The sequence below is a fragment of the Mercenaria mercenaria genome, chromosome 11, assembly GCF_021730395.1.
Source record: "Mercenaria mercenaria strain notata chromosome 11, MADL_Memer_1, whole genome shotgun sequence".
In the NCBI taxonomy this organism is placed as follows: Eukaryota; Metazoa; Mollusca; class Bivalvia; order Venerida; family Veneridae; genus Mercenaria; species Mercenaria mercenaria.
Window position 1 is genome coordinate 10,043,855 of NC_069371.1, and position 121,896 is coordinate 10,165,750.

A 121,896-nucleotide genomic window follows, 5' to 3' on the forward strand; every position below is an offset into this window, starting at 1 on the left:
TGTGTGTCCGTCAACATTTTCTAAAAAAATCTTCTTCTTGAAAACCACTGGGCAGAGTTACACCAAACTTCACAGGAATGATCCCCTTTCAAAATTGCTCAAAGAATTTAATTCCAATGCAGAACTCTGGTTGCCATGGCAACCGAAAGGAAAAACTAAAAAAATCTTCTTGTCCAAAACTGCAAGGCCTAGAGGCTTGATATTTGGCTTGTAACATCATCTTATGGTCCTCTACCAAGATTTTTCAAATTCTACTCCTGTGGTGAAAAGAGGTTCCGCCTCGGTGGTCACAAGATTTACATAGACTTATATAGTAAAAAACTTGAAAAATCTTCTTTTCTAAAACAACAAGACCGAGGCCTTTGATATTTGTATGTAGCATTGCCGTGTGGTCCTTCAAATTATGCCCCTGGGGTGAAAAGAGGCCCTGCCCTGGGGGGTCTAAGGTTTTACATAGACTTACATAGGAAAAAAAACTTTTAAAATCTTCTTGCCTGAAACTGCATAGACTAGGCTTTTGATATTAAATATGTTGCCTTTCCAAATGTTTCTCTGCAAAAATTGTTTAAATTATGTCCTTAGGGTGAAAAGAGGCCCTGTCCTCGGGGTACCAAGTTTAACATAGACTTATATAGGAAAAAAATAAAGATCTTGTCTGAAAGTTCAAGACCTAGGCCTTTGATATTTGGTATGTAGCATTGCCTGGTAGATCTCAAACAATTTTGTTCAAATTATGCCCTTGGTTGAAAAGAGGTCCCACCCTGGGGGTCACTTGTTATAGTTATGAGTTATATAGGAAAAAATACTTTAAAAATTATCAGATCGTATTTCCTAGACTGTTAAATTATAATTACCTGATGGTCCCAAGTGATTAGGGATCACTTGACTGTGACCTTGACCTACTGACCTACTTCCTTGTTTTTTAAGATACAGCCTTGAAATTTGGATGACATGTACGGCTTTGCACACCAATCTTAAAACTGACTTTCAGTGACATGACTGACCTGCTGACCTACATTCTTAATATTTTAGCATCAGTTTGCCATTTGAAACATGTGGCTCATATTACTTAGGTGAGCGATCCAGGGTCATCATGACCCTCTTGTTCTCAGAACAAATTGTGTGTCTCAATAAAATCTACAATAAGTACAATCACCTGCCAAGTTGGACTGGTGTCACCAGAGTTATGGCACTTGAATCATAAACATTGACAAGTGTTTGCTTGGTAACTAAAATCGTTTTTCTTTTTACAGAAAATGTATTACTATAAATTATAGGTCAAGCTTAATGATAAGCTAGTTTAGAAAATATTCTCAGGAGTTATGACCCTTGAAGAAGTTAAAATTGACATTGTCCATTTTATAAAACTAGAGTATTTATTCACAGAATCAAGCCAGACTTATACAAAATGTGTCTCTCTGTATAAAGTCTAAGTCGATTTTGAAAACCAGCACATTCGGTCCAGTATTACAAGTTATGGCCTTTCAATCAGTCAATAATGACAATTTCTGCTCGATAACAAAAGTAATTTTTCTTTGATTCAACCGTTCTTACAAAGATGTATTGCTATAAAACCTAGGTCAAGTGCTTTAAGTCAGTTTGTTCCTGAATCTTTACAGTAATGGCCCTTTAATTGGTCAAATTTGCCAAAATTGACTGACAAATAAGTTAAAATTACAAAAATAATTTATGTCTGCACAGTAACTATAGTTTACTTAACCAAACTTACACAGTGTATATCGCTATAAAATTTTGGTCAGGTTTGATAGGTAGGCAGATTGGATTACTGTTGTCAGAGTCTTCCCCCCATTGAGAAATACCCTATAAAGGTCCGTTCCCCTCCATCTGTCACACTTCATTTTCCGATCAATAACTGGAGAACCATTTGAGCTAGAACCTTCAGACTTCAATGGATGACAGGGCTTATCTAGTAGACAGCCCCAGTTGTTTTTGGAATCACTCCATCAAAGGTCACGGTCACAGGGGCCTGAACATGGAAAACCATTTCCGATCAATAATTTGAGAACTGTTTGACCTAGAACCTTCAAACTTCATAGGGTGATGGGACTTACAGAGTAGATGACTACTTTTGTTTTTGGGATCACTCTATCAGAGGTCAGGGTCACAGGTGGCTGAACATAGTAAACTGTTTCCAATCAATAAATTTAGAACCACTTGATCCAGAATGTTGAAACTTCATAGGATGATTGGTCATGAAGAGTAGATGACCCATATTGATCTTGGGGTCACTCTGTTAAAGGTCAATGTCACACGGGCCTGAACATGGAAAACCATTTCCGATCAATAACTTGAGAACCACTTGACCCAGAATGTTGAAACTTCATAGGATGATTGGTCATGCAGTGTAGATGACCCTTATTGTTTTTGGGGTCACTCTATTAACGGTCAAGGTCACATCGGACAGAACATGGAAATCCATTTCTGGTCAATAACTTTAGAACCATTTGACCTAGAACCTTCAAACTTCAACGGGTGATAGGACTTACAGTGTAGATGACCACTTTTGTTTTTAGGGTCACTCCATCAGAGGTCAAGGTCACAGGGGGGCTGAACATAGAAAACTCTTTCCAGTCAATAACTTGAGAACCATTTGACCCAGAAAGTTGAAATTTAAGAAGATGATTGGACATGCAGAGTAAATGACCCCTATTGATTTTAGGGTCACTCTGGTAAAGGTCAAGGTAACCAGGGCCTGAACATGGAAAAACTATTTCCAGTCAATAACTTGAGAACCATTTGACCTAGAACCTTCAAACTTCATCATAGGGTAATAGGACTCACAGAGTAGATGACCCCTATTGTTTTTGGGGTCACTCCATCAAAGGTCAAGGTCACAGGGGCTGAATATAGAATACTCTTTCCAAGCAATAACTCGAGTACCACTTGACCCAGAATGTTGAAACGTATAAGGATGATGGGACATGCAAAGTAGACAGTGCGGACTGATTTTGGGGTCACTTGATCAAAGTCAAGGTCACAGGGGCATTAACATGGAAAACTGTTTCCAATTCATAACTTGAGAACCACTAGGCCCAAAATCTTGAAACTTTGTGGGATGATTGGACATGCCAAGTAGATGATCCCTATTGCAGCCGACCGTCAGTGTCTCTTTGGCTTTCGCTTCTGTCCACTATTGACTTATTGCCTATATGCCTATGCAGTGGGGGAGACCTGTGCTTTTCTACAAAAAAATTTCTAGTTGTCCTTAAATTCACCAAAAATGAAAAATTGACTGTTTCATGAGCAGAGGTCAGATTGTGATGTAGACTTACATTAACTGACACTACAGTTCCTGTTCAGCTATATTGATGTTGTTTTTCTGAGACTAACTTCATTTATGTGTTTGCAGTTTACATTAAGCTTTACAACATTACAAGATTTAGTCTTTTTTTCCAGACGGACAGTCCATGTGTTTTGGAGGGTTAATCAGTACATCTAATACATGGAATGGAGCAGATACTGTTACCGTGGAAACTGATAGTCCTTTGTTATGGATGATGGATTTGAAAACTAAATCAGCATCTTAAATACAGTCATGTTTAACTGTAAACTTCAACAACAAATATTAGATTTTACTGTTTTATTTTAGATTTAATCAGGTTTTACAGTTTTCCTTGAAGATATAGTATGCACATCTTTCACTTAGATATGTTTTCATAAGAGAATAACATTAAATGTAGACACTCCTCATTAGATTTATTTGACTTGGCTAAAAAAGTAACTGCTTACATAGAACTGCTATTGAAACTAAACATCATTTGAGTCGCACCACGAGAAAACCAACATAGTGCGTTTGTGACCAGCATGGATGCAGACCAGCCTGCACATCCACACAGTCTGGTTAGGATCCATGCTGTTCGCTTTCAAAGTCTATTGCAATTAGAGAAACAGCGAACAGTATTTAGTAATAGTCAGTATCAATTTTGTGGTTTAAAATCCAGTTATACTGGTTGGGAACCATTTTCCGGACAGGACCAGTTTCCGGACACACGTAATATCCACTTTATTTCGTTGTTTTTCATGTAATTGTTTTATCTAGATCATTTAGATGTTTGTTCTTCATGTCTACAACAAACCACTATTTTATAAGACTGTATAATGTTTGGGTTTTTGATGATAACTCACCTGCGTTTACAAAACAATTTTCTGTCTTAACGGGACATGAAGATAGCTTTGCGCATGCGCAGAGCGCAGAAGTTCACACTTGCCGAGGTATCAAGTGGGGAAGAAATAATCAAACTACATAATGATTGTCTGCTGATAACATGTTCTACTTTTAATTTCACGCTAAAAGTTACGTAAGATGCAGCACTGTCGATTTTTGCACTAATTTTATTCTATATCTATTGGAATTATCAAGAATTCGTATAAGACGAAATTCAAGTTTTTTATAGTCAACCTCGGTTTGCTTTCGTAGCTGCTATTGAACATCGGGTTATGTTTCATGTGCAATTTTGAAGAGATGAATGATAAAGAAATGTGTAGAAATAGTATAATTAATTATTTACAACAAATTAACAACAAAACACCGTCAAAATATTTGTCTGGATACTGGTTTACCTGACAGGAAAAATAACTTATTTTAGTGACCCCATTTGAGGCCCCATGGAACCCATATTTTACGTCACAATGCGATGCTGATTACAACATCGGATGTGGAAAGAGCTGAAGTTTGTGCAGTGTGGGCTTCTTATATGTCAAATATTTTTTTAGGGAATAATGGAGGCGAAATATGACTATGTGTCCGGAAAATGGTTCCCAACCAGTACATTCATTTAATTGTGTAATTTAAAGGGAATTCCTATAGTTTTTAATGCGCATCTTTCTGCGCAGCCGACACTTTCTATGGAAAACTGAACTGAAGTCAACATTTGTTGAAACATGTTACAGACAATCTTAAATATGAGGAATCTTGAATGAAATAACATTTTTAATAAGTTATATCAGTAATCAAATGTTGATACTGGTTTATGTTGTATTGACAAGTATCATGCCTGACAGGTATCTTGCTATTTTTGTGGTTGTGTTTTCACATCGCATTTTAGTATAAAGACAGTGTTGTTCATATAATGTAAGATAATTGACTTAGTACTGATAAGACAATATCACCTTTCAGATTATTTAGTATGCAATTATAGAAAGAATTAAGAATTTTTAAAACTTTTTTTAAACTTTTAGCAGACATACATGTAATCAATTTGGGCAGGTTTGCGCCATTTCCGTCCGAACAGGTGTTTGTATTCTAGCGGTCTTAACATAAAATTTAGCCTGGTGACCCATACATTTTTAGCCATTTTTATGCTGACAATACAATTATCTATACACAAGAAAAAAAAGAAAAAATTCTATGAAAGAGTTTTTTCAAAATTTAAAAACATATTCTTCACTATGGGTATTTTTCATTGAAAAAAGTTCACAAAGTAAATATGAAACAATATTTTTTTTTCATTTGTACCCATCATTGTAAGGATAGAGTATTACAGATATGACTATGATATCAAGTAAGTATATGATAAAATCTGTAATAAAAAAAAAACCGTATTGTGCTGCCTGGATGTATATTTTGGTTGGTATTTATAAAAAAGCAGAAAATTATGAAAATGTTCAAAAATCGCTGGCAGTTTCAGCAACAGTGGGTGTGTTCAAAGCAATTTTTCACAAAAACAAGCCTGGTGACCTATTATTTTTATTTGTTCATTGTTTTCAGCACACATTTTCCTATTATATATATGAATTTAAAAGAATTCTGTGAAAGGAAAAAAATTATCGGAATTCTCTTTAAAAGCAGAATTTTTTGCGAGTGTTTAATTTTCGATATAGTCACGAAGTTCCTCACCTTGCAAACATTTATCCTCGCGTAAATATTAAGGATAAGTATAATGCAAATCAAACACATTTTGTCATTGCACAAACCTTCCCCAACATATTAAATGGAAACAGCCATATTTAGAAAAATTGTTAATTTTTAGCCTTCCATAATAATATAGGATAGTATAATTTTAAGACAAATAGAACAAACCACAACTGCTTAATTTACAATGACATGATAACTTTCTGTTTGCAGTGTGTTTTTATTAAATAAACATTGACATCTCATGTAAAGCAGGTTTGTTACAGGTATACAATCTTCAAGGTCTACAGGTAATTAAGAGGTGTTAAAACATCCATACAGTTCGTAGCAATCAAGATAAGATAAGATAAGTTTTATTTGAGTCGGCAAGACAAGTAACAATACAACATAAGCACTACAGGTGCTTTTGAACCAACTATCTTTATGGTAGACAGTCTAAAGGTAATGTGTAACTTTTATGTACACCTGACTAATTAAAAAGCTGAAACTTTTTAGCTCACCTGAGCAATGCTCAGGTGAGTTTTTCTGATCGCTCGATGTCCGGCGTCTGTCGTCTGTCTGTCGTCTGTCGTCTGTCTGTCGTCTGTCTGTCAACATTTAGCTTGTGTATGCGATAGAGGCTGTATTTTTCAACTGATTTTCATGAAACTTGGTCAGAATGATTACCTAAATGAAATCTAGGCCGAGTTCGAAAATGGGTCATCTCGGGTCAAAAACTAGGTCACTAGGTCAAATCAAAGAAAAACCTTGTGTATGCGATAGAGGCTGTATTTTTCAATTAATCTTCATGAATTTTGGTCAGAATGATTACCTTGATGAAATCTAGGCCGAGTTCGAAAATGGGTCATCTCGGGTCAAAAACTAGGACACTAGGTCAAATCAAAGAAAAACCTTGTGTATGCGATAGAGGCTGTATTTTTCAATTGATCTTCATGAACTTTGGTCAGAATGATTCCCTTAATGAAATCTAGGCCGAGTTCAAAAAGGGTCAGCTGGGGTCAAAAACTAGGTCACTAGGTCAAATCAAAGAAAAACCTTGTGTATGCGATAGAGGCTGTATTTTTCAATTATTCTTCATGAATTTTGGTCAGAATGATTACCTTGATGAAATCTAGGCTGAGTTCGAAAATGGGTCATCTCGGGTCAAAAACTAGGTCACTAGGTCAAATCAAAGAAAAACCTTGTGTATGCGATAGAGGCTGTATTTTTCAATTGATCTTCATGAATATTTTTCAGAATGATTCCCTTGATGAAATCTAGGCCGAGTTCAAAAAGGGGTCAGCTGGGGTCAAAAACTAGGTCACTAGGTCAAATCAAAGAAAAACATTGTGTATGCGATAGAGGCTGTATTTTTCAATTATTCTTCATGAATATTGGTCAGAATGATAACCTTGATGAAATCTAGGCCGAATTCAAAAATGGGTCATCTTGGGTCAAAAACTAGGTCACTAGGTCAAATCAAAGAAAAACCTTGTGTATGCGATAGAGGCGGTATTTTTCAATTGATCTTCATGAATTTTGGTCAGAATGATTACCTTGTTGAAATCTAGGCCGAGTTCGAAAATGGGTCATCTGGGTTCAAAAACTAGGTCACTAGGTCAAATCAAGGAAAAACCTTGTGTATGCGATAGAGGCTGTATTTTTCAATTGATCTTCATGAATTTTGGTCAGAATGATTACCTTGATGAAATTTAGACCAAAATTCGAAAATGGGTCATCTGGGGTCAAAAACTAGGTCACTAGGTCAAATCAAAGAAAAACCTTGTGTATGCAATAGAGGCTGTATTTTTCAACTGATCTTCATGGAATTTAGCCAGAATGATTACCTTGATAAAATCTAGGCCGAGTTCGAAAATGGGTCATCTGGGATCAAAAACTAGGTCACTAGGTCAAATTGAAGAAAAACATTGTGTATGCAATAGAGGATGTATTTTTCAATTGATCTTCATGAAATTTGGTCAGAGTGATTGCCTTGATGAAATCTAGGTCGAGTTTGAATATGGGTTATCTGAGGTCAAAAACTAGGTCACTAGGTCAAATTAAAGAAAAATCTTGTGTATGCGATAGAGACTGTTTTTTTCAATTGATTTTTATGAAATTTGGTCAGGATGATTGCCTTAATGAAATCTAGGTCGAATTTGAAGATGGGTCATCTGAGGTCAAAAACTAGGTCACTTGGTCAAATCTAAGAAAAAACTTGTGTATGTGATAGAGGCTGTATTTTTCAATTGATCTTCATGAATTTTGGTCAGAATGATTGCCTTGATAAAATCTAGGTCGAGTTTGAACATGGGTCATCTAGGGTCAAAAACTAGGTCATATCTAAGAAAATGCTTGTTTTATCGCAAGAGACCAATTTTTTGGTCCAATCTTAATGAAAATTGGTCAGAATATTTGTTTCCATGAAATCACTAGGTCAGACATGTTTTACACTGTTATGGTGTGTTTCTTAGGTGAGCGACCTAGGGCCATCTTGGCCCTCTTGTTTTAAAAGTTGTGAATATGAAAACCTCGCAAAACATACCGAATATTTCAAAGTCACAAAATTTTGACCCAGCAAAAATATCTGCATTTACAGTTCAATTTTTTACCAAGCAGAAATACTGTAATACAGTTTATACACAAAATTTTAAGTTTCTATATATACAGGGCAATTTCCATATATTCAGGGCAATAACTTTTCATTCTTCAGATATGAACTTAGACTTAGTATAACTTTATAGGCTCTTTCAGAAAACAGGCAGATTGCATGGCAGTCATTATTGAAAGGCAGCACACCTAAAATTGTTTGTCTTTCTTAAAAATGTCAATTACTTAAAGACTTACATTTATTATAGCAATGCTGTTTTGGCTAGTTACCAGTATTGGTATTGCTCTTTACAAGTAACTGATGAGTATAAAACTGAAATGGAGGATTAGATGTTTTATATATGTGTTGCTTTATTGATGCTATTGGTATCATGGTTTGAAATTTAAAGCCAGCCCAGCTGGCTCTTTACTTGTGACCATTCTTTTATGTGTTTGTATTTAAATCAGTGAAGTGCCATATGCAAATCATGTATACTGTAGCCGTCATTAGTAACTTAGTTACTGTACCACATACATTGTTATGTTTCTGCCTAGAGTGGGTGCTGTGTGGTTCACATATTCATTAAACATATTTTTTCATCAATTTATTTTTTTAATATTTTATTATTTGATAGAAATATTAATGTAATAATGCATCTTTCTTAAAAAAAACTCAAGGTGGTTGTAGGAACATTTTTAGTTTTTCATGTGTCACAGGCGTCTCAGTATGAAAAAGTTATTAGCAACAATCTTGAACGACAAGATGTCTGCTAGATTGTCTGTTCTAGTATATTTCTTGTCACTATTATTAACCTAGATCCAATAAGTACTTTTGGAAAAACGTGTGCATAATACAAAAAAAAAAAAAAGGTGAAATTGTACATACTGTCTATATGACATGAACAGGTAGGCAAAGACAAAAAGAAATTCATCAGATTATTGAGTATGCAGGTATAATTAAAATGAAACAAACATACACAGCAAAATTTTTATTTTGCCCGGAGATGTAATAAGTTTCTGGGTTTGTTTAGTCTTATCTAATAAGGTGCACGTATTCTGCAAGATTTAAGGAGAATGGTAAATACTCACAATGACATTGTGTTGTTTTTGTATAAAAATATTTTTTATTACTGTAAGTGTTAGTGAATTTAAGTTGTTGGAAGTTTATTTTATGTGCCTGTGTATATCATATCACTGTTGCTACAGTATTTTGCCTAAAATTTGAATTTTTGTCATGCAGTTTTTCCATATTATAAGGCGACCATCTAATTGGTTAGCTTAGTTATGCATGTGACTTAAAATGAAATAAATGTTGGCTGTATAAAAACAGCCTGTATCACAAGGTAACTATTTTATAATGAATATGATTTCCTGTTGTGCGATATATTTTTATTATGAGAAAAGGTGTGGTGTATAATGATTGTGAAAACACATGTGATATATGTTGAGCATGAGAACAGGGTGATATATGTCAAGTCTGAGAACGGTGATATAGGTAGAGTATGGGAACAGGGTGATATATGTTGAGTATGAGAACAGGGCGATATATGTAGAGTATGAGAACAGGATGATGTATGTTTATATGTTGAGTATGAGAACAGGGTGATATATGCCTAGTATGAGAACAGGGTGATATATGCCGAGTATGAGAACAGGGTGATATATGCCGAGCATGAGAACAGGGTGATAAAGCCGAGTATGAGATCAGGGTGATATATGCCGAGTATGAGAACAGGGTGATATATGCCTAGTATGAGAACAGGGTGAGATATATTATATGCCGAGTATGAGAACAGGGTGATATATGCTGAGCAGGGTGATATATGCCGAGTATGAGAACAGTGTGATATATGCCGAGTATGAAAACAGGGTGATATATGCCGAGTATGAAAACAGGGTGATATATGTTTAGTATGAGAACAGGATGATAAATATGTCGAGTATGAGAACAGGGTGATATATGTCAAGTATGAGAACAGGGTGATATATGTTGAGTATGAGTATAGGATGATACATGTTGATTATGAGAACAGGTATGATATATGTTGATTATAAGAGCATGTGCGATATATGTTGATTGTGATAATACATGTTCCATAATGTTGATTGTGAGAACATATGCATCATTTGTTGATTATGAGAAAAAGTGTGATATATACCAATTATAAGAACATGAGCAATTTATGTTGATTATGAGAAAACTTGTAATATATTATCATGTTGATTAAAAAAGCGCTTGTGATATTTGTTGATTCTTAGAACATAGTGATATATTTTGATTATGAGAAATTTGCAAGACATATTGCATTAAAAACCTGTGATTATTCATAAGAGATTGGTGTTATTCAATATAAGATTGAATCTATTTTGATTATTGGCTGATCCCTATTATTAGCTCACCTGAGCACAAATACTAAAGAGTGAGCTATTGTGGTCAGTGATTGTCCGTCATCACTCATTCTTCAACATTTTCCATTAAACAACATCCCTTCATAAACCACCAGGCCAGTTTTGATGGGGATGTTCCTTGGGTGATCTTTTCAGCTCACCTGAGCCAAAGACTCGTGGAGAACTTTTGTGACCGCTCAATGTCGGTCGTGTGTTGTGTGTCCGTCAACATTTTCTAAAAAAAATCTTCTTGAAAACCACTGGGCATGATCCTTGGGTGGCCCCCTTTCAAAATTTTTCAAAGAATTGAATTCCATGCAGAACTCTGGTTGCCATGGCAGCTGAAAGGAAAAACTTTAAAAATCTTCTCGTCCAAAACCATAGTAGCTAGGGCTTTGATTACTGGTGTGTAGCATCATCTCGTGGTCCTCTACCAAAGTTGTTCAAATTATCCCCCTAGGATCAAATATGGCCCCGCCCCGGGGGTCACATGGTTTATATAGACTTGTATAGGGAAAACTTTTAAAATCTTCTTGTACAAAACCACATGGCTAGGGCTTTGATAATTTGGTATGTAGCATCATCTAGTGGTCCTCTACCAAGATTGTTCAAATTATCCCCCTAGGTTCAAATATGGCCCCACCCCGGGGTTCCAAAGTTTTACATAGACTTGTATAGGAAAAGAAGTTTAAAAATCTTGTCTGAAACCACAATACTTATACCTTTGATATTTGGTTTGTAGCATTGTCTTATGGTCCTCAACCAAAATTGTTCAAATTGTAACACTGGGATGAAATGAGGCCCTGCCCTGGGGGTCCCAAGTTTTATATAGACTTACTTAGGAAAAACTTCAAAAATCTTCTTGTCTGAAATCATACGACCTAGGCTTTTGATATTTGTAATGATGCATTGTCTAGTAGTCCTGTACCAAAATTGTTCAGATTATGCCCCTTGGGTTAAAAGAGGCCCTGCCCTTGGGTCACTTAGTTTTTAGGTGAGTTATATAGGAAAAAATACTTAAAAAATCATTTGATCCTATTTCTAAGACTGTTCAAGTATTATTACCTGATGACCCCTAGTAATATGATGTCACTTGACTGTGACCTTGACCTACTGACCTACTTCCTTGTTTTTAGCTCACCTGAGCACGAAGTGCTCAAAGGTGAGCTTTAGTGATCACCCTGTGTCCGTCGTCGTCCGTCGTTAGTCGTCCGTCATCAACAATTTTACTGTTAACACTCTAGAGGTCACATTTTTGGCCCAGTCTTAATGAAACTTGGTCAGAATGTTACCCTCAATAAAATCTTGGACAAGTTCGATATTGGGTCATCTGGGGTCAAAAACTAGGTCACCAGGTCAAATCAAAGGAAAAGCTTGTTAACACTCTACAGGTCACATTTTTGGTCCAATCTTAATGAAACTTAGTCAGAATGTTACCCTTAATAAAATCTTGGACGAGTTTGTTATTGGGTCACCTGGGCAAAAACTAGGTCACCAGGTCAAATCAAAGGAAAAGTTTGTGAACACTGTAGAGGCCAAATTTATGACTATATCTTCATGAAACTTGGTCAGATTGTTAATATTCATGATCTTCAGGTCAAGTTCGAATCTGGGTCATGTAGTGTCAAAAACTAGGTCACGGGGTCAAATCAAAGGAAAAGCTAGTTTACACTGTAGAGGCCACATTTATGACCGTATCTTAATGAAACTTGGTCAGAATGTTAATCTTGAAGATCTTTAGGTCAGTTTCAATTCTGGATCAGCTGGGGTCAAAAACTAGGCCACTAGGTCAAATCAAAGGAAAAGCTTGTTAACACTTTTAGAGGCCACATTTATGACTGTATTTCATGAAACTTAGTCAGAATGTTAAACTTGATGATCTTTAGGTCAAGTTCGAATCTGGATTATGTTGGGTCAAAAACTAGGTCACGGGATCAAATCAAAGGAAAAGCTTGTTAACACTCTAGAGGCCACATTTATGACCATATCTTCATGAAACTTAGTCAGAATGTTAAACTTGATGATCTTTAGGTCAAGTTCGAATCTGCATCATGTTGGGTCAAAAACTAGGTCACAGGGTTAAATCAAAGGAACAGCATGTTAACACTGTAGAGGCCAAATTTATGACTATATCTTCATGAAACATGGTCAGAATGTTAATATTGATGATCTTAAGGTTAAGTTCGAATCTGGGTCATGTAGGATCAAAAACTAGGTCACCCGGTCAAATCAAAGGAAAAGCTAGTTTACACTGTAGAGGCCACATTTATGACCATATCTTAATGAAACTTGGTCAGAATGTTAATCTTGAAGATCTTTAGGTCAGTTTCAAATCTGGGTCAGCTGGGGTCAAAAACTAGGCCACTAGGTCAAATCAAAGGAAAAGCTTGTTAACACTCTTAAAGGCCACATTTATGACTGTATTTCCATGAAACTTATTAGAATGTTAAACTTGATGATCTTTAGGTCAAGTTCGAATCTGGGTTATGTTGGGTCAAAAACTTACTAGGTCACGGGGTCAAATCAAAGGAAAGGCTTGTTAACACTCTACAGGCCACATTTATGACCATATCTTCATGAAACTTAGTCAGAATGTTAAACTTGATGATCTTTAAGTCAAGTTCGAATCTGGGTCATGTTGGATCAAAAACTAGGTCACAGGGTGAAATCAAAGGAAAAGCTAGTTAATACTTTAGAGGCCACATTTATGATCATATCTTAATGAAACTTGGTCAGAATGTTAATCTTGATGATCTTTAGGTCAATAGGTCATGTGAGCGATACAGGGCCTTCATGGCCCTCTTGTTTAAGATAAGCCTTGAAATTTTGATGACATACACAGTTAAACACACCAGTTGTAAAACTGAATTTCATTGACCATGAATATGAACTACTGACTTTCTTAATATTTTATCATCAGTTTGACATTTGAAACATGTAGCTCATTTTACTCAGGTGAGCAATCCAGGGTCATCATGACCCTCTTGTTTAGCATACTTGAGCCAAAGGCTCATGGTAGGCTTTTGTGAATGCTCAATGTCCGTCGTCCATCCGTCAACATTCTAAAAAAATCTTCTTGAAAACCACCTGGCAAAATAACACCAAACTTCACAGGAATGATCCTTGGGTGGCCCCCTTTCGAAATTGATCAAAGAATTGAATTCCTTGCAGATCTCTGGTTGCCATGGCAACCTAATGGAAAAACTTTGAAAATCTTCTTGTCCAAAACAGCAATATTGATATTTTGCATGTGACATCATCTAATGGTCCTCTACCAAAATTATTCAAATTTTGTCCCTGGGGTGAAAAGAGGCCCCGCCCTGGGGGTCACAAGTTTTACATAGAGTTATATAGGAAAAAACTTTAAAAATCTTCTTGTCCAAAACTGCAAGGCATGGAGCCTCAATACTTAGCTTGTGACATCATTTAATGGTCCTCTATAAAGATTGTTCAAATTATGCCCATGAGATGAAAAGAGACCCCCGTCCTGGGGGTCACAAATTTTACATAGTCTTATATAGGAAAAAAATTTAAAAACCTTGTCTGAAACCAGAAAACCTAGGCTTTTGATATTTGGTATGTTGTATTGCCTAGTGGTTCTCTACCAAAATTGTTCAAATTATGGCCCTGGGCTGAAAAGAGGCCCTAGGGGTCCGAAGTTTTACATAGATTTTTATAGGAAAAAAAACTTTAAAAATCTTCTTGTCTGAAAGTTCAAGGCCTAGACTGTTTAATCATAATTACCTAATGACCCGAAGTGATTAGGGGTCAATTGACTGTGACATTGACCTACTGACCTACTTACTTGCTTTTTAAGATACAGTCTTAATATTTTGATGACATGTACAGTTTAGCACACCTGTCTTAAAACTGACTTTCATTGACCGTGAATGTGACCTACTGACCTACTTTCTAGTATTTTAGCATCAGTTTGCCATTTTAAACATGTGCCTCGTATTACTCAGGTGAGTGATTCAGGGTCATCAGGACCCTTTTGTTTAAATTGTTCAAAGAATTGAATTCCATTCAGAACCCTGGTTGTCATGGCAACCTAAAGGAAAAACTTCAAAAGTACTTTGGTCCAAAGCCACAGGTCCTAGGGCTTTGAAATCCATCATCTAGTGGTCTTCTACCGAGATTGTTTAAATTGTCCCCCTAGGGTTAATATGATCCTGACCTGGGGTCACATGGTTTACATAGACTTATAAAGGGAAAAACATTGAAAATCTTGTTGTCCAAACCCACAGGGTCTAGGGCTTTGATAATTGGTATGAAACATCATCTGTTGGTCCTCTACCAAGATGTTATAAATCATCCCCCTAGGTTCAAATATGGCCCCGTCCTGGGAATCACATGGTTTATACAGACTTATATAGGGAAAACTTTGAAAACCTTGAACAAAACCACATGGCCTAGGGCTTTGATATTTGATTATTAGCATCTTATATTCATCCTTTATCAAGATTGTTCAAATTATCCCCCTGGGGTTAAAAATGGCCATGCCCTGTGGGGCACATGGTATATAGTGGAAACGTTGAAAATCTCTGGTATGAAACTACTGGCACGTTTGTTTTTTAGCTCACCTGAGCAATGCTCAGGTGAGTTTTTCTGATCGCTCGATCCTTTATCAAGATTGTTCAAATTATCCCCCTGGGGTTAAAAATGGCCATGCCCTGTGGGGCACATGGTATATAGTGGAAACGTTGAAAATCTCTGGTATGAAACTACTGGCACGTTTGTTTTTTAGCTCACCTGAGCAATGCTCAGGTGATTTTTTCTGATCGCTCGATGTCCGGCGTCCGTCGTCCGTCGTCTGTCGTCTGTCAACATTTAGCTTGTGTATGCGATAGAGGCTGTATTTTTCAATTAATCTTCATGAATATTGGTCAGAATGATAACCTTGATGAAATCTAGGCCGAGTTCGAAAATGGGTCATCTCGGGTCAAAAACTAGGTCACTAGGTCAAATCAAAGAAAAACCTTGTGTATGCGATAGAGGCTGTATTTTTCATTTAATCTTCATGAATATTGGTCAGAATGATAACTTTGATGAAATCTAGGCCGAGTTCGAAAATGGGTCATCTCGGGTCAAAAACTAGGTCACAAGGTCAAATCAAAGAAAAACCTTGTGTATGCGATAGAGGCTGTATTTTTCAATTAATCTTCATGAATATTGGTCAGAATGATAACCTTGATGAAATCTAAGCCGAGTTCGAAAATGGGTCATCTCGGGTCAAAAACTAGGTCACTAGGTCAAATCAAAGAAAAACCTTGTGTATGCGATAGAGGCTGTATTTTTCAATTCTTCTTCATGAATATTGGTCAGAATGATAGCCTTGATGAAATCTAGGTCGAGTTCGAAAATGGGTCATCTCGGATCAAAAACTAGGCCACTAGGTCAAATCAAAGAAAAACCTTGTGTATGCAATAGAGGCTGTATTTTTCAATTGATCTTCATGAATTTTGGTCAGAATGATTGCCTTGATGAAATCTAGGCCGAGTTCGAAAATGGGTCATCTCGGGTCAAAAACTAGGTCACTAGGTCAAATCAAAGAAAAACCTTGTGTATGCGATAGAGGCTGTATTTTTCAATTGATCTTCATGAATTTTGGTCTGAATGATTACCTTAATGAAATCTAGGCCGAGTTCGAAAATGGGTCATCTGGGATCAAAAACTAGGTCACTAGGTCATATCACATAAAAACCTTGTGTATGCGATAGAGGCTGTATTTTTCAATTGATCTTCATGAATTTTGGTCAGAATGATTACCTTGATGAAATTTAGACCACGTTCGAAAATAGGTCATCTTGGGTCAAAAACTAGGTCACTAGGTCAAATCAAAGAAAAACCTTGTGTATGCAGTAGAGGCTGTATTTTTCAACTGATCTTCATGAAATTTAGCCAGATTGATAACCTCGATGAAATATAGGCCGTGTTCGAAAATGGGTCATCTCGGGTCAAAAACTAGGTCACTAGATCAAATCGAAGAAAAACATTGTGTATGCAATAGAGGATGTATTTTTCAATTGATCTGTATGAAATTTGGTCAGAATGATTGTCTTGATGAAATCTAGGTCGATTTTGAATATGGGTTATCTGAGGTCAAAAACTATGTCACTAGGTCAAATTAAAGAAAAATCTTGTGTATGCGATAGAGACTGTTTTTTTCAATTGATTTTTATGAAATTTGGTCAGGTTGATTGCCTTAATGAAATCTAGGTCGAATTTGAATATGGGTCATCTGAGGTCAAAAACTAGGTCACTTGGTCAAATCAAAGAAAAAACTTCTGTATGTGATAGAGGCTATATTTTTCAGTTGATCTTCATGAATTTTGGACATAATGCTTGCCTTGATAAAATCTAGGTCGAGTTTGAACATGGGTCATCTAGGGTCAAAAACTAGGTCATATCTAAGATAAAGCTTGTTTTATCGCAAGAGACCAATTTTTTGGTCCAATCTTAATGAAAATTGGTCAGAATATTTGTTTCCTTGAAATCACTAGGTCAAACATGTTTTACACTGTTATGGAGTGTTTCTTAGGTGAGCGACCTAGGGCCATCTTGGCCCTCTTGTTTTAAGATTTCTCACAAATGGTCCTTTTGTAATCCTCTGCCTTGATTGCTTAAATTATAAAGATTTGTAAAAAAAGCATGGCCACCAGGGGGCATGGTCATTTTCTCTATTTGTATAAAGTGGAAAGTTTAAAACTCTTGTATGAAACTGCTGGTCTGACTTTGCAATAAATTAACACAAATAGTGTTTGTGTGATCATCAACCAAGATTATTATATATAATAAAATTATTCTGATTCCTAAAAAAAAATGAGGGCCAGAGGGCGTGGTCACTTCCGAAAATATATGAATATAGTGGGAACTGTAAAATTACTCCTGTCAGGAACGGCAGGCCCAATTTTAGAATAATATTACACAAATGTTTCTTGGGAGACCTTATACGGAAATTGTAGAAATTATTTTCTTTGATCAAAAAGCAGTGCCATCTGAATGTGTGGTCACTTAACCCCTTATGTATGTAGTGGCAACTTTAAAAAATTTTCGTGTTTGATATTATCATATCATTTCCCCAATATCTTTCCCCGTCCCCCCCAAAAAACACACAAAAAACAACAAACAAACAAAAACAAAACTAGAAATACATTCTGCATGCCCACGGGCAGAATGTCCAACCTGCCAGCACTTATGACCTCTAAGTGTGACCTAGACCTTAAACCTGGTTCTAGCGCTTGACACTGCGTCTCATAACGGTAAACATTCATGCCAAGTTACATCAAAATCCCACTATGCATGAAGAAGAAATGCTCTGGACAAACTTCAGTTTCACCTTTGACCTCCAACTGTGCCCTTGACCTTTAGATAGGAACATGGGGTTTGCGCATGACACTCCTTCTCATTGAAGTGAAAACTCATGCCAAATATAAACAAGATTGGTCCATGCATGGCAAAGTTATGGTTCGGACAGACTTCACTTTGACCTTTGACCTCCAACTGTGACCTTGACTTTTGAGATAGGAACATGGGTTTGCATGTGACACTCTCGTTAAGGTAAACATTCATGCCAGATATAAACAAGATTGGTCCATGCATGTCAAAGTTATGGTCCAGACAAAATCGGACGGATGCACGCATGCAAGTACGCTCATACATACATCAACCTGCCAAAAGTGATGACTATATCGAGCTCACTGCAAGCAGGCTCGACAAAACACCACAAACATTACCTGCCTGTATTTATTAATCGCCCGCCACAAGTGGTGGGGGGGTTATAGGAATGGTCTCCGTCCATCTTTCCATCTTCGTACTTCTGTCCTGTCTTCCGTCCTTCCGTAACAATTTTTGTCTGCTCTGTATCTTCTAAACCCTTTGAAGGATTTTCATGAAACTTAAGTCAAATGATCACCTCATCAAGACGATGTGCAGAACCCATGAGTCAGCCATGGTGGTTCAAGGTCAAGGTCAAAACTTTGAGCCTTCCGTTTCATGTTCGCTCTGTAACTCCTAAACCTCATGAAGGATAATTATGAAACTTGGGTCAAATGATCACCTCATCTAGTTGATGTGCAGAACCCATGAGTCAGCCATGTCGACTTTAGGTCAATGCAAAGAGCTATAAAAATAAATAGATTGGCAACTTGAAAGGCATATAGAGCAAATCTCGCCAACCTCCCGTGACAAAAAAACGAGATCTCGTTTACCGGAAGTGGCGCTTTCTCCACGCGCCATTTTGTATGCGAAAGCAATTTTTTATCGGTAAAATAATTATCACCGTATGACCATGCTTCTTTCGATGGCCAAAAAAACGTGTACTTCGTGTCTTAAGACCATTTCACATTAAGCTAATTTTGTTTTAGAAGCTAATATGTATTTTAAATGTAGTTTTAAATTTACAAATTGTAACTCCATGCTCGCCAAAATTTGTTTTTAGTAAGATAACTCCGAATCACGCTCTGACATGAGCTCACGCGAGATTACAGCCAGTTGCCATTCTGTGTATTTTATACTTCTTTGGTTAATGTCACAACTCAAGGTCAAAGGTTTATGCCTTCCATTTCGTGTCCGCTCAGTATCTTGTAAACCCATTGAAAGATAATGATGAAACTTTGATCAAATGATCACCACATCAAGACGATGTGCAGAATCGATGAGTCAGCCATGTCGACTCAAGGTCAAGGTCACAAGTCAAGGTCAAAGGTTTGAGCCTTCCATTTCATGTCTGCTTTGTATCACCTAAACCCCTTGAAGGATAATCATGAAACTTGGATCAAATGATTACCTCATCAAGAAGATGTGCAGAACCCATGAGTCAGCCATGGTGGCTCAAGGTCAAGGTCACAACTCAAGGTCAAAACTTTGAGCCTTCCATTTCATGTTCCCTCTGTATCTCCTAAACCCTTTGAAGAATAATCATGAAACTTGTGTCAAATGATCATCTCATCAAGGCGATGTGCAGAATCGATGAGTCAGTCATATCAGCTCAAGGTCAAGATCACAACTCGAGGTCAAAGGTTTGAGCCTTCCATTTTGTGTCGCACTGTATCTCCAAAAATCCTTGAAGGATAATCATGAAACTTGGATCAAATGATCACCTTATCAAGACGATATGCAGAACCTATGAGTCAGCCATGTCGACTCAAGGTCAATGTCACAAGGTCAAAGGTTTGAGCCTTCCATTTCATGTCTGCATTGTATCTCCAAAACCCCTCGATGGATAATCATGAAACTTGGATCAAATGATAACCTCATCAAGACGATGTGCAGAACCCATGAGTCAGCCATGATGGCTTAAGGTCAAGGTCACAACTCAAGGTCAAATATTTGAGCCACTATCCTTAACAGCGGCGGGGGATATAGCTGTCTTTTAGACTGCCTTGTTGTATTTATTATTTTTATGCCCCCGAAGGGAGGCATATTAGTTTTCAACTGTCCTTCCGTTCGTTTGTTCGTCGCAACGTTAACTTTTTGCATGAAGGCACTTTACTCACGAACCACTGCACTGACCTAGGACCTTCAAACTTCACATGCTGATAGTACTTATTGAGTACACGACCCCTATTGACTTTGGGGTCACCATGTCAAAGGTCAAGGCACTGCGGGGGTGTGGGGGGGAGGGGGGTGGGCATTTGTCACTGTTAGTGACAGCTCTTGTTTAAGTAGAAACTTAAAACTGTTCAAGCAAGCAACTAAACTCGGGTGATATAGGGCCATGATTGCCCGCTTGTTAGTATCTTTCCACATGCGCGTTTTGGCCATGTTGTGAAAACCCACCATCTACAGGTATTTCAGTTTTTATTCTTACTCCCAGTATAATTATGAATTGATATGGGTATCTTTATGGCCCCCTTTAAAGAAGGTGAGGTATGTCGTTTTGCAGATGTCAGTCGGTCGGTCTGTCTGTCCGTAGAATCTGTTTCCGGATAATAACTCGAGAAGGCTTGGGCCTACGATCATGAAAGTTGATAGGGAGGTTGGAGCAGATGACCCCTATTAATTTTGTGGTCGGTAGTTCAAAGGTCAAGATCACAGTGACCTTGAACAGTGAAACCGTTTCTGGACAATAACTTGTGCATAAGGAACATGAAAGTTGATAGGGAGGTTGGTTATGACCAGCAGATGACCCCAATTGACTTTTAGGTTAATAGGTCAAAGGTCAAGGTCAAGTTACCCTGAACAATTAAACTGTTTCCGAACGAACCTTGAGAACACTTGGGCCTAGGATCACGAAACTTTATAGGGATGTTGATCATGACCAGCATTGATCTTGAGGTCAAAGGTCAAGGTAGCTGTGACCTGGAACATTTAAACCGTTTCTGGATGATAACTTGAAAACGATTGGGCCTAAGATCACATAACCTAATAGGTAGGTTGATCATGACCAGCAGATGATCCCTGTTGATTTTAAGGTCAGAAGGTCAAAAATCAAGGTCACATTAACCCAGAACAGTAGAACGTTTTTTGCCAAGTGACTAGAGAATGCGTTGGTCAAAGATCACATTTGATACGGAGTTTACGGATGACTGAGGTCAGTATATCAAACGTCAAGTGCACAATGACCAAATAATTTCTGTTCCTTGTGCAATTACAGAATGGATCAAGGGTGGGCGGGGGAGCACGAATACTCATTCAAACTGAGTAAGTACGGAGGTTTCATATAGATAGACAGTTCGGCAACAGTGGCTGATTTCCACGAAGATGGCCGAATTTAACACACAACGAAAATACTAGAATCTTGTGGAAGGGAAAACAAATTGTGGTTATGTAGTAGCCATCTGGATATAAAGTGCTTGGAGGCCAGATCGAATTTTTTTGTCAGTGTCATTTCCAATTTAGTAAATTTGGAAATCGAGTCTCACGTGTTTCGCACTATTTCTTCAGAATAAGTATGATTTTTGCAGGTGAAAAATAGACCAAACAAACGTGGTGAATTGCATAGAAAATGTATCTCAGTTTCCCGACAACGACAAAATTAATTACTAGTATCTAAATGCGGGAGAATGTGTATATGTATTTTTATGTAGGAGGACCACTTCTGGTATAAATCCAACAGGGTGGATCAATTCTAATTTCCTAAAACTCTCAACTGTGTTCACATGCAATATCCTATCACCCAGATGGTTCAAGTCCACATGTGATTTTACGAGGAGAGTTTTTAAACTGGTCTTGGTGAGCAAATGGTATTTTGTAAGCTCGAGTATTGTTGGCTACTCTTTTTTTACACAAAAAAGTGTATATTATTGTTTGAATACAGCCCTTAGTGCAGGAACAAGCTGTTTTAATTCTGGATATTTAGTCCTGGAAAATGTTTGTGTCAAAGGCACTGATACGGGTAGGTTTAAAGCATTCTGTATGACAGGCATGGATATTATATTAAACGAGCCTGATTCGATTTTGGACATAAAGGTTGTAGTGAACACATGTATTATACATGATGGAAGTGGTGAGTTTGTAAAAGGTATTTGCTAAAGCTTATATTTACTTGGCTGTTTCACAGTGCTGGAATGTTTGACCGCACAGAATAATTCAAGAGTCAGACGTAAATTTAATACACGTGTTGTGTTTTGTTTTCTAAGCTATTTTAACTACCACTAATCGGCCACTGCGGCCGGCTGGCCATTAGGTGGCAGGGGAGCGGTTTCGTAGTTTGGACCCGTCGATTTTCTCTATAAACAGGACAGGGTAGATATAAAGGCATATCTATCTTACTGGTTATTTATCATTATTAATTCTTTAATATATCTGGGGAATGAGGAACGGTTTATGATTCTACATGGCGGGTGTTTTAAAATTCCTAGCTCCGTACTTTCGGTTGAGGCTAAAACATAAACATCAGAACAAAAAGTCGGCCAGACGCTCGGCTGTCATCCATCCACTTTTTTTTCAAGTGAAAATTAGGGAAATAAAGTGGTGGTTGGGAGACACATTCCACACCACCTGGGTATGCATCTATGTTCGCACTATACATATATGCTACGAAATTGGATTTAAAAATATAAAATGGATGAATGGCAGAGTTCAAAGTGAGGCCCGGTTAGGCTAATTTTGGTCTATAAAATTTAGGTGATTTGGCCAAATTTCACTACATCTGGCATGGAAAGCGACAGGTGCATAGGACCGGAGAGTCGTCTTTATGTAGTCTATAGTATCTGCAATGGTCCATAGTAGTTTCAAAGAAAAATAAGCAAAAACGAGATTTCTATGGATATTTCAACACTGGTACCCACACGTCAATGTGGAATTCGCAAATATGCACTCCCCTGCCACCTTATATCTGGATTTATAGTTCAAACATCGTTTTTATCCAATGACAAGCGAGAGATTTTCAAAAAAGTAACCAACTTATTTTCATATTGTTTCATAACCGCAGAATCTGATCCACTTAATCATGAAGTAGTTCAAAATCAATGATTATTCATTGTTCCGCCTACTATGGATTTCCCACATTCTAGGAGGCGGAGCAATTACCAAAGCAGGAACTGCATACGAGAAATAATGTGTCTATGTAATAAACGGACCAAATAGATAAATGATCCGTGCCATGAGAAAACCAACATAGTGGGTTTGCGACCAGCATGGATCCAGGCCAGCCCAGCTGTGCATCCGCAGAGTCTGGTCAGGATCCATGCTGTTCGCTAACAGTTTCTCTAATTCCAATAGGCTTTGAAAGCGAACAACATGGATTCTGACCAGACGTCTGAGTTCATGCTGGTCGCAAACCCACTATGTTGGTTTTCTCATGGCGCGGCTCAAATATCAAATTATGTTTTTAGTTTCATTTTAATGCAAGCTGTACTTTCATAGTTCAAGTTTGACCTTTCTGCACCTTTCACTACTGGTCTAAAAGTAAACCAGGGTGCACTTAGATTCTACTTTGTCTTGTTTTATTTATACATGTAGTTGTTTAAATAGTACTGTTAGATTATTAAGAGTTAAACCTGCATATTATATTTCCATTGAACAAGAATATAAAATGATTGTGTTCCACAAACTACTCGATAAGACTTATTCGTCTACTATTTATTTATGATATGAACTAATTAAAATTAAAATATTCCAGCACTGGATCAACCGCTGTTTTGCTAAAGGTTGGCACTAAAATGACCTTGTATAAAGTTGTAGTAAACATGTACTTCTCCATCATGAGTGAAGATAAGACTAGCTAATGAATTCCAAGAGACTGAAGAAGGCGTGGTTTAGTTTACTTCAGAGAGAGCTTTTTGTTTCTTTAACCTGTCAGTTAAATGAAATGTTGTGTTTAAACTATAAATAGGTTATAGATACACTTATTTTATTGGCGCAGGTAGAACCGATTATGAATAGAAGGCAGCAAGACCAGCAACAGAGAGATAGCGATATCATGCACATGTGCATACAAAATGTGAATTAAATTTTTACAAGTATACGTAATATTCAGCGTATGCCAAATACTTTCAGGTAACCTTAACCTGGTCAGAACTTTAACGCTTACACAAAACTTATTTGTGAATATTTTTTCTTGTCTGATTTTTGTCGCTTGAGATGTTCTTTGAACTTACACGTATGCGGATCCGCCCAAGTGCAACATCACGACCTCTCTGTTACAAAGTATACAGCCAGACCTGTGTTAAGCAACCCACAAAGGAATGAACCCATGAGTTGCCAAAGGCAGGTGGCTGTCTAATTCATGATGCAAGGGCCAGCTTAAGATCGGTTGAGATCAAGGTAGAACATACAGATATTTCATGAGGTTCGCTATGTCTATGTCGTTTTACGACGTCAGTACAAATATTCTTAACTATTCTTATTAGCATGCACAAACAACAAACACAAAGTAGATGGGAAATGGCCGCGACTTTATTTCATTGATATCATGGCATATAGCATGTTTAAATTTTAAGAAATGAATATGAACACAAGAACAATCACTAGCTAAATGGCATAGCAACTTACAGGCAACGCAAAGTGGCAGAAGCCTATTTTATAGACTGACCATGAAGAAATTGGCAAATGGCAGAGATTTCTCCATTCACAGCCGATGAGAAAGTGAGGCGAATTGCTCAGCACATTCCCGAAAGGTAATAGGAACTACAAGTAAGACTGGTAGCGAAGAAATCATGCAACAATTGCTTTTATATTTAGTTTCTAATAGAATTACCACTGTAATATTTTGCATATTTTAACGAAAAATGGGGGGTTGGATCGCGACAGTAATGTCAACGCAAAAATAATATCCAGGAAAGACTGCACTATTGATATGTTAATAAAGAAGCAGGAAGCGCTACCAGATATAGCAGGTGGTCTTTTATTTATAATCAGACCAATGTGTTAGAGGTATGTAGCAAAGGATTTTGTTTTCCCGGTCTTGCCATTATTATCAATATTAACCCTGCTAAACTAAGAAACAGCCATTACGAAGATATTGGTGAATGACCGACCATTTCTGATCAAGGTCCCCTCTAACAAAGGTTCGAAAGAATTACTTCGGACTCGAATGCCGGGGAGGATCGCGTGATAACGCGAAAGATTAAATACCATCTAAGCAAAAGACTGTTCTGATAAACGGACTAATGGTAGCATAAGTTGGGAGCCACAGACAAAATAAAGAGCTGGTTTACAGGCGCTTCCAGTTAGCAGAGGGGGTCAAGTTAAACATACAAGACCCACATATGTTGTTAGAGGTATGAAGCAAAGTTGATCCACACAAAATTATAAAGATATGTACGGCCCTACTCGTACATATTAAAAAAACCCTCCTCCCGAATGGCATAACACCAACTTGGCCGGGAGGAGTCACCCTGCTAAACTAAGTCACAGTCAGTGCAAGGATATGTATCAATGACCGACCATATTTTGGTACAAGGTCCCCTCTAACAGGGTTGCAGCCGGTTAAACCCTGCAACACCAATATAAGACATGGTCATTCGATGGCAAATATTTTCGGCAGATACTCCTGACCAAGCTAGACATGTGAGCGTTTTTGATTTTTGATACAGCCGTTGTATCGTAATGCCAAGGAAGGCTTTATCGAAATAGGTGTGGATCAATTATAAAAATATTTATGCTCACTTTAGAACGGACAATTTAAACTTTAACTGCAACAAGCAAAGTTAAAAATGTCTTCGCATCCAGTCCTACACTAGAAATGTTCGTTGCTTTAAGAAAGTCGCGACAGATATATTTGTAATCCGCGCACCAAAACCCTAAAAACTCCTATTGAGAAAAATACGGGAAAGCGTTGGATTACATTTAAAAGCAGTAAAATTGTTATTATATATGCATAAAATTAAATACAAGTAATAAAAGAAATAGAATAAAGAAAACACAAAATATCATAAAGTTGTTACAGCAATTGAATATCATTTTCACTTTAAACCTCGAAACTTAAAATGTTCACCTCTTTCAGAAGTTACCACGAAACATTAAAACGTTCGTTTCACTATTTCATTTAACTAAAATAGATAATCACTGCGACAGTTTATAGTAACATGAATAGGTGAGTGCAAGAGGCAGCCTTCTGAACACGCCCAGACCCTTGCGAATATCACGTTGACATGCCTGAGACTCCGTAAATGTATCAGTCTGGATCTGAAAAACAAACTTGACAGCAGAAATACGTCAAATTGATACTATACATATATCATTCTTAAAGGGGAAGGGTGGGAGGGAATTTTTCTATCGATGTTGTTCGGACGATTTCAGCTAGCAAACTGGTTCAAGGGCGTGGCAAATACATGCACGGACTTCTCGTATTTTTTGCCGCCAAGTGTGTAGATAATAGATAAACGAAACAAACCGTATAACGGAATGCAAATAACGATGAACAATAGCCGACAAGTAATCTCCTTCAACATGACAACAAGTGAATATATATCACCAAAAAATAACACCATTTATTTCTACAAGAGAACATAAATGCATTTATTTTATTGGCGCAGGTAGAACCGATTATGAATAGAAGGCAGCAAGACCAGCAACAGAGAGATAGCGATATCATGCACATGTGCATACAAAATGTGAATTAAATTTTTACAAGTATACGTAATATTCAGCGTATGCCAAATACTTTCAGGTAACCTTAACCTGGTCAGAACTTTAACGCTTACACAAAACTTATTTGTGAATATTTTTTCTTGTCTGATTTTTGTCGCTTGAGATGTTCTTTGAACTTACACGTATGCGGATCCGCCCAAGTGCAACATCACGACCTCTCTGTTACAAAGTATACAGCCAGACCTGTGTTAAGCAACCCACAAAGGAATGAACCCATGAGTTGCCAAAGGCAGGTGCTGTCTAATTCATGATGCAAGGGCCAGCTTAAGATCGGTTGAGATCAAGGTAGAACATACAGATATTTCATGAGGTTCGCTATGTCTATGTCGTTTTACGACGTCAGTACAAATATTCTTAACTATTCTTATTAGCATGCACAAACAACAAACACAAAGTAGATGGGAAATGGCCGCGACTTTATTTCATTGATATCATGGCATATAGCATGTTTAAATTTTAAGAAATGAATATGAACACAAGAACAATCACTAGCTAAATGGCATAGCAACTTACAGGCAACGCAAAGTGGCAGAAGTCTATTTTATAGACTGACCATGAAGAAATTGGCAAATGGCAGAGATTTCTCCATTCACAGCCGATGAGAAAGTGAGGCGAATTGCTCAATATTCACCTCAGTTCATAAATTGCTATATGCCATACCGAAATGCACATACGGACACATGTGTATTGAGGGCCACTAAATATTTTATGAAATAAAATTCGTCCAATCAAAACACAGAACGCTGCATTACGTTAGGGTAAATAAAAGAAATAACTCACCTTCGCTAATTTAAGACGTAAACAAGATACTTTTTTACCATTTATAATGACGTTCAATCTGTATTCTGTTTTACCATAACCGTTACCTTTATATTTGTAGCTGAAACTAGACGACATGTTCTCTTGTACTGAAATTTAAAGCAAAGGCCTTGACAAATTAAGAAAATTTAAAAATTGTTACATCTTAATGATTTATAATTTGTAACAAATTATATATGAATCTTAAAAGTATGCCAGCGGTTAAACATGTGACCTAATATGAATCAAAACATATGCCAATACCTGGCTTGCTAATACTGTTACTGACAGAAATAGTATGAACTAGACATCATAATCTTCTCAAGCTCATATCCGAATGCCTGCAATTTCATAACTACATACTGGCAACAGCTGATATCTTTTAACGGACGCTAGAAGCGGCTTATGATAAAGACCAAAGCGTTTGCTGCAGTAGAACAATCAATTTGATTTTCCTTTTTATAAGGCAGTTGGATTGCTTCTTAAATGCTGCATGTAACCCTGAACGTGGTTCGAACACCAAACAGAGAGCGACAAGTGATCCGTTCCTTATGACTAATATTCTGTCGACTGCAATGGCATATTTAAAATGTATTATATCTATATTTTCATAAATATATTAATATCATACCTATTAAATTAAGTTTATGAAATATTTACCAATGAAAACAGTTTCAAACAGCTTCAAAACTAAGTCAAACGTAATTTTACCTTTTACCTGACGTTTACCTTTTACCTTTGATTCATTTTACCTGATGTTTCCCCCTAATGTTGGAGTATTGCTAGCAAACTGAAATACTTAATTATTACAATATTATTAAAACGCCATTATTGTCTTATCATCGTCAGAATATTATCACCATTGTCATCTTTACCATCAACGACATCACCATCGTCCTTAAAGTACTATAATGTACCAACATGATTTCATATCATTATCATTTCGTAATATCACAATCATTATTGCCATCATTATCATGCCATCACAAAGATCATAACTGATTCGTTATACCATATCATCATCGTAATCAAAACATATTATCGTGTAATATCATATCATGTTATTCTTATAACGTACCATCATGGTAATCATTTTCCTCTCAGCATTATTGTATCGTCATATCATCGTCATGTTATATCATTATCATCATCATTAATCATAACTATTTCATATTTATGATCGTAATTTAATCGCTATCAACGCCATATTGTCACCAAATCATCATCTTACCATCATCATCATCATATCGTTATGATCATTTAAACACAAACTGAATATCACCATATTATCATAATAGCATAAACATCATCATTATGAACAACATTATTGTCATATCGTCATAATATCATAATATCCACCATACCGTCATCATCATCAGCATCATCAACACCATAATAACATTATCATACTAGATACATATCATTGCATATCGTCATAATTATCTACAATACCTGTCACCACCCCACATCACACTGACAAAACTGAACATTTTGATACCGATTTTATCAATATTATCATCATTGTCCGTACTTTCAGTTATCTTAAATTACCTTAAATTAAGCTTTTGTGACATGATAATTGTCCAACTATTAACAAATACACATGTGCACAGAGCTGGAGAATTTGAAATGAATGTTTATTATAAGCTGAATATTGTTCTAAATCAAGCTTTGTTATGCACGACAATAACAAAAATATATAAAACTTATCTTCCTTTCGTGTCCCAGTAACCATTCTTTCTCTAGAATTCCATCCAACTAACGTAACAGCTTAAATTCATACTACAAGGTAACTTTTATACAGCAATTTTTCTATCGATGTTGTTCGGACGATTTCAGCTAGCAAACTGGTTCAAGGGCGTGGCAAATACATGCACGGACTTCTCGTATTTTTTGCCGCCAAGTGTGTAGATAATAGATAAACGAAACAAACCGTATAACGGAATGCAAATAACGATGAACAATAGCCGACAAGTAATCTCCTTCAACATGACAACAAGTGAATATATATCACAAAAAAAATAACACCATTTATTTCTACAAGAGAACATAAATGCATTTATTGAACTTCTAACACATAAGTTTTGCGTTTACTAGGCTACGCTCCGTTTCGCCAACTTAATTGCGTTAGAAGTTCAATAAATGATCTATAACCTATACTAATGAGAGCATTAGTGCTAGGTGCGTTTTATTTATTAGCTCGAAATTTCGAGAGACTAACTAAAAATTCCGACTTACTATCCCGAAATTTTGACTTAACTAGTAATTCGAAATTCCGAGTAACTCGAAATTTCGGATTAGAACGGACGGACCGACAAGCTCACTCCTATATCCACACCCGCGTCTGTGGGGGTAAAATGAATTGACAGTATGATCTAGCCTATCTGAGGTACCCCAGTTACTAAGTATGTGGTGAACTTGGCCTTTGGACTCATGACAGCGGAAGTATCAAACAATTTATCTGTGGTGTTTCTTTTGTTTTTCTTTTGCTGGGTTGGTTTTATTTTGTTTGTGTGTTTTTTGGTTGAGTTGAACATCACACCCACACATTTATAGGTCATTGGTGACTTTCGCGTTTTTCATGGTTTAGAAAGACCTCAGGTGTCCCTTAATTTTAGAAATGGAAAGGTACGTGGGTAGAACTGCTGACCTTCGTAAAGCCGACAGGATACTTCCTCACATGAAAGAATTCTACACCCAAAATGACATTTCAAGTCCACAGCAGCGAGGTGTATGTAATTTGAACCAATCGGCCACTGAAGCCTCTAAGGATTTTAGTTACAGTTTCGCTTCTGCAAGTCCATGAAATCTCAAATAACTGTCAGAAGAACCATCTTAAACCCAAAGGCCATCGTACGAGTTAGAGTTAGTAAGTTGAAATTTCGAGTTACTTAAGTCGAAATTTCGATATAGTAACTCGAAATTTTGGGATAGGAACTCGTAGTTTCGAGGTCATAAAAAACGCACTTGGCACTAATGCTCTTCCGTACTTGCTTGATGCAGACTAAAAATAAATAAACCCGTGGTAATTTATTTGAGTATCATCCTGACATAAACGTAAGACAATAATAACGCATTTGTTGAACTAGGTACTTGTTGCAGTGGTTTAAACTGCACACATCTTAGATTTGGTACCGGTTTCAATTAAAAATGGAAACATTGTAAAAATATGTCACCGTTGCTGAATTTGCCATCGTTATGGAAATCGGCCGCCGTTGTCGGACCGGCCAGTTACAAAGATAAGAAACTTTTTATATATCTCACGATTGTGTCAGTATTGTTTAGGTTACATTATTTCTCTTTTGTATTAGTATTTTGTATGATTATTAAAGTTATTGTAAGAAATAGGAACGAAAACATTTATATTTCTAAAAGGTTTTGTAATAGATTTATTTGATGATGTTGGAGATAGGTGTTGACTTAGAACTCCCTAAAACAAGTTAAAGAGGACTGAACTGGTTTAGATTTGTACCGTATTGTTTTAAGCATTACAATCGAATGGAGAATATTGTTATACTGTATGTAACCTGGTCGAAATTATTTTAAAGAATGCTATATTTGTTGTTTTTGTACCGGTACTAAAATTGGTATAAAATGAATTTCCATTCCCTGGTGACATTTTTACAGTATCTATAATTCGGCACCTCCCGAAGATGTGTTAAGCGAAAATAGCCGAACACCACCCGCTTATATCCGATATTGATCTGTTGATTGACTTTGACGCATGCAGGTAGACGATTGTGTATAGTTGATCTAATAAACAATTATCCAGTATGACTGAAACATGTCGTCACGATAAGCAATGATCTTCATGAATTTGAAGTAAATAGGTCAACTCTAGTTCAAAAACTTACAACATGATTATCAAGCAGTTTATTAGCTGGGTGCAGCTTTTTTAAGATTAAACGTTTGATGTCAGTTTCAAAACAAATCCTTTAAAAAAGTATTTGAAAATCGTCATAATACCTCGCAAATTGTCGGAATTATATGCTTTAACAAAATAATATGTGAATATATGTATTTGCCTATGTATTTAATGCTTTTTACTACTTAAAAATTAAGAAAATACATGACATCCGAACCCTATTATACCAGTTACGGGAAAATACACGGATTTCCAGGGGATAGAGGAACTTAAAACATAAAGAAAACTAAATTCTTTCTTTAACTGAAATATTTTTAGAGGTGGCCTCCGTTACCATGCGGTTAAGATTGGTTACTTCGAATCACTCGCCCCTCACCGATGCGGGTTCGAAGCCTCGCTTTCTGTGTGGATATGTTCGTGAAATGAAGCTTACGGAAGGTCGGCAGCTCGACCCAGGTGCATTGTCGTCCCTGAATCCACGATCGGAGTGGCACCTGGGGCCGTATGCATAAAGCATCTTAAGTATAAGTTTTGACTTAAGTTGAAGATTTTACTTAATTTCGTGGTGATATCAGCTTAAGTTTAAGTAAAAAAACTTAAGTCCTATTCCTTTAAACTTAAGATATGTAAGAAATGACTTCAGTCAGAAAACAAAATGGCGCAGTGAGTACGATTAAAGTGTTGCTTTTCTGATAGCAGTATTGATTTACTAAACGAATATTGTACAACCTGGGGTCTTAAAGTTAATACTACCAAAACAAAAATTATGGTATTCAGAAAAAGAGGTGGCCTTCTTCCAACAGAGAAATGGACTTTTAATGGGATTACATTAGATGTGGTAAATGATTTTAATTATTTAGGTGTTGTTTTTAACTATACTGGGAACTTTAATCTGAATCAACAACATCTTTCAAGTAAGGCACTTAAAGCTTTAAACTTTTTGTTATGTAATTGCAGAAAATTTAGACTGAAGCCTAAAATATTGTGTAAATTATTTGATGCCTTTGTTGGGTCTGTTCTAAATTATGCGTCTGAAATATGGGGGAATTCTAAATCAAAAGAAATTGAAAGAATTCACTTAAAATTCTGTAAACAGTTACTAAATGTCAGAGTAAGCACATGTTCAACAGGTATTTATGGCGAGTTGGGCAGGTACCCATTATTTATCAATAGATATGTTAGAATTGTCAAATATTGGATAAGGTTATTAAATACAGATAATATAATAATGAAAGTTCTTTACTCTGACGCATTAGATGATTGTAAAAAAGGATTTAGAAATTGGGGTTTCTGGTATGAAGAATTTACTTTGTAAATACGGTTTTGCCAATGTATGGTATGACCCAAATACAGTTACCTATGATTTTTTGTTTATTTTTAAACAAAGAGTTATCGATACATTTATACAGGAGTGGAACGCTGATAAAGAAAGAAGTAGTATGTTAGAATTATATAAATATGTTAAACCAACATTAGAATATGAGATGTATCTTGATAGCGTTCCTTACAATTTAAGAGTATTCCTAACTAAATTCAGAATTTCTGCTCATTCATTAAGAATACAGACTGGTAGATATTCCAGAAACAGAATACCACGAAATGAAAGATATTGTTTATGCTGTAACAGACTGGATTTGGAAGACGAATATCATTTTATCTTAGTTTGTCCTTGTTTTACAACCTTAAGAAAAAATACATGAAGAAATATTATTACGTTAGACCGAGCATGTATAAATTTATAGAGTTAATGCAGAAACAAGAAAAACAAACTATTTTCAATTTATCTCTTTATATAAAACAAGCACTGAACTGTAGGAACCAAATATTAAATGTAATGTAATATAGATATAGCTAGCAAACAGATACATGTATGAACTGTATATTGCTGTTTTATGTATGTATGAAAAGTATATTGTATCTGTAATCTGTAAAGTATATTACAGTGAAGTTCTAAGTAAAATTCATTTGTAAATGTATGAACGTTTCATATTGATGTAAGTTAAATCAAGATATGTGTACATACATGTACCTGTTTTATGTATTTATGATAAGTGCATTGTATTTGTAATGCTTGTAAACCGTAAAATATATTGCTGTGGACGTGTAACGTAAAAAATACATTTGTTAAATGTATGTAACAGACGACAATCTTTATAAATTTATATTTGTTATGATTTTTCTTGTGTATCCTCTATTCCTCTATTGATAATTATCTTTAAATGTTATGCTGTACATGATATTTAAACTATAACCAAATCACATGCCAGATGTTAAGTACCACGTGATTACTATATTAGCTGAAATATTATTTGTTATTATACTGATGATGTACTCTGTACAAATCGAATAAAGTATATGTTCTGTTCTGTTCTGTTCTTTTCTGATAAAAGCACTTTAAACATAACTGTGCATGTTTTATCTGACTGAAATTAATGTTTTTTAATGTTTTCGTCCACAATAAAAGCCAAGAATTACTTGTTAAATTATTTTATGAATACCAAATATACTTTTAAGTAAAATAAATTTCTTACCTAAGTAATACTTAAGTAAATAATCAATTTCTTATACTTAAGTTACTTTATGAATACGGCCCCTGGAGTCTCCATCAACCATCAAAAGATGCCGAACATTTTATCTTTTATATTTGACGGCCCGAGTGTATTACAAAAAAATATTCAATAGTTTATTACAGTCATCCGGTGTGATAAATACATGTAGGAATTAAATTACCAACACTTTCATTAGTATTATGAACTTACATGGCTTTGTGTTGCCCTCATTATGCATGTAAATGTATAGACTGTTATTACTGAATTAAAATCAAAAGCAAACAGATTTTTATCTTCAGGAATACTTGAAAAAGTACTCATCATACAGCTACAATGAAAACATTTTTGATGAGCATACCTTTCTACCCATGCACCCAATATCCCGCCTCAAAATTGTTTGCCCCGGTGTAATTCTTCTTTAATGCCAGGTAAACTTCTACTGGCTTTAGTATTAGAATCAAAGCTTATTACATGTTACATATAAACTTATGGAGAGCAAAATACACCGTGTTTGTATAGAATTTTTTTAAACTTTGGGTAGTTCTTAAGTCGTCTCGCTAGTGAATGTTTAGGGTTTTTGAACTGAAATGTGTTGGCCTTTCACAGGAGTCCATAACGGGGAAAATATGTTAACATGGTTGACGTAAACACGGAATTCTATTGTAATCAAAATCTTAAGGGTTTGCATACTACTGTAGTGCAAAACTGCCCGAAACAGATGCGTTTCTTATCATACCAAAGCCCAAACTATTCATCTATTCACGTTATAATAAGAAAGCGAATAAAAAAAGATAAGAACAAAACTCATTTCAGTAAATGTTTAGAAAATATCTTATTAAATTTTTCCTTTATCTTTGCAAAGTCATCATAAATTGACTTTAGCTTCGGTTTGTCTTATCGCATTATATAGTTATCAATTTGACACAACTGCGAACATTTGCTTAAAGGGCATATTCCGATTTCAGTACGCGATGTGTCTAATGGAGGGGAAATTGACACGTTTCACAATATGTAAGTAACTATCAATATAGATACTGGACAGACATACATTGATACAAATGGACAAAACAAAGAGATAGGAAAGACATACATACAGACAGACATAGAAATAGACAGGACAGACAGACAGACATGCAAAGACACGAGACAAAGTGACAAGAAAAATATACAGGAAGAAATCAAATAGACAAGACGACGAAACAAGACAGACTGAAAAACTGACATGACGAAGAACTGAAAATTTGGATGAGAGATGTGTTTAAAATAGATTTAAATATATAGAAAAAACAAATTACTTTTCATTTGTTAAAGAGACCAAGGTCGATCAAAATCAAAATATAAAACTTTTAGTCAGCTGTGTGCTGTTTTTTGTTCTTTAAGATTAAACGTTTGATGTCAGTTTCAAAAAAAAATCCTTTCAAAGGTATTAGTATTTGAAAATCCTCATAATACATCGATCACACATTCTTGGAATTACATGCTAACGTAATAATAATTATGTGAATGTATGTATTTGCGTATTCATGTATGCTATTAACTACACAAAAACATGAAAATACATGAAATTGTAGCTACTGGATAATGAACGAGGTTACCAAGGAGGCTTCAAACGTAACGAGATATGACCCAGATAGCTTTTCTTCCACTAGATTTAGAAATATTTTTATCAGTTAACATAGACAATTTATACAAAAGGGAATGCAACTCATTTAAAATATAGCACGCATTCGAAGTCTAATGAAATATAAAGAGAACGGATTGTTTTTCTTCTTTAAGGTAACTTGAATGCAAATGTCGAGACGATCGTGAGTAAGAAACTATTACTTTCATCCTTAATATCCTAAAACTGCAGTTTCTTGCTTTCATTCATTACTTCTATTTTCAGTTCTATTGACAATCTACTTACTTCCCACCAAAGGAGCTGTGGGTATGTATATCTACGTAAAGAAGAAGGGTGTAAAAGGGCAAGGAATGCCTAAAAAGAAGTTAGTTTTAAGTGTTTCATATTCTGAAAGAGTTTTTGAAATCGGATGGCAGTTCGAAATTTATCAAAAATGGCTGATCATGCAGGCAGCCATTTTACTGTGATTATGACGTCATTTACACACCGCTGAATTCTTTGTTTAGCAAATAACCTTTTAAATAGATTAATTTCATATGTTTCTTGAGTGTAAGATGTTAATGGTAATTTCTTTCATTATATCTGGAAAAAGTAGAGACTTTATTTTATGGAAATAAGTAAAATTTTAAAACAGTTCAAATATTATGTATCTAGAAATTTAATATACCTGCCATTTTGTTTTTGTTGCCGTGGAAACAAAATTATCGCAATTTTGATGAAATATTTAAAAACTCTAAATTTCTCAGTTTGAGTATTATTTTTTATTTACTGCGAAATATGGCATGTTTTATTTATAAACAGAAGATAATTAGAAGAATATTGTAATTACTATACTTTAGGTGAATTGTGGACGATTCTGTTACATCTCTTTAAACATTTTAAACTACAAATGTATTCCTTTGTTATTGAAACTGGTAAAAAATATACAATTTAAAAAACAAGAAGTTTTATTTTACGTCTTCCAGATGGTTTGCAATGTTTCAGCTGCTCAAATATTGCTGATGCAAGCACATGTACAGGTGTGTCTCAATGTCAGTATGGTGAGGTAAGTATTCTCTGGCCGATTGGAGCACAAGTAACGAACACGGGAATATCATTCTCTACCAGCCTGGTGAGGTAAGCATTCGTTGGTCGATTTAGAGCACAGGTAACGTATCAACGTAACAGCATGGTGAGGTAAGTACATGTATTCTCTGGCAGATTAGAGCACAGGTAACGTACCAAGGATACTTAATTCTATGCCAACATGGTGAGGTAAGTATTCTCTGACAGATTAGAGCACAGGTAACGTACCAAGGATACATAATTCTATACCAGCATGGTGAGGTAAACATTCGTTGGCCGATTTAGAGCATAGATAACGTACCAAGGATACATAATTCTATGCCAGCATGGCGAGGTAAGTATTCCCTGACAGATTAGAGCACAGGTAACGTACCAAGGATACATACTTCTATACCATCATGGTGAGGTAATCATTCGTTGGCCGATTTAGAGCATAGGTAACGTACCAAGGATACATAATTCTATACCATCATGGTGAGGTAATCATTCGTTGGCCGATTTAGAGCATAGGTAACGTACCAAGGATACATAATTCTATACCATCATGGTGAGGTAATCATTCGTTGGCCGATTTAGAGCATAGGTAACGTACCAAGGATACATAATTCTATACCATCATGGTGAGGTAAGCATTCGTTGGCCGATTTAGAGCACAGGTAACGTACCAATGATACATAATTCTATACCATCATGGTGAGGTAATCATTCGTTGGCCGATTTAGAGCATAGGTAACGTACCAAGGATACATAATTCTATACCATCATGGTGAGGTAATCATTCGTTGGCCGATTTAGAGCATAGGTAACGTACCAATGATACATAATTCTATACCATCATGGTGAGGTAAGCATTCGTTGGCCGATTTAGAGCACAGGTAACGTACCAAGGATACATAATTCTATACCAGCATGGTGAGGTAAACATTCGTTGGCCGATTTAGAGCATAGATAACGTACCAAGGATACATAATTCTATGCCAGCATGGTGAGGTAAGTATTCTCTGACAGATTAGAGCACAGGTAACGTACCAAGGATACATAATTCTATACCATCATGGTGAGGTAATCATTCGTTGGCCGATTTAGAGCATAGGTAACGTACCAAGGATACATAATTCTATACCATCATGGTGAGGTAATCATTCGTTGGCCGATTTAGAGCATAGGTAACGTACCAAGGATACATAATTCTATACCATCATGGTGAGGTAATCATTCGTTGGCCGATTTAGAGCATAGGTAACGTACCAAGGATACATAATTCTATACCATCATGGTGAGGTAAGCATTCGTTGGCCGATTTAGAGCACAGGTAACGTACCAATGATACATAATTCTATACCATCATGGTGAGGTAATCATTCATTGGCCGATTTAGAGCATAGGTAACGTACCAAGGATACATAATTCTATACCAGCATATATGGTGAGGTAAGCATTCGCTGGCCGATTTAGAGCACAAGTAATGTACCTAGGTTACATCATTATATACCAGCATGTCAAGGAAAATGCTCCTCTGTCAATAAATCGTTAGAGAGCCTTAATTGAGCTTTTCTCCTTCAATGTCCTAGAAAGTCTCGTGAACATATAGGTTAATATATAATCTTGAAAATTGTTATATCAGCGCCAAGTTATATGCCGTTTACACAAAGTTCGTGATCAGCCTTATGAATTCCATTTTTCTCCCTCTCCGTAAACACTTCACGTAAGCCATCCCCATAAAACATGTCCTGAGACAAGCAAAACTGCAAGAAATCCGTGCATAAAACGTGGCAAATTGTGCACCTTCTGTGAAAAGCATGAAACTTGGCATGGTAGTAGATAAATATAATACACTTCACTTAAGCCTGGGATGCAGTTTGTTGAAATCCAAGAAAGCCGCTAAAATCCAAGATTATTATACCAGAGTTATATAGCGCCCTTTTCATGATAAACACGTTAGAAGGCGCTTTACAGCAACTGCAGCCACACAGGGCGCAAAATCATCCTCTACTAGTACAGACACAGAGCGATCTGACCAGAGGGACAGAGTGAGATAAAGCCCACAGAACAGACAGAGAGAATTTTTCAGATACAGACGTGTCCGGCTAACTTAGCCTAGCTCTTTCCGAATAGACCTCTGGATTGACAGCCAAGCGTGTTACCACTAGACCACCGGCCCACCTCATAATTCACCGTTTTATGAGAAAATGGCAAAATAAGTATGCATATCATGAAAAACTTGAACATCGAAATAATAGTAGATTATTATAGTACGTACGCATTGAATATGTGCACGATTCATATTGAAAAATCAATATGGCCGTAAAAATCCGAAATGGCCGCCAAATAATCTATTATTTGAAAATTTAAAAGGGATGTTAACTAAAACAGTACGTAATATTTATAATATAAACACTTTATAATCTAGAGAACCACACTGAGACAAAACCCATTACGGCCACAATATTCCAAGATGATCAGCTCTATGAATTAATTTATGGATCCGATTTATGGATTTTCACTACTGACACTTGATTGTTTATAATTTCCAATACATACTAGTCATAACTAGTCATATTGTATATATTTTCTGGACTGAAAATACACATTACCTTATCTAATGTTATTTCCATTTTTCGATACTTAACAGATATGTATAAAAGCTGTTTCCATTTTGTTTACATGCAAAAATTATGATTGAAGGTTGTCCCCCTTTGTTTACCTGAGTATCTTTGCCTTTGTTTACCTGACCTGACCAGGCAATCCTTGCGTGTATCAGTGCTATACACTGGGCACGTTAAAGAACCAGACTGTCTATTCGCAACGAGCTAGGCTAAGTTAGCCGGACAAGCCTGTATCTGATTTCTGATCTCCCTGTCGTGGGGGCTTTGTCTCACTCTGTCCCTCTGGTCAGATCGCTCTGTGTCTGTACTAGTAGAGGATGAATTATGCGCCCTGTGTGGCTGCATTTGAACTATGTAAAGCGCCTTTGAACGTGAAATTGATCATGAAAAGGGCGCTATATAAATCTGGTATAATAATAATAATAATAATAATCTAAAATGTCAAGAGTAAAAACACGACATAAAGCTCAGAAAATGATTTCCAGACATTTTAATTAGCAAAATATCATTTTACCGCATTATTTTATGTGAAAGTTTTGTTAATACAAAATTAATATATTAAAATGATTTTTAGAGATGATTGTTACATCTGTGATTGCAAAGAAAGGCAGCCATTGACTCAGTTAGGTATAGCAGGTGCTTGTCAGATCAGTAATTTGCCTCAGTCAGGTATAGCAGTTGCTTGTCAGGTCAGTAATTTGCCTCAGTCAGGTATAGGAGGTGCTTGTCAGGTCAGGTATAGCAGGTGCTTGTCAGGCCAGTAATTTGCCTCAGATAGGTTTAGCAGGTGCTTGTCAGGTCAGTTATTTGCCTCAGTCAGGTATAGCAGGTGCTTGTCAGGTCAGTAATTTGCCTCAGATAGGTTTAGCAGGTGCTTGTCAGGTCAGTAATTTGCCTCAGATAGGTATAGCAGGTGCTTGTCAGATCAGTAATTTGACTCAGTTAGGTATAGCAGGTGCTTGTCATATCAGTAATTTGCCTCAGTCAGGTATAGCAGTTGCTTGTCAGGTCAGTAATTTGCCTCAGTCAGGTATAGGAGGTGCTTGTCAGGTCAGGTATAGCAGGTGCTTGTCAGGCCAGTAATTTGCCTCAGATAGGTTTAGCAGGTGCTTGTCAGGTCAGTAATTTGCCTCCGATAGGTATAGCAGGTGCTTGTCAGATCAGTAATTTGACTCAGTTAGGTATAGCAGGTGCTTGTCATATCAGTAATTTGCCTCAGTCAGGTATAGCAGTTGCTTGTCAGGTCAGTAATTTGCCTCAGTCAGGTATAGGAGGTGCTTGTCAGGTCAGGTATAGCAGGTGCTTGTCAGGCCAGTAATTTGCCTCAGATAGGTTAAGCAGGTGCTTGTCAGGTCAGTTATTTGCCTCAGTCAGGTATAGCAGGTGCTTGTCAGGTCAGTAATTTGCCTCAGATAGGTATAGCAGGTGCTTGTCAGGTCAGTAATTTGCCTCAGATAGGTATAGCAGGGGCTTGTCAGGTCAGTTATTTGCCTCAGATAGATATAGCAGGTGCTTGTTAGGTCAGTAATGCATCTGTTAGTGTACAGAGCATAATGGAGTATTGAAACTGTTTTAAACTCTTTTTTGATATTGATATTTGTTTGTTTTTAAAAAAATGAAAAAAAAGTGTGAAATAATTTTTAAACACAGGCGTAGATGTATATTGACTAGCAAAAGTATGAAAATACAACTCCACTCCAAATAAGTGTATCAAAGGTATATCAACTATTGACATATTTTAATATCCAAACCACATGATTTGACCTTCTAGAGATAGTAAATGGATAGCTGCTTTGACCTTCTCAAATACTGCTACGAGAGAAAGCGAAGTTTCCTCCAGATACCTAGTCGTATGCCCCGGACAAGGCATGTCTATGAAATTACTGTAATCTACATCAGGGAGCATACAGTGAATACATAGCATCTCTCTTAATTTAGCACTTCATACGAGGAAATTGTGTAATATTTCAACCAATTTCCCGAAAAACGAACCGGTTGATTGTGCGCAAATACAATGTTGGAGCCTATTTCCGAAATTTGATCTGAACTTTGACTCTATTGGTATTTGTTAAATCAGTTAGAGAGGGATTTTTATGCACTTAATAAGTAGATAATATGGTTCTTTACATAGGATTACACCCAACAATTCAAGAAGGTTACCCGTCAACCTCTGAGATGCTGTCACCTTTTCAGAAAGAATCCAGACATATTTCGTAAATTTTCTACTTTGAAGTTTGTGATTCAAAGTTAATTGAAAAATCAAATCCTATTTCCGGTTCTCTCCATGTTGGGTTGTTTTTGGTCAGAAACAATGTCGGAACTACTGTCAACAATTGAGAATCTGTCTATTAATCAAATGAAGCATCCATAGTTCATACAGAGTTATTGAATGGGTATGAAACTTTGAACAGACTGAAAATTAGGCATGGAGTATTCAACATAATTACTTTTACCACAATGTAAAAGTCCTTCCAAGAATTCTAACAAGGTGTGACATCGTATGGGATATCTACTTTTAAGACATTTTCAAAGCTAGTTGTTACCAGACCCATTTCTTCTTCAGCGAAAAAGGGAAGAAACCTGCACATCCCTTGAAAACAACACCGGGGCTTCCAGCAACCACAGCTGCGATTTTTAAGTAAAGTAATTGCCATTTAATAAGTACTTTAGAAGTTTGTTGTCCTTTTGTATGACAGAACAAGTGCAACAGAATCATTGTGTCAGTGATGCCAAAATAGAGCTGTTTGCACAGAAAGGACAGCAGAGTGGTCATATCCTTCCTACATCGACAGCATTACTGCTCCTTGCCAAGAAGGTGATACTCAGCATAGTCGTCTGTCCATTTCTTCAATCATTATTTTGTAAATGATTCACCAACTGCTGAAATAAACATGTTTTAACTAGAAGTGCAGGTTGAATCAAGGGCCAGTCTATGGCAGCAGAACAAGATATACCAACATAAGGAACGATAATTAATTAAATGGAATTTACCATGACCTGTTGTAGCAATACGAGATCACGTGTGCATTTCCGTAGTAAACCTATACCCACAGATTTTATGGTGGCAATCTTGAATTTGTTTGTCATTTTGGATTTATTTACAAAATATAAGTGTAATATATGTTTAAGAAGCATATTTTACAAATATGTACTGCAATTCAACATTTCATGATTTTCACACAATATGCCCAATTGATGCCAAGAAGTTCATGGAAAAAATATTTTATGGTGGCAATCTAGAATTTTGTTTGCCATATTGAATCTATTTATCCAACGTCAGTGTTACAATTGATTTACAAATATATGCACTAGAATGCAATGTTTCATTCTTTTCGCACAATATGCCCAATTGAAGTTCGAATTTCGTGGAAAATAATTTTATGGGCGCCATCTTGAACTCTGTTGGCAATATTAAATTTGTTTGACAAATGTAAACTTTTGTAAAAGTTGTTTGAGGAACATAGTTTACCAATATATGCAGCGTTTCGTAATTTTTGCACAATATACTCATCTGAATAGCAATCTTGGAAAAATGGTTTTATGGTTGCCATCTTGAAATTAGGTCGCCATATTGGACCTTTTTCTGTTTGCATGTAGGGCTTATTTGTAGCTTGATATTTCTTTATACTATAATGCTTACTTTCTTTATTTTCTCGCAATATATACAAAGCTAGAGAGTTTTCAAATACAATTTTTAATTGTGGCGGCCATCTTGAATTTTGATGGCCATTTTGAAGTTTCGTACTTTTCACAGGAAGTGCACAATTGTTTCACAAATCGTGCACTTAAGTCATAATTTTCAATCTTTATGATTTTAAAGCAATTCCACTGATGCTTTTCGCAAAGCTAAAGGTATCGATATGTCTTTACCGTGCATTCCGGTTCATTCTGCTTTGTCGTTTTCTAAATCTAGTATAAGCGGATTGGTTTTGTTATGCCCCCCGCCCCCCTACCCCATTCCCCCACCACCACCACCTTCGAAGAAGGAGGGACATATTGTTTTGCAGATGTCGGTCTGTCAGTCGGCCGGCCGGTATGTAGACCAATCCTTTTCCGGATGATAGCTTAAGAACACTTTGGCCTAGGATCATGAAAGTTGATAGGAAGGTTGGTCATCACCAGCAGATAACTCCTATTGATTTTGATATCTGTATGTCAAAGGTCAAGGTCACAGTGGCCCTGAACAGTTAAATGATTTCCGGATGATAACTAAAGTATGCTTTGGTCTAGGATCATGAAAGTTTATAGTGAGGTTGGTCATGACCAGCAAATGACCTCTATTGATTTTAAGCTCAGTATATCAAAGATCAAGGTTACAGTGATCCGGAACAATTAAACCGTTTCCGGATGATAACTCAAGATTGCTTGGGCCCAGGATCGTGAAAGTTAATAGCGGGTTGATCATTACCAGCAAATGACCCCTATTGATTTTGAGATCAGTAGGTCAAAGGTCAAGGTCACGGTGACCCGGAACAGTAAAACGGTTTCAGAGCGATAATTCAAGAGTGCTTGGGACTAGGACCAGGAAAATTTATAGGGAAGTTGGTCATGACCAGTAGATGATCCCTATAGATTTTGAGGTCAGTAGGCCAAAGTTCAAGGTCACATTGGCCAGGAACGGTTTAACGGCCTCTGGACGATAACTTGAGAACGCTTGGGCCTAGGATCACAAACAAAAATTGAAAGGGAGGTTGACCATGACCAGCAGATGACCCCTGTTGATTTTGAGGTCATTAGGTCAAAGTTCAAGGTCACATTGAACCAGAACAGTAGAACTTTTGTTTACAGTGAGCAAATAATTTCTGTTCCTTGTGCAATTACTGAATGCATCAAGGAGGTGGGGGCATTTCGTGTTCGACGAACTCTTGTTTTATTGTAGTAAAATAAGACTATACACTTGAGCACCCAGTAGTATTTTTGTTTAGTTCAATTATTCGTAGATGATTTCAGATCAATGCATGTTTTCAGCGATCTCTTTCACTTTTCAGTCATGCTTTCAACATACGGTGAATATTGGAGACTCGGTCAATGTTTCAATGGGTTGTATAGATAACAAGGTACAGGTTTTCCACTTCATTTTGTTTGTCTTCTCTTCACGAATAATGCACACAGAGCTACTAATGTAAATTACAGAAAAATACAACAATTCTTCATGACAGCGATAACAATTTTAACGCTAATTTTGGTAGTACTTTGCAATTTATTTTATATAGTATATTTATCAGTTAACACAGCTATATTAATGAGTATTCGACATTTTGCCTAAAGTAATGTAGCTAATAAATTTTCTGTGAATAATGTTTTCGTAAGATATTGTATTACTTTAACTTCTGGTAAGAATAAAATTTTAAAATGATTTTCAAAAAGTACGTTTATATATACCGAATCTGCATTTAGCTCTAAAATTCGTTGCTTTTATGTTAAATCAGCTCTATAGGCATGCTTTCCTGTTTTTAGAATTGCAAAACACAGCAGAATGACGCATCATCTCCACTAGTGTATAAACGTCAGGCAGTGCAGTAGTGCACAGAATGTTGCAGCTCGGACAACTGCAATAAATATCTTTGTGGGCAAGCAAAATGTAAGCTATAGATACTGTTACATATTGTTAAACCATGAAATGTATATATTACTGTGGTGAATGCGAAACAAGTCGAAATGTATTTTTATTACCAGTATCTCATATGGTAGGCTTGTTTCTTAAATTAAAAATAAACATATTACACGATACTTAAAATAGTATTGTAAATAAATTCTTATGAAGGACCTTTGGAGCTTTGACGGAAATTTCCTTTTAAAACGATTTATAATGGAAGAAAAAACTCTAAATTAATAAGACCTGCATCTCGGATCAAGGACTTAAATACATATTGTTTATTTATTTATTTAGTTATTTAATGGAAGTACCTTACATATCTCAATCCCGTGTTTATATTCTGGATCATTTTTATATTATAGAAACGAGTATACCTGTCAACCATGTCATTTAGTCAAACACTACAGGGTCTGTTTAAAACAGCTAATTAGAGTAACCGGTAGCAACTCTCATTGTCTGTCATCTAGAAGTTGCATTTTCCAAAAAAAAAAAAAGCAACCTACCCCAGTGGATGGCATCAAATCTTTACTACAGTTCAAGAGATAGGGCCTAAACAACAAACTAAATTACATCACATAAAAACCTTAGTTGATAGAATATACATAATTATAACACTTTCTTGAGTAAATGTTTTATTTGTTTCAGTCATTGTTGATTTGCTTCATAGTGTCACACAATACACAAGTTATTTATATATACGAAAGTTCTTCTGTGCACCGTCCATTTCAGAATGTTAATTTTACACTGAGATGCTGATACGAATATTATAGAATTATGATGAAAACATAACGCAAAATCTTAATACATCTGCTCAAAACAGAGTGTAATTATCAAGAATAATGAAAGAGAACATGAATGTCAAAATTTTGTACTTAATTAAAATGTACCATGTAATGTACTTAAAACATGTAACAAACTTAATACATGAATACAATACATGTAATTATAAAAAGGATAACACGAATAACATGAACATTTAGAAGTTTAAGTAAAACAGGAATACTTAAATAAAAGTAAAAGGCAACATGTAAATTTGAAACGAAACTATAAGCAATGTGACATGTAAATGAAACATTTTTGCTTTTTATATGATGTCTTACGTATTTATACTATATACATTTTGACGAATCATTCTTAATTATGTTACGAAGATAACAATAAGTATTACCTTCTTTTAACTTGCACCTGTCCGAAACTTTTTGATTTACTATCTTGTTTATCTCTTGAACTCTTGAAAGAATATATTAGTTTTTGTACCAATGCTAAATTTCTGATATTTTTTATTCTTTTTTATAGGGAATGAAAGGACTTATAGCGTAATGGGGTTTTCTATAATTATGAAAATAGTCAAGTTTTCGGGACATAAAGAGTTATCTTCTTTCAATATTTTTAAGTGGGTTTATTAGATTTAATTCTAATTATAAAAAAATGGTTTTCGGGACATAGATAATTTAACTTCTTTCAATATTTTCAAGTAAGATTATTATATTTAATTTCTTAAAAGAAACGAGTATACCTGCGGAACATGTCACTTAGTCAAACGCCAACTTATCTGTTTATGATTCGATTTATTTACGGAAAGAAACCAAAAGTCATAAAGTCGCGCAATATTACCGTTGCAGAACTCGTGCATATATCCACATACAAAGTTACTAACCTATAATTATTTCACTACCACGACGTGTTATAAATAAATGAAAAAAAGTTTGATCGTTCATTAAATGCTGACTGCTACATAGCTACATAGTCATTTCTCATGTAAATATTTTATAGATGGGGCGTGTGTGGATGACATTAAAGTAGACTGTGCTTTTATGAATACAGTCAGTAACATTTGCAAAAACACTGAGCTAGCCAGGAGAGTGTGCCAAAACTTTTGTGGTCTCTGTAACACAGGTGCTATTTTCTTTACTTTACTATATTTAAATGAAGCTGAACTAACAGACGTTTCTTTAGTTGCACTTACAATCGCTTTACTGTATTGTTATCGCTTTCTGCTTACGTTTTTTTTTTTTTTTTTTTTTTCAAGTAGGTTAATTTATAACAATCTATCATATAAATTTTATTTTATAAAGTGTTATATCTACTCTTTCTTTATTCTAACAAACTGTAGACTACCAATTTATTAAACCCTTTAGGCTCAAAAACAAACAATTTAACGAAACAGTTACAAGTAGTTTTCTTATATCAAATAGACATAAATGTACATTATTTCAATACATAATAAGGCATAGACAGTAACTGGTCAGAATGGTCAACCTGGTCGACTTGTGACGCCACATGTGGAGATGGAACGCAAAGTCGAAGTCGAATGTGTAATAGTCCGTCTGCATCTACTGGAGCTAGTGTGTGTAACGGAAGTCGTATGGAAACGAGAACATGTAACATCCAAGCCTGTCCAGGTACAACTTTTGTTTAGTTATTATCATATATGTTTTAACACGTTGATAATGAAAATCTAACACAGAATAATTAAGAAATTGATGTACTTAGCACACCAGACACTGTTCCTGGTAGCTGAATCTGCTGAGAACAATGAAAACAACTCTCCCACAGTGAATAACTCTCTCCTTGCATGTAAAAATTTTTTATGTTTGATCAGTAAGGATATTCAGCTGTCATGGGCGATGGTTAGAGGCCACAATCAATATCTTAAATAGTGTGTGCATGTCCTATTAGCGAGAATTCTGCAAAGTCGACAGTTGAAATAAATCCAAACCCCCTAAAATACAATATTAAAACTCTTTTCTTTTTTTTCTATAACCATCGTCTGCCTTAATATTTCTATTAGATTGTTGTATGTTTAGGCGGGAAAAGATCATTTCATGTTGTTTTACGTAACTTCATTGCTTGAAGATTTACATTTTGGTATATAAGTAATGATAACTTATAACCGAAAAGACACACTGGAAGAGATTTTAAATACAGGCATGTCTGGCTTACTTAGCTCTTTTTGATTTCCTGGGTTTTTTTAACGTGTCCGGTGTCTATCGGGGATACACACGAAGCCCTTTCCTTGACACAACTAGTTGCGACCTTAGTTGGGTAGGAGATGATCAAGACAATTTCAAAAGTTTCCAGAGCATGTATCGTGATTCGAACCCCATGCCTATGGGATATTTGGAAGGAATTTTCTATCATTTATAATTCATATTATTTCGCATTCAAGTGTAGATCTAGTTCCGTACCAGTGAAAAAAAAAACAATTTTATTTCACTGATAAAGTTCAGTATTTCACTGAAGAGCATAGGCTAAAATAAAAACGTTTATTCTTTTTCAATACCGATTTATTAGACATTAACATGTGGCTGCTTCTGATTATGTTGGACGAGCAGTTTTAACTAGTAAGTGTTTAATTCCGGTATTTTCCTTCTTCTTCCAATAATAAATACCTTTTGAGCGCCGTGTGCTTCAATTAACTTGTATTTTAAGCGACAGAGATAAACGAACTTATATTGTAGCAGCTAAAACATTAAAATTAAACGAAATACAATAAATTGCTACGTTACAGTTAATTTGCATCTACCCTGGTGACAAGGTATACAAAATCTTTAATGTAATGCTTTGTACTTTCTAGGAGCAGATGTCCACTAATGTTGATTATTTAAACAAGAAACGTATCGATGTTTCTTATAAATTGTGTTTATGTGTGTATTTTATGCACTACCTACGACTCCTCTAGAAGACTATCAATTTAGTTAGTGGATACTGCAAGATACAGAAGCCGCTATATTTCCAGAGGCATTCCTGGTCCTTAAAATTGCCAGTTGTAAAGCAGCTATACTGTGGTACATTATCAAAATATAAGTAACTTCAGGTGGAGGAGTGAGGGGTAGAACTCACAAGCCCTAGTTTCGTAGTCGTCCGACAGTGTTACCACTTGACCACTGCGTTGATGGTGGGGAAACATTCATTTAAAATGGCTAATGATATATTCATGGGATAAAGGCATAGCTAATATGTGCAACTGTTATAATTTGTTTACCAAATTACATGATTTTTATATTGCACATTCATTTGATTTTTTTTGTAGATTCTCTAGTTTGCTACAGCTGTGACCATGGTCCGGCGTCGAGTTTGTGTTGGGACGGAAACACTGTCCAATGCCCCAGCGGGCACGTATGTCTTTCTCCTTGTCGTATGTCTTGATATATTTGCTACGAAAATAACTTTTACTATATTCATGCTCAGCAACTTTTCATACCTGTTTTGTTGTTTTTGTCTCGAAAATGTTTGACAGATTTCAATGAAAACCGGACACATGACTAAAATGATGATTTAAGTTAGATTAAACATAACAACGATAACAATTGAGTGTAACTCTCTTGGGCCTTGTCAGCCAGAAATAAAAATGTCGTAAAATGAGTGCAACTTGGTGCTTGTCGCTATACGGCAAGTAATGCCATTAGATAATTTTGCGGCTAAAGTTCTGCCCGTCAGGATAATTTTTTCATCATTTTTTCCTGCATTGTAGAATTTCATTAAACCTTGAGTTTTCTAAACTTAGAATATGCATGGAAAGTTAAGCCATCGTGTACTTGCGTTTTACTAGACTCGTTTGAAAAACTTGGACCTCACACAAATTTTCATAATGGATATCTATGGGAAAACCACAATTTCGATGACATTTCCGCAAGTAGAATTTTTCTTCTATATAGATTTTACTGAACATACTCACTGACATAAATAAGCATAAGGTCTATAACAGAGTAAAATGAAATGTGCATGTTCGTGTGCTTGTTTTGGAATATGTACAGTTCCAGTTTTTGTCGATACATTTTCAACTCCTTCTTCTATTGTATTTCTATTCATACCAAGGTCAAGTGCTCACGGTATCACAAACAACACGCACGTGGATTATTGTGTAAGCTAGGTCAATCATATTTGACAGTCCAATTTGGACAGTCTGTTCTATGTAAACATTAATGAATGACAGTTTTGGATCCGTCCATTTGCCGAGGAATAAAAAAAGTCCGCACATTTCAAGGCGAATTTAAGACATATCTTGGAATTGTTGAACAAGTTAAAATATTGTATATCATATTTGATCTTTATGAAGACAGGAACTTTTTAAACAATTAAATTTCAGATTGCAGTTAATTCATACAATGATTCTCGTTTCTGTATCCCGAGTCGATAATTTGTTTTATTTTACATTGTATAAATTCTGTCAAAATACGGCTTATATTTCACAATTACGTATGAAAAGGCAGAAAAATCCATATTGTACCTTTTGTATTTTATGTTATAGGACTACTTTCGTTTTAATATGCATAACCTGATACAGTTCCATAAATAGCGCAATGAAAACCTCATTCAGTTCTGTTTCAACATCAACAAAAAAATGAAAAGTTCGTTCAATAAGAAAACAACAAACAAAAAGGTGGAGATACATAATAATATTAGGTTATTTAACATTGTTCTGTATAATACGAGATATATTTGGACGAGTACCCAGCTGAGAAAACCATATTGAACGAGCCGCTAGGCGAGTCCAATATGGTTTTCACAGCTGGGTACGAGTTCAAATATATCTCGTATTGTACAGTTCAATTTTAAATAACCTTTTTATTCTATATCTATTTTATTTTAGTTTAAATTGGAAATGATTCACTAATTATTGTATTTCTGTCTTTCTCATTTCAAGACGCATAATCTGTACATAGAGCGCCTACTTCACCCGATTTACATTCGGAACATTTTCACGCGGTTCGGGCTTTATCGTATGTTTAACATGGGACTTTTTGAACCGTCTAAATACAGAAAAATACAGGATATATATTGTACGGTCATGTGTTGCAAATGAACGTTCACAGTTGGATAGACAAATTAGATATAGAATAAAAGGGTCATTATAACAGAAGCTAGATCTGGGATTTTGTATTCGGCTCTCGTGGATATTGCCAGGTTGGATCACACTCGGCGCATGCATGCCTCATGAGATTCAATGGGGCAAAATCCACTCGAGAGCCAAGCGAAGCATCCCAAATCGCGCTACTGTTATAATAACTCTTTTGTACGTTATCCAGATAAGTGGTTACATCCTTACGAACAATAGAATATGCTCTTGTGTTGATATCGGATACTATTTTCCTAGTGTGCATCAGTAGACATTTTGGTATTTGAAAATAAGAGTTCTGCAATGGTAATTTTGCGTCATATTAATATTAATCTGAAAAAAAGCCCGCATATTTCTCGATGCAAAACTGATAATCATTTTGTTGCATATTCATTTTTACTTATAAAATGATACACATTTTGTTCGTTTGGCAATTTGAAAATTATTGACGACAGGTAATCCATTTATGCAATGCCATTAGTGACGATGAAAATTACACGTTGACATTGAAAATTTTGACGGGTGTTCTATGTCAACTAAACAGATGTGAAAAATCAGTATACAGTTTCGGCTAATTCGGCGCGTCGGGTAATTCTGCGCACCTTCATTTGCATATTCACGTAAACAATCTCTGACGTCAATAAGCGTTTGTGGATGCGTTTACCTGACATTTTTACAACAATGTACACTGTTAAACAGTAAAAGAAGATTTTCCAACATGAAGTAAGTATTTTCCAAAGTATAGATGTTCAAAATCCACCAAAGAAACTGCCATCCTGAATGAAATTTGGTAACCACAACTTACTTTCATTTTGCTGGACAGCTTTGAAAGCTGTGATTACTTACCCGAAACGAGTTAAAAATGGCTGCCATGCTCCGTCGTTTAATGTAGACAAAATCAGAAACATCAAATAATATATTTCCCTCTATATAAAGCAATTAAATGCAGTTGTTAATGTGCACTCCTGTCAAAAATTCCCACGAAAATGAAATCCAATGAAAAAGATGAACACTTTTTCTCAAATGTCAACATTGCATAGACCTGGAAATCTATAGTGTGTATCATTATTTAAAGGTATAGTGCAAGGTCATACCCTTAAATATTATAGTCATCATTTGATAATGAAATTCATAGTTTAAACTGTATCTGAAGTGTAAACATTTGACAGTGGCCCCTAATAATACTTCAAAATGGAACCTTTTAAGTCAGTTTTTTGTGTAATACAAAGTTCTCAGATCACTTATCCACAAACCACTAATACTTTTCAAAGGGTATGACATATCTGGGATAGTTGAAATAGACTATAAACGACTTTCAGTAAGCATGCGCAGGAATTAGCCGACAGAAATGATGTAATGTAAACAATACGGTTTGTCAGCTGCAAGTGATATCTGACCCAGTTTCATGGAGGTAAGTTGCTTTTAAATGTTGCAAGATGTTAGGGAAAGGTTAATTCTTCACAAAAATGTGTCAAAGTTTATCTTAGGTGCGCCAAATTACCCGACAGCACAGTAATTTGAATTTCGTCGGTTCAGTAAGTTCAAAGTGTATTGCTGTAATTTGAAATTAAATAATTGTGTATTTTTTTATTTAAAGGTTACCTTATTGTAATCATTATGACTAAATGAGTTGTTTTTTTCCGATTGTATTTCTTGTTATGTTTTATTACAATAAAGTATTGTTATCAGTGAACATCATATCCTATTTTCATTTACAGCTGCCAAAAATATGGCAGAGATAATAACAAAAACAACAGGACTGGTGTGTAGTTAGAAAAGTTGCTAAGTCTAGTGCAAGTCTGACTTTTTGTTCAAGTAATATATAGTTATTTACCTGACTATCATTTTAATGTGCTTATGTGTATTCCAGAAACCTAGGTATATTGTCATTTCAAGTTTTAGATATTGACAGTTTCATGTTGATATTTTGTCCCATACATGTTGTATATATACCAAAGTTAAGTTTGTCTGTCCGAATATGAACCATTTCTATACATATTCAAGTTTTATTCTAACTTGACTCAATATTTATGGAATTAATGTCACCATGACTTAAAATAATTTTAATGTTCTTGATAATCTAGAAAATAAATGCAATATTTATAACCGTATTTTCTCATGAAGGTGTATCATGGGCGTTATTTATAACGTATGATTTAAATAATGCACATTTCTCATTCCAAACATGCTCCAGTCAATTTGCGTTGAATAATGCACATTTCTCATTCCAAACATGCTCCAGTCAATTGCTCCAGTCAGTTTGCGTTGAATAATGCGCATTTCTCATTCCAAACATGCTCCAGTCAATTCGCGTTGAATAATGCGCATTTCTCATTCCAAACATGCTCCAGTCAATTCGCGTTGAATAATGCACATTTCTCATTCCAAACATGGTCCAGTTAATTTGCGTTGAATAACGCACATTTCTAATTCCAAACATGCGCCTGTCAATTTACACAATATTTCTTTCCTGACATGTTTTAGGCTATTTTCATTGAATCCATACGTATTTCTCATTCCAGACATGGTTCAATAAATTTACACTGAATCATGCGAATATCTACGAAAGACCCGTGGTGACATTTCAACTTCATTATTTCACGATTTCTGCTTCCTGATTTCACGATTTCCACTTCATGAATTCACGATTTCACGAATTCACGATTTCACGAAAAAACTTCACGATTTCTTGATTTCACGATTTCCACTTCATGAATTCACGATTTCACGATTTCTGCTTCCTGAATTCACGATTTCCACTTCTTGAATTCACGATTTCACGATTTCCACTTCATGAATTCACGATTTCCACTTCACTATTTCACGATTTCAACTTCACGAATTCACGATTTCCACTTCACGAATTCACGATTTCCACTTCATGAATTCACGATTTCATGATTTCAACTTCATGAATTCACGATTTCCACTTCACGAATTCACGATTTCATGATTTCCACTTCATGAAATCACGATTTCACGATTTTTACTTCATGAATTCACGATTTCACGATTTCCACTTCACGAATTCACGATTTCCACTTCACGAATTCACGATTTCCACTTCATGAATTCACGATTTCACGATTTCAACTTCATGAATTCACTATTTCCACTTCACGAATTCACGATTTCACGATTTCCACTTCACGAATTCACGATTTCCACTTCACGAATTCACGATTTCACGATTTCCACTTCATGAATTCACGATTTCACGATTTCAACTTCATGAATTCACGATTTCCACTTCACGAATTCACGATTTCACGATTTCCACTTCACGAATTCACGATTTCCACTTCACGAATTCACGATTTCCACTTCATGATTTCACGATTTCCACTTCATGAATTCACGATTTCACGATTTCCACTTCACGAATTCACGATTTCCACTTCACGAATTCACGATTTCACGATTTCCACTTCACGAATTCACGATTTCCACTTCACGAATTCACGATTTCCACTTCATGATTTCACGATTTCCACTTCACGAATTCACGATTTCACGATTTCCACTTCACGAATTCACGATTTCCACTTCACGAATTCACGATTTCCACTTCATGATTTCACGATTTCCACTTCACGAATTCACGATTTCCACTTCACGAATTCACGATTTCCACTTCATGATTTCACGATTTCCACTTCATGAATTCACGATTTCAACTTCATGAATTCACGATTTCCACTTCACGAATTCACGATTTCCACTTCATGAATTCACGATTTCACGATTTCAACTTCATGAATTCACGATTTCCACTTCACGATTTCACGATTTCAACTTCACGAATTCACGATTTCCACTTCACGAATTCACGATTTCACGATTTCCACTTCATGAATTCACGATTTCACGATTTCAACTTCATGAATTCACGATTTCCACTTCACGAATTCACGATTTCACGATTTCCACTTCACGAATTCACGATTTCCACTTCATGAATTCACGATTTCAACTTCATGAATTCACGATTTCCACTTCACGAATTCACGAATTCACGATTTCAACTTCACGAATTCACGATTTCCACTTCACGAATTCACAATTTCACGATTTCAACTTCATGAATTCACTATTTCACGATTTCAACTTCACGAATTCACGATTTCAACTTCACGAATTCACGATTTCAACTTCATGAATTCACGATTTCCACTTCACGAATTCACGATTTCAACTTCATGAATTCACGATTTCCACTTCACGAATTCACGATTTCACGATTTCAACTTCACGAATTCACGATTTCCACTTCACGAATTCACGATTTCACGATTTCCACTTCATGAATTCACGATTTCACGATTTCAACTTCATGAATTCACGATTTCCACTTCACGAATTCACGATTTCAACTTCACGAATTCTCGATTTCAACTTCATGAATTCACGATTTCACCATCGTGAAATCGTGAATTCGTGAAGTGGAAATCGAGAATTCGTGAAGTGGAAATCGTGAATTCATGAAGTGGAAATCGTGAAATTGTGAATTCATGAAGTGGAAATCGTGAAATCATGAAGCAGAAATCGTGAAATAATGAAGTTGAAATGTCACCACGGGTCTTTCGTAAATATCTCATTCCAGACATGCTTCAATCAATTTACACTGAATCATGCGCGTATCTCATTCCAGGCATGCTTCAATCAATTTACACTGAATCATGCGAATATCTCATTCCAGACATGCTTCAATCAATTTACACTGAATCATGCGTATATCTCATTCCAGGCATGCTTCAATCAATTTACGACAACCGGTATGGGTGGAAGCGGTAAACATGGGTGTACAAAGATATCGGTAACTACTGAATATTTACCATATATAACCTGTTTCTTTATTAATGCAGAAAGTTTTTTTGGTTTCAAACTACCCTTTTATTTTAGATGATTACATAACTTTTTCCTTTCAACACGATGTCTGAATTCTACTTGGATAATACCTACGATGAACTATCAACATATTTGGTGCATAGCGCTGGCAATATTAGTAAATAAGGGAAATGATAATACATGTACAATGTTTGCAACTGCCAGTATCTGAAGAAATGATAAATATCCATGGAATATGTCTTGTAACAATAAATGCTCTTTAACCTAAGACTTCGTATGGCATTATTTGTATAATATTGGCAAGGTGCTAATTAACACATGAAATGAATCCACTGGACATAGAACAACAAAATAAAACGGTCAATAAATTACATTTTGCAAACCCATTGTTTTCAATTCAAAGGGCTTTTGCGTCAGGACATATTTACATAATCCAACCATAACCATAGTCCTAAAATTAATGTATTTAATACCAAAATGACTCCCCATGCTAAAGACGAAGCATTTCATGTTATATATACATACAAAATAATAAAGTAAACAATAACTGTTGTAATTTACCTTGGAGATATATTCTATCTGCTAGTCACCTGCGATGGCCATTAAAATGAAAACGTTATTAAAAGATTTGCATACATTTCAATATTTTGGTATTTCTATTCTATTGACGTATGTCCAACATATTTTGATGATAGATGATATATATCATGTTCCAGTATGTCTATCGTGATTTGGTATGACTATCTTTTTTTGCATACCTGCTATGCTTTGTTATGTCTGTCATATTTTGGTATATGTATCATGTTTTCATGTCTATCAAATGTTTGTATGTCTATCAAATTTTGGTATGTTTATCAGTTTTGTAACGCTGTCATATATTGGTATGTTTGTTATATTTTGGTATGCCTAATCTATTTGGGTAAGTCTATCAGTTTAAGTAAGCCTGTTAGTTTTGGCATGCTTGTCAGGTTTGGCGTGACTATCACTTTTTGATATGTCTATCATATTTTGTTATGTCAAAGATATTGTCGTATTTCTATCGTATTTTGATAGACATATCAGCTTTGAAATATCTGTCGTGTTTCGGTAACGCTGTCGTTTTTAGGTATGTCAATATGTTTATATAACATGTTTTGATATGTATATCATATTTTGATACGTCTATCATATTTCGGTATGCCCATCAGTTTTGGTATGTCTATCATACTTTGTATATCAGGTTTTGGTATGCTTATCATATTTTGGTACATCTGTGATGGTTTGAAAATTCTACCGTGTTTTGGTATGTCTATCATATCTTAGTATGGGTATAACGTTTTGTTGTGTCTGCCAGCCTTTGTATATCTAGGCAAAGAATGCGCAAACTTTATCCGACTCTTTTTCATTAATATATAAAATACTTATTTCTTACAGAACTGTAACGATATACGGTATGGTGACTATACCTGGCATGGTAACAGCACATTAAGCATTGTTGGAAGAGATATAGTTCACAACAAACGTTCATATGGCTACTGTTTTCAATGTTGTTACTATAATAAATGTAACAACCAATTCTGTTCGCCAGTGAAAAGTAAGTATGCTTAGTGGGAAGTGATTTTTCTATGATTTTGTTTCATTAACATTCGAAAAAATACGCTAGAGAATTAAAAACACAAGTTCCTGGCATAAACATTTCCTTTTGTGAATTAAAGAAACCTGATATCATCGAACTACATTAGCTAGATAAGCATCATTGATGAAACAAAGAGGGTTTTAGATCAACATATGCAACCACATCATGTTTCATTATACTAGTTTATCACAGACAAATTATTCTGACTGCCTTAGTTGTTTGCCTTCAGATTAAAATGTGATGCTAAAGCAAAACCCAAAATCTACCATCAGCTTGTGCAAAAATGACCTCATTTTCAGCAAAACTCCGCTGGCTTAGCAAAAAATTCAACTTTATTGTTTTATTGTCTGTTTACTCAAAAGGAGACTCTCGGGATGTTGTGGTCATTTGGTAAACATTGTTCATCACATAAGATTTTTTTAATATCCTAAGAGTGGTCAAATGGAAAGGTAAAACATTCTAGTGAAATTATACTAAAATGCACACCTTTGTAAATATTTTCATCTTTCAGGCTAGATGAACGTTTTGTAAATAAAACATACATTTCTTGAAGGAAATATGAATCTAATGTCATCTCTATACCAATTTCTTATAAAATACTAGTAGTTGAAATGTGAAAAATTCCATAAAATATTGCTTACATGTAATTAATACTACTACTAATTATGTTATTTACTTGGTCTAAATTTACATTTCTTTTACATCATGTCAGTTCCTAGTTTACACCACTGTTATAATGGAGCACCATTCATTTGAATTTAAACAAATTAGATGTCACTTCCTTATGTAAATGATGCTTTCTTTTCAGCACCTGGCAGCTGGGGATCATGGACTTCATGGTCTTCATGTGACGTCACATGCGGAAGCGGAACACAAACCCGTCACAGGGAGTGCAATAGCCCACCTCCATCAGACCCGAGACTTTACTGCGCTGGAAACAATACGGAAACAAGATCATGCCAGGAAAAGCTTTGCCAAGGTAAGCACGGGTTCCATGCATGTTAAACTGCTTTCAACTTTTGTATGGAATGCACACGTGTGCTGTTTATTCTTAACGGTCTACAACAAATAAAATTCAATTATTGTAATAAATTGAAAAGTCTCATTTTCAAAACTCTTCGCACCATTTATTTCATATTAAGTCCGGTTCAAGTGATTGTCACAAATTTGTGCAAATGCTAATAGTATGTCTATGGTCAGCATAAAAGTTCGGTAGATTTAAAATGCCTCACACAAGTACGGTGTAACTGAGTGAGATTATGATGCGAATACGCAGCAACACGATGTGATGGTGTGGTAGACTTGTTTTTCTGTTAGACTGAACATATTTATTTAATGTCCTTTCCACACTGAATATTGCTGATTTTTCTTATAAATCAATAATATTTAATTTAAATCTATGAAAATAAGGGTGAAAGAAAGTATATATACGAAAAAAGTTTTACTGTTTAGCCATATATGTTTCCAATCGATTTTATAAAGCTTATTCTTACAATGGCAATACCAAATGATAAATTATAATGTTATCAGCATATTCCATTTTATTGGTAAATCCATTTAACTACAAACTATCTCCTTTTTCAGCACTAATTTATCATAATATTCCTCTCTAATTCTATCTTCTTGAGTTTTTATAATACATGTGATTAGGCACGTTATCTTCGTGAACTCAAACTTATATAATACAACATGAAATGCACATGACTACTCCTCATAGATCTTACATAATAAAATATGTAGTAGCAAAATAATAGCAGCTACTTAGAACACATGTATGACCAACATTTCTGAAGAGTAACTGTACCCTAAATGATAATACAAACAATATGTTAGAATAAAATCAACTCATTAAATCCAAACAATAGCCGTGATTTCACGGCAGATGGCCCGGTAAGAACATACAAGGCCGCGAGAACTCGATGTGAATGTGTGATATTGATATAGAGATAATACATGCTTTTATGTCTGCAGGAGTCCTTATGATTGTTGGTGATCGAAACCGAGATAAACAAAACAAACATGTATTGTTGCTATTCTTGCATAAAAAACGTCCCACAAAGACTAAATGTATTGTTTTCAAAGACGATGACTTTACCATTCCGCTAAAATCTTAACTACCATTCGGTTGTTCTTAGAAACGGCCAACATGTTTTAAATACCCGTAACTGGGACACACAAATCAGCAGCATTGTCAAAAGCATGTATCTAATGTGTTTAAAAGATCCAATTGTATCAGCACTAATCTGTTAGTGGTAATAAAGCAAAAACTCCAACAAGCTAAAGCAAAGCAAAAGTTCCTTCTAGGGCACATCTATATGAATATATAGAGGAAATTTGTTTGTTTTAGTGTAAGATCGAAATATATTTCACCGAGTGAACACTATAATGCAATATTTTCACTTGTGGCGCAGCCACGAGTGAAAATGTAAATTATGGTGTTCACTACTGAAATATATTACACTGAAACAAACAAATTTTCCATTTATCTTATGCATTTTGTATGGTTTTAACCAAATTATATTCAGTTTGCCCGCGCAGCGTCGTATGCATCGCATCATAATGTGATAATGTCGAGACGTCAGGATGTCTTTGTAGAAAAAACTATAAATAGTTCTATTACGTTTTCTGAATTCTTTGACATTTTGTTATGATAAAATGTTAAATATTTATGATCCTTTTATCATTTATACATCTTTACCTTAACTGAAGACATTTTGCAAGGAATTTCCTATCATTTATAATTCATATCATATCGCATTCAAATGTAGTTCTGTACCAGTGAAAAAATAAAAATGATATTTTCACTGTTTGAAACAGTGAAAATATCAGTTTTATTTTTCACTGGTAAATTTCAGTATTTCACAGAAGAGTATAAAATGAATTATGATCATCTTGTAAACTTTTGGTTGCAATGTTTGTTTAAAATATTGGTCATCAGTGTGTGGAACCCCAGAATTGGACGCAAGAACAAGATCATTCTACCTTATTGGCATATATATTCGTTTTTATTCTGTTTAACATCCTAATGTAGCACTTTGATGCGCTAAACAGTCTACGTCCTCGCACACAACAAACATTGAGCAAGTAATCCATGGCTATAATTTAGTAGTATCTTTCCTAAATCTCGTGAATGTGACATCCGGTCATTCGAAGCGTGAATTTGTTGCGCACAATGAGAGGGTCGCAATGGGGTTTGTTTTCATATAGTGTTCATGCATTCAAAGGTAACGCCGTATGTTAACCTTTGTGATCAATAAGATGTTTGGCATGTTTCAACAACGCCACTTCTCCATCCTCAAGTTTAGTAATATGTAATCTACGAAGCGCGATCATCCAGAGAGTCACCTCAAACAGGAAAGAATACGTAACGTCAGAGGTTATTTCTAAGGTCAAGGGTTTTAATTGGCTACCTTGTAATTACAACATGTGACTTACCAGTTCTAAGTGTTCTTTCTCAAGAGAAGAACAAAAATAGAAAAATGTTGTTGGTTGAGTAACTTAAAAAGTTTCTCCATATAATGCAGAACCTCTGAAATGTTATGCCTGTAGCATTGGCTGGAATGTAGACGGCTGTAACACAATATCTACCTGTCAGCCTGATGAAGTGAGTATAAATGTTGTACAGCTTGTTAATTATAATAATGTAACACTTGAAATTTTTGCAAGGTGTCAAAAATGGTGAAAGTGTGAATTTTAAAGAGATTTGTTAGTTTAGGTGTCACACAACACATTTTACATTAGAAAAAGTAGTAGTCGTTTTCTAAAACACATTGTACTATTTTCCGTTTAATTCATCCCATCCAGTTGTTATTCGTACATTGGCTGATAAATAGTTATTATGTCTCCCACCACACAGTGGTGTGGTAGAGATATTGATTTACTCCTGTATGTGTATGTATATGTATACATTTGTGTGTCTCACAAATCTTGTCCGCACTTTAAGTCGAACATTTCTCAACCGATCTTCACTAAACTTGAACAAAATGTGTTTGCTAATAGGCCCTCAATCAAGTTCGATAAATAGTCAAATCGGCCAAGGCACTTCGGAATTATAGCCCTTGAATTATCAATAGGTCGCTTACTCCAACACGTAAACAGTATATAATTACAACTATTACTCAATTCATAGATTTGCGCGTTTTTGGTTGGCTGCTTCGCACGTGACCAACTTTCATTTCTCAATGAAGCCATCACGTATTCATTAGATCTAATTAATATGCAAATGAGTCGTTCGCCTGAGTCCATGACGACGGAATTAATGCGCGGAACACAGGTACTCTTAAAGCTTGCATTTCAGTAAAAAAAGGTTGCTTTTTTTTTTCAAATAGGAAACAAATGGAAGAAGTTTTGATAGTTGTAATTGTAAGGATTGCATGGTATTTTTCTGATATTCATCGATGTATGAACTGTCAGGAAGTTTACACCCATAAACACCTTCGTGTTTATGCAAATTAGGTGTAAACTTCCTGACAGTTCATACATCGATGAATCGCAGAAAAATACTATTCAGTTCTTAAATAAAGACAGACTTACTATTCAGATGATTAGGCAGTTGTGGGAGATTTGCGACCTCTAGTGTTTGTCTGCTTATCCGTTCGTTTGTCTTTATGTATGCGTGTCTGTCACGAAACTTGTTCGCTTAAGTGACTTTAATTTAGAATTTACTAGCATTGCCTTTTTTACTCCTTTTTTTACTTTAGTGAAATAAATATGCTTATTTGTTTGTTGTTTTGGGTTTTAGCCGTTTTTCAACAGTACTTCGGTTATGTAACGGCGGGCAGTTAACCTAACCAGTGGATTCGGTACCAGTACTTGTTCTCCTCAAGTAACTGCCAACTTCCCCACATGAATCAGAGGTGGAGGACAAATGATTTCAGACACAATGTCTTTTATCAAATCGTCACGGGGCGCCCGGGGATCAAATTCACGACCCAATGATCCGTAGATCTGCGCTCTCTCTACTGAGCTAAGCGGGCAGATAACATAAATATGACAATCATAATATTGCTAATTAACATGGATTCATTGATTGCTCGTTCGTAAACATTTCTATACAAATGTAGATGTTTCTCTTTAAAGGTTTGCTTTGTGAACCTTATCAGTGCTGGAATGGGTATTTCGTATGACCTAGGATGCACTGTGGAGGAGGTATTCTTTTATAATTACCTGTGAACATTATGAAGATTGTATATAATTGAATGAATAGAAAGTAAAAAGATTTATTATTTCAGTAAGTAGCTTTTAAGCAGAAAATATTTAAGATTTTTAACTAAATACCATTTAAGTATGTAGTTTCATTTTAATTATATCAGCGCCTTGATGATGATTTATTTCGAAATTCCAACCAGGTACGATTATTTATCTTTGTTACTGACATCATGCTGAATATCAAACACGTTTTAATACACACATATATATATGCGTGCTTAAAACGTGTTTGATATTCTCTATTACTACACCTATATTATATATTCTATATATATTCTTAAAACGTTTTTAAATATTTCAGCACTGTGGGAATGGCTCCTTTGTAAATATACCACATGTAAAAATCCATCGATGGAGTTGCTGTCGATCAAGCTTGTGTAACAAGCATAATTTGAATTGAAATTTCCCTTACCATGTCAATGGATAAACACAATAAAAAATACAGGCGTGCGTTTTATTTCACTATATATTATATATGTACGAAATAATTATATCATTAGATATCACGCATCATCTCTTAACCATTGAAATCCACGAATCCATATCCCTGCGAAGTATAGTGCATTTCATTTGACCTGGCGGGGCGTGGTTTTGCGACGGTCCACTGCATTATCGTGCAGGGTATGTAGTACATGTAACCAATGTATCGTTGAATGTTAGTCGTTGGTTACCGAAGATTACGGAATTAAACTCAACCTATTTTGCTCGGTTTTTGAGATTACCATTATTTGCATAAGTCAGAGATTAACTCCGCCCCGCCAGGTCGAATAAAACGGACTATAACCATGTAGAAATCAGTAAGTAACGTAAACAACGCTTTTTACGTTACTATTACCGGAGTTTATCTTAATCAATAAGACTGGAATATTTTTCTGTACAATGTATAAATATATATGTAACGTTAATCTATTATTAGTGCGTAACCTTCTCCAATGCAAAATGTATATACATATACACGAATATCTATATATGCATGCTAATTTCACTGTTCGTCTTAAATTTTGCATGTTTATGTCCTCTATATTGGCTTTTAGCCTATTGGAAGTAAAGAATAAACTGTATCATTTATTTATCATTTACTATTGCTTTATTTTTCTATTGTAACGCTCTAATTACTGTAATAATAAAAAGAATATTTACTGTTTTGTCAAGCAGTGTGTTTTACGATATCAGCTCTTGAAATACGGTAAAGGGAGCGGTGGTCTGGTGGATAAGGTGTCGGCCGCTCAGTCCAAGGGTCGTGGGTTCGAGCCCCACTGGGGTCACGACCATGACTTCTCATATGACACCAGTACTGGTTTTTCCAGGAAGCAGACACAAGAGTGGTTCCAATAAGATTGAAGCTTTCATCACAATCGAGCTAAAACAAATTAGTGTAAACTAAATACGGTACCATCATATTTAGAAAAAAAATATGTGCGAAGAAATTAGAATCCTTTGATTTTAATATATCGATAATAGTTTAACTATAAAGTGTTTACTGAAGGAAATTTCTTCTTCTGCCAATTAAGAAAACATTTCGAAACATGCATTATACAATTAATATTATCATTTCTTTTTAACTAAGTATTGCTATCTGTATCACTTTAGTTAAAATGCCCATTGGGCACACAATACTTACGTTTTTAGTCTTGTAATAACAAGTTGTATCTATGCAATAGTTCATACAAGTAATATAGATTTTTATATATGACCTTTTTTGAATTTCGGAATAGATACAGGAAGATATATATGGTATTATAAATTTATATCTATCTTCATTTCCCTTTGATTCACATCAACATAATCTAGGGCATATGACAACTTTTTGGAGAAAAAAACCCATGTGCTCTCCTGTTTCATGCATGGGCGGGCGCCTTTGTAGAAACAACGTCCTTTAAGCCACCTGAATGGTTTCCTCACATGATACTTCTACACCCAATTCGACGTTTCGAACCCAAATCGGTGAGGGGCAAGTGATTTGAAGTCGCCCCGCCACAGAGGCACTAAAGTCACTTTGAAACATTTATGATATAGAAGAATATATTAAATGCCATATGATGTATTGTAAAACATACAGTCACTATAGACATTATGTTGAGTACAACAATGTAACAATGTACTTGTACTGAGCTATTGTGAGATTGAACATTGTGATACACATTGAAATAATATTTCTAAAAACAAGCTGTATACCATTATGAATATTGCCAAGATGTGTTCTAAATCAGTCTTAAATGATTGGAATAGTTCTAAACTATTTCAATTGGAAAAGAAGGAAATATACAGAAATTTCATGAAGATAATAATAGTACCTTCTAAAAAATAGTTATTGAAACTAACTGGAAGCAATGTGAATCTATAACAATAAGTTGGTTATGCATTAGAAAATGGGACTTGGTATTTTTCATCAAATAGGTTATATACATAAAGAAACAGAGCTGTTGCAAATTCCATTGCCTCTCGTGAACAGAGTCTGCTATTATTCTGATTGGTTGCGCTCTATGCTTCCAAAGGATCTTTTTACATATGTTATTGATTAAACTAAAAATGTATAACTGCATCATAAACACTTAAACTAACCTCTATATCATAAGCATCCTGTCAGTTTTGACATACATTTTAAAAATCGCGTGATTGTTACCAATCTGCCTTAAACGCATGACATTGTTTGACATCTTAATTGTGTATGTTCCCAACACGTATGCTGTCCGGGCCTCGTAAGTTGAAACCTATAATAATTTTGGAGTGAAACTAATTGATCTATGTTGCTCTAGTAATCTGCGATGTTTTCTAAACGTCTATGGATCAAAGCCTTATAATGTTCTTGACAAGTCTTAACTAAACTTAAGAATTTGGGCGTTATTGACATAATATTCGTGTTTAACTGAATACATAGATCCTCTTATGGTTTCCCTTTGCGAGGAGACAGGCCTTCCAAAAATACTGAACTTAACGTTATTTTTCGACAAGTCCTAGATTTTCTGTTTTCTTCATCCATTCTGATGCTGGTGTAGTTCGATCAATGCCGTTTGTATGCAATTGTATACTTAATACTTGACTATCTGTCGGCCTGTGCCACACCAGAAAGAAGCTAAAACTATCAGCCGACGAAGCTGCCCAAAATTTCTGAAAGTGTAAACATTGTTGAATGTTGGTCGAGAACCAAACAGAACAATGTACCCTTACCAGCCGTTTATAATTTTATTAGTTGATCGTATAGGATTTTCTTGAGGATACAAAACATGAGGTGCTTGTTCTTTAAACTTAATTTATTCATTCCAAAGTCCAAAATTATCCTGAATTGAAATCAATACATACAATCTCTCTGTCAATACGCACAATTATCTTGGCGTTAATCTTATTTATACAGGAAATATAAAAAAAACTGTTAAACTTAAAACAGTTAATAAAAACGTTTAGATCAAGCTCCTACAGCATACCTTACTATCTTTGTATGATAAACTTACTCGTATATATTAAAACTGATATGAGACTTTTTGGTTCAATGGTTGTATTTATTTCTCTGAGGTATGGGACATTTGTGATTTTAAAGACATTCTTGCATAAAACCTTTGTTTTTTGCCGATTTCGGGCATGCACAAACAGGGAAAAAACGTGTACAAACAAGGAGATTCTCGTGAGCACGCGCTGTTGGTGAACGTTTTGAATATGCTGTTGCGGGTCCAACGTAAGCAAATTATGGATCCCGAATCAATTTTGGCCGAAGTCGAAAGGTCCGAGATTTATGAAATCTTTTCATCTGCATTTTTATTAAAAATATCATTTTTCAACCTAACTTTACTTTAACTTGTAATAAGCGCTACCTCTCTTGATACGCGACTGAATTAACGTTCCTTATTATTGTATTATTACGCGTATTTGACTCAAAGTAAGTTTACACGCCGCGATAAAATCCCTGAAAATGATAGGCAAACAACATTTACAAAAATACAATTTCGTTTTCCAAATTAATTTGAGTCGAGAAAGTTGACATGCTAACTTTAAATCTTACACTGAAACTTTTAAAAAATGTTTGTGTCTACTTTACACATCTATGCAGTCTACTGATGTAGTGATGGTGTGTAATGTAAAGCATAAACATGACGAAGCGTAAAGTTTGAAGGATTTTTCCATAGTTAATGAACATTTGATGAACAGAAGGTATTTATTATATATTTTTCAATTTATTTGTAGATCTCACCAACCATGTTTGAGTTTATAAATCCAATCTAAGTTGATTATATCGATGTTGGAAAAATTCAAATTTTTGTGTTTATCAAACTTTGATCGCGATGGGGTAGGGTGCAAAGCAAAATTTTCTAGTTATAGGCCTAGAGATTTCATTTTTAACGACATGAAGACTGTAGGTATCGATACCAGTTTCTATTAAACATAATATTTACATTTAAAAAGCGTAAGGGACAGACTATAATTTAAACCAAGCAGAATTGTGTTCTGTCGGCACCTCACCTGCAAATTGTGTAAAGACAGGATGCCGTGTATGCCCTTTTCTCATAATTCCGAGCCTCTAAAGCTAAAGTTCCTACCGATAGGCCTATATCGGAAAAAGGGGGAGTCATGCTTATTTTACATATATTTAATATTAAAGAAATTACTACAACAAGAATGTCCGTTCGACATGTATAAAATATGCACTGTTTCTGTATGCCCTGGAAATGCATAAATAAAACATGTGTCCATAACAACCTGAAACGGCCGACTTCGATCGGCTAATGTCAGCTGAATAGTCTTGTTTTTTCGATATTTCCAGCACTTTAGTTGTGTTTTATGCAAGAATAGCGATAACACACGTTTGTTTCGTGAAACAACATCTACAGAATCCCTCGGGCTATGTTGGTGCACTCGCCCTACGGGCTCGTGCACCAACCAATCCCTTGGGATTCTGCAGATGTTGTTACACAAAAAAAACGTGCGTTAACCCTACATTGATAAATTGCATATAAAATTCTGCAAAAGTATTTTAGGAGTTAAAAGCAAACCCTTGATTTAGCTGAGAACTGGGTAGATATCAACTATTTATAGAACGATACAATGGCAACAATGAATGCTAGGCTTTTAAGGTAGCTCTGGACGCTTGATTAACCGAAAGTGACGGCGTAACGTCATTTATACGGAAAACGCAGAATAGAGCCTGAATTCGGTGTACGGAAATGAAAATCGTTTTATGAATAGATCGAAACATGTGAGTAAATTTATTACAATGGCACTGTTACTAAATTTCTTAGGTTAACCTATGAAATTAAAACATCTTACACGTTAAAAAATCAAAATAATGTCTTAAAATTAGCATAAAATCTCCGGGTCACTTTAATTATGGTCAAATATCTCAAAAATAAGCATACAGACCTATACTTTTTATTTCACCAAATTATAGTTGATATGTTAATTTACAATTATGAGAAGTTTCATTAAAATCTATAATTTAGAAAAATTCTATTTGCGAAAACGTTATGAAAGTTATGACTCCCTTTATCAAATATTCCGTGAGGTCTATTTTTTTTTTTCAAATTAGTCTAGCAAACACTCAAGCACATGACCATATCGTTTTTATTTGCTGAATTTTCTAGGTATATTCTGAAGTTTTGAAAAGAGTTTAATCAAATTCTACAATGTAGAAAAAATTTCGACCCAAACGTGAAGAATTACCTTAAGATAAAACAATTTGTTGATAATTTATTGTGATATTCTTATAACTATTTTACAATGTGTTAATGTTTTCTCCTACGTGCTTGCAGTCATGGCATGAATCAACTATGAATTTGTCAAATTACCACTATTATAGAATGTATATATTATACGTAAAGCAAAGCACATGAAATACTTTATTTCAAACTTGAACTTTTGTGAACAGAATGTAAAATTTGATTTAAAAGAAATTTTATTGGCAGACTTACATAGGAATGTTACGGTGGTATATTATGGACATATGTTATTTTTTTAAGATTAAGTTATCTCGTGCGCACGACATCTTATCTTGAGCGATCAACATATTATCTTGAGCGATCAACATATTATCTTGAGCGATCAACATCTTATCTTGAGCGATCAACATATCATCTTGAGCAATCAACATCTTATCTCGTGCGCAGGACATCTTATATTGAGCGATCAACATCTTATCTCGAGTGATCAACATCTTATCTCGTGCGCATGACATCTTATCTCGAGCGATCAACATCTTATCTCGAGCGCACGACATCCTATCTTGAGCGATCAACATCTTATCTCATGCGCACGACATCTTATCTTGAGCGATCAACATCTTATCCCGAGCGATCAAGATATTATCTCGTGCGCACGACATCCTATCTCGAGCGATCAACATCTTATCTCGAGCGATCAACATCTAATCTTGAGCGATCAACATAACATCTTGAGCGATCAACATCTTATCTCGAGCGATCAACATCTTATCTCGTGCGCACGACATCTTATCTCGAGCGATCAGCATCTTATCTCGAGCGATCAACATATCATCTTGAGCGATCAACATATTATCTTGAGCGATCAACATCTTATCTTGAGCGATCAACATCTTATCTCGAGCGATCAACATATTATCTTGAGCGATCAACATCTTATCTCGAGCGATCAACATATTATCTTGAGCGATCAACATATTATCTCGAGCGATCAACATCTTAAAAAATCTTTAAAAAAATAATTGCATGTCCTAAACATACCACCGTAGAATGTATATAAAATACAACAAACATATTTTGCGCCTTTTTTGGGTAAAAAAAAAACAACAATAAAACTATTGTAATCAAAATTATTTCATAATTATGAAATATTGAAAATACCATTTAATCAGAGTAAACTCTTTATAATTTTATTATATACTAGAGTAAATGATTGTCTCACGCAAGACATGACACGGGCCATACCTATTAGTATGTCTATATTTTAAGAGGCATGCATTCAGACGTACATTACAAAATCGAAATGTTTGTGTCGATATATCTTCGGAAGTTTTTCTTGTTTTTACTGGTGTTATACTTATGAATTAAAGGGAAAGGCGACGTTGTTCTTACGTTAATTTAGTCAGCTGGGATTTCTTAAATCATTTAAAGAAGTAAAAGAATTTTCAAAACCGGAGTAAAAATGAGAAAGGTATGAGCATTTAAATATTTGGTCAAATTGGTGGCCATTTTGTTTCAATGGCAACCAAAAAAATGGCGGATTTATTAAATTTTTAGATACACATTTGAACTGTATTTACTAATTTCTCTACTTTTTCAAGCTATAATGAAAGAAATTATCATGTTCTACACGACATATGAAAATAAATTTATTTAAAAATTTATTTGCTAAATTAAGAATTCAGCAGTGTGTAAATGACGTCATAAACACGCTAAAATGGCTGCCTCCATGATCAGCCATTTTCTTAAATTTCAAACTGCCGTATCTTTGTCAAAAGTGGTCTGATTAAATTAATTCTTTCAAAGTTATGAAAGGCTTGAGTTTATTTCACCAAATTATAGTTGATGTGTTAATTTACAATTATGAGAAGTTTCATTAAAATCTATAATTTGGAAAAAATTCTATTTGCGAAAACGTTATGAAAGTTACGACTCCCTTTATGAAATATTCCGTGAGGTCTATTTTTTTTTTCAAATTAGTCTAGCAAACACTCAAGCACATGACCCTATCGTTTTTATTTGCTGAATTTTCTAGGTATATTCTGAAGTTTTGAAAAGAGTTTAATCAAATTCTACAATGTAGAAAAAATTTCGACCTAAACGTGAAGAATTACCTTAAGATAAAACAATTTGTTGATAATTTATTGTGATATTCTTATAACTATTTTACAATGTGTTAATGTTTTCTCCTACGTGCTTGCAGTCATGGCATGAATCAACTATGAATTTGTCAAATTACCACTATTATAGAATGTATATATTATACGTAAAGCAAAGCACATGAAATACTTTTTTTCAAACTTGAACTTTTGTGAACAGAATGTAAAATTTGATTTAAAAGAAATTTTATTGGCAGACTTACATAGGAATGTTACGGTGGTATATTTAGGACATATGTTATTTTTTTAAGATTGAATTATCTCGTGCGCACGACATCTTATCTTGAGCGATCAACATATTATCTTGAGCGATCAACATCTTATCTTGAGTGATCAACATATCATCTTGAGCAATCAACATCTTATCTCGTGCGCAGGACATCTTATATTGAGCGATCAACATCTTATCTCGAGTGATCAACATCTTATCTCGTGCGCATGACATCTTATCTCGAGCGATCAACATCTTATCTCGAGCGCACGACATCCTATCTTGAGCGATCAACATCTTATCTCATGCGCACGACATCTTATCTTGAGCGATCAACATCTTATCCCGAGCGATCAACATATTATCTCGTGCGCACGACATCTTATCTCGAGCGATCAATATCTTATCTCGAGCGATCAACATCTAATCTTGAGCGATCAACATAACATCTTGAGCGATCAACATCTTATCTCGAGCGATCAACATCTTATCTCGTGCGCACGACATCTTATCTCGAGCGATCAGCATCTTATCTCGAGCGATCAACATATCATCTTGAGCGATCAACATATTATTTTGAGCGATCAACATCTTATCTTGAGCGATCAACATCTTATCTCGAGCGATCAACATATTATCTTGAGCGATCAACATATTATCTCGAGCGATCAACATCTTAAAAAATCTTTAAAAAAATAATTGCATGTCCTAAACATACCACCGTAGAATGTATATAAAATACAACAAACATATTTTGCGCCTTTTTGGGGTAAAAAAAAACAAACAATAAAACTATTGTAATCAAAATTATTTCATAATTATGAAATATTGAAAATACCATTTAATCAGAGTAAACTCTTTATAATTTTATTATATACTAGAGTAAATGATTGTCTCACGCAAGACATGACACGGGCCATACCTATTAGTATGTCTATATTTTAAGAGGCATGCATTCAGACGTACATTACAAAATCGAAATGTTTGTGTCGATATATCTTCGGAAGTTTTTCTTGTTTTTACTGGTGTTATACTTATGAATTAAAGGGAAAGGCGACGTTGTTCTTACGTTAATTTAGTCAGCTGGGATTTCTTAAATCATTTAAAGAAGTAAAAGAATTTTCAAAACCGGAGTAAAAATGAGAAAGGTATGAGCATTTAAATATTTGGTCAAATTGGCGGCCATTTTGTTTCAATGGCAACCAAAAAAATGGCGGATTTATTAAATTTTTACATACACATTTGAACTGTATTTACTAATTTCTCTACTTTTTCAAGCTATAATGAAAGAAATTATCATGTTTTACACGAAACATATGAAAATAAATTTATTTCAAAATTTATTTGCTAAATTAAGAATTCAGCAGTGTGTAAATGACGTCATAAACACGCTAAAATGGCTGCCTCCATGATCAGCCATTTTCTTAAATTTCAAACTGCCGTATCTTTGTCAAAAGTGGTCTGATTAAATTAATTCTTTCACAGTTATGAAAGGCTTGAGGATCTTTCATATAGAATTAACTTATTGTCCGGGTTTCCTTACCCTTTAATGATACAACAAGGAGGCTTCCAAGGCCGAATGGTTAAGGTCGCCGACTTTGAATCACTTGCCACTCACTGATATGATTTTGAAACTTATATAAGGTGTAGAATTATATGCGAAAAGGTATCAAATTCATCCACCCTCAGAATCTTTGACCTAAATTGTGTCGGTGTGATTCTAAACCGAACAGAAGCAAACAGAAACAAGAGATGTTTGTAAAACATGTATACCCCTGTGATGGATTGTCCCATTTTCAGTCCCGTGATCACTATGACCTTGACCTTAAACCTGCTAGCTTTCAAACCACTAGGGTTATAAAATTCATATGTCCAATTATGCTACCAAGTTTGAACGTTCTGGGTCAGGTTGTTTGCAAGTTATTTGTTAGAAACCGCTTTCAACGGTCGGCCCATTTGACCTTGACGTTTGACTTACTGACCCCTTAAGCTAAATATACATATTTATTGTATAAGCCCAATCATGCTACCAAGTTTGAAGGTCATGGGTCAATTAGTTCTTAAGTAATTGGGCGAAAACCGTTTTCAATGTTCAGGCCCCTGTGTTCGTGACTTTTGCTCTACTGACCCCAAAATTTAGAATTCATCTACTCTATATGCTCAATTCCGAGTTTGAAAGTCCTGTGTCGAGTGGTTATTGGCCGGAAACCGTTTTCAAGGTTCTGCCCCTGTTACCTTGACCTTTGACGTACTGACGCCAAAACAAAAACTATATGGGTCATTTACTACATTTGATTAATAATGCTACTTAGTTTGAAGACCCCGAGTAGACTGGTTCTCCAGTTATTAGGCGGAGACGAAAACCGTTCACACTATCGACCGAGAGACGGAGGACGGGCCAACCGACAGACCGATGCGACAGGCAGTTGCAAAGCAGTATACCCGCACTTCTTTGAAGGGGATGGGGGCATTGTTATACAATCTACTTATACTAACATATTTAATGCACTACCCGTGCCTAAAAAAAGCTGCATTTAAATGTGCATCAACTTCGTTTTAGAAAAGAAATTGTTTACGATTTTGGACTTGATATAGCAAACTGAGCAGTATTGATTTACTTATAGCCTTATTATTTTACATGAATAAAATGATCGCGGTTTGAATTAACTAAACTAAACGCAAATATGAATGACACTGCACACCAATGTATTCCATGTTAAGATGAAAATTACCCCGAACGCGTTTCAATGCAGCTTTTTTAGGCACGTTCCACTGAAGGAGTCTGAGAACAACAGACGTTCCAGATACTTTCAGTTACAAAAGTAAGTTATATCAGATATCTATCATTTAGCTGCTTCACTTGATGAAGGCATGCAGAAGAAAACGTGAATAAATGCTCATCCGGGCGTTGGCTGTAACACAATGGTAGTACCGGTACCAATGAATTCTCTGTTAAATCAATTACTTAGTAATACATCTTGTCTTTATTAACAATTCTAATATGCTTGTTTGTGTTAAAACACGCTTTCGCTAAAATGACGTCACGTTAACGTGCGATGACGTCAATATTTTTGTTGCGACCAAGACAGAGCGCTACTATAATTTATCTACTGCTTTATATCAAGAGCATATTCAAATCGAAATAATGTGTAGCAAAATCGTGTTTTACTTAAATTAATACACTCAAATCGGTTATAAGTCCCCAGAATAATCACTCGGGCTACGCCCTCGTGAAATTATTCCGCGAACGTATAACCGATTTTCGTGCACTAATAACGTTAAAAGACGGGTTTTCTATTCATTATTTCCTAAACAACTTGTTGTTGTTTTTGAGGAAAAATTCAACTAACTCATAGATATACTAATTACTGTGTTTACCTGGGCGGACCCCTTTTGATCTTTGTTATTCCAGCAAAAGTTTGTAACAATAGAAAGTTTTGGTTTTAATCTTTACCATTATAACTGATTAGTTAGAGTAAAATACGCAATCGAAATTAACTCCATTGGTCCTAACTATGATGTTATTGTCTTGGACAGAATTTTTATTAATTGATCAGAAATGTTAATTACCTTGTTTACATGGTCAGCAACATGAGTTTGTTTACAACTTTGACAAATTAAATTACATTAGACTGTTTCATACCTTAAATTTGGCCTTAATTATTTTGTTTATTTCAATACTAGTCATTTGTTTATCAAAATGCCCAGTTGTGATTTATTTTACATCTGTTGTTTACTCTTTCTGTGTACATAATTGATGTTTTGACATTGCTGTAAACATTTTGAAATGTTTGTAAACATGTTACTGCAACGTAGTTCTAGGGTAATGTATAAGTACTTAGCGAAAAGGGCTTGGACATGAGATCGGGTTAGACAGAAGGTAAAGGAATATGGAAGATTTAGAAAGAGTTGAGTTATTAGGTTAATGTAACATAGAACTTTTCGGCTTAGAAGTATAAATTATTTAAAAGTTTGGCGCGGGACAAACACTGTTTAAGAAGCTGATGTATTTATGCCTGGATCGATTCTTAGTATAATTCATCTTGTAAATAAACAATTTCCTACTTTCTTAATTTTTGCAAGCTACAATTACATGGCGACAAGACCATATCTTAGTAATCATTGTATGTATTGGGTTGAAACTTTACACAAGGTTTCCTAGTCATCAAACTTCAGAAATAAGAATGTTAGCTTGTTTGGATTTAAAGCTAACTATTGTTCTGTCTCAAATAAGAAAGGTTGATCAAATTGTTGCGTGCAACTATATGTATTTGTTATTTAATATAGAATAAAACAATAAGAAATGTTAACAACTATATAAGAAAACTATGGCATGCTCCCAATACTAAGGATAACACATCAAAGAGCAATAAAATATCATGTGAACCCGCTTTATGACAAACATAGGTTAATGTGTTATTCTATTCAAAGTTATTCGACATTTTTGCTTGAAAACAGCCATGTGAGAATTTAAAAATCTCCAATGGATTGTCATGCATGACGTTTAAGATAAACATCAATCATATATAGTTAGTTACCTCACTGAATGAAATACACAGCAGTTTCACGTTAAGTTTAAATACAAGAAACCCCTTTAAATAAGACATTCGTGAATTTTTCAACTTTAACAAGTCATAAAAAATTTAATAATCTCACATAATTTACTTTATTTCAGCTGATTAACTGCAAGATGAAACTTCTACTAGCTGCTATTGTTTCCCTCTTTTTATTGCATAGTAAGTATAATAACAATATTTGAATCAATTTGACTTACTTCTGTCACTGTACTTCCTGCAAGTTACCTAGGAAATTATTTACAGTCAGATTTATTTGACTTGAAGGTTTTGTCGTTCGAATGGTACACACGAGTGATTCGTACCAGTATCGTTGCACTTGCCATCCCCGGTAATGAGGGCTGATAGTCCCCCTAACTCACAATCCGTCATACAAAGCTGATCCTGTGATATCTGAAACTGTTCCCCGTTACAATAAGTGGTTACAATACTTCAAAAACAGATCTTGTGATAGCATCTACAGACTGTTAAATAATTTTTGCACAAAACGTTGTCGATGGATATTGTCCTGCAATATGGAAAAAAATGTATATACTTATATTTAGTCATGTTCGTCCGTCCGTACTCTCTGTCACCTTTGAATGAATACGGCTATCTGCACGTTAATATCTAGGAAAACGAATATGTCAGATGCAAACTCGTTGACTGGCACACTCATAAAAACGACTCATTCACGCGGTCATCCCCGTACGAACAAAAAAATAAATGATCTTAGGCGACGTTTAAACATTCGTTATTTGTTTGAAGCAAATTCAAACCCTACTCAATATGATTTAGTGTTTATGTTTATATTAATGCTTTGTCTTGTAATTTACAGCTTTGGGTATTCCATTATCATCAAACACAAGATATATGACTATAGGTATGTATATTTTATGTAGGTTAATTTGAACATTAACATTTCATATTCCTGAGGTCATCTCACAAACGCGAAAGGTATTCATGACGTTTGGAGATTCTTTTCATTTCTTTTCATTAGTCCATTTTTCTGTCCGCCTATCTGTCCGTCATAAAATCGTGTCTACCCAATATAGTTTCGCGCATTGGCAGACTTTCAGATAACACGGCAAGATTGTTTTATTTTGCAATGGGATTCTTTCAGCCGTCAAGTCAAGATTTAAATAGTATTTCTTGTTTCTACTGTGAACATATATTGAGTATTTTGTTCGTGTCGGTGGGAGATCATTGTCGTAAGGGTTAGATAAAAGTCCTAGAACTATTAGAATTTGTTTGGAATATTCATATTTAAATGTTTCCTTACAATATTTTAGCATAATTGTTTGGAATATTCACACAGGTTCGAGTTCAGTGTCGCAAAAAGAACCTTTCTTTTCAATGTTTGACCGCTGTACTTATGTTTTGTAACATTTTATCATATTTTCTATCGGATTTTCAGATCAACAGTTGGAATGTTATAACTGTGGTTCAGTTGGGTGGAATGTGGAATCGTGTAACAAAACTTCAATATGTTTGCCTAATAACGTAATGCATTTTATTTTTACATTCAGTTTGTAAAATTTGTGGACAAGACTAGTTTTTCATTTACCTGAAATATTCTGAAAGAACAGTGAGCAAAAAGACGAATATTGGAGTAGGAATTAGCTTCAGTTTTAGATTGGCGTTAGTTCATAAATGACTAGCAACATCTTTGCTCTTGCCTAATGTTACTGTATCTTCGCTTTTGTCTAATGTTACTGTATCAATTTAGTGTCAATATCTACTAATGGAAGTAACAATTAAACCTAGAAAAAGAGATTGTAAAATTGCATGGACAATTTTATCTTCAACTTCCTGTACCTGTTTAGATTTAGATTGTTACATTTTCTATGTATGTTATTTCAGGCATGTTTCCTATCATTCAGTTCTACAGGTATGAGTGGAAATTATAATCTCAGTTGCAAAGATAACAAGGTGAGTTCTACAGGTATGAGTGGAGATTATAATCTTACTTGCATAGATAACAAGGTGAGTTCTACAGGTATGAGTGGAAATTATAATCTCAGTTGCATAGAAAACAAGGTGAGTTCTACAAGTATGAGTTGAAATTATAATCTCAGCTGCATAGATAACAAGGTGAGTTCTACAGGTATGAGTGGAGATTATAATCTTACTTGCATAGATAACAAGGTGAGTTCTACAGGTGTGAGTGGAATTATAATCTCTGTTGCATAGATAACAAGGTGAGTTCTACAGGTATGAGTGGAGATTATAATCTCACTTGCATAGATAACAAGGTGAGTTCTACAGGTGTGAGTGGAAATTATAATCTCAGTTGCATAGATAACATGGTGAGTACTACAGGTGTGAGTGGAAATTATAATCTCTGTTGCATAGATAACAAGGTGAGTTCTACAGGTATGAGTGGAAATTATAATCTCAGTTGCATAGATAACATGGTGAGCACTACAGGTATGAGTGGAAATTATAATCTGTTGCATAGATAACAAGGTGAGTTCTACAGGTATGAGTGGAAATTATAATCTCAGTTGCATAGATAACATGGTGAGCACTACCGGTATGAGTGGAAATTATAATCTCAGTTGCATAGATAACAAGGTGAGCACTACATGTGTGAGTGGAAATTATTATCTCTGTTGCATAGATAACAAGGCGAGTTCTACAGGTATGAGTGGAAATTATACCGTCAGTTGCATAGATAACAAGGTGAGTTCTACAGGTATGAGTGAAAATTATACTGTCAGTTGCATAGAGAACAGGGTGAGTTCTACAGGTATGAGTGGAAATTATACCGTCAGTTGCATAGATAACAAGGTGAGTTCTACAGGTATGAGTGGAAAACATAATCTCAGTTGCATTGATAACAAGGTGAATACTTTAGGTATATGTGGAAATTATACCGTCAAAGGTGGGTACTACAATCATTTATGACAACCTCGATTACATAGATGACAAATAAGTACTACAGGTGGGCCGGTGGTCTAGTGGTAACACGCTTGACTGTTAATCAAGAGGTCCGGGGTTCGAATCCCGGTCCAGGCACTGGAAATTTCTGGGAGGCTCTTGAGTGTCTCCCACCTAACTAGAGGCCTGTACTGGTTCTTCCCAGGAAAGACGGCTTCGCGTGTATCGGTGCTATACACCGGGCACGTTAAAGAACCAGACTGTCTATTCGAAAAGAGCTAGGCTAAGTCAGCCGGACACGTCTGTATCTGAAAATTTCTCTCTGTCTGTTCTGGGGGCTTTATCTCACTTTATGTCCCTCTGGTCAGATCGCTCTGTGTCTGTACTACATGAGGATGATTTCGCGCCCTGTGTGGCTGCAGTATATGTAAAGCGCCTTTGAACGTGTTTATCATGAAAAGGGCGCTTTATAAATCTGGTATAATAATAATAATAATATTAATATGTAGAAACCCTAACTGCATAGATAACGAGGTAAGTACAAACATGTATGTTTGGAGGTCTTGATTGCATAGGTAACAAGGTAAGTGCTACAGGTATGTGCAGTAATCCCATGTGCAAAGATGACAAGGTGAGTAATAATGGTATGTGTGGCTACCTCAGTTGCATAGATATCGAGGTGAGTACTACTGGTATGTGTGGCGGCCTCAATTGAGCAGATAAATATTGAGGTTCTTTAGGTATGAGTGGAAATTACACCCTTTGGTGCATAGACAACAGAGTGAGAACCACACATTTTAATGAAAATTACAATCTCTAGTGCATGAATAAAAAAGCGAGAAGAACAGGTACGAGTGGAAATTACATCATAAAAAGAAAAGTTGCAAATATCTGTTGAGTCTCTTTTACAGGCAAACCCATTTTTTTTAGCTGAATAGCGCAGTATAGATAATGATAACAGCATACATAGTTTTAAACAATATGAATGATTATTCTAAAAGTTTCGTTGCTATTTTACTGTACCCCCCGAACAACAAAGTTGTAAGGGGGGTATACTGGTTTCAGGTTGTCTGTCTGTCCGTACGTCCGTCCGTCTGTCTGTCTGTCTGTCTGTCCGTAGACACAATCTTGTGCGCACCATCTCTCCTCATCCCCTTGACACAATTTAATGAAACTTCACACAAGTAATCAGTAACAACAGTAGTTGTGCATGGGGCATGTTAGGTTCTTTCAGAAAAAAAAAATTGCAGAATTACGGGACTTTGTTTTTTGTTACTATAATATATACATAGACACAATCTTGTGCACACCATCTCTCCTCATCCCCTTGACACAGTTTAATGAAACTTTACACAAGTGATCAGTAACAACAGTAGTTGTGCATGGGGCATGATATGTTCTTCCAGAAAAAATGTTTTGCAGAGTTATGGGACTTTGTTTTTTGTTACTATACTATATACATAGACATAATCTTGTGCGCACCATCTCTCCTCATCCCCTTGACACAATTTAATGAAACTTCACACAAGTGATCAGTAATAACAGTAGTTGTGCATGGGGCATGTTAGGTTCTTTCAAAAAAAAAATTGCAGAGTTATGGGACTTTGTTTTTCTTTAACATACTATGTACATACAGTCTACATAGGCAATCTTGTGCGCGCCTAATCTTCCGAACCCTTGCACACAATTTAATGAAACTTCACACAAGTGATCAGTACCAACCCTAGTTGTGCATGGTGCATGTTACGTTCTTTTAGATAAATATTCTGCATAGTTATGGGACTTTGTTTTTTGTTACTATACTGTATACATACAGTCCACATAATTATGCAATCTTGTGTGCGTCAGATTGCAATGTACTGTGTCAGTGCATGTGGGGGTGTACATTCATCACCTTTAGTGATAGCTCTAGTTATTTCTACATTACATAGATATAAGTTGTGAATATGTTATTGTTGCGAAGACAGACCTTATAAACATTTATAAATGGGTTGTTCTCAATAATAGGAAAGAAAACAGATATGACTTGCTCTCTTTTCTGATGACAAGTTTATATGTTAATTGAATGAAATTGAAATCTTGCAGCTGTGCCGGGACCCTACAAGAATGGAGAAGGTATCCGCTCCGTTTTATCGTTTCGAGTGTTGTTACACCAACCGATGCAACAAACACTGGATATAAAGATAGGAGTTATATGTGAGAGTCATCCATTTCAGACAAAGAGTGCCTTAATAACCTTTACAGTGCTACAAACATTGATTAACTTTGACTTACATTGGCAATATATTTTAAGAAATGTTCCCTTGATAAATCCTATGTTAATAATGTATAGTATATGTATCATGTAAAAGTTTTTGTTTTCTTCGTTTCTGCGATATGCCCTATTCTGAATGAGCTTTACAGAGAAAACCTTTCGGAGTAGATTAGTCGCTATGTAGCAGAAAATTCAAATTTAGAAATGAATATTATCTTAAATACTATAGTGAATATCATTATTATGTCCCCCGTATGTATAGGGGAGATATACTGATTACTGTGTCTGCTTGCCTGTCTGGCCGTCTGTCATAGAAGTAGATAAGTAGAATTTCAACTAGACAATGTAGTATCAACGCTAGTTTTGCATATTGTCAGCATTTCCCTTGAATGTTTTTTAATGGAATAATAGTCCCTAAAATGGTATTAATGGAGAAAATGTACGTGCTTGCTTATGTACCAAAGTGTCCCTTATAATTCTAGCACATTTGCCTCACAAAATTCTATGGCGTGAAGAAACCTTATCTAAAAATAAGCTTTAATGGGTCTGAAAAGCTTAAACGTTATAGAATGATTGACTGTGGTCAAAGAGTAAATTACACAAATTATTTTGAGGTAACAGCTCAATGATACAGTGATTCTGAGACTAAAAACTGACATTAATTTATAAGTATTAAAGATAATGGATAAGGGTAGATTTCTCGGAAGCACACAACACCACAAACACAGCCTCAGAGCAACGTATTTGCTAAGTAGGTCCACAACAAAAATAATCTATAACGGAAAAACATTATAAACGGGTTTATTGCCTGAATTTTTAAACGATCTATTCCCCAGTTCAGTTGGAGAGACTACCCCGTATAACTTAACAAACGACACTAATTTTGTAACTGTCCAGACGCAAGAAATGTACTCCAGATCTATCATTCCATCATCTCTTGCGCTATGAAACGCACTTGAGAATAATATTCGGGATTCACCAACTCTGTCGTCATTTAAATCAAATCTAAAAAACACAGTTTAAACCACCCGAGGTATCAGTTTTTTTTCTTACACGGCAATAGATTTTTTACAATTCATCATTCTAGAATTAGAAATATGTGTAGCAATTTGAATAATGACCTTTTTTGAATCACTTAAGAGAAGATCCCAACTAAACTGCCAGTGTAGCAACGGAATAGAAAATGCAGAGCACTTCTTTTTCAAATGCAACAGATTCAGAAATGAAGGCTTCAGCTGTTTTATTTCGTAACACTCGCACTTTCCGTCCTCTAAGTTCTGAAAAACTTCTTTCTGATGCAGCTAACTTGAATGACGCAGAAAATTCAACCATACTTAATGAAGTACAAACATACATAAAGAATAAAGGTCGCTTTAAACAAACCTAAAATTTATTTGTTTCATCTGTTCCCTGCAAAGTTATCCTACTAAAGAGAAAACGCATTTGAGGTCGAGTGGTTGAAGTCGGCCGGTCAAACTTTAGTTTAGAACAGAGCAGCACAAAACAATTTTTTCCGCTTTCATTCATTACTCAAACAATTGTATTTTTTCCATTTTTTGTTCTTTTATCCATCTTTCTCTTGAAGGTAGATTCCGTCATCGCTTTCATCTACATACTGTTGACAAAGTGGGGGAGGACAGTTTATAATGTTGGCATAACTTAATGTCCAACCCATTTGCTGATTTTTATTTTTATTTCAATATATGATTAGTTATTTTGAATGTTATGTATATATGTTGAAATGAAAAATGCAATAAAATATGATTAAACTAAAGACTGAAAATTGCTTTAGCCCTATATCTGAATTACCATTGGGACTACAGCTGTCAAAATTATAGGATGTTTGGTTGCCTTAGTAGTTGATCCCTATAGCATTCCTTATTGGGGTCAGTCCGTCAAATGTCATGATTATAGTGATAATGAAAGTGAATGGTATTTCAGATCATGTTACAAAACAGTAAACTTAAATTGCAAAAGTGAAATGGTTTAACTTTTCTTTTTGTCTATGTACAAACACATGTATCTGTACTATTGCCATATATTGCAAAGCACTTCATCTTTCCATTTAATTTCTTTTATAATGATATTCTTAGTGCTATGTTATTCTGACCATTTTATAGACTTCACCTGAAAGTTATATTTTACAACTGTCTGTCGATTGTTATGTAACAGGTCAAGCTTCAGAGAGATATATACTAAAAAGTGGAGTGTTTATTAAAGGAGATTTATTTATTAGATTTTAACTACTGATGCAAATTTTAAATGGAAAATCTGTTTTATTTTATCTGATTTAGGACTTAATGTTATATACTTTATACTGTCTATTCAAAAAGCAATCTTCAGTTTTTTCTGCTGCATTATTCCATGCTGCATGTACATGTTATTGATACCAGTGATGAGACACTTAGTCATGGCACTTTTCCTAAGATTCAAGTCAAGGTCACAAGTCCTGATTTCTGATCTTGGTCACATCTTTGCGCATTTCAGCATTTATGTTTTGTATACTTAACACAATTTTTACCATTCGTGACATATATTCAAGGTCAAACAGTGAAGTTCACTATGTTATGTATGTTGATACTTGTACACCGGTACAGGTTTTTTGCACTTAAAAGAAACATGATAAAATGCAATTTTATGAAGAAGTAATTATCATTTTTGAGAAATCTTATGAGTAATGACAATATTTTAAGTAAATGCGGATCATAGGAAATCTAGAATCTACGTACAAGTTTGAAAGTTTATGATTTAAACAGAAAGTCATATATCTCATTTATGAATCTCTTCTTACGTTTCTTGTTTTGCAAAATCTCATTAAGATTAAAATCTTTTTAAACAGTCAGTATATTTGTCAGCCCATCGCGAAGATTTATAAACTTCTTTAATCTTTATCTTGTATGTAAGTAGCACCGCGCAACGTCACGTGCATTGCGTCAAGACGTCACAATGTCTTGACGTCACGGCATCTATCAACGAAGAAATATCATAATATTGCTTGGTAGCCTACATAAATATTGCCGGGCATTATGTGATATTCTGTGTATCAAGTGCTAAACAGTCAGCGATAGAGGTTAATTTTAAAACAAATACCATTAGTCTGAACTGTAGTGGTTGATTTCTGCCAGTCTTTATTAGCGAATCGAAAGGACGAGATTTTTCATTTTAGATCACCGGAGCATTAAAATGTTGGCACTGGTGCCAGGGCGAAAATCCGCTATTTAAAACGTTACAACGAAAAAGATGAAATTTAAAACGTGCTTGCATGTTATGGCATTTCGTTTTGATACAGATGTGCTTATACACATGCTCTCGCGCCAAAACAAAAGTATCATCGTTCCGGTTTGGCTCTCGCTCAGACCGGATGACAGCATGAAGGTAGCAACAGTAAATAGTCACCGTACAAAACACTCCATACTTTACTGTTTACTTTTGGTCAGAAATACTCTGATAAGTCTTCATAAAATAAACAAATGATAAAATCCTACACAAGTTTTTGTATTTGGTACATTTCAATTTGGATCAACTGCTCCACAGCGCTGTGGATTTGAACCCCGCTCGGAGTGTAAAAATCTTTTGTTTCAAGAAGCTTGCTGAATTTCGGAATGTAGATGGTTTCTTCTCAATTGCCAAGTGCCCACCTGTGACTGATATATGCACAGAGAAGCAACAGGGATTTTCCTCCACCGTTAAAGCTATGCAGTCGCCATATTCTTTTACTTGTGTCTATATGGCTAAAAATTTAAAACAGAATGCTCAGTGAGATTTGATGTTATATTGAGAAAGGACTGGCACAATGCGTAATTTGATTTAGATTTCATAGGGACATTCTTACCATGTTTTATGTATATCGGGTAGATCATAAACCAAGCTCTTCAACGATTTTACCTAGTTACATAGTTTTTTACCTCAGGTATCCCACCTTTGATCTTTACCTAGATTTCCTAGTTTACAGATAAACATTCTGACAAAGATTTATGATGATAAGTTAAAAAGGCGGCTTCTGCAGTGTTTACGATTTGACCTAATGCCCTCGTTCTTTACCAAGTGACCAGCTACAAATTCATCCTAGATTTCAAACAGACAAACATTCAAATCAATTCAATCTTTCTATGATCTGACCTAGTTTTTCACACAGATAACATAGTTTTGAAGTTGGCCTAGACATCAAAGACACTGAAACATTCTGACCAAGTTAAATGCGGTCTTTAGACTGTTAACAAGGTTTTTTTATATGATCTGGCCTAATGACCTAGATTTTGTCTTCTGTTAATCCAGCTTTAAACTTGACCTAAATTACAAAGAGACAAACATTCTGACAAAATTTTACGAAGACCAAACAGAAAATGTAACCTCTAGAGTATTGATACGGTTTTTCTTTGATTTGACCTAGTGAACTAGTTCTTGACCACAGGTAACCCCCCAGTTTCAACTAGACTTGGAGTGTTAAGTCAAATTGTTGATGAAGCACAAGGATAGACACATGGTGATGACAATAGCTCACCTTGAGAGTCTTCTGCTCAGGAGAGTTAAAAATCAGACATACCAAACAAGAGAGCCAAGATGGCTAGGTCCCTGTCGAACATCAATTTTAACGAACTTTTCAGTCAGTATAATGTACTTTTTTGTTGTTTCTTGTTCTGACTGGAGTAACATATAAATGCGCGAAAACTAGGCTACCGGACGAACGCCGAAGACATAGATAGATTTATTGGCTAACATATTTACGACTATTATGGATTCCGACTAGTGCATTTACGATTATAGCGAGACATGGAAAAGTTGTGAATTGTAAATATTTGTGAATGAGAAGTATTTTTTTCGATTTAAATAGATGTTTTGTTTTGGTTTTTCTTAATTATTTATTCCGTCAGTAGCATTTAAATACAAATATAACTATTTGTTTGATTTTATAGATGTTTTGTTTTGGTTTTTCTTAATTATTCATTCTGTCAGTGTGTCACTCAGTTTGCATGCCTATATCGTATTGACAGCAGTCTGAATATTGGCGAGTAGGCGCTGTATTTGCCCGATATAAAAATATGACCCACACCATTTTTTCCTAACGGTTAGGCATAGTGTTATATGTGTAAGATATGATTAAAATCCCCTCAGTCAGTACCTAGCCATTCATATATTTTAAAAACATTAAAATAAACAAAGGTCAAGTATTGGCCAGATGTCGTAAGAAATGCAACTTAAACGTAATAAATGTAAGGTGTTTGGCATGCCGATTTCAACGTTGATGATTTTTTTGTCAATAACAGTGAACTGCGTAAAAGACAGAGTATCCCCAGCGACGGACAGACGGTTTGATACCTGATCGATATCGGACCCAGACATGATATCGGTCCGACCTAAAACCACAATGGTCTGACATCATTTTACAATATCTTTCCTATATGAAAGAGATATTGGTCCAAGGATGGTTAGATATGGACTGGGTTAGATAACACTTATATAAAGTGCTTTCAAAACGGAACAAAAATTATTTCAGGGACTACATCTTCCGCTGGCTTTACAGACCTTCATTTTGGAAATTTGTACAATGTTGTCTAATTTTTTGAAAAATATATTATGTACTAGTATATCAAAGAATAATTTGTTTCTAGATGCTTAAAAGCATCAAATTCAGTAAGACTGTCAGAAGTATTCATGAATGCAATTACTGGCTGATACTGACGGCGGGTTATGGTTTTATCGGTTTCTTAACTTACTTGCAGTATTTTAATTCATAAGTACACAGAGTCTAGCTTACGGATAACAAATCAGGGGTAATAAATTAGATGTTTCGAGAAATGATTGACGAAGAGTATGTATTAAACCGTCATATTTCTTACATGCGGAGAAAGCAGTGGCTAGGAAACCGTTTCCGTCAATGTCAAATAGCTTATGTTAATTGAGAAATGATAAATGCTAATCATCAAAATCTTGTACAATCTGTCTTATTCAAAGACAATCGATCCTCCAGTACTTTCATTCCTTTGATTCAACGTTGCACAAGAACTTGTTTGAACTTCCCTAGTGAAGTTCCGTCCAGACTACAAAACAATTCTGATTGGCTGATGTGAAAATGTATGTCAGTCGTCATTTAACTACACGTGTACGCTAAAACGTGTATATGCAGCATCAGTGTGCAATATGAATTAAATAAACAGTACAGATGTATACCAATGTATGACTTCAAATTAAAATCATATCTAAGATGAATTTCATTCATCATCTCGAGTTTTATTGTAAAACTGTGAATATTTTGCATTCTGTTTTTGTTTGTTTACATTTCGCCTAAACATGTGCACACAGTAGTATTTGGTACTCCGCGTTACATCGTATAGTCGGAGTACCTTTGTCCTAGCGGTATTGATTACAAACTGGTTTAGTACGCTCGAATGATTCGAGCTATACATGAGAGATTTTTCTTTATTGAAATCAGTTCTAGCGAGTCACTACTAGAGACGACATCGCCTTAATTCATCTGCAAATATGGAGCCTCAACAAATTCAAGATATGATAGACACCACATTACGGACATCTTTACAGGAACACAGAACTTCGATGTTGACAGACATGGAGAAAGTTTTTGAAAAGATAAGTGGCAATTCAAATTTAGATCAAATGGACAAAATTTCTAGCATTTTGACCGGTATGCCAACTTTCAAAAGAAAATCTAATGCAGAACAATATAAACACAATTCAAAGGTTACTGTTGCTTTAGAGGCTGCCGATAAATTAATTCTATCAGGCAATGCTGAGGAAAGCCGAAAGAAAATCGCCGAAGGTATTTAATTTTCTACATGTATTGAATTTATTTCACGTGCGAATTTTGATCTAGTTTTTGTTACAGGATTAGCGGTTATCAGCTGATTACTTGGCAGGTAAAAACACAGGTAAAATTATTCGGGCGAAGCATAAATTACCTATATTAAATTATGCACGAATAAAAGGAATGAATTCAGTTTTTCATAAAAATAAAAATATTTTATTTTACCATTTTTGGTAAATGAAAAGTAAATAAATAAACAGATAAATATATTATGATGATATACTTATAAATGTATGTATAAATAAGTGAAAAACGATTGACACAGACTTTATTTTTCAGCTCAGGGTTTGATTGCACATAGACAAAAAACTCATACGTTTGGCTGATACCTCAGAACTCGGATGGCGGGTTGTGAACGAGTACGAGGCCAACCCGTTGGCTGATGACTCGGATGATGAAAAGAAGATTCTCCAGGCCGAAGCGAGGGCAAACAGAAAAATGAAAGCGGAAAAGACTAAGAAAACACGCAATGCCAGGGGCTTGCCGTACAGACGACCGACAGCGACGTCTACTGGCACTGTTCAAGCAGCAGTTCCCATGGTTCCGCAGACGGCACCTCGTCGTCCAGGGTTATGCTTTGCCTGTGGGAAAGCAGGTCATTGGAAAGGTTCAGCGGAATGTTCTGCGAATATGTCAAACAATAAGATAAGTAATCTTAGTTATAACTTTGTTCAGTCACTACCACTTATTCAGAATGTTGACGAAAAAGATAGTAATCAAGGTAAATGTAATAAGGAGAACGAAATTTCTCCGAAAGTAACAGAGATAACTAAATGTGAACCTGTTTCTCCAGTTGGGAGATTGAAACAAAATATAGGTAAGTGGAGAACTGCTACAGATAGCATTTACATTTTAGATGTGGTAAAAAATGGCTACAAATTGCCACTAAAAATGTGCCGGAAAGCACTATATTAAAAAACAATAAATCAGCAAGAGATAATCCGGATTTTGTTGAACAAGAGATCAAAACCTTGTTATCTAAAGGTGTTATTTCTAGATGTGAAACCATTCCTCACGTCGTTAATCCACTAACTGTTGCATACAACAAAAAGGGAAAGCCAAGATTAGTATTAGACTGCAGATACATAAATCCATTCTTACATCAGTTTAAGATTAAGTTTGAAGACATCAAAATAGCAAAATGTTTATTTGAGAAAAATTCTTTTCTTTTTACTTACGATCTGAAAGGGGCGTACCATCATATTGACATTTTCGAAGAACACAGACCGTTTTTAGGATTTTCATTTGCTGAAAAAGGTCACACAAAGTATTACGTATTTAATTCATTACCATTTGGTATAAAAACTGCAGGTCATATATTCACAAAGTTGTTAAAGGTAGTAGTTTCTCATTTACGTGAAAAGGGACACAAAATCATAATGTTTCTAGACGACGGCATCGGAGGCGAACAGAATTACGAGCGGGCATTACAATCAAGTAAGTACACAAAACAAACAATCGAAGAGTTCGGATTTTTGCTCGCTGAAGAAAAGTGTAACTGGATACCTTCGAGAAAGGTAGAATGGTTAGGTCATATTTTGGATACGGAACAAAATCTGTTATTCATATCTGATGAAAGAATTCATAGATTAGAAGTCATTTTAGAATCATGTATTTATCAGTTCAAAAATAGCAAATATGAAGTGATACCAGTAAAACACCTAGCTAGCATTGTAGGGCATATAATTTCGCTACAGACTGTAATCGGTAGCAAAGCACGCCTGATGACAAGAGAAATGTACAATTGTATAAATTCCAGGGCGAGCTGGAACGCTCCTGTGAAAGTTTCAAAACTAGCTTTGAAAGAAATGGAATTCTGGAAAATGAACGTACGTTCCTTAAATAACAAAGGGAAAGATTTCAGACAAAATCAAGTTTGTTTGTATTCTGTATTTGTCGACGCTAGCGCCGATGGTTACGGGGGTTATATAGAGAACTGTGTGAGTAATTTCAGTCATGAAAAAACTTCAGCTTATCATAGTAAATTGTGTACAAGCAACAGAAGTAAGTATTCACTTCAGCAGTCAATTGTCAAAAATGACGAATTATCAAGTATTACGGTAAGTCCAGAAACAAACAAAAGGAAGTGCGAGTTCCCGGTAGTGAACCAAAATGATTGTACCTCAAGAGAGGACAGAGCAGGTACGAAATACTGTTTACTTCAAATTCCTGTTGAAAAGTCGAACCTAGAAAGTGGTTCAAAAATATATTATCCAAAGAAGTGGACAGAGCGTTCACTGAAATGTCCCCGGAAGTGGACATTATGCAGTTAGTAAGGTCCCCGGAAGTGGACGCTATGTATTCAGAAATGTCCCCGGAAGTGGACATTATGGAGTTAAAGGGGTCCCCGGAAGTGGACACTATGTACTCAGAAATGTCCCCGGAAGTGGACAAATCATGTAAAAATGTAATTGATCACGTGTCCCCGGAAGAGGACCACAACGACATAGTATCCACAAAATTGGAATCTGTCGATATTTACTCAAAGATGAGGAAAACTTGTATTTCGCAAGATGTAAGTTCTAGCACAGAAGTAATTGGTAACTGGTCTGAACAAGAAAAGATTTTAAGTTCTACCTGGCGTGAAACAGAGGCAGTGAACAGAGTTGTTCAATCAAAAGCAAGCATGTTAAGAAATTCACACGTAAAAATATTTTCAGATAACAAAAATGTGAAATCTGTTTTATTAAATGGAAGTAGAAAGTCTAATATTCAAAACATTGTATTAGAACTGAGCAGGTTTTGTGACAAAGAAAATATTACATTATGTCCTGAGTGGATTCCAAGGGAAGAAAACGAAAAGGCTGATTATCTCAGTAGATGTTTCGATTGCGACGACTGGGGTATAACCCCACATGTTTTTGAAACTTTAGATAAAAAATGGGGCCCACACTCAATTGATAGATTTGCTTCATATTTAAATAAAAAGTGTAAAAAATTTAACTCCAGGTGGTGGGTTGCAGGAACAGAGGGGGTAGACGCTTTATTAGAGTCATGGTCACAAAATATTAACTGGGTAGTACCTCCACCAAGATTAATAACAAGTTGCATAAACAAAATCGTAGAAGAAAAGGCTGTTTGTACTCTTTGTTATTCCATCATGGAAGAGTGCGCCATTTTGGCCTCGCATTTTTGAGCAAACAGGAAAATGTAAAGAGTTTGTTAAAGAAGTTATAAATTTAGGAAGAAGGGGTGTCATTTTACCAGGTAAAGGGAATAACGGATGTTTCACAAAAGATCCATTAGCATTCGATATGTTAGCTTTGAGGTGTAAACCATAAACAAATTAAATGTTTGTATGAAAATTAAACACAGAATTACTGGTTTATGTAACATTTATTATGGCAATATTTTAATAATATTTGCTTTTTGACAGGTATTGGTCTAAACAGCACATTAAAACGAAAACTTGGAGAGGCTGATATACAAGATGACGTCATCGCTGAACACATGGCAGACTATCTAATACAATCGAAATCAGAAAATACTGTGTCAAAATACAAAAATAGTTTCTTTCAATTTCAAAAATACTGCGAATCAAAGTGTTTATCACCACTACCAGCATTACCAATAGCCGTGGCAATGTACTTTACCACTTTGTTGGACGAAGGCAAATCAGATCACGTGATAACAGGAGCCTTTTATGGAATCAAGTGGGCCCACAACATAAACGATTTTCTTGATCCAACCGAAAGCAATATAGTTAAACAACTGTTGAATACAGCTAAGCGCATAAATTCAAAACCAGTGGAGAAAAAAGACGTAATCACATCAGAAATGCTTAAAACATTGTGTTCCAACTTCGAGGGTACAACAGACGTCATCGATCTGAGAGACTTAACCATGATCATGTTAGCATATTCAGGGTTTATGAGAATAAGTGAAGTATGTAATTTACACTGCAATGATATAAAACTCAACTCAGATCATGTTGTATTAAAGATTAGGCAGAGCAAAACAGATGTATATAGAGACGGTTCTGAAGTTTTAATTTCAAAAGGTGACTCTTCAGCATGTCCGGTTAATATGTTACAAAGATATATTGCTAATGCAAAGTTGTCTTTAACATCTGACGATTTTCTGTTTAAGCCCGCATACCGATCCAAAAATATGCCATCTCTTATTAACAAAAACAAAAAGTTAAGTTATACTAGAACAAGAGAATGTATTAAGGCAAAGTTGGCTTTAGTTGCTCCAGATTTAAATCTGGGTACCCATTCACTGAGAGCTAGCGGAGCTACCACAGTTGCAAACGTGCAGGGTGTTTCTGAAAGGTGTCTGAAAAGACATGGTCGTTGGAAGACCGATTTAGCCAAAGACGGTTATATAAAAGATTCATTAGAGAAAAGAATGTCAGTTTCAAAGTATCTTAATCTATAAATGAAAAGTATGAAATATTGGCATTGAATTTGAATTATAACTTGCTTCTATACTTTGTATTTCTATACAGGCGTCTCGCAAATCGCAGTGAGAGTTTGTTATTATTTTGTAAGGGTATAGATAGGACTATTTGGTACTCCGCGTTACATCGTATAGTCGGAGTACCTTTGTCCTAGCGGTATTGATTACAAACTGGTTTAGTACGCTCGAATGATTCGAGCTATACATGAGAGATTTTTCTTTATTGAAATCAGTTCTAGCGAGTCACTACTAGAGACGACATCGCCTTAATTCAAATTCAATGCCAAAATGAAAAGCATGTAAAAGTTTTTTAATCATATTGAAATTGTTAGACACAGTGTCAAGTTGTATAATTTTGCACGCTTACACATTATTTTAAAATCGTTCACGACGATATAATGTAATACTTATTTTACGAAAACGTATATTTAGTTATTTAGTTAATGTAAAAATTGTTATTCTCAGATGTTTTGCAAGGATGAGACCCAACATTCAGTGGTACTAGACAGTCGCTTATAAGCGATGACAAATGGGTACAGGTTTCCAGAGTTTTTTACTCAAAAATAAAAAGAAAATAATTACAAATAAGAAATACAAAAATGAGTTTTATTTCTGGTTTTTCCTGTGCGAGTCGACCACGTTTTGCAAAACTTCAAAGTTTATGTCGTTTATTTTTTGAACTACAGTTAACAGTAGAACAGTTATACATGTTTATTTTTAAACAGAGATGTGTATTTCATAACATATTGATATACTATAATGTTAACTGTATGTGAGATAATATTGTTCATTCCGAAATGTCATGTTGTATTTCACCTCATATAAAGTACGTCGTCTCTAAATACAGGCGTCTCGCAAATCGCAGTGAGAGTTTGTTATTATTTTGTAAGGGTATAGATAGGACTAGTATAGTCCCGCCGATTTCGGAGAATGCGTAGCTATATTGAAATATAATAAATCAGCTGAAAGAAGTAAAAGACAAATTAACAGCAATTAAAAATGAATTTTAAGTGTTAAACAACACAAAAATAAAGTAACATCAAAATTACAAGTTTGTTGACCTTTTTTCACCAGTTATTTAAGAAGAGATCATGTTCCGCCTTACCGCGCACAGTGTTATTGAAACCGATTGAATAGTCAATTGTAAAAAGGCTTAAATATTACAATACACCCGTTAAATTACCACTTTGTCATTTGATCTGTAGGTATTTTGATTTCGATTGATTAGTGACTTGAATAACTTTGTTTATATTTAATATAGTTTTAATATAAAGCGAAATTGGGAGTGGTTTACAGTTATTCAGATAAGAAATCTTTTATGTTAGAACAATAGAATATTGACTATGAATAATAAAACTATGGTGAGAATACCGTTATAAAAGATCTTCTATTGTCTAATGCTAAAAATAGAGAAGCTGGGTGGTAACGGAAGGTTAAGGGTGCGCCAGGTGACATCATGGGAATTTCCGATTGACTCACCTAATTGCAGTCTGGAATGTTAAGGGTGCGGCCTATGACATCATGGAAATTAATTACTTTCTATTGTTATTTGAAATGTTGGGTGCGACCTATGACGTCATGGAAATTACCTACTCTCTATTGTTATTTGGAATGTTGGGTGCGGCTTCCCATTGTTCTATGTTTGGGATGGACGAATGACGTCATGGGTTTTTCCGCGTAACGTGATAACCTCGCCTCCGAAGCTCCTATTGTTTGTGCGCAGTCATAAGATACCACCCCATTGTTCCTGCGCAGTCATAGGATACCCTCCCCATTGTTCGTGCGCGGTCATTGATGACGTCATGGGGTCACGTGATAACCTCGCAGCCTCGCAGGCACTCTCCGAAATCGACGGGACTATACTACTCACAGTTGTGACTTCTAGACCGGATGTTCATTAGGGAAGTTCACGCAAGTTTTTTCTGTAACGTTGGCAAAAGCATAACATATGTGGAGTATCTCCACAATATAGAATATTGAGACAATGTGACTGGTGCACGATGGAAGATAAATTATCGCTTGTTGAATATACTAGGTACTCGTTCACCGAACTGCTCGTTTTACGAGAAATGTACGATTAAAATTGGTTAGTGCACTTTCCCGGCAGGACAATGGTTCTTATAGAATACATAGGGGTAGGGGATAACAAGTACAGAGACATTTTCGTTCTGGTCTGGTGGCAATGACCTAAGTGTCTTGTGTGTTTGTATATTCACTTGCTAAGTAATCGTGCACCATAATTATATTCAAATATTAATCATGTTTACCTTTATACTGTATCATTTCTGCATAGATAAAGTATATAGCGTATGTATCAAAATGCCAAGGTCGTAAAGGAACGCATATATCCCGACCACATATAAATCTGCAGTGAATCCTATGTGTGCGGATATAGCTCATCGCTGAGCTTTATGCGAAGTGGGTTCCAATCTGTTCGTCACATCCATCAGCTGTTACATTATATAACAGTTGACATCTCCTTAACCAGTAAAGCTAAATGTTTTGGAATCCAATTACTAATATTTATGTACCACATTATATAAATAAAAGTAAGTATCACTTGTTTAAAACAGAGTACCGGTATTGTACAGTAAGTAAATTGTTCTGTGGCCCCTATTTCACCAGTTATGAGGAAAATAAACGTGGTTACATTTTGGGTCACATACATCAAACAACGTCAGGAGCATAGCAAATCATTTGTATTTTTAATGATTTTGAAAAGTATATATGTGTATATATTAGTTTGTTAATGGACTTTTTTAAAGGTTTAATAATGTAAAAATAACATTATTGCACAAGAAACAATTCTTCTCTAATTCTACACTACCCATGTACTATTAGGACACAGATGAACTCCCATCCCTTTGAAATTCTTGTATATTTTAGTACATTTGTGCATATTTCCATAGTCAACAGAAAATAAAGTGTTGTCTTTTATATATAGAATCTAATGTGTAATGTACTGCATATATCAGACCGTTTAAATTTCAAATAGCATTTAAAACATTTCCTAAGGTCGATCAGTTCGCTTCAGGTTTTGAAAAACAACCACTGTACAGTTTGAAGTATGAGACAAGCTTAACGGGTAGATTTAATTGTAAGGCAGATAAACGGAAGGAAATCAGATGCATTATAAATAGATTAAACGTAACGTTCTAAAATAATAATTATAAAGCCCAGAATGCAATGTTAAAGTCAGATTTTCGAGACCACTGGCGTGCAGTCATTATAAATTAGTATATTGCAATTAAGAAGTTGAAATTACTGTGCTTTTTAAACCATTCACCAGTGTTGAACGATTTCGTAACACTGATACCCTAGATACACTCTATCTTTATCAGTGACGTTATGGGTTTTGAAACATTAAAATAGAAATGTGAAAACCCAAGCGTTACCATAATTAAATTTATTACATTCTTTCGGATATGTTGTAACGTCTTTTCAGGTAAGTTACAAACTTAATATTTTAACAGCTTTTATTCTTAATAGTGGTGTGTATCTTTTCGCAATAATACACAACGTATTTCTGTTACTATCGATAATTTTAGCTTATATTGCTAGTAAAGGCATGCGAAAAAGGAGCTGTTTCGTTTCACCCAACCCGCCTATCACATGACGGCAAGAAAATAATTCAAGTTATATGTCTACACATTCCCAAAGTCTATCTAACTTTCCCAGCCAACGGACCTCGTGAAAGTTTAGGATATGCTGTTAGCATAAAAGGGTTGTACACGGACAGTGCCCGGAAGTCAAATATACTTTTTGCCATTATGTTTAATCTATTTCTAAAGTATAAATTTGGTGTTGACCTTATCTCGATTTTGTTGAAACGAACACAATACTGAACAAAACTGTAAACCTGACATTGGCTATTAAGCCAATATGTTAAGAATTACTAAAAATACTTTTTTTCAATGTAAGCATACACTTAGATTGTTATTACGCAAATATGTAAATTGAGTCATTTAACTACCACACCACATTTTTAAAGTAATAATAGTACGTATAAAAAGTTGTGATTTTAAATAACAAACCATTACACTTGATTCGGATAAACTTTCCTGATATAGATTTTCGGTAGTTTGTAAATTATGCATATTTTAGCGTACTGTCGTAACATCATTCTTTGATTTTATTGAACTTTTAAGATAATGTTCTAATTTTAGTAAAATATAAGATATTCGTGATTTCGGGAAATCTGCCCTTATCTTTTGATTTTTTATTGAAAGATATGCCAGGAGGGAATCGTAAATAAGCAATTTCCAGCCGATACTGGCCTAGATGTAAATTATATCTAGTTTGCTTATTTGTCTATATTTTTCAGAATGTCAGACAAGTACTACCGGCTAGTAACCTTTATAATAAACATATGCCCAAAGCCTTTACGTGAGCTATTTGTCACTAAGGCAAAGGCTGACTACACTGAACGAAACCTACATTACATAGACTTGGAAGAGTACCTTAAGTCCCGAAAACCGGATATTGATATATCATTCCGACGTTCTAAGATCACTTTAGACCAGTTTGGCTATATCTTCCCGTCAACCGGGTGCGTGAATATCCAAATATGGGACGTTACTTTACTCACAACACTATTGCGACGCTTATTTGGAAACAAGTTAAAACAAGTTGAAAGAGACTGCATCGATGTCATCACAAATATCAGAAATAGCCTGCAACACATTGCAAATACCGAAAGTATTGTTGATCAAGATTTTAACTCTTCATGGAGTGCCCTTAAGGATGCTGTACTTACCTTGTCAAAGAATGCAGGTTCACCTCAACAAAACTCTATTGAAGAGGAAATAAATTCGGCATTCACTGGAAATATGCCAGATCTTGGGGATGTTCTACGTACTTGGCACAAAGTCTTGTATGTGCAGCTTCAACTGCAAAACTCGGGGCTTGAAAAGAAGCTTACGCACCTTCAACAGCAAAACACGGAGCTTGAAAGAAAGCTGGAACTTCAGACAGCCGAGATACAGGATCTGAAGGGAGAATCTAAAATAGCAAATAAAATTCTGTCAAAAGTAGCTGTAAAACGTAAAGGACGCACGGGTATTGTATAAATTATGTCATACAAAAAAGACATTTATTGCCATAGTAGTTTATTCCAGTTCACCACTAAATGTAGCACAAGCACTTTCATAATGCTAATAGATATATGTGCAAGCTTGTTCAAAATCATCTCAGAACCATATGATATACATATTTTCAAAGTATTATATTCCATGGCTAGGACTAGTCGATAGGCAGAATCATTAATTACCTTAAATAGTTATATTTACTAAATGTAAACACTTAGGGACGGCTGTATTTTAATGGAAGAAACAGATACTGACGCTTGCATGGAATTATTTTAGGGTATTATAATAAAAAGCAAGACATGTTTTACTTCAGGTGTTCCAGAAAAAAGGATGAAAATCGTAGACAACAAGGTTGAAAGGATGAGAGGTAAAACATCTGTAATATTTCATTGTCGTTGTGCTAATTGAATGTTTTATACGAATATAAGAACTCTCACGCGTCTGCTGTTACATATGTAAAAAGTGGAACATTTCAACATTAATGGTAAAAAAATACTGTGGCATTAGTAAAGCTGAAATAATGTGGTTCTATTATAAAAAAGGAGTTTTCTTTGTAATGGTGATTGGAATTCATATCATTCTTGTATCATTTTCAGCAAACATTAGACGATCATTAGAAGAGCAAAATGATTGTATCGAATCTTTCAAAGACGATATTTCGTTGATAACCCAACAGCTTACTGACAACCATCGCGTTATCGTCACTGGTCATGACAACTCATTGACTTACAAATGCGCACTTGCGGTAATACAAGATAGAAAATACCAACGTCCTGACCAATGTTTAGAGATCAACAACCCATCCGACTGGAAACGGATCTGTTCCGAGGATGCACAGTTTGTACTATTCCGTGAACCGTTTGGTAGGGCAGCGTACGATTCACACAAGGTTGAAGCCATGCTGGAAGAGTTTGACAGTATGATAGATGCAACAAATGACGATAATGATAATGTTATTGATATTGTCATAGTAACCAACCTGAGACTTCTCAATGAAGTAATAAGACATCATGACCATGCTATGTTATCTACATCATCAACGGTTTATATAGACTCTTCAGCAGACATGAATCAAGGTACGTTTTAACTAACGTTAAACAAATTCCGATACTGTCGTCATACCGTTTACTATTTCACAAATGTATATTCATTCAAGTTTGTATTTTGATGAACATAAGAACTGAAAAACGTTAGACGAAATTGTTGCAGAAAAATATCTATTTTATTTAGCCAATATGGTGCTGGAAGGTAAATAGTATTAACATCAAATTTCAACGGTGATGTCATTTCCAACGCACTATTCACACGCCGTATGTTTTTGATACTACATTACGCTGTAATCTATTTTTCTGCTACCAACATTTTAAGTTAAAGCTATGAAATTGTTGCTTATATTGCGATGATATCTTAATCTAAAAGTTTTCTATTCGTAATGTCATATATTCCTTGGACCACCACTAAAATTTACACAAAATGAAACAACGAATCGTTGATTAATCATTCTTTAATAATCGAAATGTTCGGATGTTTTTACGATTTTTGTCATTAAGCGGAACTGATAAGTGCGATGGATGATTTACGACATTTCGTTATGTCGCGTAGTGAAGCGATTTATGCAACATATTTCGTTGTGTTGTTCTGGTGTGCGCGCCAACGCGCTACACCAAACTATTAAAAGTGTGCTCTTGCCAGCACGATAAAATAGAACTATCAACGCCCTGCAACAACGAAACACAAGTATGCAACAGAATGTACAGTTTCGTTTCGTCTGCGCCATTAACAATTGTTTCATGATCGCGCGCATGCGCGCCAAAACGAAGCAAACTGTATCACTGTCTCACCTTCGTGCGCACGCCAGAACGGCACAACAAAATGCGCTTTATAAGCTACTTGCACTCTGACACTACTAAAAGAAACATTTTATTTCGTCTTGGCGCTTGCACAGTCGAGACAGAATGAAAGATTTTGTTAACTCGTGCGCTAACATGAATTTTTTTTTTATTAAATAGTGCGCAAGCCAACGCGCCAACAAAAACTTTCTGTAAATGACTTGCGCGCCAAAGCGAAACAACGAGACAATTTATTTGTCTTGGTGCGCACGAAACTGTACCAGCATGAATGTTTGTTAATAGTGAGCTCGCCAGCGCGAAACAAAGTTACAGTTTGTCTTTTGCGCCAACGCGAATGTTTTGTTGCTGGCGCGTGCGCCACACATGTCTCTGTCGCGTTCTGTGTTTCGCTGTGGCGCGTTGATACTTTCGCTTTGCCGCGTTGGCGGGCTCTTCATGAGGACACAATGAAAATTGTTACGGCCAGGAAGACAAAATGAAATGTGTCAAGCAGCCATCGCACAGTAATGAAATGTCTTTGATATGTAACAATGCATAAGACTAGCTATTTCTATATGCAGTATTAGCAGGTGCTTGTTTTATTTTAAAAGTTGAACATCATTTTGAAAAAAATATATAATTCTTTTATTTTCAATGCAATGCTAATTTCAGAAGACACATGTGCCACCGAGGATACAGTCTACAGAAATCTTTTTGGTATGTGTGATATTTACATGTCTTAATCATAAAACGGCTGTAATGTTCGAATTATGATATGCACTTTGATTTTGAACTAAATTGTAAACAATACAATGTGTATTGGTTTTCTAAAAGTATGAAATCAGCGCTATTAATCGTACGTACCTGTAACGGCAGATAATAATTCTGCGCAGAAATGTTTAGTTATTACTTAATGAATGTGTGATTTTCAGTTTTCAACTGTTTTCAGAAGTATTCTATATTAAAGAGTCACTTTTAATGTAATGAAGGTGCAGATACAAACGTTGTAGTGTACAAATTTTGTCATTTTCTTCTGAGATTCTATTGCAAAAAATAGATGAATAAGAAAAGAAAGTATGGGTAATTTACTAATAAGTTTATTGTCGGCTAATTGGTTTTGTTTTTGAATATTTACTGACAAGACATCGACATTTACAGAGTTTTCAAAAGTTTATCGTCAGAGCTACACAGGTAAGACGATTAACAAAGAAGTCAAAGACGAGGCTGAAAAGATGTTTATAGAGTACAGTACAGTTGTCATTGTCGGATCTGCCGGAAGTGGGAAGACATGCTTGTCATTTAAGCTGCTGCCAGCATACGATCTCAGCAATGGAGAAGAAAACTTTCTTGTCATAATGGATCCGGGAGAACTGAAGTATGTCAAGTTTTCTTTGCGGCCAGTGATAATTATCAAACCTTTGGCTGGTATGGGCTTCGACAAAGTAGAGGCATGCAAATGGTACAGGCAATTTGACAGGTTGTTTGCAGCTGTACAGGAAAAGAAGGTTGCCGTTATCATTACGATGGAAACAGATGTCTTCCGAATGTGGGAAGAAAATATGCCGGCTCATCATTTGTTAGATCGTGTTGTGTACATGGCGGGCACTCGTGCTAAGGAGATGGAGAAATATAAACAAGGTATTCTTATAGATCTTATGTAGTTAATTTTTCTTTCATTTTTAGAATTCTATTTTCAGTTTCATTTTAGGATGGATGGTACATGAGGTATTAATATAAAATAAGACACTGCCTCAATCGGGAATCAATCCGTCTTCAACTCATCCCATAACATTTGAAACGAACTGTCTAATGACTGCACGGAAGAACACATTTTTAATTCGATAGTAAATATCTCATTCGGTATATCGAAAGTTACCGTAGAAGTGTCGATCCCGATTTTCTTAGCTACGCGTAGGATCGATTCCCAATCATTTTAAGGTAGATTTTGGAATAAAAAAACAACACTTTCCATATTGTATTGTATTACAGGTAATTTCCGCCTCTTGGATAGGCGCACTCTCCGAAGAAGTATGTCTCATTCGGTATGTTACCGTAGAGGGATCGATACCGATAGCGACGAAAATCGGTAGAATCGATTTCCTAGAATTGAGAAATTTGATTTCTAACTTTCTAAGAGACATGTATCAGATCTGTGATATTGTGTATTATACGCAGAAATGCATGTTAAAGACTCTGAAATGACTTTGGTCAAAGGAAACGAAGTGGACAAATACGCTTAATTACAACTTTGCTGGTTTGATATACGGACAAATCAGACATTTGTTTCAATGAAAAACAGGTCATTGAACACATATGTTTGTAATGTTTTAAATAATTGTTGAACACATCTTGCACTTTTTAGCTCACTTGAGTGCTCAAGGTGAGCTTTTTTGATCGCCCTGTATCCGTCGTCCGGCGTCGGCGTCGTCGGCGTTCATCCGTCCGTCCGTCGTCAGCAATTTGACTGTTAACACTCTAGAGGTCACAATTTTGGCCCAATCTTAATGAAACTTGGTCAGAATGTTACCCTCAATAAAATCTTGGAGGAGATTGATATTGGTTTATCTGGGGTCAAAAACTAGGTCACCAGGTCAAATCAAAGGAAAAGCTTGTTAACACTAGAGGTCACAATTTTGGCCCAATCAGAATGAAACTTGGTCAGAATGTTACCCTCAATAACATCTTGGACAAGTTTGATATTGGGTCATCTGGGTCAAAAACTAGGTCACCAGGTCAAATCAAAGGAAAAGCTTGTTAACACTCTAGAGGTCACATATTTTGCCCAATCTTAATGAAATTTGGTCAGAATGTTACCCTCAATAAAATCTTGGATGAGTTTGATATTGGGTCATCTGGGGTAAAAAACTAGGTCACCAGGTCAAATCAAAGGAAAGGCTTGTTAACACTCTAGTGGTCACAATTTGGGCCCAATCTTAATAAATCTTGGTCAGAATGTTACCGTCAATAATTTGATATTGGGTCATCCGGGGTCAAAACTAGGTCACCAGGTCAAATGAAAGAAAAAACTTGGTAACACTCTAGAGGCCACATTTATGACTGTATCTTTATGAAACTTGGTCAGAATGTTAATCTTGATTATCTATAGGTCAAGTTGGGTCAGATGCGGTCAGTAACTAGGTCACTAGGTCATTTCAAAGGAAAAGCTTGTTAACACTCTAGAGGCCACATTTATGACTGTATCTTCATGAAACTTAGTCAGAATGTTAATCTTGATGATCTTTAGGTTTAGTTTGAATCTTGGTCATGTGGGGTCAAAAACTGGGTCACAGGGTCAAATCAAAGGAATAGCTATTTAACACTTTAGATGCCACGTTTATGACCATATCATAATGAAACTTGGTCAGAATGTTAATCTTGATGATCTTTAGGTCAATAGGTCAGGTGAGCGATACAGGGCCTTCGTGACCCTCTTGTTTTTTATTTTTATAGTTTTATTAAACCTACAGATAAAATAAATCATGTAATGCAGTAGTAAATAAATAATGTCTTCCCTGTTAAAGAATAAAAGCAATTCTAAGAGTTTAATGTTGAATACATATACGTTTTGTTTTTCAGACAACGTTCAAAATGGATTACAAACAGAGAAAACAAGGTTTAGTAACTTTAATTAACTTTATATGTCATCTCTTAGTTTTAATAACAGACTATTTGTCTCAATCAGTCAGAGATTATGTCAGTTTTCTGACTCTAAATTTATATTCTGCTCATGACAATGTTCACATCGTCATAAGAAATTATCTCATTTAAAAAGTGAAATAAAGTACTTAAACTATAAGGGCCATATATAGCAAGTGAAATGTAACAGTCATGTCAATAGTTCTCGGTGTAATACACGAGTGTGTACTAGTGCTCATTTTATGGGTAATTTAAGTATACTTTCATTTTAATTTTATACCCCGAAAACGAAGTTAAAGTGGTAAATTGGTGCCATATTATACAAATAACAATAAAGAGTGAAAGTGCCTGGCATTTTTAACGGTTGGTCTAAGAACTACAGATATAGTTGTTTCCTTTGACTTAAAAAACTGTTAACTCTAGTAGTGTTCTATACGGGAGTTTGTCGAACTCTTTCTGCATCCTTAAATAGATTAAAATTAAACTTCATACACAATGAATTTGATTTGTTGGGTTTAACGTCGCACTGACACAGGTTTATGTCATATATCGACATTCCATAACACCCAAGGTGCCCCTCCGTACATTATTTCATCACGAGCGGGCACCTGTGTACATTCAAACATACTGTCAAGAAGTATGATGTCTTACAACGATGAACGAAAACTCTCGTCTAGATCGCAAAACTTAGGACATTTTCTACATAGCAAACCATGCAAATACAGCCATCTAAGCATAACACTGAAGGTAGGTAACTATATAAGCAGCGGGGCCCAAAGGATAAGGCACCTGTCCTGCATTCGGGAGGTCGAAGATTCGAGTCATTTCAGAGGCGGGTCATGTTACCAAAGGGAGACCGGTTTGTTAGCCGCCAGCTAGTTGAATAATGGTTACCTATTGCCTACCTGTCTGGTGCCTGGCATTAAAATGTAGGAATTGGGAAGTAATACCGTTCAATGTTATAGGTGCCTCATAAGCTAACATGGCTGGCCTTTTCAGTAGAAATGACACTATAATTAAGAAAGACACATTTCTGCATTTATACTTCGTAAATTGTACATATTCGTAGATCCCGAATGCCTCAACAATGTTGACATTTTCTAATATATTTTGTGAACCTGAGGTAAATTGAAAGTGTAAATTTCAAGTATTTAAATGGTATTTATTTATTTATTTTGTTGGGTTTAACGTCGCACCGACACAATTTTAGGTCATATGGCGACTTTCCAGCTTTAATGGTGGAGGAAGACCCGTATTTAAATGGTAAAGTAAATACTGACTTATTTGAAGTTTTCTAGGCGGAAGATATTTATGAAAACAGACAGATGTAGTAAGTGACAGAAATTAATAACATTGAAATTGTTCTGCCTGAATAAAAATGATGTGTGATTATTGAAGTTTTATAAATGATGTAGCACGAATCTTTCGTATTATTTTGCTATTTCAATGCTATTTCAACGGTGTTTGTGTCCCACACAGAAAAAAATGGATGAGTAAGGGAGGGGGAGGAACACTAAGAGTTGCCTTCGTCAGTCCTTACGAATTTCTGTCATGCATATCTCAAAAAGTATTTGACCTAGGGTCATCAAACACCGGGTTGACATTCAGCATTAGATGCTATGTACCTAGTGTTTAAACTGAGATTTAACACTGTCAGACCAGAGCAATGGCCCTTGGCATAGTCATAAATATTGATCAAATGGCTTTAAAGTTTGTGTCGAATGTATTTCAAAAAGTTTTTGACCTATGATTGTGAAATATAGGAATATGAAGTACCTAGGGTTGTTTGAAATTTACTTAGCCAGATAAGAGTTAGGGTCCTTGACTTAGTCAAAAATACCCATAAAAATTGTGTTACTAAAACATATTTGACCTAGGAACATGAAACTTAATAGAAATAGTATTCAGCATATGAAGTTGCGCACCTGTGGTTTTGTTTCGGCTTTTTTTGTAGATCAGATCAAAGTTATGGCCCTTGATTTAGTAAAAAAATTACTAAAATATACGTAATGGGCATACAAGTTTGTATAGCATATATGTCAGACAGTGTTTAATTTAGAGTCTTCAAACATTAGAGATTTTTATGTAGCATGTGAAGTTGTGCACCGATTTTTCTGTTCGGGATTTAATTCGACAAGGCCAAAGTTATGGTCCTTGGTTAAGTGAAAAAAATACATATAAAGCGCTTAAATGTTTCTGTTGCATACGTTTTAAAGATGTTTGATCAAGAATCATGAACCATGTACGAATTTGTGCATCTGAGTTTTGGTTTGGAATTCACTTTACAAAATTAGTTATGGCCCTTGACGTAGTAAAAATATGCGTTAATAACATAAAGACTTGTGTCCCATGTATCTAAAAAGTACTTGACCTAGAGTCGTAAAGCAGGAGAGGATTGTTATACAGCAAGTTGTGCACATAGTGTTCTGTTTGGGATTCCTCTCATCAAGCCAGACATATGGTCTTTGTCTAAGTGAAGAATATACATAAAGTGCTTAAAAGTTTCTGTTGCATATATTCACATAGGCTCGTGAAACAATGTACAGTGACAGAAAATGGGGGATCCCGTGTCCTATGGACATACATCTTGTGTCTACTCAGTTTTATTTCTACATATATAAAGACGAATTTAATTTTAAACTTATCATTATCCCTCGCGGAATAAGGTGCAGATATAATTTTCGTGTCTACTGTCTTTTCGTCTTGTTGAACAAATATTAATTCATTCTGAACATAAGGTAAAGGATATCTATTGTTCAAGTGTAAACAACCACCTCGGCAACTGATTTGCTATTTTATTAAAAATGTTTATATCTTTTTACTTTCACACACAAAATTCACATTCAAATAAATGATTTGTTATTTACTATGATTCATTTGTGAGGTCAACCATTCCTGAACGACGACGTAGCCTGTCTGCTTAGCTCAATAAGGAGAGCCCAGGAACACCGCCGTTATATAGGCCTACTAGGCCTACACTGTCAAAGGAAAAACAGTGTGACCCCCCCCCAAACCCCCCCCCCCCCCCCCCCCCCCCCGCAAAAAAAAATCTTAAGTTAACCATTGAGATTTAGTTATAAGTTTTAATATTTTACTCTATGTGGGAATTGTATTTGTAAAGAATTGATGAAAAAAAATGATCATATTTAAGTTATGTATTATATGTCTCTCAACTAATCTTATTTTGTATGAAAATAGAATAAAAATAATCGTAATTAATATAGATAATAAAAAGATATATGAAATATTGCATAATGAACGGAACGATTTTTATGAAAATCATTTATTTAGAAACCAAAGTCAGTTAAATCATTTAGGGTACCCTAATGTCGTCTGCATGAAAATTCCTGGGTTTACCGAAACGGCAATTTCGCGGGAATATGAAACGAGGATTTCAATTTCTGAAGATAAAATAATAGGAATGGGATTAATTTCATAGATTGATACAAACCTGAATTCCACAAAAACATGTCAGTCACAAATACTAATGACTTGACATTAAGAAAGTTGCTTAAGGGGTAGACCTCTATACGATTATGGTATCCAATATGTGCCATTAGATTTTTTACCTGCAACAGTATAGCTATTTTATACACATGATATATATAATGACCAACAAAATTTTATTTTATGCTAACGGATGAAATACTTTGTTTTATCAGTGAGATATAATCCATATCATTCACTGCATATCACTCACTGTAGGCCTAAAGCTTTGCCGCTCTACTTGTAGGCCTACATTGTGTATAAATTTCAAATTATTTGCGCTAAACAGAATGAATATTGTAGTCGCACTTTGTTCTTTATAGTATATTTCTCGATTCAGATTGTTTTACTTAACCCCATGAGAATATCATAACTATGCAGCAAGAAATAAAACAAAATGGAACTTTATGTCGGCGTGTGCGTCTTTGTAAGAAACAACACGTCTGACGTCATGTTCGTTTACGCGCGTCTGTTTACCGCGCTGAGATTAAAATTTGTTGAAAAATGCATATCTCGACGTAATTATAATTAAGCATAACATAAAAAGAAAATTTGTTTGTTTTGAGTGAATATGGAATATATCTCACCTCAAAGTGAGAAAATGTTCGTTCACATTTTCATTTACGCTACGCGCTCATGAAAATATTTGAAAATTTCTCACTTCTCAGTGAGATATATTCCATATTCACTCAAAACAAACAAATTTTCTTTTTATGTTATGCTTAATTATAATTACGTCGAGATATGCATTTTCAAAACTCAAAACAAACAAATATCTTTTATATATCTAAAGACATAACAATTTTCTGTCACTGCACATGTCAAGGTATACAAAATAAACTGTATGACCTACATCCAAATCCTTAAAGGTCCATTACTAAGGGAAAGTGAGTTGGCAATTTTTATAGCCAGTGCATAGACTTCTGCAAGACACTAAATAATGAAGATTGGCAGGTCAAAATTCACAGAAGGTCTTTGGAACTCAAAGAAATGTATGTGTATGTTGAAATTTCAATGAATCGACAGAATGACCCCCCAGGTCTTTTTAACTTTCTTCATACTTCATAGAAAAATAATTGTACATATACTGCGATTTATTTCGAATTTCTACATACCAACTTTCATTTTCCAATAAAATGAAATAGTTTCTGTGCTTTTTAAAAGCAATTAAAATGTTCACTTTCCTTAGTATTGGACCTTTAAAGACACTGATTCTGGTATGCCAGGTATGTGGCCTATGGGAATGATAAGGTCTGCGTATTGGTGGTAATGGCCAATACACAAGACTGGACCATTGATAGACTTGCTTCTGTTTATCATAGTAAGCTACTGTATAGCCAATGTGCAGTACATAAATTACAGGTGATATTTCTCACCTTCATAGCAAATCAGTTCTCACCTTTATAACGAGTTTAGAAAGCTTGATTGAATTACGGCTAAATAAACAGAACAGAATAAACAAAGTGATAAGATACAACAGTGTTTTTTTTCCATATTTTCAATAATCAAGTTTTTTAACAATTACATTTTTTTAATCAAAAATATAAAAAATGCATTCAGGCACATAGCTTTTAGAAATAATAAATTATGTGTATTTTGATCAATGATATCTCTTTATTGCTGGATTTTATTATACATAAAAGAATCGTTATTTAGACAACACATGGGGAATTATGCATTTTAATTTATAAAATCCTTCTGTCCATATTCCATTTTATCTATTAAAAATGCAACTGAACGCTTCTTTAATTTTTAATAAAATCCAGCAATTATCTTTTTTTCTGGTTTTATTCTGTTACTTTTGATAAAAAGATCATAATCATTGAATAAACAAACTTTTAATTTCTTTTATTAAGTATTAAGTAATTATTTAATGGTTAAGGAGTGAGAATTGCTTTGCTATAAGAGTTGTTGTTATATTTTCTGGTCCTTCGGGATCATTGATTTCAACTCATTTAGATTTGAAGATTGAATACTGCTTAAGCCGGTGCTAGGGGGCGTGGGCAGTGTTGCATTTTCCATTACTGCTCATGAACAGACTCAATCAAACCGAGTCTGTAATTTTCACTGTTTGCTTTGTTTTCGGTGCTTCCGAGGGATCTACTTTCCAGATTTTATTATTATTTAATTGGCCGGGACATTACTCAACTTCAATTAAAATAATTTTGTGTTAGAAAAAAAAACAGCATTTCAATCAATAAAAAGCAAAACACAGGAAATAACCAATTTATCTGTAGGCAATATTATTTATGATTCTCTGACAATAATTAGGCTACATGTCAAGTCTACCGGGGTTTTATGGACCCTTATCAGACTGGACCAGACAGGATCTTGTATATTGGGGATTAAAAAGTCTGGTATTTGGGGGTGGGGGGGGGTGGGGGGGGGTCACTTATATAGGAGATTTTCTTTGCCTTTAACGAATGAAATTTCATAAAGCGTTAAACGGTACCTTGACAAAGCGTTAGCAGTTTACTAAAATTCATGTTAAACTCAAAAATAAATACGTATTTATTATAGTAACTAATATTCTTCCGGAGTGGTATGATAAAATATCTGTTACTGAGTAAGCAGTACATTTTGTATTGATACTGTTCCAACTGACCACGATATAGATTAAAATTTCATTTACAAATTCATATGTCCCGGGTAGGCTTTGATGGAGCTTTAGTGTTCATTAACGTATCATAAAGCTAATTAGAATAATGTTAATTATGTAATTATTTCATTTCAGTCATTATGATGAAATATCGAACAGTGCATCGAGGGATGTGATAAGGTATGTCGAGTCTGTTCGAGATTATGGTATAGGATCAGAGAGATTCTGTCACATTACAGGTTGTTGTGTGTTACCTACAGGCCATATTTTATTGACTGATATTACAGGTAAAAAACTAATAAAAATGGATAGATATTATAGTGTTCTCAATACCTGTGATTTGCCGGAACAGCCTCGTGATGTGTGTTATATTGATAGTAATGTGGCTGTGGTAGCACTGAATGGTCAGAAACTGCAGTTTGTAGATGTAAAAGAATGGTTGACCCTGACCAAATCAGTGAATACAGACTATGCATGTAATGCTGTGGCCTGTCATGGTAACAAGCTGTATGTTACAAGCGATGATTCCGTGCATGTCTACACAACAGATGGTGAATATCAAAACGTTCTTTATACAGCAGATTCTGACAAGGATGGTAATGAGTTCTTCAATGTTGCAGTAAGTAATGACGGTCGTATGGTATATATCACAGAGCTTTACAACGGTCTGGTTACTATTGACAGCTCAGGAAATCGTTTATGTATATTAACTGATCTAGCAGGTAATGGAACAGTGGAAGATGTGTGTGTGAATGATCAAGGTCATGTTTACGTTCTTTGTGGGGATGGAGAGGACTCTGCAATAGTGCAAGTAAGTGCAGACGGCAGGCAGAATCTCGGAACAATATTGAAACTTGATGATGATTATGAGTCGATACAGTTTGATAGGATGAAGCCTGCCTTGTTAGTAGCAGGAATGTCAAACAAGTTAAGAGTTTTAACACTACATTGATAACACATTTCTACATTGAAATATGTTTGAAATCTCTAAATTTGATTACAGCTGGAACCACATTTAGTTTTGTCTGATGTTGAAAGTTCTCAATAAAATTGTATTTCATTTTGATCAATTCTAAATAATACATATGGTATGTTTATTTATGTATGTAGCTCAGTAGTGACTACATGTTTGCAAATATGAATGTGTTTTCATTAGTATTAAATCTAATAAAGCATTTAATACATCATTTAATGTTTTATTTACCCATTGATACGAAGATAATATTCACACTTTATTTATATTCTGTATCCGTGGTTGGCTTAAAACATGAATTCAAATGTATCGCTGGTACTGACCTGTAACAGTGTAATAGGATTCTAGTTGTACCCGAATCTACAAAATCTTTCAAAATTATAATATTCAGAATATTTCAGAATTTGTAAATTTATTCAAATCAGGAACAATATAATAGATTCTATAAACATGCTTATATAGTAATGAAATTTAAATATTTTTATTAACCCATTTCTTTAATCCATTTAGTATTCCATCTAGTACTGCACAGTCATTTGTAGGATAGGACACACAGTTTAGTGACACACATTCACGCTAATCCTACTTAAGATGCTGGTTGTGCATTTTTTGTCTTTCTCCGGTGTTATGTGTTAATACAAAGCTGCCACGACCTTATCTATTGTATGTTTAATGCAAAGAGGTTATGGTCTTCTCCCTTGTCTGTCCTTCCTCTAGTCATATTTTTCTATTCCGTCAAATCAGCAGGTCACATGTATAGACATGCTACCGTTTGAACTCATCAGCGATAATGTCCTATTGCGTAATGGTGTCTATTACCTGAAACAAAAGGTCTGTGTATAAAAATGCCAAGAAAAAATGAATATATCAATAAAAAACAACAGTATATATTTCATAAAAAGCCATTGTGTTCTGCTCAGGCGTATATTTAATAGATAACAATTTTTTCTGTGTCCCTCTCCTTTGTCTGTTTTATACAGACCTGATTGCAGTTGTATATGTATCAGACAAAGTTTTCTGTGACCCTCTCCAGTGTATGTTTTAAAAATACAAAGCCACCGTGTCCCTCCCCAGTGTATGTTAGATACAAAGCTGCCGTGCCCCTTTCTAGTGTATGTTAAATACCAAGCTGCCATGTCCCTCTTCAGTGTGCTGTCGTGCCCCTCTCCAGTGTATGTTAAATACATAGTTGCTGTGCACCCCTCAAGGATATGTATAAGACAAAGTTGCCGTGCCCCTCTCCAGTGTATGTTAAATACAAAATTGCTGTGCACCCCTCAAGGATATATATAAGACAAGGTTGCCGTGTCCCTCTCCAGTGTATGTTAAATACAAAGTTGCTGTGCACCACTCAAGGATATGTATAAGATAAAGGTGCCGTGTCCCTCTCCGGTGTATGTTAAATACAATGTTGCTGTGCACCCCTCAAGGATATGTATAAGACAAAGTTGTCGTGTCCCTCTCCAGTGTATGTTAAATACAAAATTGCTGTGCACCCCTCAAGGATATGTATCAGACAAAGTTCCCGTGCCCCACTCCAGTGTATGTTAAATACAAAGTTGCTGTGCACCCCTCAAGGATATGTATAAGACAAAGTTGCCGTGTCCCTCTCCAGTGTATGTTAAATACAAAGTTGCTGTGCACCCCTCAAGGATATGTATAAGACAAAGTTGCCGTGTCCCTCTCCAGTGTATGTTAAATACAAAGTTGTTGTGCACCCATCAAGGATATGTATAAGACAAAGTTGCCGTGTCCCTCTCGAGTGTATATTAAATACAAAGTTGCTGTGCACCCCTCAAGGAAATGTATAAGACAAAGTTGCCATGTCCCTCTCCAGTGTATGTTAAATACAAAGTTGCTGTGCACCCCTCAAGGATATGTATAAGACAAAGTTGCCGTGTCCCTCTCTAGTGTATGTTAAATATAAAAATCGCATGTCCTTCTCCGGTGCATATATAATATAAAGTTTCCATACTTACACCAATGAATGTTTAATACAAAGGTGACATGTCTTTCTTCTGAGGTGCACATTTCAAACGCATATCAATTAAAACATATCGCATTTTTACAAGTATAAGGTTAACAAAAACCTTTATAAAATTTCCTTTATTCAGTGGGTGTTTAATAAAAATTTGACATACCCTTATCACGTATAATATTATGTGTAATGCAGACTTTTTTGTCCCATTTCCATTGTATATGTGGAACAAACTTGACGTACTGTTCTGCGGTGTTCGTTTTCAAATATATAATTTTACTGCCGCTATTTTTGTTCCACGTATGTTTGGCAGTAAGTCTGTGTTTGCTATCAAATGTATGAATGAATCAAATAACACCTAGTCTCTCAGCTTAACATGGGCATACCAAACTTGCTCTGTAAAACAATATTCGGTTGTGTAATACAAACCTGACATGTCCGTCTCATACAAATCTGACGTTCTCTTCTGCAGTGAATAAATACGTAGACAGCAACCAAGCAAAATGAGTAGCAGTCTAGATTTGATCTTGCCTGCCCCAGTCCAAGAGATAATAGCAGTCTAGATATGATCTAGCCTATCCCAGTCCAAGAGATAATAGCAGTCTAGATATGATCTAGCCTGTCCCAGTCCAAGAGATAATAGCAGTCTAGATTTGATCTAGCCTGTCCAAGTCCAGGAGATAACGAAAGAGAGATATACTGAATTGACCGTATGTTCCAATAACAAAACAGTTCAAGTACAGGTGGATATTTTACGGCTGAAATTTAGGGCTGCTGTTATATTGATATCTAATCAAATTTGTAAGAAGATCCTTCTGAAACAAGCAGGCTCGGTGTCATGGATGATTTTCAGATTTACTATGGTAGAATTCCGCTTAAGCGATGTTTAGGGGCTTGAAGGGTGTTACACATTTTATTACCTCTCATGAACATACTCAGTTAAATCGAGTCTGCTTTTACGTTGCATGGCTGCATTCTACGGTTCCAAAAGATCTTTTCATATTTTATTAACTATCACAGCATCGGTATTTTAGTGTCGTCTAGTGTTGTTATAGTTTTTGGTTCTTTGGGGTTAGGTTAATATCCAAATTTACTATAATAGAATTCCACTTACGCCGGTGCTAGCGGGTGTGCGGGATGCTGTGCATTTTATTACCCCTCATGAACAGACTCAATCAAACCAAGTCTGTATTATGTCACTTGGTTGCATTCTACTAAAATTATTTCACAGATTTTATTGACTGGACTGTTATTGAGAGGTAATGTAATGTGCAATACCTCTCTCTCCGTAATAAATTTAATGTTCTACGTATGTTTAACACATCTACAGGGCATGTTAAAGACAGACCTGCCACGACCTGCTCTAGGCCACATTTATCGTCCTCTCAATATATGTCTAACGCATACTAGTCCACGTGTAACAAACAAAAACAAAAAATGTGCCTATATCCTATATACAAACATAGCATTCTCGATTTCTATGCCCGTCCTGTTAAGAACATGTTTCAAACCTAGCATGTCGTTTTGTGTTTGTTAGACATGAACCTGCAAAACTATTGAAGATTTAAAAAAAGCATTTAATTCTGTAAATAGAAATAAATCATATGACTATCTGTTAAATAGTACAGTGACGGGAAAACTTATTTGTGACAAGGATGGACGTAACGGCGACAATAACTATCAGAACAAATCAACACCGTTTACAATATTTATAAATTTATTTACATAAAATGATTATTAACAATGAATAGATGATTAATAGAAAAAAACTGATTATAAGAAAGTTAGAAATCAGAGTTCAGTATTTCTAGATACAAAGTACACTGACAATCCGTTGTAACGTGACGTGGCACAGATGTTAAATTTCGAACTTTAAGTAGCACAAAAAATATAACATATCTTCCAATAAAGTCCCTTTAAACCATGAATACGTTGACTCCGTTTTGGCTCCCTATGATGGTAGGTGATTGCATCCCTGAGCTGACTTCAGAGGATAACAAAAATCAGCGTCTTTGCGGTTTACAGCACAACCATGGAACGAAAGCTCTGCGCTGGGAAAATCACATCCAGACGAGTGAAGACAAGTGAACCTCAGGCATTGTACTTCCGGGTTATGACATCACAAGGTAAAATCGTCTGGCGGAAGAAGCTAAAATATATAACACATGGTAAGCACCATAGCAAAACAAATAAGTCAGGGCATAAAACTGCTCCTTTGGGTACACCATACCTCCGTAGGCTCCCATAAATAATACGTGCTTCTTATACAAAATATATGTGCTACTAAGTTCATACGTCACGTGATTAAAATACGTCACTAATTACTTCCATTACTTACTTAAAAGATTAAAGTTAAAGTATGAAAAAGATATGAAAAGTAACGAATCATGTGCAACTTTCATCACAGTTTCTCTAAGACATTTAGGTACAATCAACTGTCTACTTTTGTTTAAATTCTGGGCGGTATACTCTCTATATAACAATCTATTCCTAATCGCAAACCTAACTGAACCTTTACCTCTATGCTGCTTAATCGTACCTTCCTCAGCCTTCTTTCTACACAAATCTAAAGTGCTATCTTTCTGTTGCTTTTCTAAGAATTCCTCTCTAGATATATCTAAAATCTGAGACGGAACTTTAAGCTTTACTTGCTTCTTAACTTTGGCTTGCACCCTAGTTTCTACTGCTGACGCTAAACTACAAAACTGAGGTTCTACAGCTCCCTCTACATTACCAATTATAACATCATTGGTAGGATTATCTACAACCAACGCCTCTACTGTACCCTTGAAATATGGACAGTCAATATTTATTCTAGCTACATCTAGCCTATGTTCACGCCCATCTATGTACTTACATCTACGGTTTTTTTCTACAAACTTGCTTGCTTCTACCCGTTTCACTATCACACATGTCAAACCTGTATCTCGCATAGCGATTACATCCCTACCATTACAAGTACCGGGTTTTGTAGGACATGTACCTAACACTAAGCATACCTAACTCCTCAACATCACTGAGTTCTATAATACTACTTCCACTCTCTGACCTACTTGACTTACTCCTATCTCTATCTCTATTTCTTCCTACTCCTAGATCGGTCACGGCCTCTACCGCTATTTCTTTTTTCCTTACTATTTCTATTCTCCCCTTTACTACATTCCTGTTCCTGCTCTTCCTCTATATCTGCTGCTGCATTAGCACTATTACCGTACTTTCCACTCCTACAGTAATATGAGTTATGCCCTATACGACCACAATTAGTACACTTCAGTACACCAAAGGGTTGATAACCTCTACCTCTATTTGCAACATTGCTACTACCTCTATTACTAGTGCCTACCTTACGACAACTAGGATACTGTCTCTGAGGTATTTCATATGGTTTATGGCTTCGGTCCTTATTGGTTCGATTCACGACATACTTGGGACCTCCACGAGTCTTTGCAAACAAATCTGCATCTTCGGCTACATCCCTAGCACTAACTAACCTCTTACTACTCAAATTCTGGTATAGTTCTCTATTACATACGTCTAAGAATTGGTCCCTAAGTATAAAATCTAACAATCCTTCGTACGTTTTCTCTACCTTACTCAATCTAAGCCAACAAATATCTACTTATTCTGGCAAGAAACACCACAAAGGTCTCATTATCGCGAGGCCTTTCAGTTCTAAACTTTTTCTTATAGCCATCGTCAGTGATTTCGAACTGATGTAGCAAAGCGGCTTTCAGTTTATCATAATCCTTCCTATCTTCCAACGGAAGCCTATCAAAAACCTCTCTTGTCGTACATTTTAGAAGGAACGGTAAGTTTAGTGACCATATCTCTTTATCCCAATCCTGCGCAACAGCGTACGTTTCGTACACATTTAAGTACGCATCCATGGAATCAATTTTCTCATCAAAGGGAGACATCTTTACCTTTACCTTTTTCTTACTCATTGAATAGACGATTAATAGAAAAAAACTGATTATAAGAAAGAAAAAAATCAAGAGTTCAGTATTTCTAGATACAAAGTACACTGACAATCCGTTGTAACGTGACGTGGCACAGATGTTTCAGTTAAATTTCGAACTTTAAGTAGCACAAAAAAATATAACATATCTTCCAATAAAGTCCCTTTAAGGTGGGTCGATACCTTATTCGTCAAATATGGCATTCCTTCCGATTTTGATAAAACTTGGTCCAACTGTAGCACTATTGCTCATAGTTATTTTTCCGTCGTCTTGACAACAATACGTTAACAGTAGTGACGTCATGAACGTCGAAACTTTGGGCGCCAAAATGCATCAAAACCGCCGTTTTGTGTCCTCTAAAATGCCTAATTACGATTTAAAATCAGCGAAACTTTACATTTGGAAACTTTATTTAATTCATATTAGGACTAGCGTGTTTTTAAGTGGTATCGCACCATATTACAATGGACATTTATCGTTTGATAGAGCAACCCATGTTCCTTCTGATATAAAATTTTGACAAAAAATCGGCAAATATACCAAAAATGACATCTTTAAAAATATACAGGCCCATTAAAAATCTAATTTTGAGCACAAGTGACCAATTTGCAAATGAAATGTTAAATAAAAAACGTTTTCAGTTTTTCACAATATTGTGTTGAAGACAAACTGTCCTTTCGATTTTTGGACGTACAACTCAACGTTCTGACGTTAGATGCCATGTACGTAAAGCGTCACATGCAATTTGATATATGTACACGTGTTTGTTCTTTGTTCTACAGGGAGAACACACAATAAGCAAATATAACTGAGGGCAAAAATGTAAACTTTGATATTGAATCGTGCGCATACGTACATGTAGATGATAAAAGTCAGTGAATGCTATAAGGACAGTTCCAGAATTAATTATATGGGAAAGTCGGAAGGCACTTCAAAAAAAACACACCCTTATTTTCTTATTTTCCTCCAATATTTTTTATTTTCCTCCAACCCCACTACCCATTTTCCACTAATCCTCACCACCTATAATTATTAAATGTACAAAAATCGAAATATGGAGAGGTGTATTGTGATACATTCTTGTAACCGATTTCATAGGAATTTACCCGTTTTCCCTTTATACATATCAAAAACGTCTAAGAGACAATAAATTCCTTCATTCCGCTTCGAAAATTTGCCGTTAGAATAGAAAAATGTCTATACCCCACCACCTGATTTATTGTAAACTTACACGTAAAACATGTTCGTTTACCGCTTCGTCCCAGCACTTCAAGAAGAGTCACCAGAACAAGTGAAACAATCGTCATTACATACCCGTTAATGTTTAAACGTGAACATCCTTTCTTATTGTTGAAACCATAAATATAATATTAAGAACTTAAATAAAAAGAACACATGATATAAATTCAAGGTTTTCAGCATGCATTTTTATTTGGTTATAGAGCATTTTGTTTACAATAACATGAAAGCTTTAACACAGTAACGTCTCTGGTGACGCAAAAATATAACGTCAGTACATAATTTTCTATATTAAGCATTCGGTCATTACCGAAGGAACATCACGGAAAGCACGTGCTGTTTTCCAGCCAAGATCCATATTTATCAAGAAGACCCGATATTTATGTTTATTGTACCATTGAAAATGAATTTCGCACTAATAAATAATATTCCCGAGTGATTTTATATCAAATGCGCAAAATCGTTATTTTCAATTTCTGCGCAGGTGATTTGATCCATAATTTCATATCACATGCGCAAAAGCGTTATTTTGTTTTTCTGCGCATGTGATATTATTTTTTTATATCACCCGTTGAGAGATTGATACTTTTGTGCAAAATATTTCGAAAACCATTTTTCATCAAATATTGAATCGAAACTACCACAATAAGTTTGGAGATGATCTAAGAAAATGAGTGCTCACACTTACATGTTTCGTTTAGAAAAAAAGAAAGTTATCAGCGTTTTTCGAACGCTACTGATTGGCGCAATGTTATACAATTAAAATAAATATAGGGGTCAGCGATATGTAAACGTCTCGATTAAATCTATCAAAAAAGTCTTATTACAAAGCAAAGTCGCCACAAAATGTGAGTGCTAACAAGTAAAGACTCTTTAATTCTGTCATCATTATTAGGTTAGAATTACTTTTTAATGTTAAATAAAATACTATGTTGATTTTCCAGTAAATGATTTGACCCTTATAATCTTTCGGTATAGTAAAATAAATATTCAAGCTGGATTTTCATAACGTTTCCATTTTGACGTTTACATCTGTAGGTGTGTTCAACCAAACAGAAAAATACTCCGAACAGTTATGAAAATGTATATAGCGATCTAGCACAGTTTCTACTGAAATACGGTGTCCGAAGAATTAAGTCGAGTCATGCAAACATACATGTATCATACCTTCATTCCCTGACGCCGATAAGACTTGTAATTTATTTGGACATGATTTATGGAAATTTAGTCATACTTTTTTAGAATAATGATTTCACGCAGTTCATATTTTAGTAAACTTAAAAAACTTAGTAAACTTAAACTTTAAAGGCATTGACCTCTAGACCGTACGACTACAAAAAAGAAAATAAAGTAGATACCAAAAAGTATTGCTATATTTCTTAAGGTTTTAAAACTACTCTCTTGATTTGGCATTTTAAGACAGATAGGAAACAAACAATCGTGTTCTAATGTTCAAAACATGACCGAACTTCAAGCGAAAGTCTGGAGGCCAATGCCTTCAAATGACTAAACATGAAAGTAATAACTTGTGATCGTTTTGTCTACGTACTGTTTAACCGATAATGGAAATAATTTAAGACTAGTTATATTTAGAAAAAGGTTTGAAATATTTCAGAAATCACATTCACCAGCATAATATAAATTTTAAAAAGGTTTTCTTTTTACGATGCTGGCTTTGTCATTAATACTTTTAACTGCAAAAATGCACTTATTTATGATAGGTCTGTCTATTATTTACATTAATCTGGGGGCAAAATATGATTGGAAACTAACAGAATATAAGTTAATCTTTCAAATCAGATAAACATGCAGGTAGTTTAAAGAAACTAATGTTCGCGATTTTTACAGTTTATTGTAGTTCAAAAACATGTTATAGGCCACGTATTAGCAGAGAAAACATTTCAGTAACACTGCAGTAAATATGATTATGTGCAACATTAGTGACTTCACATAATTATAAATGAGAATGACTGTTGAGATTATTATGATGTTGGTTTTCTTAGAGACATACATATTTTGTCGTGAAAAGAGGTTTCCGAATCGGCAAGTGCTTCGTAAATATATTAACTTATCTTGCCTCCTACAAGTTTCTTGCATTTCTATTGGTCAAGAGACGTCACGTGGAGACAGGATATATTCCATATCCTGTTATAGTATATTTCAGATATGAATTTTGATCAAAACAAAATGGCTGCCACACTGCTGGCGTAATTGAATCAAGTCAGATTATATATTAGCTCCAACAAGAGTATCGTTTCCGAGAGTAAATTTAGTGGTTTTTTGCCGATTTCATTCTATGTCTAAGTTGAGGCTCATGAATTTTGACAAAATTAGCCGTAAAAGCGGAATAACTCTGTATGGGATAACGGACGTTGAAATCTTGATTTGGAAGTTAAATAGTTAAATCATCGTGAAATTAAGGAATTGACATATTTGTTACTCAGCAGTTTGTTGTAGGATTATTTAATCTACGTGCAAGATAAATGATTTAACAGGAAACGGGATGAAAGCCGAAGTATAGACATTTTTGACATCGTGATATCCGGTAACTTTCGAAGGGATGGAACAAGAAGTTTTTAGTGTTTCCAATCTAAACCAGTTCATAACCTTTGTAAATGAGCGTTTGTGTTTTGTGGTTTAACCAAAACACAGGTCATTGTGCATTTTATGGCTGGTGTAAATCAACTAGTGATGACCCAACAAATGATTTGTAGGATTCCAGTCTGCACTGTAGCATGTGTTGATTATAGCATGTAAGTAAAGGGTAGTCGGCAAGATAAAACCGTTACACGTCTTGTTGGTGACAGGATACGGGATATACGCTGTCTCGAAAATCCATATCAGGCGGGAGCGTATCCTGTCACCAACAAGCAGTGTAACTAATAATACCTGAGGTAGATATGTCCTTGATACGGAGAATGACGATATGTCAATTCCGTCGGCATCGGATAACGAAATCGGTACCTTTGATTTAATAACATACGTTTTTGTGTGGAATTGCACGATGATTCTGTACGCCTGTTTTAAGTAGTTGTGCAGCATGGAAAAATTCTACTAATATTAGGGAAAAATGGTCTACATGCTATACATCTATATTTCTTTTTCCCGGTTCAGTTTTTGGTGCGTATGCAAAACAGCCGTTACTGATATATTTATATGCGCCACGTGCCAGACAGAATACACGTGCGAACGAAGGGCGGGGAAAATCAATCGGTCTTCACGGACTTTATTGACTTCTACACAAGTGCGAGATATAGTACATAATCGGTGACACGATTCTATTACGTCAGAAAATGTTGACTAACATACTTTCGGCGATAAAGAATGCTGACTGCAAATTCCACGGGACCGAGACGGAAAAACGAAATATTAAATGAACAGAAATAAAAAAAAGTTCATATTTCTTACATCGGTGATGTCAAAATTACGTTCCGTGTTAAGTAGCGACTTTTAGTTAAAACGGAAGGAAAATGTCCTTGCGTGAAACCCCGATAACTGGTAGTGCGTCAATATTAGAAAGACTGATGCAGAATAATTTTCCAAAGTTGTTGGTTCATGAATACCGTTGAAATGGATGTAAGATATAATGCAAGCGTCCAAAGCGCAACGATGCAAACAATAAGCAACGTCGATAAAACGTTGCGTTTTACGTCCAAAAATTGGAAAGACAGTTTGTCTTCAATACAATATTGTGAAAAACTGAAAACGTAAAGTTCCCTTTTTTATTTGACATTTCATTTGCAAATTGATCACATGTGCTGAAAATCAGACTTTTAATGGGCCTGTATATTTTTAAAGATGTCATCTTTTCGTATATTTGTGGATTTTTTTGTCAAAATTATATATCAGAAGGAAATGGGTTGCTCAGTCAAATTATAAATGTCCCTTGTAATGTTGTGCATTACCACTTATAAATTCGCTACTCCTTATATGAATTAGATAAAGTATCGTATTGTGAAGTTTCGCATATTTTAAATCTTAATTTGATATTTTAGAAGACCAATTACGGTGGATTTTGGCCATTTTGGCGCCCTAAGTTTCGACGTTCGTGACGTCATCAATGATAACTTACTGTTGCCAAGACGACGGAAAAATGAAAAGAAACCATACCGTTATAGTTTGACAAAGTTTCATCAAAATCGGAAGGAATGTCATATTTGACGAATAAGGTATCAATCCACCTTAAACCGTGAATACGTTGACTCCGTTTTGGCTCCCTATGATGGTAGGTGATTGCATCCCTGAGCTGACTTCAGAGGATAACAAAAATCAGCGTCTTTGCGGTTTACGGCACAACCATGGAACGAAAGCTCTGCGCTGGGAAAATCACATCCAGGCGAGTGAAGACAAGTGAACCTCGGGCATTGTACTTCCGGGTTATGACATCACCAGGTAAAATCGTCTGGCGGAAGAAGCTAAAATATATAACACATGGTAAGCACCATAGCAAAACAAATAATTCAGGGCATAAAACTGCTCCTTTGAGTACACCATACCTCCGTAGGCTCCCATAATAATACGTGCTACTTATACAAAATATATGTGCTACTAAGTTCATACGTCACGTGATTAAAATACGTCACTAATTACTTCCATTATTACAAAAATTACTTACTTAAAAGACTAAAGTTAAAGTATGAAAAAGATATGAAAAGTTGCAGCTATTATTTACAACTACAAATTTACAAAATTCAATGCAAATCAAACGTTATACAATACTTGGTAAAGATATAGCATCAAATGCCATACAACAAAACGGACATTGTATGTATATGCTATAGACTGGCACAATATTTCAAATTACAATAATATATTACATACATGATACTTATATTTAAAAAAAAAATCGGCGTTCCATAACAACGAAATGTTTAACATAAGTTTTTGAAAAAGAGTACGTTACAATTATCATGTTACACAAATTCCAGTACAAATCTTACAGCTTATAAAAAAGAAACATTTTAGACTCCTCTTTCGAAATAATTTACGAAAGTCTGAAAAATTTAATAAATTATCCTGACATACCGAAACTAGCCAAAATCACATGCCGAAAAGTAAACGTTACAGAATTCTGTAGAATGAACAAAAATTTACCAATAAAAATCTTAATGCAAATATATATATATATATATGTATATATATATATAGTAGAGAGAATTTATACGAACTAAATCACCACCACAATATACCAGACCAATTACGACAGAGCGCCTAGCAGTATAAACGAACACGCACATGCCACAGCAAGTCCACTAACCCAATAAGATTAGTTTCGGTGCTGCTTTATATACGAGCCCGAATTGTACTACACATTCGTACTGGTTCAACATTTGCATATATATACTCAAATCTCTGTTTTCATGTCTCACAAATCAGCAGTGACATTTAAGCCTTTTTAACTGATTGGGACCAGAGAAGCTATATTTTCTCTCTCTGAAGGTTAACTGGATCTCGAGGATACATTGAATATATATATAGATAATTTGCATTAAGGGATATAATTATATACAGAACAGTTGACTTTCCCATACGTGAGATCCGCTAGGATACAAGTTCGCATTATAAATTATTATATAGTAGAGAGAATTTATACGAACTAAATCACCACCACAATATACCAGACCAATTACGGCAGAGCGCCTAGCAGTATAAACGAACACGCACATGCCACAGCAAGTCCACTAACCCAATAAGATTAGTTTCGGTGC

The 121,896-nt window shown here is 35.3% G+C and overlaps 5 protein-coding genes across 7 annotated transcripts in view; all 5 read left to right on the plus strand.

The window, feature by feature from the left end:
- LOC123532703 (thiamin pyrophosphokinase 1-like) overlaps positions 1–6,851 on the plus strand; it is a 24,765-nt gene extending 17,914 nt beyond the window's left edge. Inside the window, exon 7 of the mRNA XM_053517936.1 lies at positions 3,418–6,851. Within this exon, the coding sequence (XP_053373911.1) occupies positions 3,418–3,548 (131 nt within the window). The 3' untranslated portion in view covers positions 3,549–6,851. The remainder of the gene's footprint in view (positions 1–3,417) is intronic.
- A 28,134-nt stretch (positions 6,852–34,985) lies between these two features.
- LOC123532486 (thrombospondin-1-like) lies at positions 34,986–62,923 on the plus strand. Its single transcript, XM_053518522.1, has 14 exons — positions 34,986–35,089; positions 35,964–36,005; positions 36,665–36,744; positions 44,359–44,427; positions 44,828–44,951; positions 46,740–46,862; positions 47,195–47,368; positions 49,000–49,085; positions 55,553–55,621; positions 57,067–57,226; positions 58,077–58,247; positions 60,793–60,872; positions 62,348–62,416; positions 62,778–62,923. The coding sequence occupies exons 6-14, from the start codon at positions 46,781–46,783 to the stop codon at positions 62,874–62,876; spliced, it is 990 nt and encodes a 329-aa protein (XP_053374497.1). The 5' UTR covers positions 34,986–35,089; positions 35,964–36,005; positions 36,665–36,744; positions 44,359–44,427; positions 44,828–44,951; positions 46,740–46,780; the 3' UTR covers positions 62,877–62,923.
- Positions 62,924–75,067: 12,144 nt separating this feature from the next.
- Positions 75,068–80,166, plus strand: LOC123532128 (uncharacterized). Its single transcript, XM_053518523.1, has 5 exons — positions 75,068–75,227; positions 75,883–75,927; positions 76,462–76,547; positions 76,908–77,621; positions 80,013–80,166. The coding sequence occupies exons 1-4, from the start codon at positions 75,182–75,184 to the stop codon at positions 77,106–77,108; spliced, it is 378 nt and encodes a 125-aa protein (XP_053374498.1). The 5' UTR covers positions 75,068–75,181; the 3' UTR covers positions 77,109–77,621; positions 80,013–80,166.
- Positions 80,167–86,494: 6,328 nt separating this feature from the next.
- Positions 86,495–87,665, plus strand: LOC123546443 (uncharacterized). Its single transcript, XM_045332711.2, has 2 exons — positions 86,495–86,956; positions 87,281–87,665. Exons 1-2 carry the CDS (start codon positions 86,662–86,664, stop codon positions 87,325–87,327), a joined length of 342 nt encoding a protein of 113 aa, XP_045188646.2. The 5' UTR covers positions 86,495–86,661; the 3' UTR covers positions 87,328–87,665.
- Positions 87,666–93,827: 6,162 nt separating this feature from the next.
- Positions 93,828–109,048, plus strand: LOC123531425 (uncharacterized). 3 transcript variants are annotated; one of them, XM_045312372.2, is made up of 9 exons: positions 94,576–94,847; positions 95,727–96,460; positions 96,803–96,856; positions 97,086–97,565; positions 98,991–99,035; positions 99,477–99,956; positions 100,308–100,360; positions 101,895–101,931; positions 108,175–108,367. In XM_045312372.2, exons 2-9 carry the CDS (start codon positions 95,728–95,730, stop codon positions 108,213–108,215), a joined length of 1,923 nt encoding a protein of 640 aa, XP_045168307.2. In that variant the 5' UTR covers positions 94,576–94,847; position 95,727; the 3' UTR covers positions 108,216–108,367. The 3 variants fall into 3 exon arrangements, with proteins under 3 accessions (XP_053374500.1, XP_045168305.2, XP_045168307.2); XM_053518525.1 differs by lacking the exons at positions 94,576–94,847; positions 100,308–100,360 and adding an exon at positions 93,828–93,951 and having other exon boundaries at positions 108,175–109,048; XM_045312370.2 differs by lacking the exon at positions 100,308–100,360 and having other exon boundaries at positions 94,560–94,847; positions 108,175–109,048.
- The last annotated feature ends 12,848 nt before the right edge of the window (positions 109,049–121,896 follow it).

Excerpts from the sequence above, each read along its gene's own strand:
- LOC123532486 (XM_053518522.1), top strand. The coding sequence starts at position 46,781 with ATGAATACAGTCAGTAACATTTGCAAAAACACTGAGCTAGCCAGGAGA. Across the intron at positions 46,863-47,194 it reads TTGTGGTCTCTGTAACACAG|GCATAGACAGTAACTGGTCA; the intron begins GTGCTATTTTCT and ends ATACATAATAAG. Across the intron at positions 62,417-62,777 it reads TAGGATGCACTGTGGAGGAG|CACTGTGGGAATGGCTCCTT; the intron begins GTATTCTTTTAT and ends TAAATATTTCAG.
- LOC123532128 (XM_053518523.1), top strand. The coding sequence starts at position 75,182 with ATGAAACTTCTACTAGCTGCTATTGTTTCCCTCTTTTTATTGCATA. Across the intron at positions 75,228-75,882 it reads TTCCCTCTTTTTATTGCATA|CTTTGGGTATTCCATTATCA; the intron begins GTAAGTATAATA and ends TGTAATTTACAG. Across the intron at positions 76,548-76,907 it reads CAATATGTTTGCCTAATAAC|GCATGTTTCCTATCATTCAG; the intron begins GTAATGCATTTT and ends ATGTTATTTCAG.
- LOC123546443 (XM_045332711.2), top strand. The coding sequence starts at position 86,662 with ATGGAGCCTCAACAAATTCAAGATATGATAGACACCACATTACGGACA. Across the intron at positions 86,957-87,280 it reads CCGAAAGAAAATCGCCGAAG|CTCAGGGTTTGATTGCACAT; the intron begins GTATTTAATTTT and ends TTTATTTTTCAG.
- LOC123531425 (XM_053518525.1), top strand. The coding sequence starts at position 95,728 with ATGTCAGACAAGTACTACCGGCTAGTAACCTTTATAATAAACATATGC. Across the intron at positions 97,566-98,990 it reads TTCAGCAGACATGAATCAAG|AAGACACATGTGCCACCGAG; the intron begins GTACGTTTTAAC and ends TGCTAATTTCAG. Across the intron at positions 101,932-108,174 it reads TTACAAACAGAGAAAACAAG|TCATTATGATGAAATATCGA; the intron begins GTTTAGTAACTT and ends ATTTCATTTCAG.